Source organism: Trachypithecus francoisi, unplaced genomic scaffold (assembly GCF_009764315.1).
Source record: "Trachypithecus francoisi isolate TF-2019V2 unplaced genomic scaffold, Tfra_2.0 Lachesis_group3, whole genome shotgun sequence".
Taxonomy (NCBI): Eukaryota; Metazoa; Chordata; class Mammalia; order Primates; family Cercopithecidae; genus Trachypithecus; species Trachypithecus francoisi.
In genome coordinates this window covers 83354204-83495165 of record NW_022681468.1, presented here as the reverse complement: position 1 = coordinate 83495165, position 140962 = coordinate 83354204, and the positions used below count along the sequence as shown (strand labels likewise).

At 47.2% G+C, this 140962-nt stretch overlaps 5 protein-coding genes across 11 annotated transcripts in view; 4 read left to right on the top strand and 1 right to left on the bottom strand.

The window, feature by feature from the left end:
- The first annotated feature begins 23994 nt into the window (after positions 1 to 23994).
- On the top strand, positions 23995 to 30114 carry OXA1L (OXA1L mitochondrial inner membrane protein). The gene is made up of 10 exons (XM_033188615.1): positions 23995 to 24111; positions 24595 to 24756; positions 25305 to 25518; positions 28098 to 28241; positions 28500 to 28585; positions 28769 to 28933; positions 29112 to 29216; positions 29325 to 29487; positions 29575 to 29655; positions 29741 to 30114. Exons 1-10 carry the CDS (start codon positions 24049 to 24051, stop codon positions 29887 to 29889), a joined length of 1332 nt encoding a protein of 443 aa, XP_033044506.1. The 5' UTR covers positions 23995 to 24048; the 3' UTR covers positions 29890 to 30114.
- A 1701-nt stretch (positions 30115 to 31815) lies between these two features.
- On the bottom strand, positions 31816 to 80505 carry SLC7A7 (solute carrier family 7 member 7). Of its 4 annotated transcripts, XM_033188608.1 has the most exons (12): positions 80487 to 80505; positions 77813 to 77931; positions 73048 to 73179; positions 70639 to 71179; positions 39048 to 39173; positions 37282 to 37426; positions 34727 to 34850; positions 34370 to 34473; positions 33994 to 34090; positions 32945 to 33094; positions 32524 to 32707; positions 31816 to 32306 (listed from the first exon to the last, which is right to left on the bottom strand). In XM_033188608.1, the coding sequence occupies exons 4-12, from the start codon at positions 71135 to 71137 to the stop codon at positions 32200 to 32202; spliced, it is 1536 nt and encodes a 511-aa protein (XP_033044499.1). In that variant the 5' UTR covers positions 71138 to 71179; positions 73048 to 73179; positions 77813 to 77931; positions 80487 to 80505; the 3' UTR covers positions 31816 to 32199. The 4 variants fall into 4 exon arrangements, with proteins under 4 accessions (XP_033044499.1, XP_033044500.1, XP_033044501.1 ...); XM_033188609.1 differs by lacking the exons at positions 77813 to 77931; positions 80487 to 80505 and adding an exon at positions 73561 to 73623; XM_033188610.1 differs by lacking the exons at positions 73048 to 73179; positions 77813 to 77931; positions 80487 to 80505 and adding an exon at positions 72647 to 72714.
- MRPL52 (mitochondrial ribosomal protein L52) lies at positions 75530 to 97708 on the top strand. Of its 3 annotated transcripts, none has more exons than XM_033188613.1 (6): positions 75544 to 75585; positions 93078 to 93286; positions 93398 to 93455; positions 93532 to 93599; positions 96784 to 96848; positions 97533 to 97708. In XM_033188613.1, exons 2-6 carry the CDS (start codon positions 93181 to 93183, stop codon positions 97680 to 97682), a joined length of 447 nt encoding a protein of 148 aa, XP_033044504.1. In that variant the 5' UTR covers positions 75544 to 75585; positions 93078 to 93180; the 3' UTR covers positions 97683 to 97708. The 3 variants fall into 3 exon arrangements, with proteins under 3 accessions (XP_033044505.1, XP_033044504.1, XP_033044503.1); XM_033188612.1 differs by having other exon boundaries at positions 75545 to 75585; positions 93395 to 93455; XM_033188614.1 differs by lacking the exon at positions 96784 to 96848 and having other exon boundaries at positions 75530 to 75585; positions 93395 to 93455.
- A 2466-nt stretch (positions 97709 to 100174) lies between these two features.
- Positions 100175 to 111180, top strand: MMP14 (matrix metallopeptidase 14). The gene is made up of 10 exons (XM_033188607.1): positions 100175 to 100564; positions 105091 to 105239; positions 105506 to 105628; positions 106003 to 106310; positions 106847 to 107008; positions 107301 to 107461; positions 107937 to 108075; positions 108196 to 108346; positions 108818 to 108933; positions 109270 to 111180. The coding sequence occupies exons 1-10, from the start codon at positions 100457 to 100459 to the stop codon at positions 109599 to 109601; spliced, it is 1749 nt and encodes a 582-aa protein (XP_033044498.1). The 5' UTR covers positions 100175 to 100456; the 3' UTR covers positions 109602 to 111180.
- A 25180-nt stretch (positions 111181 to 136360) lies between these two features.
- LRP10 (LDL receptor related protein 10) overlaps positions 136361 to 140962 on the top strand; it is a 6429-nt gene continuing 1827 nt past the window's right edge. The window contains exons 1-5 of one of the 2 annotated variants that reach the window (XM_033188605.1): positions 136361 to 137073; positions 137443 to 137515; positions 138038 to 138173; positions 139770 to 139960; positions 140070 to 140962. The exon at positions 140070 to 140962 is cut by the window's right edge and continues 125 nt beyond it. In XM_033188605.1, the coding sequence (XP_033044496.1) occupies positions 137047 to 137073; positions 137443 to 137515; positions 138038 to 138173; positions 139770 to 139960; positions 140070 to 140962 (1320 nt within the window). In that variant the 5' untranslated portion in view covers positions 136361 to 137046. Of the gene's footprint in view, positions 137078 to 137442; positions 137516 to 138037; positions 138174 to 139769; positions 139961 to 140069 lie in introns of both variants that reach the window. The other variant, XM_033188606.1, reaches the window with a different exon arrangement.

The window sequence follows — 140962 nt, the reverse complement described above, 5'->3', positions numbered from 1 at the left end:
GCAGTGGCTCACACTTGTAATGCTAACACTCTGGGAGGCAGAGGCTGGCAGATGGCTTGAGCTCAGATGTTCAAGAACAGCCTGGACAACATGGTGAAACCCCGTCTCCATTTGAAAGAAAAAAAAAAGAGCTAGGGGAATATCAGAATGGCTCTTCCTCTTCCTTCTTCCCTGCCCTTCCTGTCTATCCCATGAAGGAGGCAGAATGGCCACCAAAGAGGCAGCCACAGGGAGGCAGAGAACCAAGGAAGATGCTGGCCAAGGAGGTGGCACCAGAGCTGGGGCTGAGAAGTTGACAGGGTCAAGAAAAATGGAGTGACCTTCTCCCACATGGAATGGAAGAAAGCTAGAAAAAAACTGAGATATTTGATTGGAATTGGAGATACTGGCATGAATTTATATTTGCTAGTTGATGATTAGATAGATAAGATTAGATAGATATAGATAATCAATGTGTGCATGTGAACGCTAGTTTCAATGAGCCTACTAAGCACCCAGATCTTGGTTGCTAAATATCATCCTCCACTAAAAGGAACCAGGAATCCTTGCAGAAATGACAGATTCCAGGGCTGAGGTATAAGTTGAGTTTGGAATATTCTATAATAGCAGAAAATAAGGAAGTACTCAAAGAATGATGGAGATATATCCAAAGGAAGTGGGACTCGGCTTTGAGAGGGTTTTCACTGACCAAAACTGGGACAATCTGAGCATTGTAATAAATGATGATAACAGCTCCTAATCTATTGACTAACATAGGAGTCTATGAGTTCACATTGACATGAATGAATGAATGAATGAATGATTAAGGAAGAAGGGAAAGTTTTTCTCTTTTCTTTTTTTTTTTTTTTTTTTTGAGATGGAGTTTCACTCTTGTTGCCCAGGCTAGAGTGCAATGGTGCAATCTTGGCTCACCGGAACCTCTGCCTCCCCCGTTCAAGTGATTCTCCTGCCTCAGCCTCTCGAGTAGCTGGGATTACAGGTGCATACCACCACGCCCAGCTAATTTTGTATTTTTAGTAGAGACAGGGTTTCTTCATGTTGATCAGGCTGGTCTCCAACTCCTAACCTCAGGTGATCTGCCTCCCTCGGCCTCCCAAAGTGCTGGGATTATAGGCATGAGCCACCATGCCCTGCCAGGGAAGTTTTTCTTTACAGAAGAGTATCATCTAATAATATAGAAGAAATGATGGACTTTAAAAATCAGCATATGGTCAGAGCACGGTGGTTCACACCTGTAATTCTAGCATTTTGGGAGGCTGAGGTAGGCAGATTGCCTGAGCTCAGGAGTTCAAGACTAGCCTGGGCAACATGGCGAATCCCCGTCTCTACTAAAAATATAAGAAATTGACTGAATGCGGTGGCTCACGTCTGTAATCGCAGCACTTTGGGAGGCCGAGGCAGGCGGATCACAAGGTCGAGAGATCGAGACCATCCTGGCCAACATGGTGAAACCCCATTTCTCCTAAAAATACAAAAAATTAGCTGAGTGTGGTGGTGCATGCCTGTAGTCCCAGCTACTCAGGGGGCTGGGGCAGGAGAATCGCTTGAACCCAGGAGGCAGAGGTTGCAGTGAGCCGAGATAGTGCCACTGCACTCCAGCCTGGTGACAGAGCGAGACTCCGTCTCAAAATAAATAAATAAATAAATAAATAAAAATACAAAAAATTAGCCAGGCTTGGTGGTGCACACCTGTAATCCCAGCTACTTGGAAGGCTGAGGCACAAGAAGTGCTTGAACCTGGCAGGTAGGGGTTGCAGCTAAGATCGTGCCACTGCACTCCAGCCTGGGCAAAAGAGTGAGACTCTGTCTCAAAAAAAAAAAAAAAAATTACCATATAGCAAGTGTCACAGTGGCAGCTGATTCAGGTAGGGCTCATCAATGAACACCATGGCTGGTGGGTAAAGATTTGACAAAGAACAAGATATTAGCATGGTCTTTGACTATCTCCTCACAAAATACTATTCAATTACAAATTGAGAAATGTCTTTACAGTGAGATACTTGGCACATATCAGCTTGGCTAGGTAATCAAGGTTAACATCACCAGCAATGGGACAGGTTGACAACAGATGTCTCCTGCTGGAATGCACTGAGAACAGCATAGCTTTTTTTTTTTTTTTTTTTTTTTTTGAGACGGAGTTTCACTCTTGTTGTCTAGGCTGGAGTGCAATGGCGTGATCTCGGCTCACCGCAACCTTTGCCTCCCAGGTTCAAGTGATTCTCCTGCCTCAGCCTCCCAAGTAGCTGGGATTACAGGCATGCACCATCATGCCCAGCTAATTTTGTGTTTTTAGTAGAGATGGGATTTCTCCATATTGGTCAGGCTGGTCTCGAACTCCCAATCTCAGGTGATCCACCCACCTTGGCCTCCCAAAGTGCTGGGTACAGGCATGAGCCACCGCACCCGGTCAGCTTAGTATTATTTTGGGGCCACTCCTGCCAAAAATTCATGAGCTGAGTCTGGACAGGAGAAAGCATTAGACAACCCCCAATTGAGAGTACTTAGAGAATGAAATAGAATATACTGTTTAAAACTGTAAAGGTCATGAAAGATGAGGAAACATTAAGGAACAATTCTAGATGGAAGAAGACTAAAAAGACATAACAACTAATGCAATGTGATACTGGATCACATTCTAGACTACAAAGAGAGAACGGAACAGCTGGCAAAATTTGAACAGGCTCTGTTAATTGCATAGTAGCGTTGTATCAATGTTGACTTCCTGAATTGGGATAGTTGTATTATACAGGAAAAATGTCCTTGTTCAGGGGAAATTCACAGTAGTATTTAAGGGTTGGATCATCATGTTTGAACTTGTTCTTCAATGGTTTGGAAAAAGAATCATCATATACATTAGAGAGAGAGAGAGAAATATGGCAAAATGTTAACAACTAGGAAATCTGAGTAGAGAGTATGGAAGTTTCATGTTTGAAATCCTGGATCACGATTACATGGGGGATTTGTTTCACAAACTGTATTAAGTTGTACACTTTTGGTGTGTGTACTCCTCTGTATACATATTATACTTTTAAAAAATATTTTACTTGGCCGGGCGTGGTGGCTCAAGCCTGTAATCCCAGCACTTTGGGAGGCCGAGACGGGTGGATCACGAGGTCAGGAGATCGAGACCATCCTGGCTAACACAGTGAAACCCCGTCTCTACTAAAAAAAAAATACAAAAAACTAGCCGGGCGAGGTGGCGGACGCCTGTAGTCCCAGCTACTCGGGAGGCTGAGGCAGGAGAATGGCATAAACCTGGGAGGCGGAGCTTGCAGTGAGCTGAGATCTGGCCACTGCACTCCAGCCTGGGCGACAGAGCGAGACTCCATCTCAAAAAAAAAAAAAAAAAAAAAAAAAAAAAGAAATTTACTTAAAAAAATTAACCCTCCCCAAAAAATTAAGAATTGGGCTTGTCCGGGCGCGGTGGCTCAAGCCTGTAATCCCAGCACTTTGGGAGGCCGAGACGGGCGGATCACGAGGTCAGGAGATCGAGACCATCCTGGCTAACACGGTGAAACCCTGTCTCTACTAAAAAATACAAAAAACTAGCCGGGCGAGGTGGCGGGCCCCTGTAGTCCCAGCTACTCGGGAGGCTGAGGCAGGAGAATGGCATAAACCCGGGAGGCGGAGCTTGCAGTGAGCTGAGATCCAGCCACTGCACTCCAGCCTGGGCGACAGAGCGAGACTCCATCTCAAAAAAAAAAAAAAAGAATTGGGCTTATTTGGTAACTTTTTATTTTGATATAATTTCAAATTTACAGAGAAGTTGAAGAATCATACAAAGCATTCCTGTATATGCTTTCTGTAGATTCATTAATTGTTTACATTTGTCCCATATTTTATCATTCTCTCTCTGCAAATATATGTGTATACATTTTTTCTGAACGCTTTGAGATTAAGTGGCAAACATCATGCCTATTTGCCCCTAAATTCTTTAATGTGCATTTCCTGTAAACGAGGACATTCCCTTACATAACCATAGTACAATTATCAAAATCAGGAAATTTAATGTTGATACAATACCATTTTCTTTTTTTTTTTTTTTTTTTTTTTTTGAGACAGAGTCTCGCTCTGTTGCCCAGACTGGAGTGTAATGGTGCGATCTCAGCTCACTGCAACCTCCGCCTCCAGGGTTCAAGCGATTCTTCTGTCTCAGCCTCCTGAGTAGCTGGGATTACAGGCATGAGCCACCACGCCCAGTTATTTTTGGTATTTTTCGTAGAGACAGGGTTTCACCATATTCGCCAGGCTGGTCTTGAATTCCTGACTTCAGATAACCCACCTGCCTCAGCCTCCCAAAGTACTGGGATTACAGGCATGAGCCACCGCTCCTGACCTACAATACCATTTTCTAATCCAGTACATAGTCATCTGTCATCAGTTATGCCAACATGTCTTTTTTTTTAAGTCCAGTCTTCAATTCCAGGATTATGTTACATCCAGTTGTCATGTCTCTTTAGTCTCCTTTAATCTGAAACAGATCATCAGTCTTTCATGATCTTGACTTGTTTGAAGACTGTAGGCCAGTTTGTAGAATATCCCTCAATTGGGGTTTGTCTGATATTTCCTCATGATTAGATTCAGCATATGTATTTTTGGCAGGAATACCACTAAAACGATGTTGTGTCCTTGTTAATACATCACATCAGAAGGCCAGGTACTGTGGCTCACGCCTGCAATCTCAGCACTTTGGGAGGCCGAAGTGGGTGGATCACCTGAGGTCAGGAGTTCAAGACCAACCTGGCCAACATGGTGAAACCTGGTATCTACTCAAAATACAAAAACTAGCAGGGCATGGTGGCAGGTGCCTCTAATCCCAGCTACTTGGGAGGCTGAAGTGGGAAATCACTCAAACCCAGGAGGTGGAGCCAATATCTTGCCACTGCACTCCAGTCTGGGTGACAGATCGAGACTCTGTCTCAAAAAAAAAAATATATCACATGAAAAATGCATGATGTTACTTGGTCCCATCATTAGTGATATAATTTTGATTACTTGGTTAAAGCAGTATTTACCAGACAGCGCCACTGTAAAGTTACTATTTTTCCCTTTGTAATGACTAGGTAACCTTAAGGGAGATTATTCAAGACTAGTAAATACCATGTTCCTCATCAAACTTGCTGGCTAACTTTAGCTACCATTGATGATTCTTGTCTGAAGCAATTATTAATATGGTAGTTGTCAAATGATTATTTTCTCATTCCGTCTACATTTATCACACTTATTAGTTGGCATTCTGCTGTAAGGAAAAGGTGTTCTGTTGTCTTCCTTTTATAGGTTGTTCATTCCTTCAAGTACATCAGTTTGGACTCTTGGATTCCTATTTTGGTCAGTAAGTTATTATGTGTTAACTATCATTGTAACTTTGAGGCTCAAATTGTCCCAGAATCGGCTAGTGGGGAATCCAAGATGCATCTTTGTCCTGACTTCCTCATTACTAGCTAAGTCACCTTGTATTCTCAACTTCTTCACACCAAAGTAAAATTAGATTGTACATTTGAGCTGCACAATGTACCCAACTACAACATATGTGTAGGAGAAAAGGCAATACAATATAAAAGAATAAAAATGGGGAAGTAGGGAAATTCTATGATCTATAAGTAGTAAAATCTCCCTACTTTCAGCAATATAAGTTAACTCACGGTAAATGACAGCAGCAGGCGTAAGTGTTAAGGCTCTACTAAAATCTGCCATGTTTGAAGGCCGGGTGCGGTGGTTCACGCCTGTAGTCCCAGCACTTTGGGAGGCCAAGGTGGGCAGATCACCTGAGGTCAGGAGTTTGAGACCAGCCTGACCAATACAGAGAAACCCCATCTCTACCAAAAATACAAAATTAGCCAGGCAGGTGGTTCATGCCTGTAATCCCAGCTACTCAGGAGGATGAAGCGGGAGAATCACTTGAACCCAGAAGGCAGAGGTTGCAGTGAGCCAAGATACTGCCATTGCACTCCGGCCTGCACAACAAGAGCAAAACTCTGTCTCAAAAAAAAAGAAAAAAAAAAATCTGCCATGTTTCAAATCAGGAATAAGTAACAGTTAAAGTTCAAAAAACTGTAGTTTTCTTTTTTCTTTGTTGTAGAGGCCTCTTTTTCCAACGACTCACAATGCTCAGTTCTCTTTCTATTTGGTCTAAAGCGCCATGATAGATATCAACTAACAGCACTAAATACTAGAAGTTCCTCTATAACTTTGCACAACACCCAAAAAATTGTTTATAAGACCAGGTTATCCTTTCTTATTTTTATCCAGTCTCATAGAATGATGGCATTTTTCAAATTTGCATTTTCTATTTATGGATAGAATTATTCTTATACAATAATAAACCCTATTTTCTTCATCTTGAATAACAAACATAAAATCTCCAAGAAGCATTCTACTTTTCAAAATCAGGATCATGTTAAATAACTTCTACATTTAAGGAGAGAGAAAAGCCCAGCCTAGGCAACATAGTGATGTTGCAGGACTTTCCTTAGTCCAGCTAAAGACGGGGTTCTTGTCCCTCCCACCGCCACGAAAATTTAGGCTCACAGTTTAAAGGGTGAATGAAGTAGAGTTTTACTGAGTGAAAAGGGAAAAAAAGGGGGGAACAAGGATCCTCGGCAAGGCCAGAGCCCCCTGCTAGAGAGCACCCGCCCACCCTTTGAATCCCAGGTTCCACACAGGAAGAGGAGGGGCCAGGCTCCTCTCCGCTGTGAAAGTCACGAACTTCCCAAGGCTCCACCTCAGCTGGCAGGCTGGTTGGAGTTTCTCCAGGGACCACCTCCCACCTGGCTGTCTCAGTGAGACCCCATTTCTATATATTTTTCTAAATTTTTAATTAGCTGTGTGTGGTGGTGCACCCCTGTAGTCCCAGCTACTTGGGAGGCTAAGGAGGGAAGATGGCTTGAGCCTAGGAGGTCGAGGCTGTGGCAGGCCATAATCGCACCACTGCACTCCAGACTGGGCAACAGAGCAAGGCCTCATCTCAAAAAAAGAAAAAGAAAAAAAAAATTAAAAATTAAATAAAGAAAGAAGAAAGAAAAGCCTATCAAATGAAGTAGGTTTTGTTGTTGTTGTTGTTGTTTTTCTTATAGAGCACTGTGAGTTACTCTTAGGGATGGCAGAAAAACCTCCAGAACTCTAAGTTTAGTGAATAGAACCAATACATGCCACTGGGACATAAATGTAAACAGTCAGAAGATAGAACTTGATCATATCCTAAACAATGAATTAATATATCTAGATCAGAAACTGGAAGGTTAAAACGTGGAGAAATGAAAGGGATTGGAAGGGCAAAATGTGTTAGGGATTAGCTAGCTAGCATGGTTCAAGGGAGAGACTATACAACAAGCACTATTCTCTGATGAGATTGGTTACTTTAACCAGCTTCTGACACAATCAGATAATAAGACCTCTCAAGCTGAAGACAGACCCCTAGTTGATTTTAACATCATTGGGCAAAATTATACAAAGCCTATCTTAGCAGCAATCAGTTTTTGGTGACACCACTATTTCTTCATGCCCCATCAAACTGCAGTAGATATATTGGAATTTAAACTCAGCATATATAGTCATCCAAAGTATCTCGAAAGGTTAAAAAAGATAGGAAGAAAATTATATATTGCTCTATGAAAACTATGAAAGGAGAGTGTCAGAAAGAAAGATAATCAACAGTGTCAAATACCACTGAGAAATCTAAGACAATGAGAAAAATCCGCCACGCCTCAGGATGAGGAACCCAGGGTTGCCTTCAGCAATCAGTTTGAGTGGCAGAGATGAGGGCTGAGGGAGCAGCAGACGTCAAGAGGGCAGAACAAGGAATGACTCTGCATTGAGAAAATGGAGTTCTGTCCTCAAACATGTAACAACAAAAGGATGAGGAAAAGAGGATAAAAAATGCAGCAAGGTCAAATGAAGGCTTTGGGGTTTGGGGTTTTTGTTTGTTTTTTTTCAGCAAGGAGGAAAAAGGATTATGTCTGCAGCCAGAAGAGAGAAGAAGAAATGAAAGGTGCTTAAGCTAGACAAAAAGGAGATAATTAAGAGAGAAAATCTTTGATTGCAGATGTTATAGCACCCACCAGGGAGAAAAGGGAGAGAACAGAGACAAGTGAAAACATAAGGTTAGTTTAAACTTAGAAAGAGGAAGTTCAGTTCCTCGCCTAAGATGGGGAAGAGAAAGAAATAGCCACAGAGTTGTTTTGGAATGGATTAAAAGGCTTATCTCACATGGTCTTTATTTTGCCAGCAAAGTAACACATAGCCCCTGTCAAAGGAGAAGGGGACAGGGAGGGGCACCAAGAGGAGGGTGCAGGAGAGAAAAGGCTTAGAACAATAGTGGGCAGGAAACTGCAAAGAAATGGACACCTGACACCAGGTGTCAGTACCTACTCAGTAGATGTCTGAATAAATTGATGAGACATTTTAAAAGACCAGGCTCAGTGGCTCATGCCTGTAATCTTAGCACTTTGGAAGGCTGAAGAGGTATGATAACTTTGGGCCAGGAGTTCAAGACCAGCCTGGGCAACATAGTGAGACCCCCATCTTTACAAAAAAGTAAAATAAAATAAAAGTTTTTAAAAAGACTTTTAAAAAATAGCTGGTTAGTAATGGGGAGAGCCCCATTGATCAGATGATAAAATTTTCTCATAACTTTTATGTCTTTCTGCAGTACCACTATAGTGTTGACAGTAGACTCACAGAATCAAAAGAAGAAAAGATAAATTACTGTCTTCACTGTGACCTGGTGGCTTTCCCTAGTGGTGCTAGAGGAAAAGTAAGAGCTCCAGGGTACCTAGGCTTTGCTTTGTAAGGATAGCATCAGTATTGGTACATACTTTGAAACACGGGCTGGGTAAGAATTTAAGGGTAGCCAGAAAAAAAATCTTGGTATGAACTTCATTTATCAGTACTTTATCATAAATTCATCATTGTATCTTCAAATTTGTGATTTTTTTAAATGTTGACACCTTTTGTTTGTGAGGCTGTTCTCAGTCATCTGCTCTTGGCACTTCACACCACTCACCCGAAGAGCTCAAGCAATCATAGTTACTGTGACCACATCAGTGCTGACGAGAACAAAACATTTTCAGATCTTGTCTCTCCCACAAACACCAGGACCATAGTTGATCTACGTACAAGGGATCTCCACTTGAATAGCCTGCTGTCATTGCAAGTTCAATATATTCAAAACCAAACCTGACACCTTTCAAAAAACACCCCAGCTGCACTTCTGTAACTGGCAAGATCCAGTCAGGAGACAGAAACCATTCCAGTATATGGAAAGAATTAAATGTAAAGGATTGTTAAGTAATTATAAAGTTGTTAATTAGGTAACTGAAAGAGCAAAAAGAGAACTCTAAAGGACCACAGAGATAGCAATTGAAGAATGCAGTTGCCACCCCTACAGCTGAGGGAACGAAGGAAAGAGGCCAGGGTGATTAAAACTTTGAAGCTTAGGCCGGGCACAGTGGCACACGCCTGTAATCCCAGCACTTTGGGAGGCTGAGGCGGGTAGATCAAAAAGTCAGGAGATCAAGACCATCCTGGCCAACACTGTGAAACCCCGCCTCTACTAAAAATACAAAAATTAGCTGGGTGTGGTGGCACACGCCTGTAGTCCCAACTACTTGGGAGGCTGAGGCAGGAGAATTGCTTGAACCCACGAGGCGGAGGTTGCAGTGAGCCGAGATTGCGCCACTGCACCCCAGCCTGGCAACAGAGCGAGACTCCATCTAAAAAAAAAAAAAAGGCTCCCCCAGAACTGAAATTCATATATCTGAGAAGAGAGCACCACTGATGTCTCTGAGTGGGCATGATAAGACCAGCTCTGCAAGTGTTAGAAAGATAGGAACCTGGATACAGTTCCTGGATGAGAGGCACTGCCAGAATGAAGAAGTGCCACTTGATGGTGTTCACAGGATGCAATTAGATAGGAAACCCACACGGAACAAACTAGAGGTAACAATTCATTCTCCCACCTCCAGCCTTCTAGCCCCGATCTAGCATTCCTCATTGGCAGAGTGGAACAGGGAGCCAGTTGGAGAAGCAGAAAAGCAGTTTGTGGACTATCAGCCCCAGAATCACAAAGCAGTGGGTTTGGAGCTAAGAGATAATAAATTAATAACTGACACAGCTTCTTAACTCTATTAGTTAGGGTCCAGCCAGAAAGCAGAAACCACTCTAAGTATTTCAGAAGGATTTTACCACAAGGAATTGGTACATGGGTAAGAGAAGAGCTAAGAAGCCAAAAGGGGCACAACGAAGCAATCTGGAAATGCAACAGTAGGCATCTGCCGCCACCCCTTAGGCTGGAGGGACAATGGGAATTAGTGGAGTTAGTGGAGCCCAGAATTTAAGGGCATCCAGAGGTCGCAAGAATCATGGCAAGGTCTGCATGGAGGGAACTAGGATCGTGGAGAGAAAGGCTGTCTGGCCAAGGAGGAAGAGATGTTGCTGCTAGGAATAATACAGGAAGCAGAGAGAACAGGAGAGAACTACCTTGGGTTCTCTTCCCCCCGTCTACACTCTTGGGCCAGTGACTTTTGTGAACTTAAAAGTATCTGAGACAAGTCTCAATCAATTTAGAAAGTTTATTTTGCCAAGGCTAAAGACGCGCCTGTCACACAACCTCAGGAGGCCCTGACAACATGCGACCAAGGTGGTTGGGGTACAGCTTGCTTTTATACATTTTAGAGAGACATAAGGCATCAATCAATACATGTAAGATTTACATTGGTTTGATCTAGAAGGGCAGAACAACTCAAAGGAGGGAGGTGGGGGGTGGGTCTTCCAGGTCATAGGTAGATTTAACAATTCTCTGCTGGGCACCATGGCTCATGCCTGTAATTGCAGCACTTTGGAAGGTCAAGGCAGGCAGATCACCTGAGGTTGGGAGTTTGAGACCAGCCAGAGCAACATGGAGAAACCCCGTCTCTACTTATTTATTTATTTATTTTTTGAAACGGAGTCTCACTCTGTCGTCCAGGCTGGATTGCAGTGGCTCGATCTCGGCTCACCGCAACCTCCACCTCCCAGCTTCAAGCTCTTCTTCTGCCTCAACCTCCCAAGTAGCTGGGACAACAGGCTTGTGCCACCATACCTGGCTAATTTTTGTATTTTTAGTAGAGACGGGGTTTCACCATATTGACCAGGCTGATCTTGAACTCCTGAGCTCAGGTGATCCACCTGCCTCGGCCTCCCAAAGTGCTGGGATTACAGGTGTGAGCCACTACGCCCAGCCCAATTTTTTGTTTGTTTGTTTGTTTGTTTGTTTTGAGATGGGGGTCTTACTCTGTCACCCAGGCTGGAGTGCAGTGGTGCGATCTTGGCTCACCGCAACCTCCCCTCCCAGGTTCAAGCAGTTCTGCCTCAGCCTCCTGAGTATCTGGGACTACAGGCACGCACCACCATGCCTGGCTAATTTTTGTATTTTTAGTAGAGGTGGAGTTTCACCATGTTGGTCAGGCTGGTCTCAAACTCCTGACCTCCTGATCCACCCGCCTCAGTCTTCCAAAGTGCTGGAATTACAGGTGTGAGCGACCGTGCCCAGCCTGTCTCTACTAAAAATACAAAATTAGCTAGGTGTCGTGGTACATGCTGGTAATCCCAGCTACTCGGGGGGCTGAGGCGGGAGAATTGCTTGAACCTGGGAAGCGGAGGTTGCAGTGAGCCAAGATCGCGTCATTGCATTCCAGCTTGGGCAACAAGAGCGAAACTCTGCCTCAAAAAAAAAAAAAAGAAAAGAAAAGAAAAAAGAAACCATTATCTGATTGGCATCAGGTTGAAAGAGTTATTATCAATAGAAAGGAATGTCTGGGTTACAGTGAGGGGTTGTGTAAACCAAGGTTTTATCCTGCAGTTGAAGCATCCAGGTAGCAGGCTTCTGAGAGGGTAAATTCTAAATGTTTCTGATCAGACTTAAGATACGTGTTGATGTCAATGCTGGTCGGGTTTTTCCTGAATTCCAAAAGGGAAGAGAGTATAATGAGGCATTTCCAACCCTCTCTTCCGTCATGGCCTGAGCTAGTTTTTCAGGTTAATTCTGGAATGCCCTTGGCCAAGAGGAGGGGTCCATTCAGATGGTTGGGGGGTCTTAGAATTTTATTTTTGGTTTACACTTCCATTGCCAGAACCCATCCAGAAGTCAGGGTGCAAGATAACCTGGGAAATGTAGTTTCATGTGATACGAGTCAGAGACGGTAAAAGCAGAAAAGGATGTGGGAGCAACCAGGCAAATGGCCAGTTCATGGATGTATCCATTTATGTCAGTGACACAGCCCTGCCCTTTCCCGGCTTTCCTGCTCAGAATCCCCAAAATCTTTCGTTTTCTCCAGTTCAAGTTCTGCATTCCAGTCATCACCTGGTCTGCAGTCCTTTTCCCCTAAAAGGGCTCCAATATATCTCCATTTCCATCACATCGGCTCAACTTAATTCTGGCCCTCCTCACTGCAGATATTAATTATTGCCATATTCTCTTCCTAACTGTGCTTGAACCTCCAGTTTTTATCTGCTACTGTCCCTTCTACGAGGTCTATTCCAGGAGTCACCAAACTATGGCCAATCAACCAAATCTAGCCCATGACCTGTTCTTATACATCCAGGGATTTTTAATTGATATATAATAGTCGTTCACATTTGGGGGGTATGTGTGATATTTTAATACCTGTATACAACATGTAATAATCAAATCAGTATAATTTGGATATCCTTCACCTCAAACATTTATCTTTTCTTTGTGTTGGGAACATTGTAATTTTCCTTGTACATAAGTTTTATTGGAACACTGAGTTAAAAGAAAAACTTCAGCCAAATTAAATTTAAGAATTAATTGAGCAAAAACTAATTCATGAATCAGACAGCCTCCTGAGCTAGAGCAGGCTCAGAGACTCCAGAGCAGCCACGCGATGGAAGGTTTATGGGCAGAAAAATGAAAGTGACATACAGAAAATGGAAGTGAGGTACAGAAACAGCTGGATTGGTTGTAGCTCAGCATTTGCCCTATTTGAACACAGTTTGAACAGTTGGCCATGTTTGATTGGCCGAAACAGTGATTGGCACAAGAGTAGGCTACAGTCCGTTTACAATTCCATTTAGGTTGTAGTTCGCAATGCACAAAGAAACCTTTAGGCTGAACTTAAAATATGTAAGAAGGTAGCTTTAGGTTAAACCTGAGATTTAGCGGCTGCCATGCTCATTCATTTACTTATTGTCTGTCACTGCTTTCATATTACAATGACAGACTTCAGTATTTGCAACAGAGACCATATGTATGCCCCAAAATATTTACTTTCTGGTCCTTTACAGAAAGGTTTGCTGATCCCTGAAATTAAACTGTCACTAATCCATTCTTTTTTTTTTTTTTTTTTTTTTGAGACAGAGTTTCACTGTTGGCTCCCAGGCTCCCAGGCTGGAGTGCAATGGCGAGGCTCACTGCAACCTCCGCCTCCCAGGTTCAAGCGATTCTCCTGCCTCAGCCTCCTGAGTAGCTGGGATTACAAGCACCCGCTCTCATGCCCAGCTAATTTTTGTATTTTTAGTAGAGACAGGGTTTCACCATGTTGGCCAGGCTGATCTCGAACTCCTGACCTCCAGTGATCTGCCCGCCTCGGCCTCCCAAAGTTCTGGGATTACAGGCATGAGCCACTGCGCCTGGCCCACTAATCCATTCTGTTACCAAACTAATCTTCCTAAAATACCCTTCCTGTGGCCGGGCACGGTGGCTCATGTGTCTGTCTAATCCCAGCACTTTGGGAGTCCAAGGCGAGCAGATTAGCTGAGTTCAAGAGTTTGAGACCAGACTGGCCAACATGAAGAAACCCATCTCTATTAAAAATACAAAAATTAGCCAGGCATGGTGGTGTGTGTCTGTAGTCCTAGCTACTCAGGAGGCTGAGGCAGGAGAATCACTTGAACCTGGGAGGCGAAGGTTGCAGTGAGTCGAGATCACGCCACTGCACTCTAGCCTGAGTGACAGAGTGAGACTCCGTCTCAAAAACAATAATAAAAATAAATGGCCAGGCACGGTGCCTCATGCCTGTAATCCCAGCACTTTGGGAGGCTGAGGACAGTGGATCACCTGATGTCAGCAGTTTGAGACCAGCCTGGCCAACATGGGAAAAACCCGTCTCCACTAAAAATACAAAAATTAGCCAGGCATGGTGGTGCACGCCTGTAATTCCAGCTACTCAGGAGTCTGAGGCATGCGAATCATTTGAACCCGGGAGGCAGAGGTTGCAATGAGCCGAGATTGTGCCACTGCACTCCAGCCTGGGCAACACAGCGAGACTCTGTCTCAAAATAATAATAATAATAATAATAAAAATAAATAAAATACCCTTTCTCGTGTCATTTTCTTACCTTCAAATCATTTCTTATGTCTATCCAAAGTCCACAGCTTGTCATGATTCAATGTTTTCCCAAACTTGATGCCATATTAAATCAATATTTAAATCAATGACTTCATGAGACTGTCAATATATCTTAATACAATGCCCAGTACACTGAACAATCAATAATTAAGGTATCATTGAAGTTATTTCACCTGCCCTACTATTGCCATTTGCCACATATCTTTCTACTCTAGTCAGGCTTGCCCCAGTTTTTGTGTCTGTATTACCAATAATATACCAATTACTTTTTAAACTAGTATATAGGTTGAATCGTGTCTTCCCAAAATTTGTGTAAATCCTAAGCCCCAGTACTTGAGAATGTGACTATATTTGGAGATAAGGTCTTTAAAGCATTGCTTTGGTTAAAATGAGGTGCCCTGTTTTTTTTTTCAGGGTGGGCCCTAATCCAATGTGACTGGTGTCCTTGTAAGAAAGAGAAATTTAGGCATACCAGGAGACACCAGAAACATGTGCAGACAGAGGGAAAACCATGTGAAGACAGAGTGGGAAGGTAGCCACCTGCAAACCAACGAATCAGGCCTCAGAAGAAACCAAGCCTACTGGTACCTTGATCATGGACTTCTAGACTCCAGAACTACGAGAAAATAAGTTTCTGTTGTGTAAGCAACCAAGTGCATGGTATTTGGGTATGGCAGCTCTAGCAAACTAATACAAATATTATCTAAGAGTATAAACAAAATATGTAATCGTTACAATAAATGTTAAAATTACAGAAAAATATAAAGATGGAAATAAAAATCAACTATAATTCCATCAACAAGTGATAACCATCATAAAATATTTGGAGGGCAGGCATGGTGGCTCATGCCTGTAATCCCAGAAATTTGGGAGGCTGAGGCAGAAGGATCACCTGAGCCTAGGAGTTCAAGACCAGCCTGGGCAACACAGGGAAACCCTGTCTCTGTAAAATAAATAAATAAATTATATTAAAGTAAATAAAATGCTTGGAGTATTTTCTTCCAGGATTTTTTCTAAGATATGAATTTTTTTCATTTTCACAAAATTACCATCATAATGTACTTACAATTTTATATTCTGCTTCTTTTACATAATTATGAACATTTTTATTTCATCATGGACATTTTACCACCTTGTTATCAAAAACATTTTTTGAAATGGCTACATATTGTTCTATTGAATGAATACAGCCTAAGTCATTTCTATTCCCCTATTGATTAAAATGTGGGTTGTTTCCATTTTTAATCATTTTATTTATTTTTCTTTATTTTTATACATTTTTGTCTTTTTTTGACTTGCCTCAGGATCAGCCAGTGTCACACAACAGTCAAAGCTGTCATCACTTCCCTCCAATTTTCATCTTTTTTGGTGTTTTTTTGGTGAGTTTTGGGGTTGGTTTGTTTGTTTGTTTGAGACAGAGTCTCCCTCTATTGCCCAGGCTGGAGTGCAGTGGTGGGATCTAGGCTCACTGCAACCTCCGCCTCCTGGGTTCAAGCAATTATCCTGTCTCAGCCTCCTGAGTAGCTGGGACTACAGGCACATGCCACCACACCCAGCTAATTTTTGTATTTTCAGTAGAGACGGGATTTCACCATATTGGTCAGGCTGGTATCGAACTCCTGACCTCAGGTGATCCACCTGCCTCGCCCTCTCAAAGTGCTGGGATTGCAAGCATGAGCCACCACGTCTGGCCAATTTTCATCATTTTAAATAACACTGTAATTAACCTCTGTGAATATAACTGTGATTAATTTCCTACGTGGAAATCTTTATGAAGGAATTACAGGTTAAACTTTATTGCAGGCCAGTCTTCACAGTGTCCTCCACATACCCCACTAATCACTGCTTCCAGGCCTGCTGTCTTGCTCCCTCTGCCTGGAAGCACCAATCAAAATCTCACCAACACTATTCTGTCATAAATGTCCCCTGACTGTTGTGACTCCATGTCAGTTTCACCCTCACAGTTACCCTGTATTTTGTTACCTCAAATTTCATTACACACTCTACTTAAAAGTACTTTAATCATGTCATGTATAGGTATTTTCTCTATATCTAGACTATAAATTTCTCAGGCTTTTTTTTTTGGTATCCCGGATTATTAAACACAGTGCTGAAAATTTAACCAAATAAAAAAACATTAAAAACCCATGTTTTAAAATAAATATATATTTGTTTAAAAGGAAGATTAAATAGAACTACTGGTATCATACTCTGTAACAAAAGTGGTTTTACATTCATTACAGAGTGATGTCTTAGAATGTTTGAAATTAAATATAATTTAGGAATATTAGCAATGGCAACAAAAGCCAAAATAGACAAATGGGATATAATTAAACTAAAGAGCTTCTGCACAGCAAAAGAAACCACCATCAGAGTGAACAGGCAACCTACAGAATGGGAGAAAATTTTGCAATCTACCCATCTGACAAAGGGCTAATATCCAGAATCCACAAAGAACTTAAACAAATTTACAAGAAAAAATCAACCCCATCAAAAAGTGGGCAAAGGATATGAACAGACACTTTTCAAAAGAAGGCATTTATGCACCCAACAGACACATGAAAAAATGCTCATCATCACTGGTCATCAGAGAAATACAAATCAAAACCACAGTGAGATACCATCTCACACTAGTTAGAATGGCAATTATTAAAAAGTCAGGAAACAGGTGCTGGAGAGGATGTGGAGAAATAGGAATGCTTTTACACTGTTGGTGTGAATGTAAACTAGTTCAACCATTTTGGAAGACAGTGTGGCGATTCCTCAAGGATCTAGAACTAGAAATACCATTTGACCCAGTGATCCCATTACTGGGTATATACCCAAAGGATTATAAATCATGCTACTATAAAGACACATGCACACATGTTTATTGTGGCACTATTCACAATAGCAAAGACTTGGAACCAACCCATACGTCCATCAATGACAGACTGGATTAAGAAAATGTGGCACATATACACCATGGAATACTATGCAGCCATAATAAAGAATGAGTTCATGTCCTTTGTAGCAACATGGATGAAGATGGAAACCATCATTCTCAGCAAACTATCACAAGGACAGAAAACCAAATACAGCATGTTCTCACTCACTCATAGGTGGAAATAGAACAATGAGATCACTTGGACACAGGGCGGGGAACATCACACACTGGGGCCTGTCTTGGAGTGGAAGGATGGGGGAGGGATAGCATTAGGAGAAATACCTAATGTAAATGATGAGTTAATGGGTGCAGCAAAACAACAGGGCACAGGTATACATATGTAGCAAACCTGCACGTTGTGCACATGTACCCTAGAACTTAAAGTGTAATAATAAAGAAAAAAGTATTAGGCCCCATGAGGGATAAATATTGACTTATGTGTATCTCTACTGCCTAGAATAGTCCCAAATATATAATGAGCACTCGATAAATATTTTACAGAATAAATGTTGAATGGATGAATGAACTTTTACATGGTACTGTAACAGGAATTATTTAATTGTAATGTAGCTAATTCCACTTCTTAAATAGCAAATCCCTAGAGATCATATCTTTTAAAGGATTGCCTGATTAAGCACAAACAGCATTCTGCATAGGGAGAAATCATCCGTGCATAATTAATGACCGAAAATCACACTTAGGTCTTTAATATGGAGATGTGATATTACAAACAATGAAAACTCAGAGTCCCTCAAAAAAAAACAGTGTATTTTTGCAAAAGGCGATATTGTTTTCCTTTATTGTTCATTCTGCTTGGAATGCCATGCTATTTTCTTTATTTTTATCTTTCTTTCTCTGTATCTATTAATTAAAGCCAAGATTAAAAATGGTTTCCTCTATGAAACCATCCCTGACGTATTCTTAGACATGATCTCTCTCACCAGAACTACCGAAGAACTTTATTCATTTCTCTCATAAAGCACCAAAGATTAAATGCCCATACCAGGTGAAAAAGCAAAGTAATTATCCACAGAATAAGCTTTTTAAATTCTTTCACTCAAAATATATTAATAGAGACAAATGTACTATTTTGACAGGGCAGTGGCCTCTGTAAACTGTTTTTTTACTTATGAATAAAATTTATTCATGTATAACTTACATAAAATGTGCCCATTTAAATGAATAGTTTGCTGAGTTTTGATAAATGTATTCACCTATGTAACCACCACAATAATCAAAATATAGATTATTTTTTTTTTTTTTGAGACGGAGTCTTGCTCTTGTCGCCCCAGCTGAAGTGCAAGGCACAATCTCAGCTCACTGCAACCTCTGCCTCCTGGGTTCAAGAAATTCTCCTGCCTCAGCCTCCCAAGTAGCTGGGATTACAGGTGCTAGCCACTATGCCCAGCTAACTTTTGTATTTTTAGTAGAGATAGGGTTTCGCCATGTTGGTCAGGCTGGTCTCAAACTCCTGACCTTGTGATCTGCCTGCCTCAGCCTCTCAAAGTGCTGGATTACAGGTGCGAGCCACTGTGCCCAGCCCTAAATTTCTTTTAGAGATGAGATCTCACTATGTTGCCCAGGCTAGTCTTGAAGTCCTGGTCTTTTTTTTTTTTTTTTTTTTTGAGATGGAGTTTCACTCCTGTTGCCCAGGCTGGAGTGCAATGGCGTGATCTTGGCTCACTGCAACCTCTATCTCCCAGGTTCAAGCGATTCTCCTGCCTCAGCCTCCCGAGTAGCTGGGATTACACACATGCGCCACCATGCCCAGCTAATTTTGTATTTTTAGTAGAGACGGGGTTTCTCTATGTTGGTCAGGCTGGTCTCAAACTCCCGACCTCCGGTGATCTGCCCACCTCAGCCTCCCAAAGTGCTGGGATTACAGGTGTGAGCCACCGCGCCCAGCCTCTTCTCTTATTTTTCTACTTCTTTTCTTATACTTACTTAAGGTCCAATTTGCTCTTTTCTTCTATCAAGATGGATGCTCATGTGATGTCAGCAAAATGGTGGACAACAAAGCCACCATTTGTCGGGTGGGATAATCCAGCCATTTGGTGGGACAATCCAAGCTTTCATTATCCCACAGAAACTTCATAAAACAACCAGAAATTAGCTGAACTAACGTGTAAGAGCTCCAAAAAACAGTTAAAAGTTTACAGTAACCAAGTGAATGCCCACCTTCAAAATGTTGAGAAAGTTTTGTGGTGTTTTTATTTGCCCTTGCCCCCTCCTCCTCCCTGATGTGGCAGTGCTCTTAGTCTGGAAGAGGCAGCAGCCTAATTCCAAGTTCCCTCCCTTAAATGGAAGGGAGAAGAGCAAAGCTTTTCACAAATTATTGTGTACATATGGGGGTTACCTAAAGGACTGGCCTCAGGTCTCAGAAAAGCGGTAGTCATTGCTCATGAAAGCTGCAAGGAGACTACAGACCCACTGACATATGGAGTAAAAGACTATGGGTGGATACATACAGTAGACCATCTAAGGCCCCAGGAGAAACTGGATTGAGACTCTTTAGGAAATAAGACATTCAAAAGCAGCCATGTATATGGGGAAATTGGGAAGTTACACATGCCCAGGTAAGACACTTGGTCAGAAAAGCCCTGAAAAGACCTTAAGCCTTCACCTCAGCTGATCCCTAGGCTCAAAGCAAGCCTCACTCATTGTTGAAGAACTGTACCAGTATAGAGCCAATCTGCAAGGACTAGGGGAGTTAGCTGTTTTTTCAAATGTCTAATTTCCAACAAAAACTACAAAAATTACAAGGCATACAAAGAAACAGGAAAACATGGCACATTCAAAGGAGTAAACTTAATTGGCAGAAACCATTTCTGAGGACACCCAGACATTAGACTCACCAAACAAAGACTTTAAGGCAATTATCTTAAATTTGCTCAAACAGCTAAAAGAAAACATGGACAAAAAACTAAAGGAAATCAGGAAAATGGTATATTAACAAAATTAGAATATCAAGAAAGGGACAAAAATTGTAAAAAGGAGCTAAACAGAAATTCTACAGCTGAAAGACACAATAACTGAAATGAAAATTCACTAGAGGAGCTCAAACACAGAAGAATCAGTGAACTTGAAAATAGGACAATTGAAATTTTCAAATCTGAGGAGCATAAAGAAAAATAAAGAAAAGTGGATAGGCCAAGTGAGGTGACTCATGCCTGTAATCCCAGCACTTTGGGAGGTCAAGGCAGGTGGATCACTTGAGGTCAGGAGTTCAAAAACAGCCTGGCCAACGTGGCAAAATCTCATCTCTGCTAAAAATACAAAAATTAGCTGGGCATGGTGATGAGTGCCTGTAACCCCAACTACTCAGAAGGCTTAGGCAGGAAAATTGTTTGAACCTGGGTGGCAGAGGTTGCAGTGAGCCAAGACTGTGTCACTGCACTCTAGCCTGGGCAACACAGTGAGGCTCTATCCCAAAAAAAAAAAAAAGTTGACAGAGACAAAGGAACTTGTGGAATACCATTAAGTAGACCAACATATGCATTACAATTCCCAAAGAGGAGATAAAGGGGCAAAAGGATTATTTAAAGAAATGGCTGAAAACTTCCCAAATTTGATGAAAGACACTAATCTACAAATCCAAGAATCTCAATAAACTCCAAGTAAAATAAATCCAAAGAGACTCACACTGAGACACATTATAATCAAACTGTTGAAAGACAGAGAATCTTGACAGCAGCAAGAGAGAAGCAACTCATAATGTAAAAGTGATCCTCAATAACACTATCAGCTGAAGTCCAATCACTCTGGAAAAAAAAAAAAACAACTATTGGCCATTTTCTCAGCAGAAACCTTGGATGCCAGAAGGCAGTGGGATAATACATTTAAAGTGCTTTAAAAAAAAAAAAAACTGTCAAGACAGGCATGCTGGCTCACACCTGTAACCCCCAATACTTTGGGACGCACCAAGGTAGCTGCGTAGATCACTAGAGCCCAGGAGTTTGAGACCAGCCTGGGCAACATGGTAAAGCCCTATCTCTACAAAAAAAACACAAAAATTAGTTGCACATGTAGTCTCAGTTACTCAGGAGCCTGAGGCAGGAAGATCACTTGAACCTGGGAGGTCAAGGCTACGGTGAGCCATGATCATGCCACTGCACTCCAGTGTGGGCAACAGAGAGAGATCTTGTCTATTTAAAAATATATATTTATATATATATGAGAAATCTACTCTGCCTGTTTTCCATAAAGGGAATAACAAAGCCTGGATGACAGCATATCTGTTTACCCTACAGTTCACTGAATATTTGAAGCTCACTCTTGACACCTACCCCTCAGAAAAAAAGATTCCTATCAAAATATTATTGCAGGCTGGGCACAGTGGCTTATGCCTGTAATCACTAGATTACAGGCAACATTTAAGGAGACCAAGGCAGGAAAATCACTTGAGGCCAGGAGTTCGAGACCAGCCTAGGCAACACAGCAAGACTCAGTCTCCATTAAAAAAAAAAAAAATTACTGATCATTGATAGTGCACGTAGTCACCCTATAGCTCTGATCGAGATGTACAAGGAGATTAATGTTGTTTTCACGCCTGCTAACACAAAATATTTTCCATAGCCAGTGGATCAAGAAGTACTTTTGACTTTCAAGTCTATTATTTAAGAAATATATTTTGTAAAGCTATGGCGGCCATATATAGCAATTCCTATGATGGATCTGGGCAAAGTAAATTGAAAACATTTTGGAAAGGATTCACCATCCTAGATGCCATTAAGAGCATTTGTGATTCATGGGAGGAGGTAAAAATATCAACATTAACAGGAGTTTAGAAGAAGTTGATTCCAGCTCTCATGGTTGATGTTGAGGGGTCTAAGACTTCATGCAGGGATGTAACTGCAGATGTGGTAGAAATAGCAAGAGAACTAGAATTGGAGGTGGAACCTGAAGATGTGACTGAATTGCTACAATCTCATGATAAAACTTTTAACAGATGAGGAGCTGCTTCTTCTAGACAAAGAAAGTGGTTTCTTGAGAAGAAATCTACTCCTGGTGAAGATGCTGTGAACATTGTTGAAATGACAACAAAAGATTTAAAATATCACATAAACTTAATTGACAAAGCAGCAGCAGGGTTTGAGAGGACTAACTCCAATTTTGAAAGAAGTTCTACTGTGGGTAAAATCCTATCAAACAGCATCACATGCTATAGAAAAATCTTTCATGAAAGGCACAGTCAATTGATGGAGCAAATTTCACTGTCTTATTTTAGGCCACCTCAACCTTCAGCAACCACCACCCTGATCAGTCAACCAACATCAAGGAAAAATATGACTTGCTGAAGGCTCAAATGATCGTCAACATTTTTAAGTAATAAAATATTTTCAAATTAAGGTATGTACATTGTTTTTTAAACATGTTATTGCACACTTAAGGGACTGCAGTATAGGGTAAACATAACTCTTTTTTTTTTTTTTTTTTTTTTGAGACAGAGTTTCGCTCTTGTTGCCCAGGCTGGAGTGCAATGGCATGATCTTGGCTCACTGCAACCTCCACCTCCCAGGTTCAAGCAATTCTCCTGTCTCAACCTCCCAAGTAGCTGGGATTACAGGTGCCCACCACCACCCTTGGCTAACTTTTATATTTTTAATAGAGATGGGTTTCACCATGTTGGCCAGGCTGGTCTCAAAGTCCTGACCTCAAGTGATCCAATGGCCCTGGCCTCCCAAAGTGATGAGATTACAGGCGTGAGCCACTGCACCCTGCCAAGACCTTTAATTACCTTACACAACAAAGTCTGGAGATAGACGGTTCCAAGCATGGTACAGCAGCTCAATATCATCAAGTATTTGGGTGTTTTCTATCCTTGCCTTCAATCATCTTCAGCACGTGAGTTTTTTTTTTTCTTTTTTTTTTTTTTGAGATGGAGTCTCACTCTATCGCCAGGCTGGAGTACAGTGGCACAATCACGGCTCACTGCAACCTCTGCCTCCCGGGTTCAAGTGATTCTCCTGCCTCAGCCTCCCAAGTAGCTGGGATTACAGGCGCCCGCCACCATGCTCGGCTAATTTTTGTATTTTTAGTAGAGATGGGGTTTCACCATGTTGGCCAGGATAGTCTCGATCTCTTGACCTCGTGATCCACCCGCCCGGGCCTCCCAAAGTGCTGGGATTACAGGCCGGAGCCACCGCGCCCGGCCTGCACGTGAGCTTTTCATCTCGAAACTTGTCCCCTCATGGTCAGTCCTCACACCACCCCACTTACAGAAGAAAAAATGGAAAGGTGAAGTCTCCTCTGGAAGCTTTGTCTTTTTATCTGGGAGGAAAATATTTCCCAGCGGCTGCCTCCTCTTCATTTCTGTCAGACTCTAGACTACCCTCAAATTTCATTGGACCTGCGATTACAATATTACCTAGCAATAAGAATCAAAAGAATCGAACATCATTGAGTGGGAAAAATCCTCTGCAAGTACAGCCAAGACTTTTCTGAGGCTATTTTTAAACTGACGAATCAGAGGACAATCGCGACATTAGAGGAAAATTACCCAGGTTTACGCCATCACAAACGATGATAGCTTACGATGATAGCTAACCTGGCTCTTCGACTTCCTTTCAATCTCCAGAAAAGGCTCTCTGCGTGCTCATGGTAACGCGGCTTTTCACATTTTTACCCACTTCAAATATGGCCGCCAAGCTCGGTTCTCTTTTACCACCTGATCTGCGGCAACAACTCTGGCTTCATGCCCGCTTCCAAAAGTGCTTCCTCTCGCGGGGTTGTGGTTCTTAGTGCGCAGGCGCAAAAGCAAGTCCTCTTCCGGACAAAATGGCGATGGGACTGATGTGCGGACGCCGGGAGGTTCTGCGCCTGCTACAGTCCGGGCGTCGGGTAAGGATGCCCCGGGGCTGAGCACCGGGATGCTGCCCTGACCCAGTGAACCAAGCCCCAGGACAGCTCCTGCTAGGGGTATGAGCAGACGCTGACCCGCTCACCGGGACCTGAATGTCATGACCTCGGATCATGTGAGGACGCGCTAGGGTTAGTCCCCAACACTGTGGGCTCAGCAGCCCGGTGTCAGCTTCTGAAATTGGCTTCGCCCCTGGCGAGAGCACTTCGGCCTAGTTCTCAGGGCCCCCCGATGTGAGTCTACGATAACTGAGATGCGGCGAACCGGAATTCAAGCTTTGTTCTGCAGGCATCGCCAGCTGCATGCCTTCGGGCTAGCGGTCTGCGCGCGGTAATAGCAATGTCTGCACCTGTAGTGGCCGGGCTGCTTGCTTCCTGGGAAGTTAGCATAATGAATCCCCTTTGCCCCCACGCGAGGACTTCTGCTCCCGGTAAAGGGGCTCCATCATCCTTTTACACGCTTAGGTCCACAGCGTCACAGGGCCCTCGCCATGGCTCGGGAAACCGCTGATCGCACGGCTCCTATTCCCAGCAGCCCGGTGCTGCTGTCGCCCACACTACCTCTTCCTTGCGGCTTCCGGCCCCCGCAGCCTCAGTACCTCTGCCATCTCGTTTGCAGAAGTCCAGGTAAGAGGCCTTTCGTTCCTGCAATATTAGGAGTGGTGTTTCCTGGTTAGTTTCATATTCTGTTTTGTTTGGGAGCAGGGGGAATATGAAGCAGAGTTCTTGTCCACGCTCCACACAGCTCTCCAAAATGGTAGCATCTCTGCTTGGGATGAATTTTCAATTCAGTGGGGAAATGATTGGAAGTACAACAGGAGAGATGTTATATTGGGTTTTCTGAGCTGTTTTAAAGAAAAGTAATTGTTTCTTGTTAATATATGATAAAAGTCATAATAGTAATATTCAAATGGCTGACGTTTGGGAAACAGTGATAAAAGAAATAACTTCCCAGCATGAAGGGAAGTCATGGAATCTTACTCAAAGTAACTTCTCTTCCTACCTATTGATAAAAATGAGATGTCCTTTTTAAGCTTGAATTCCACGTACACTAGGGTAACCTGGAAGAACAAGAAGTAGAGAGAACAGAACCCAGTACTGGTTATTTTAAGAAGGTCTCACTTTCTATGTGTTCACTACTGAATAAATATCATACAAGGCTTTCTTTCACACAGGTTCAGGCCCCTCCTGTTGTTCCTGCAACTCCCTCACCCGCAGCGGTACCTGAGGTGGCTTCTGGAGAGACTGCAGATGTAGTCCAAGCTGCTGCAGAGCAGAGCTTCGCTGAACTGGGGCTGGGGTCATACACCCCAGTGGGACTGATCCAGAATTTACTGGAATTTATGCATGTTGACCTGGGCCTACCTTGGTGGGGGGCCATTGCTGCATGTAAGGGGAATATACCCTGGACACGGGTTAGGGATAGAACCTCATAGATGGCAATTATTTGAATGGATTCAGGAAGTAGTTGCAGAAACTCTGGGATCAGAAAAGCAGATGATTTCAAATGAGCAATAGAGGCACATGATACCTAGATGCAGTCTACCTATATTTCTTAAAGAGCATTATAAAACCACCAGATCATCTGGGATTCAAGAAGTATAGATATTTGAATACAAACATGGGGTTAGAGTCAGGGGACCTTATTAACAGTCATGAAGCTGTCCTGGTTTAGAAGAATAGAGCTTCGAGTCAGGCACTTAAACCCCCAAATTCGGAAGTCACTCACATTGCTTTTGTAAAGGCTGAAACTCTGCTTTGAATTATGTGTCTCTCTGCCACCTTGCTCCATCAATGATCTCTTCTCTCCCCTGTGTCTTCAACGTTTCCCTCCTTATTGCCCTACCCTGAACATGTAAACATGCTCAAGCATACCCATGTGTTACTTGGGGGAAAATTTCTTCACTTCATCCTTAGTTCCCCTTCACCTACTACCCTATCTTTCTTCTTCCTTTGATGGCTGTTATTTATTTATTTTGTTGTTGTTAATTTTTGTGGATACCTAGTAGGTGTATATATTTCTGGGCTACATGAGATGTTTTGATACAGGCCTGCAAGGTGTAATAATCACATCATGGAGAATGAGATATCTATCCCCTCAAGCACTTATCCTTTAAGTTACAAAGAATCCAATTACACTTTATATTTTATTTTATTTTATTTTATTTTATTTTTTTAAACAGAGTTTTGCTCTGTCACCCAGGCTGGAGTGCAGTGGCCTAATCTCGGCTCACTGCAACCTCCACCTCCCAGGTTCAAGTGATTCTAATGTTTCAGCCTCCCAAGTAGCTGGGACTACAGGTGTACCACCACACCTGGCTAATTTTTACATTCTTTATTTTAAAATATACAATTATTACTGATTATAGTCACCCTGTTGTGCTATCAAATAGTAGATCTTATTCTTTCTAACTAATTTTTTTTTTACCCATTAATTATTCCCAACCCTGACTACCCTTCCCAGCCTCTGGTAACCTTCCTTCTGCTCTCTGCCCATGATTTCATTTGTTTTGATTTTTAGATCCCACAAATAAGTGAGAACATGGTGATGTTCGTCTTTCTGTGCCTGCCTTATTTCACTTAGCATAGTGATCTCCAGTTCCATCCACGTTGTCACAAATGACTGGGTTTCGTTCTTTTGATAGCTATTACTTAAAAGATTGCTCTGCATCCAATGAGCCTACTTCTTTCCATTTACTCTCTCAGCCATCTGGCTTTTACTCATATCGCCTGATTTGAACTGCCAGTAACATAATTGCTAAATCCACTTTTATTATACTTGGTCTTTCTGCATTAGACACTTTAGACCTTAAAATCAATCCTTTCCCAGGCGTGGTGGCTCATGCCTGTAATCCCAGCACTTTGGGAGGCCGAGGCAGGAAGATCACAAGGTCAGGAGTTTGAGACCAGCCTGGCCAATATTGTGAAACCCCATCTGTACTAGAAATACAAAAATTAGCGAGGTGTGGTGGCAGGTGCCTGTAGTCCCAGCTATTTGGGAGGCTGAGGTGGGAGAATCGCTTGAACCTGGGAAGCAGAGGTTGAAGTGAGCCAAGATTGCGCCACTGCACTCCAGCCTGAGCGACACAGCAAGAGAACGAGACTCTGTTCAAAAAAATAAATAAATAAAGTTAATCCTTTGACTTTTATGATAACCTTTCCTGATTTTTCTCCCTGTCTTTCTGACCATACTTTTGCATCTCCAGATTATCCTACCTACCCCTTCAGTGCCAGTAGTCTGGATTCTATCCTTAGCTCCCTTCTCTTTCTACTCCACATCATTCATCATAATGTTGATAAAGCCTAAACCTATAACCTAGTCTCATATTTGACATCACCATGTTCTCACTTATTTGTGGGATCTAAAAATCAAAACAAATGAATGACCAGGAGAAATGAAGTGTGAGAAAAGAAATATGAAGGAGCTAAAGCAGTAGGCCATCAGATTATTTCCTACTCCAGGGATTTCTAGAACAATGGCTTTCAGACTTCCTTCCTGGAAGCCCCAGAGTTTTGTAAAGGGACCTCTGAGCAAGGTGAAGGCTGCCACATAAACAATCCTGTGGCCAGGCTTTTCCTTTGCTCAGGGCAGCTTTTTTTTTTTTTTTTTTGTACATTGGGGCTACATGTACAGTTTGATGGAGCGGGGAGGCTCTTTTGATCACAGAAAAGTTTGGAAGCTATTGATCTAGAAAAGTGCTCTGTCACCTTTTTGTTTGAGGAAACAAACAGGATTCCTAATCATCTGCTTAGAGAAGTTAATGCCATACTTTTGTGATGCCGAATCAGAGAACTGAGTCTTAAAGAAACTAATTCATACCCCTGACCCTAATTCTGGGCCTCTTAGGCATAAGTCACAGAATGGACAAGGCAAGAATAAGATCCTTTCAATAAGGACCTAAAAACCTTCAGCCTTCTAGCTGCAGAACTGCTTTAATTTCACTCCAATCCTAGTTTGTATTTTCCAGGTACAGTCTTGGCCCGCTGCCTCATTTTTCCTCTCATCGTGATGGGCCAGCGAGAGGCAGCCAAGATCCACAATCACTTGCCAGAGATCCAGAAGTTTTCCAGTCGAGTCAGAGAGGCCAAGTTGGCGGGAGACGATATTGAGTGTGAGTCAGTTGCAGAATGAGCATGGGAGAGGACCACATTTGCACTTTTCCTTACATTCTGCTGGGGGAAAGGAACAATGTGAATCAGAAGTTGCCACAGTCGGGAAAGTTCTAAAGATTTATCTGTTTCTTGGGCCTAATGCTCCCAAGGACTGGCCAGGGTTGGTTCGAAATTTCACAGGCCAGGTAGATGATGAGGATGTTCACCTGCACTGATGTAACTGTTACTCCAACCATTAATTTCCCCTCACCTCACAGTTTACAAGGCTTCCTCGGAGATGGCATTTTACCAGAAAAAACATGGTATTAAACTCTTTAAACCTCTCATTCTTCCTCTGACTCAGGTGAGCAAAAACATTTCCTTCCTTATTTCATCCTGTACCCATCAAATTTCCTCTCTGTGTTTGATGTGCCCCAGGCCCCCCCAAAAAACAGGTGGTGGTGGATTATACATGGCTTTCAGTAGTGGAGTGATGAAAATGTTTCCTCTGGTAAAGCATGCTGACACTGTTTATCTTGTGTAATAGGCCCCAATCTTCATCTCCTTCTTCGTTGCTTTGAGAGAGATGGCCAACCTTCCTGTGGTCAGCCTGCAGACAGGTGGCCTCTGGTGGTTCCAGGATCTCACGGTATCCGATCCCACCTACATGTTACCACTGGTAGTCACCGCCACAATGTGGGCTGTCCTTGAGGTAAGCCCAGATTGGCCAAGTGCCAGGCCTGCAAAGTGAACTGGGATTGGAGGGTAAAGTAATTGTACAGAAGGGTCATCCTTCACTTGCTGGAGAAAGAGTTGATGGGTAAGAGATTAGAGACAGGTTCACTGAAACTGACAGCTTTCTCACTTTTCTACCCCACTTCTTTTGGCAGCTAGGTGCTGAGACAGGTGTGCAAAGTTCTGACCTTCAGTGGATGAGAAATGTGATCAGAGTGATGCCCCTGATAGCCTTGCCCGTAACCCTGCATTTCCCCACGGTATGTAATGCCTTATGGGCTGGCTCCAAGGCCTTCTGCCTAGCCTAGCCACCTAGCAAGCTGACCAGGGATACATCTTCTGAGTCCCTTCTCTGTGTTCTCACCCAGGCAGTGTTTATGTACTGGCTCTCCTCCAATTTGTTTTCCCTGGGCCAAGTATCCTGTCTCCGGATTCCAGCAGTACGCACTGTACTTAAAATCCCCCAGCGTGTTGTACATGACCCTGACAAATTACCTCCACGGGAAGGCTTCCTAGAGAGCTTCAAAAAAGGTAAGAACTCGTCCTCTGTGAAACAGGACTAGGGAGAGGGGTCTAAAAATAGGAATGCAAGTGACTGTCTTGCACCTCTTTACACAGGCTGGAAAAATGCTGAAATGGCGCGTCAGCTGCGAGAGCGTGAACAACGCATGCAGAATCACTTGGAGCTAGCAGCCAGGGGTAAATAGTCCTTTCAGGCCAAAATTCTGTCTTTTGTTTCTTCTTTCTGTTCTTCGTTGAGATTTGTTTTCTCTTCTCCCCTTAGGTCCCTTACGACAGACCTTTACCCACAACCCTCTCCTACAACCTGGAAATAATAACCCTCCCAATATCCCTAGCAGCAGCAGCAGCAGCAGCAGCAGCAGCAGCAGCAAACCAAAGTCAAAGTATCCCTGGCGCGACACGCTTGGCTGACTTACGTTCCGTGCGCATTCTGGCAGGAACTCTGTCTCTTCAAAGACTCATCCTCAAAACAAGACTTGACACTGTGTCCTTGCCCCAATCCTAGGAACTGTGGCACACAGAGATGTTCATTTTAAAAACGATTTCACGAAACACTCTTATACTCATGTTTATAAGAGAGCCCTGGGTAGCCAAGTGATCTTCCCATTCACAGAGTTAGTAAACCTCTGTACTACATGCTGCTTCCTGATACTTATTGAACAGGGAAATGAGTGTGTGCTTCAGAAAACTGAAGAATACCCAGCACTTTGGGAGGCCGAGGCGGGCGGATCACCTGAGGTCAGGAGTTTGAGACCAGCCTGGCCAACATGGGGAAACCTCATCTCTACTAAAAACACAAAAATAGCCACGCGTGGTGGCGCACACCTATTGTCCCAGCTACTCGGGAGGCTGAGGCAGGAGAATTACTTGAACCTGGGAGGTGGAGGTTGCAGTGAGCCAAGACTACGCCACTGCACTCCAGCCTGGGCAACAGAGAGAGACTCTGTCTCAAAAAAAACCGAAGAATAGAGTGGGTCATGATTGCTTTTGCTGGCCCATGGCATTAGAAAATACAGTGTTTTAACCTGGCATTAAGGGTTTAAACTTCCACCCAGGCACAGTGGCTCACGCCTGTAATCCCAGCACTTTGGGAGGCTGAGACGGGCAGATGGCCTGAGGTCAGGAGTTTGAGACCAGCCTGGCCAACATAGTGAAACCCTGTCTCTACTAAAAATACAAAAATTAGCCAGTCGTGGTGGTACACGCCTGTAGTTCTAGCTACTTGGGCAGTTGAGGCAGGAGAATCACTTGAACCTGGGAGGCAGAGGTTGCAGTGAACCAAGATCAAGCCATTGCACTCCATCCTGGGCAACAGAGTAAGACTCCGTCTCAAAAAAAAAAGTTTAAACTTCCAACCCATACATGTGTTCTGTCCACATTTGGATTGCAGTCTAGAGGTGTGGCTGATAAGTTGAATGTTGAGACTGTATCTGAATATAATAACTGCATTTCTTGATTCCAAGATTACTTTAAAAATTTCAAGAAGTAGGCCGGGCGCGGTGGCTCACGCCTGTAATCCCAGCACTTTGGGAGGCCGAGGCGGGCGAATCACAAGGTCAGGAGATCGAGACCACGGTGAAACCCCGTCTCTATTAAAAATACAAAAAATTAGCCGGGCGCGGCGGCGGGCGCCTGTAGTCCCAGCTACGCAGGAGGCTGAGGCAGGAGAATGGCAATGGCGTGAACCCGGGAGGCGGAGCTTGCAGTGAGCCGAGATTGCGTCACTGCACTCCAGCCCGGGAGGCAGAGCGAGACTCCGCCTCAAAAAAAAAAAAAAAAAATTTCAAGAAGTAGATGTGTGCAAATTCTTAGTGATAATTAAGAATGAAAGTTCCAGTCTGGGCAAAGTGGCTCACACCTATAATCTCAGCACTTTGGGAGGCTGAGGCGGGTGAATCACTTCAGTCCAGGAATTTGAGACCAGCCTGGGCAACATGGCGAGACCTTGTCTCTGCTAAAAAGTTAGCTGAGCATGGTGGTGCTTGCCCATAGTCCCAGCTACCTGGGAGGCTGAGGTGGGAGGATAGCTTAAGCCCAGGAGGTTGAGGCTGCAGTGAGCCAAGATCATGCTGCTATTCTCCAGCCTTGGCCACAGAGCAAGATCCTGTCTCAAAAAGGAAGTTCATGTCATTTTTATGTAATAATCCAACATTTCACTAGAGCAGTTGAAGTGTTCTGTTGTCTGCCTTTGTGTAGAGCCTGGTTTATCAGCCTTCAGCAGCTAGCTTGAGAGAAAAGATGGATATACTTTCAAGCATAAGATTGTTTTTAGTCTTTGTGTTTCTAGGCTAATGGGAGCTGTCCTAGAGATACTATATAAAGTGAAGCCACTCGGACTTTAGGAACATAACTTTTTATTGTCATCCAGCACCTGTGATAGTTTGATGTCTCTCTAAAGGAGACAATTGGAAGATTGTGGGCCCTTTTAAAAGAAAAGAGGAGTAGGTAGGCACACTCAGGTGCTTCTAAAACCACCAAGCCCACACCTGACGTGCTCCTTTCCCCAGTCTCCTCTATTGTCCACTTTAAAAGTCTGGAACTGTATGTAGCAAAACAAATAAATTACTTCTCGTTTCAAAAAGTAAGTTCAAAGGTTGAAGCTGCCTAGGCCAGGCTTCTGGACAGGTGCCTCCAAAGAAGTGAGCTTTCCTTTTCAACTTCCTCAGCTCTAGCCAGTAGACCAGAAACCCCTGCTTTCCACATCAGGATTCCAGATGGTGTTTAGTTAGACTTGGGATCCCGTTGCTTGGGCATCTCTCCTCCATCTTCCAAATCCATTTCTGCAGCAACTGACATACACAGGACCTGGAGGTACCTTGTGGCAGACCCTACAAAGAAAACTTTTGAGTTGGAATTGAGAAGAGGTCAACTGGGCTGAGTTCAAGTGTCATTGAATGGAACTGGGCCTGAGGGGAGTGATTCCATTAAGCCGAAGGGTTCATAAGAAGGGGCTATGGCAAAGATGTCTTTGGAGGCTAGATTTACAGAAAAAGGCAAAAACCAAGCTCTACAATAGCTGAGCTGGTTTAAGGATGCAAGACTTACCCACGATCCTTCGGAGGTAAAGAGGTCGCTTATGTTCTGGCACTCTGATGATGAGGAAGTAAAAGGGCAGGCCTGAGAGGGCAATGGCAATGCCGATGAGGGAGTTGACGGTATCACTGTAAAGTGGAACAGCCACCAGGAAGATGGTGCAGAGGCAGAAGACAATCGGGAAGAAAACGCTGAGCTGAGGGCACAGGAAACACAACTGGGGTGGACAACTCAGGATTCTTAACAGCTAAAATAACCCCACCTCCCATAAGGATTAGCGCACTGAGCCTTCTTTCCATACCTTTCATTTCAACACAGTACTAACCACCAAGTCCCAGGCAAAGGTTTCTAAATAAAGTGTCTTGTAATAGTCCCCCGTAGCAGCAACTCTAGCTGTTTCAGATAGAGCAGAGGTAGGATGGAGTTGCCCTACCTTGAGGGGACGAGGTCGATCAGGCTCCTTCCAGCGCAGATAAAGCTGACCCACAATAGAAAGTCCCACAAAGAACCAGTAGCTGAAGCTGTAGTAGTTAATGAGCTGGAAGATGTCTTCCACGCACAAGTAGATCAATGCCATGATACCCTGTAAGTGTGAGCCCAAGTCAGCTCTTCTCAGGGCCTTTGTTACTCCAAAGGCTTTTCACTCCCTTTATACCTCCCAAATCCATCCCCCGTCGATCCTCAGAGTCTCCTGGTCCTATTCTGTTTTTAATCCCTTTAACACTCTAGTTTCAATACCTTATCCCCTCTGTTACAAGTCAGTAGTCTCAACTGGTTTTTCAACCTGTATAAAGCAAGCTTGAAACAATCCCTCAAAAGTCTTGCATAGGACCATTTCCATAATGGCTCCAACCTACATTATCCAGCTCTTATCTCCTCCTGCATGTTGAATATCCCGATTCTGAAAATCCAAAATGCTCCACTGAGCATTTGAGTGTCAAGTCAGCACTCAAAAAGTTTCAGATTTTTAGAGCACTGCAGATTTTGGATATTCAACCTGTATTAAAACCCATACTGCTTTGCCACAGGATTTTCTGATATTATTTCTCCTACCTAAAGCCCATCTCTACCATTTGCAACCCTAGCCATCAAGATGCACCTTTTTTTTTTTTCTGAGAACATTTTGGTGGATTTTAAGACACACATACACTTCTAGAAGTAATTCTTCATTCACCCTCTCCTCCTATGGAAGTGATCATTTCTTAAACACCATATCACTCACTGTCATGGCAATCAATCATTACAGTGTACTTTATGGCTTCTCTTAGAGCAGAGGTGTACCATTCCTTAGAGCATTTGGATTTTCCCTGTAGTGCCTGTAGCGGTTAGTATAGTGCCTTGCCCATGGTGAACATTCTGATCCACCAATAGTATTTCTATTGGAATTTCTTTTAGAGCTTTCAGGAAGCTAGAACAGTCGCTTCTGCTGTTACTAAAGTTTCCCCCACAATCATTTTCAGTCTCATCCTTGAGCTGACTTACATTGAACAGCAGAGAAGGCACTGGTGTGAACCGCTCAACATGGATCATGCAGATGGCATCAGGGAGATGGCCTTCTCTTGAGCCCACAAAGAAAAGCCTATGTCAGGTAAGATAGGAGAAGCTGAGAAAATTGGTGGACACGATGCAGCCTGGTTCACCTGCCACATGGCCCTCCCTTTCTGCCATCCCTTCCTTCAAAAGTGTTTGGATAATATAGACTGGAGCTCAGTATTAAGATTAATGACAACTGCAGGCTTCTGCTAGAAACAAGAAGAAAGAGGTTATGGTATCAATTGGAAAACACACGTAATCAAAGTCCGGGTCCTGTAAGTTCTACCGTCCACTGCCATAGCCCTTCAAAAGATGCCACTCTTACCTAGAAGCAGCCACAATGGAGGCATTGAGGCCACCAAAACAGGATAATGCAACTGATAGTGGAATTATCCAGTTAAATATTCCAAATATCTGATCTGCAAAAGTCTAAGGGAAAAGAATGGAAGACTCATTAGCAGGATCTAAAAGGGATGAAAGACATGGATGGGCATGCCCCAGATTCCCCTTATTAGGACTCCAACTCTTCTTCCACAGTGGGGGTAACAGGACCTTCTTGCAAGCCCCATATTCAAAATGAACTCCTTTCAAGGCCATCTACCCCCTTTCCAGGACTTTCAAGAGCCAGAATATACCCAGTACCCCACAAGTCACCCTCAACCTGCAAGTGAAAATCCTTTACCACAGCAACAGCATCACTGGCCAAGATGTCTCTCATGTCTAGCACAGTATAATAGGCCACATTGGTCAAGATATAGATGATGGTGACAATGGGCATGGAGATGCCAATGGAGAGGGGCAGGTTCCTACAGCCAAATAGAATAAAATACACATTAGTCCCACAGTCATATCCCTATCTCTCCTTTAATCCTTAGACTCTCCCTGCCACACCAGTCTTTCCAGGGATGGAGACTCTTGCTACATTTCCTCAATGCATTTGTCTTTGACGGTGCCCTGGATAGTGGCTGAAGCTCTGAACTAAACACTTAAGAACTAAAGAACATTAGGGGAAAGGAATATCATATTAGGAGATAGGACTGTGCAGCTGGGATCAGTGGCTCATGCCCGTAGTACCAACACTTTGGGAGGCTAAGGTGGGCAGATGGCTTGAGTCTAGGAGTTGGAGACCAGCCTGGGCAACATGGCAAAACCCTGTCTGTACAAAAAACTAGCCAAGCAGCTGGGCATGGTGGCTCACACCTGTAATCCCAGCAGTTTGGGAGGCCGAGGCGAGTGGATCACCTGAGGTCGGGAGTTCAAGACCAGCCTGGCCAACATGGCAAAACCCTGTCTCTACTAAAAATATAAATAATTAGCCGGGCATGGTGGCACGCACCTGTAGTCCCAGCTACTTGGGAGGCTGAGGTACGAGAATCACTTGAACTCAGGAGGTGGAGGTTGTGGTAAGCCAAAATTGTGTCATTGCACTCCAGCCTGAGTAACAGTGAGACTCTGTCTCAAAAGACAAAACAAAAAATTAGCCAAGCATGGTGGCGCATGCCTGTAATCCCAGCTACTTGGGAGGCTGAGGTGGAAGGATCACTTGAGCCCGAGGAGGTCAAGGCTGCACTGAACCATGACTGGGCCACTGCACTCCAGCCTGGGCAAGGCAGTCAGACCCTGTCTAAAATAAAAAATAAAAAAGGATTAACAAAGGGTGTCCCAGCATAATAATGCACAGGAAAATGGGAGGTTATTTTGTTTTATACTCCAAAGATCTTTCGGTGTCAGGATTCCATCTCTAAGATTATCAACATTGGCAATTTTGCCTCAAGGTTGAGAAATATAAAAGGAAATTATGGAAGCAAATTGTGAAATTTAACATCTTCAGAGAATAAGATACGCCTTCAGTAGGAAGAGAAGTGTGTGTATCTGACAAGCAACCTGGAAGATATGTCTGCCCACCCCTTCCTCAGTTTGAGAACCTCAGGAGCCATCCTAACTGGTGGGCAAAAGAAAGATGCAAAGAGCTCTCAAGGTCCCTGTAGCCCAATAAAGCCATGAACTTTATAAACATCCTTAACAGTAAGGCTGCCCAAAAGAAGCACAAAGTGGGGCAAATACTCTGCAAATACAGAGTCATGCAGCTTCTGTCCGGTAGGTGGAAGCACCACTCAGGCCTTCATCCTGCTTCTGTTATCTCTGCTCCCATAGCGTTACCACTAGTTGGGTACCAAGAGTGCTCTTCTGTTTCTCAAGCCAAAAGGAGTTTATTGGTATAAGAATTGTGATTCTTTTGACTTAAACATTTACAGAGAGCTGGGCACAGTGGCTCACGCCTGTAATCCCAGCACTTTAGGAGGCTAAGGCAGGCGGATCACCTGAGGTCAGGAGTTCAAGACCAGGCTGGCCAACATGGTGAAACCCCATCTTTACTAAAAATACAAAATTAGCCAGGCGTGGTAGCAGGCGCCTGTAATTCCAGCTATTTGGGAGGCTGAGGCAGGAGAATCACTTGAACCTGGGAGGCAGAGGTTGTAATGAGCCGAGATCGCGCCATTGTACTCCAGTCTAGGACATAGAGCAAGACTCTCCCTGAAAAAACTCCATTCCCTGGCAAATCTTAGTTCCCAGAATCGTAGAATTTTAGAGCCAAGAAAGGCCATGGAGATCACAGAATTTAACCCCCTCAATTACAGATAAGGAAGCAGACAAAGAGATGGCCGGGCAACTCCCTCAAGGTCAGCCAACAAGCCAGTGGAAAGACAAACTCTAGGTCCTTGACTTCCTATCCAGTGCTCTTTTCACTCTATATATAGACTACAGAGCAATAATGGTGGGGTGACTTAATTGAATGACAAACTATACCACAATGTCAATATGAATTTAGGAAACAAGGAAGGGATCAGAGGGAAACATAGGAAGGTTTCTGGACGTCTATATCCCAAAGCTATGTATGTGGGGATAAGGGTGGATGAAATATCTATCAAGGAAAATCTGTTTTAAAAACATACATAAGCATATAATACAACCTGCTTTAATTAATGCAGAAATTAATGAACAAATGTAAAAATGCCTTTAAAAAATTTACAAAGCATACATGAGAAAGTTCATATTTTAGCCCTGTTACTATGATCATAGACAAGTTACTTCTCTGAGCCTGAGGACTCCCATCTATTAAAATGAGGCTGATAAAATTAACCTCATAGGTGGTTGTGGTATGCTGTCTGTCACAGAGTAGTAGCTCATTAAATGATGGCTATCACTGCTATGGAAAATTGGTGGTACAGTACCTACCTCTCAGGATTCTTGATCTCTTCAGTGACATAGTTGAGAGTGTCCCAGCCTGAGTATGAGAACAGAGCTGAGTACAGTGCCAGGGCAATGTCACCCACTGCATATGATGAACCCTCAAAGGAATTCTCAAAATGAGTGGAGGCTCCTGGAACCCAAGAACATTGGAAGGCAGGGGATTAGTGGCTTATTCTCCCACTTCACGATGATCAAGTAAAGGACTGAGAGAATATGGTAATATAATAGCAGGTAAGTGGCCTACAACACCTTTGGCAGCAAGAGTACCAGTAAGGGAACAGGAAACAGTAGAGAGACGTCTACAGAAATAGACCAGAATGCTCTGCATCCTAATGACATAGATGGGGATCTTGACAGGAAGGGTCCAGGGTAGCTTTCTAGGATAAGAAACCACCATAGACCAGAAAGGCTGGAGAATAGAAACAATGCAGTTCTGCTCTGCTCTGCAGGCTGCCTGATTCCTGCCTCCTATCGCAATCTGCCAAAGCCAGCTCTCAGCGCATGGCTGTCAACCCTTTTGCCAAGATCAGTCTCCTCTGGGAGGCAGTGTGAATGGAAGTTGAAGGACAGACTTTGGGTCAGTTGTCCTGGATACAAATTTCAGCTCTTCTACTTACCTGTAGCAACTTGGGCAAGATATTTAATTCTTTTTTTTTTTTTTTGAGACGGAGTCTCGCTCTGTCGCCCAGGCTGAAGTGCAGTGGTGCAATCTTGGCTCACTGCAACCACCGCCTCCTGGGTTCAAGCGATTCTCCTGCCTCAGCCTCCCGAGTAGCTGGGGTTACAGGCATCTACCACTACGCCCGGCTAATTTTTGTATTTTTAGTCAAGATGGAGTTTCACCATCTTAGCCAGGCTGGTCTTGAACTCCTGACCTCGGCCGGGCGCGGTGGATCAAGCCTGTAATATCAGCACTCTGGGAGGCCGAGACGGGCGGATCACGAGGTCAGGAGATCGAGACCATCCTGGCTAACACGGTGAAACCCCATCTCGCCGGGCGCGGTGGCTCAAGCCTGTAATCCCAGCACTTTGGGAGGCCGAGACGGGCGGATCACGAGGTCAGGAGATCGAGACCATCCTGGCTAACACGGTGAAACCCCGTCTCTACTAAAAATACAAAAAACTAGCCGGGCGAGGTGGCGGGCGCCTGTAGTCCCAGCTACTCCGGAGGCTGAGACAGGAGAATGGCGTAAACCCGGGAGGCGGAGCTTGCAGTGAGCTGAGATCCGGCCACTGCACTCCAACCTGGGTGGCAGAGCAAGACTCCGTCTCAAAAAAAAAAAAAAAGAAAAAAAAAGAAACCCCATCTCTACTAAAAAATACAAAAAACGAGCCGGGCGAGGTGGCGGGCGCCTGTGGTCCCAACTACTCGGGAGGCTGAGGCAGGAGAATGGCACAAACCCGGGGGGCGGAGCTTGCAGTGAGCTGAGATCCGGCCACTGCACTCCAGCCCGGGCGACAGAGAGCGAGACTCTGTCTCAAAAAAAAAAAAAAAAAAAAAGAACTCCTGACCTCATGGATCCACCTGCCACAGCCTCCCAAAGTGCTGGGATTATAGGCATGAGCCACCCCGCCCAGCCCAAGATACTTAATTCTGCAGCCTGTTTCCTCATCTATAAAATGTGGATAATAATAGTGCCTACCAAATAAGGTTATTATAAGAAATGAGATAATCACGAAGAGCACTTAGAGGAGTGTGGCTCACAGAAAATGCTTAACAAAGATTAGTTGCTACTAATATTATTTCTTACCCTGGCCAAGTCTAACAATGCCTGCAATGATGATCGCGATCAGCGCCAATACTTTAGCATAGGTGAAAATATCTTGTACCAGGGTTCCCCACTTGACATAGGCACAGTTAATGAAGGTTAAGAGACCTGAAAGAAAAATAATACTGATTGGTGACTTACCCTCACCACTGTAGGACCTTAGACTCCCAAGCAATTTTTCCAGTACCAGTCACCAAGATAAACCCTTCAGCCAAAGATAGACCCTCTGACCTGCTCTGCACTGGAACCCTCAGACCCCAGAATGTCCTCACCATTATCATGCAAAGGCCTCCATACTCCCTACCCCCCAGCACCTTATATGGGAGACACAAAACAAAGTGATTGCAGATCTGCTTACATAAAAAATACATCCAAATTTCTAATCACAGCAGTGGGAGGCAACTGGGAACTATACAGGATTAGTGATTGTTCCGGCTCTTGGCTCTGAAAAGTCACAGTCTCTCCCTCCTACCTCCCATTCCCCATGGGCTCTAGGACATAGCACTCTGACTCTGTGGTATTAACTGTTAACCTTGAGGAGTCCTGCTGTGACTTAACCAATGCTGAGCCAGCAGGTCAGGCCGTGTGGCCAAGGATTAGGATGAAGGCCAGATTTCCTGCCCACTGCCTGGCAGCTCAGCTGCCTGCTTTTGTGCTTGGAAAGATTCTTGCAGCTAAGATTGGTTCCTGTAGAATAGGGACAGGGCATTTTTCCTGATGGGACGATAGAGAAATAAGAGCCACACACATTCCCCCAGTCCTTCTACTCAGAAGTACAGGTAGTCCTTTACCAGGGTTCTTAACTAGGTTCTCCATAAGGCTCAAAATTCTTTTTCCCAAAGTGTTATGTCCATATTAATACAGATATGCCTAAGAAAAAGGTTCATACCTTTTCTTAGAAAAGGATCATAGCTTTTATCAGAATCTCAAAGAAGTCCATTATCCCTCCCCCAACGAAAAAGTTACAATCTATGACTTGAATTTGAATTACTTGAAGAAATTCAAAAAGGGAGGCCCACAGATGCTGTGAGGTTGACCAGTAGCCCCAGGATGTAGCAGAGAAGAAAGCTGGAAAAAAACAACACAGGTCTTCCCACTGGTAGCATAGCGAATCACTTCATTTATCCCTCCTTCTCAGCAACTAGAACACTATAAGGAGGGCTTAATTTTACAGCCCTTCTCCCAAGGGCTCTAAGGGCAAGGTCAACATCACCCTGCCTTACCAGTCAAGAGAATGAGGCCTAGTACAGGTCTTGCCTACTTCAGGCCACTGAGGCAGTCAGAAACACTCTGAGTTATCCTGGCAGTGGTGTGGCCTTGGTGTCCCTAGTCCTCCTATTTTGTCATGTCCTGACCTCATCGCATTCTGGCTACTTCATCCTGAGAAGCAGGGAAGACTGGCCTCTCAGAACAGCTGCACCATCTTCTCTCTCTCACCCTCCCTTCCACCACCACCCTCATTCTACTCACTGCCCAAGTTCCTTTCTGCTCTTCCTGAGAAGGGGCATTCCTGTCCTATACAAATGCTTGCCTTTCTGCCTAATAAACAACAAACCTTATCACAGGGCTGGGCAATAATGTACCCACAGCTCCAGGCCACCCCAGTGCTAAGTTAATAATTAAAGACACTAGTGTGCAGCACCCCACAAAATGACCAAAGTGCCTGTATCTTGCCCTCCACAAATCTTTCAAATCTGTTGCTCCTCGTCAGTCAGTCACCCATCCTTTACTCCCCACTGGACTCCAGCCTCCAGCCACTCAACAACCTAGTGCCCCTTCTCCCCAGCCTGTAACCTCTGCCCTTATCCTAGGCTCTGTGGCTGGCTCATAACCACAGCATAGCCAGATTTCCAAGTAGAAACACCAGGCACAAAGGATGCTGCCACATTGTCAGGGGAATGGGATCCTCAAATACAAATTTATGATTCCCTGCAGGGTCACCATAGGTCACAACACCAAACTGGAATAAGCTTACAGGACTAGTTCTAGTTCAGACTCAGAATCTGAGCCGTGTGCCACAAGGTTCTCTTCTCAGCTCTGTCCAGGGATGTAGGCAGGGAAAAGGAGGGACAAGCAACCAATTCACCACCCACTACCATAGCAGATTCTGAAATAGAAATACATGGCTTGTTTATATTTTATTTTATTTATTTTATTTTTCTTTTTGAGACAGAGTTTCACCCTTGTTGCCCAGGCTGGAGTGCAATGGTGCGGTCTCAGCTCACGGCAACCTCTGCCTCCTGGGTTCAAGCAATTCTCCTGCCTCAACCTCCCAAGTAGCTGGGATTACAGGTGTGCGCCACCACGCCCAGCTAATTTTTGTATTTTTAGTAGAGACGAGGTTTCACCATGTTGGCCAGGCTTGTCGCAAACTCCTGACCTGAGGTGATCCACCCACCTCGGCCTCCCTAAGTGCTGGGGTTACAGCATGGGCCACCGTACCCAGCCTATATTTTATTATTATTTATTTATTTTTATTTATTTATTTTTGAGATGGAGTCTTGCTCTGCCGCCCAGGCTGAAGTACAATGGCATGATTTCAGCTCACTGCAACCTCTGCTTCCCATGTGCAAGCGATTCTCCTGCTTCAGCCTCCTGAGTAGCTGGGACTACAGGCGTACGCCACCACGCCCAGCTAATTTTTTTGTATTTTTAGCAGAGACAGGGTTTCACCATATTGGCCAGGCTGATCTCAGACTCCTGAGCTCAGGTGATCCACCCGCCTCGGCCTCCCAAAGTGTTGGGATTACAGGCGTGAGCCATCACACCTGGCCCTAATTTTTTTTTTTTTTTTTTTTTTTTTTTTTTTTGAGATGGGGGTCTCACTCTGTCAAATAAGCCAGAGTGCAGTGGAGAAATCATAGCTCACTGCAGCATCAAACTTCTGAGCTCAAAGGATCCTCGCATCTCAGGTACCCTAGTAGCTGGAATCAAAGGTGTGCACCACCATGCCCGGCTAATTTGTTTTAATTTTTTTTTTTTTTTTTTTTTTTTTTGAGACAGAGTCTTCCTCTGTCACCCAAGCTGGAGTGCAGTGGTGCGATCTCAGCTCACTGCAACCTCCGCCTCCAGGGTTCAAGTAGTTCTCCTGCCTCAGCCTCCTGAGTAGCTGGGACTACAGGTGCCCACCACCATACCTGGCTAATTTTTATTTAGTAGAGACGGGGTTTCACCATGTTGGTCAGGCTGGTCTCAAACTCCTGACCTCATGATCTGCCCTCCTCAGCCTCCCAAAGTGCTGGGATTACAGGCGTGAGCCACTGTGCCTGGCTGTTTTACATTTTTTAGAGACAGGGTCTTGCTATGTGGCCCAGGCTGATCTTGAACTCCTGGCCTCAAGCAATCCTTCCACTGCAGCCTTCTGAGGAGTGACTGGGATTATAGGGAGGATTCATGGCACCTGGGTGGCTTGTTTACATTTTAATCCCTATTGCTTCTCTACTGCTCTTTTTTTTTTTTTTTTTTTTGAGACAGAGTCTTGCTGTGTTCCCCAGGCTGAAGTACAGCGGTACAATCTCAGCTCACTGCAACCTCTGCCTCCTGGGTTCAAGCGGTTCTCCTGCCTCAGCCTCCCGTGTAACTAGAATTATAGGCATGCAACACCATGCCTGGCTAATTTTTGTATTTTTAGTAGAGACGGGGTTTCACCATGTTAGCCAGACTAGTCTCGAACTCCTGACCTCAGGTGACTCCCCCGCCTCAGCCCCCCAAAGTGCTGGGATTACAGGTGTGAGCCACCGTGTCCAGACTCTTCTCTACTTCTCTATCCATCCATATGTATCCCTCTCTTTGTCCACCAGTATCCCACCTCCCCCATTCCTGAGCCTGATTCCTCAGCCACTGACACACCTTCTAGCCCTTACCTTCTCTCTGTACTGAGCACAGAAGGCTCAGTTTGAATGAGGAAGGGAATCCTACAGAAAGAAACTAGGGAGCAGAGGGAACTGATTGAAGAGAGCCAGCCCTCCTCTTCCTCAAAGCCCAGCTTCCTCCAGGGCCTCTTGGCTATGGGAGCAGGAAATGGGTATGGCAGGCAGCAGTGCTGACAGGGCTTTTTGTTCCCACCTCAGCGGATACAGCTGACCAGTGGCCCCAGAGCCCAGCCAAGTGCACTGCTCTTGAAGTGGAGCCCAACCTCCTGCTTCAGGGCCGGGGACAGGAGGGGACCATGGGGTTAGGATAATATGGAGGCCACTGCAAGTTAACCTCAAGGGCAGAGATGCCCTCCCCTTCTACCCCTAGAGGCAATTCAATCCCCACCCAACACTGGGCCAAGTCTATAGGAGGATAACCTGAAATCACCTTTGACCCTTGACTCAGGTGCAGCAGCACTCCTGCTTTGAACCCAGGGGGAGAAAAAAAGAATCTGCAAAGAAGTCACTACTGGCCCAGCATGGTGGTTCACACCTGTAATCGCAGCACTTTGGGAGGCCGAGGCGGGCGGATCATGAGGTCAAGAGATCAGGACCATCCTGGCCAACATGGTGAAACCCCGTCTCTACTAAAAATACAAAAATTAGCTGGGTGTGGTGGTGTGTGCCTATAGTCCCAGCTACTCGAGAGGCTGAGGCAGGAGAATCGCTTGAACCCAGGAGGCGGAGGGTGCAGTGAGTCCAGATCATACTAGTGCACTCCAACCTGGTGACAGAGTGAGACTCCATCTCAAAAGAAAAAAAAAAAAAAAGAGAGAAGTCATTCCTATAACCATCTAAAGAGATGTTCCTGAATGGATCATCAAACCCAGCCTACATAGGGTGCCTGGGAGTAGAAGACTAGTTCTAGTGATAAGGCCCAGCCTCAGCACTAGAACTAAAAGCCAGAAAGCACTAGACCAGGGGGATCCAGAACAGAACAAAGCTTGCAGGCCCACTCTGGATCAGATGCTCAGGTTTAGTTTAGATGCCTAAATGAAATAGTTCCTGAAAAAGAACATTAACCCCACAATTCTGTAAGCATTATTACCTTTAAATACACACAATGAGACACACAAAACTTATGCTGTTATTTTAATCCACTTTCTGTTTCAAATTCCCAGGCACTATAAAACCTCAATACTTTATTAGGCAACTCATTCCTTTATTTATTTATTTATTTATTTATTTATTTATTTTTTTAACATAGAGTCTCACTCTGTTACCCAGGCTGGAGTGCAGTGGCGCAATCTTGGCTCACTGCCATTTCTGTCTCCCAGGTTCAAACGATTCTCCTGCCTCTGTCTCCAAGTAGCTGGGATTACAGGTGTGCACCACCACACCCAGCTAATATTTATATTTTTAGTAGAGATGGATTTCACCATATTGACCAGACTGGTCTCAAACTCCTGGCCTCAAGTGATCTGCCTGCCTCAGCCTCCCAAAGTGCTGGGATTACAGGCATGAACCACTGCGCCCGGCGTCATTCCATTTTAAAAGTGATCTATAGAGGAAAGGAAGTGATCTATAAAGGAAGATCTAGCTTTTTTACTATATCTAGTAAAATCTAGCTTTTTTACTAGCTTTTACTAAGCCAATAGCATCTTCCTCCCAACTTCTACCAGTGGTGCCAGACCTCTCCTCTGGCTCCACACAGAAAAAAGCTAAACCCCCTTCTACCCAATGACCCTTCTAGGCCGGGCGCGGTGGCTCAAGCCTGTAATCCCAGCACTTTGGGAGGCTGAGGCGGGTGGATCACAAGGTCAGGAGATCGAGACCATCCTGGCTAACACGGTGAAACCCCGTCTCTACTAAAAACTACAAAAAACTAGCCGGGCGAGGTGGTGGGCGCCTGTAGTCCCAGCTACTCGGGAGGCTGAGGCAGGAGAATGGCGTGAACCCAGGAGGCGGAGCTTGCAGTGAGCTGAGATCTGGCCAGTGCACTCCAGCTTGGGTGACAGAGCGAGACTCCGTCTCAAAAAAAAAAAAAAAAAAAAAAAGAATCTACCGAACTTTTTATCTAGTCCACCTTGTCAACGAGAATATCATGAGAATTTGCCACGAACCTCTCCAAAATCTGCATACACATGCTTCTGCTCTAACAATCTAATGATACCATCAAACAATTCAAATGAAATTAGTACATATGTAGAATATTCATAGCTACACCCTTGCAGTAGTCAAAAACTAGAAACAACCCAAATGCCCAGCAACAGTAGATTGAATAAATACTAAACAGCACTAACAATAAACAATCTGGGCAGGGCGCGGTGGCTTAAGCCTGTAATCCCAGCACTTTGGGAGGCCGAGACGGGTGGATCACAAGGTCAGGAGATCGAGACCATCCTGGCTAACACGGTGAAACCCCGTCTCTACTAAAAAAATACAAAAAACTAGCTGGGCGAGGTGGTAGGCACCTGTAGTCCCAGCTACTCGGGAGGCTGAGGCAGGAGAATGGCGTAAACCCGGGAGGCGGAGCTTGCGGTGAGCTGAGATCCGGCCACTGCACTCCAGCCTGGGTGATAGAGCGAGACTCCGTCTCAAAAAAAAAAAAAAAGAATAAACAATCTGTCATCCCAGCATGTTGGGAGGCCAAGGTGGGCAGATCACAAAGTCAGGAGTTCGAGACCAGCCTGGCCAACATGGTGAAACTCCATCTCTACTAAAAATACAAAAAATTAGCTGGGCGTAGTGGTGGGCACCTGTAATCCCAGCTACTCAGGAGGCTGAGGCAGGGGAATTGCTTGAACCTGGGAGGTGGAGGTTGCAATGAGCCAAGATCCTGCCACTGCACTCCAGCCCAGGTGACAGAGTGAGACTCTGTCTCAAAAAAAAAAAAAAAAAAATGAACAATCTACAACTACAGACAAAAATACAGAAGAATCTCAGAATCTCAAACATAATAAGCAAGCCAGATGCAAAAGTGTACATATAAATTATATCCATTTACATAAAATCAGGGAAAACTAATCAATGCAACTAGAAGTCAGAATAGTGATTTCCCTTTGTGTGGAGTGGAGAGGCAGGAACTGGGAAGAGCATAGGAAAGGTTCAAGGGTGCTAGTTACACATGCGCTCAACTAGTGACAATTCATTAAGCCATAAACTTATGAGATTGCACTGTTCCTTCTGTATATTATATTTGAATTAAAAAAAAAATTGAACCAAAAAGTGAGATTAGCAGAGTATGGCTTGTTCTTAATGAATTCATACAGGTTACTAATGATTTCCTACTCTTCTCCTCATACTTCACTAACCAGGTTTAACTTACAAGCCTAGAATTTGGGCAGTAATCCACCTTATCACTTCATAGTGCTGCTCCTGCTCATCCACCTCCGGTGGAAAGCTGGGTTATCACTTGTGGTAGGTAGACTAATGGCCCCCCAAAGATGTCCACCCCCTAATCCCTGGAACCTGTGAACCATGTTATATTGCATGGCAAGGGAGAATTAAAGTTGCAGACAGAGGCCGGGCGTGGTGGCTCATGCCTGTAATCCTAGCACTTTGGGAGGCCAAAGCAGGCAGATCACCTGAGGTCAGGAATTCCAGACCAGCCTGACCAACATGGTGAAACCCAGTCTCTACTAAAAAATACAAAAAAACTAGCCGGGCGAGGTGGCGGGTGCCTGTAGTCCCAGCTACTCCGGAGCCTGAGGCAGGAGAATAGTGTGAACCCGGGAGGCGGAGCTTGCAGTGAGCTGAGATCCAGCCACTGCACTCCAGCCTGGGCAACAGAGCGAGACTCCGTCTCAAAAAAAAAAAAAAAAAAAATACAAAAAATAGCTGGGTGTGGTGGTGTGTGCCTGTAATCCCAGCTACTCAGGAGTCTGAGGCAGGAGAATTGCTTGAACCCAGGAGGCAGAGGCTGCAGTGAGCCAAGATCCCACCACTGCACTCCAGCCTGGGCGACACAGCAAGACTCTGACTCAAAAAAAAAAAAAAGTTGCAGACAGAATGAAAATTGCTAATCAAGTGATGAAACGGGGAAATCATCCTGTATTATCTGGGTGGGCCCAATGTAATCACAAAAGTTCTTAAAGATGAAAGAGGGAGGCAGAAAGGTCAATGTCAGAGTTGTACAATGTGAGAAAGACTCTCCCAGTTACTGCTGACTTTGAAAATGGAAGGGGCTATGAGCCTCTAGAAGCTGGGAAAGGCAAGAAGATGGATTCTCTCCTTAAGCCTCCAGAAAGAAACACAGTACTACTTCATATTAGCCCAGTGAGACCCATTTCAGACTTCTGACCTCCAGAACTATGAGATGATAAATTTGTGTCGTTTTCAGCCACTCAATTGGTGGTAACTTGTTAGAAAAGCAATAGAAAACTAATATATTGGCTGGGCACAGTGGCTCGCTCCTGTAATTCCAGCACTTTGGGAGGCCAAGGCAGGCTGATCCCTTGAGCTCAGGAGTTTGAAACCAACCTAGGCAACATAGAGAAACCCTGATTCTACCAAAAAAAAAAAAACAAAAATTAGCTGGGCCTGGTGGCATGCACCTATAGTCTCAACTACTCAGGAGGCTAAGGTGGGAGAATTGCTTGAGCCTGGGGAGGTCAAGGCTGCAGTGATCCGTGATTGCACCACTGCATTCCAGCCTGGATGACAGAGCAAGACTGTCTGAAAAAAAAAAAAAAAAAACACCTAACTGCAGGCAGAAAACTGGTAGCAGCACTGGGTGGTACTATTCATTACATTTGTTGAAAAATGGCGAAAGGGGAAGTGAAACTCTTGACAGCTCACTGGATCTTGGTGTACTGAAATTTCTCTCTCACTGCAATCAAGAGTCTAAATGTGACCTTATGCAAAGGAGGCAGGCATCCCTTATGATAGCAGATCCTCAAATAAGTCTGTACATCTCTCTTTAATGTACTACATCAATCCCAGCTCTTCTAGCAAATCATCACTTTTGAACAACGTATACTCTTTCATTATCATATTCTAATCAAATATCGCTGATGACTAGGAAATTGTTTCCTCCTTTCAGTAAAAGGTCAAATATGGGCCGGGCGCAGTGGCTCATGCCTGTAATCCCAGCACTTTGGGAGGCCAAGGCAGATGGGTCACAAGGTCAAGAGATTGAGACCATCCTGGCCAACATGGTGAAACCCCGTCTCTACTAAATATACAAAAATGAGAGGGCTGTGGTGGTGCGTGCCTGTAGTCCCAGCTACTCGGGAGACTGAGGCAAGAGAATCACTTGAACCCAGGAGGTGGAGGTTGTAGTGAGCCGCGATTGCACCACTGCACTCCAACCTGGTAACAGAGCGAGACTCCGTCTCACAAAAAAAAAAAAAAAAAGGTCAAATATGTTTATTAGCCTTACTGGTAATATTTGTAGATAAGAGTTCAAAAGCATCATTTCTGATCTCCCATCCTATTTTCTCCAAATGCATTACTGAGCAACTCCTCTGCCTTTATTCTCTTGCTATGTAGTACCTGATAGTCTCCAAAATACCCAGATTTATACTTTTATCTAGGCATTTTTCTCCTTTCCTCTAAAATTTCTATTTTAAAGCCTTATTATACCCATCTCTCCCAATCCCTATAGACCTTCTCTATCCCTTACCAGGAGTTTATCTTTCTGCTATCTTAGAATTTACGGTCAGGAACTCTGTTTCGTGTTCTTTTTTCTTTCACATACACAGCCTTCAGTTCACAGAGACGAAAATTCCACCTGCCACTCAGTTTGCTACTTTAAGCTTCACTCCACCAGTGAGACATCTCAGCTATCTCCTGACTGGTGACATCATTCATCCCACAGCAATCAGCAGAAGGATAGCAGTCCCTAGGCTTAATTGGGTGAGCAAGGTCTTGGTCACATGTTACTCAGAAAAACTGCACATTTCTAGGTTAGGCTGGGTCTGTGTATAGTCAGATGCACACTATTCATGGGGAGAGGCCAAACCAGTTGTGAAAAAAATCACAATTGGCATACTCAGGCCTGCTAATACCCTGGTGTCTCCAAAATACTCTACAACTGCTGTTTCCTCAGAAGGTCCAGATTTAAGCTCTCTGGAAATGCCTCATATCTGTGACCTACACCCAGAGATTTCAAGTCTCTTCTTCTTCCTTTTCTTTGCTGCATCCCCATTTGTTTTGTCTAATGTTGGTTTAGGAAACTCTCTACACCTTAAAATCACATTTTCACCCTGGCTTCTTTGATACATTATTTCTTCCACTCTCCCTAGGTGCTGTTATTTCTCTCAGATAGCAGATGGCCTTCAAATTCCTTTACCTTTCAGTCTACAGAAACATTTTACTCCAGGTGTGGTGGCTCATGCCTATAATCCCAGCACTTTGGAAGGCCAAGACGTGAGGATCACTTGAGGCCAGGAGTTGGAGACCAGCCTGGGCAACATAGCAAGACCCTTTCTCTACAAAAAAAAAAAAAAAATACAAATTAGCTGGACTTGGTGGTGCACACTGATGGTCCTAGCTACTTCGAAGGCTGAAGTGGGAGGGTCACTTGAGTCCAGAATTGAGCCCACAACCATGCTACTGCACTCCAGCCTGGGCAACAAAGCAAGACTTCGTCTCAGAAAGTAAAATAACGTTTTTGGCCATGCGTGGCAGTGGCCCACGCCTATAATCCCAGCACTTTGAGAGGCCGAGGTGGCCAGATCACCTGAGGTCAAGAGTTCATGACCAGCCTGACCCCATCTCTACTAAAAATACAAAAATTAGCGGGGCTTGGTGGCACACGCCTGTAATCCCAGCTACCTGGGAGGCTGAGACAGGAGAATCATTTGAACCAGGGAGGAAGAGGTTGCAGTGAGCCGAGATCATGCCATTGCACTCCAGCCTGGATGATAAAGCAAGGCTCCATCTCAGAAAAAAAAAAAAAAGAAAAGAAAAGAAAAAAGAAGAAATAAAATAATTTTTTTTTTTTTTTTTTGAAACAGAGTCTCACTCTGTCGCCCAGGCTGGAGTGCAGTGGCGTGATCTCGGTTCACTGCAACCTCCGCCTCCCCGGTTCATGCCATTCTCCTGCCTCAGCCTCCCAAGTAGCTGGGACTACAGGCGCTCACCACCACACCTCCCCGGTTCACGCCATTCTCCTGCCTCAGCCTCCCGAGTAGCTGGGACTACAGGCGCTCACCACCATGCCCAGCTAATTTTTTGTATTCTTTAGTAGAAGACGGGGTTTCACTGTGTTAGCCAGGATGGTCTCGATCTCCTGATCTTGTAATCCGCCCACCTTGGCTTCCCAAAGTGCTGGGATTACAGGCATGAGCCACCATGCCCCGCCAATTAAAATAAAAATGTTAAAGAAACAACCAATTCGCTTACTCAGGTGTCATGGGTGAGAGCCTCTGAAATTGCCTTTGCCAAATTATGACTGAGACAGTGAAAGAGATCTATCTTAACCGACTCCATCTTGCTTCTAACCTCCAAGCTGTATTTATTCATTCCATGGCACAGGCTGAACTAACTTTGGGAGAAACTTAGTTTATAGTTTAGACAAAGAGGATAACAGCCCTTTGCCAAAGCAGACCTCCTTCTTGCCTGGGGACTAGATTGCCTTTGTAGGACTAACATTAGCCACAAGATTAGAAATGATGGTTTAGGGCTGGGCGCAGTGGCTCATGCCTGTAATCCCAGCACTTTGGGAGCCCGAGGTGGGCGGATCACCTGAGGTCAGGAGTTCAAACCAGCCTGGCCAGCATGGTGAAAACCTGTCTCTACTAAAAATAAAAAATAAAATTAGCCTGGTGTGGTGGCATGCACCTGTAACCCTAGCTACTCGGGAGGCTGAGGCAGAATTGCTTGAACCCGGGAGGCAGAGGTTGCAGTGAGCCGATATCACACCACTGCACTCCAGCCTGGGTGAAAGAGCAGGACTCCATCTCGGAAAAAAAAGAAAGAAAGAAAGAAATTATGGTTTAGGAGTCATGCAGCTGGAAGCTACAAGATTCTGACCCTCCCTAAACTGCTCCTAAGATCAGTGCTTGAGATATTTTGCAGACCCTGCCCTTGGTGGATCAGCTGGCCCCACCCAGATCAATAAACTGGCTTATCTGATCTTGTGGTCCCCACCTAGGAACTGACTGAGAGCAAGAAGACAACTCTGACTCCCTATGATTTCATCTCTAACCAATCAGCACTCCTGGCTTACTGGCTTCTCCTGACCCACAAAGTTATCCTTAAAAACTCTGCTCCCAGAATGCTCGGGGAGACTGATTTGAGTAACAATAAAACTCCAGTCTCCTGCACAGCAGGCTCTGTGTAAATTACTCATTATTGCAATTCCCCTATCTTGAAGAATCGGCTCTGTCTAAGCAGCCGGCAAGGTGAACCCCTTAGGCAGTTACACCTCTGGCAAGAAGACACACCAAATACAATCCCTGTGGGTCACTGGATCAGAGTCCTCCCGCTCTCCTTCCTGGAACTCAGTCAGCATTTTGGTCCCTGGGACTCAGGCCACTCTGAGGGAGCAAGCAGGCAGTTTGTACCAGGAGGGTCTTATAGTGACAACCCCATGAGTCCCTTCTCCAAGCCATGTAAATCCAATCCTTATTGGTTTGCTTAGCTAGGGGTCAGTTCAAGTCCTCAGGTACAGATCTCAAGCCTGAGTGAGCATCAATATCACCTGAGGAATTTGTCGACCCACAACTTCAGGGCCCCACCCCCAAAGGTTCTGATGCAGGAGACCTGAGACAGTTTCTGAGGACCTGCTTCTCTAGGTGTGTTTCCTTAGGTAATCACCTACGGAAATAACCACACACAGAGCAACTGTATCAGAACAGCCGCAACCCTTTGCTAACTCAAGGCTCCTCTATCCTGGCTGCAAACTGGCATCACTGACGAGCTTTAACAAAGTCCAGTGCTCAGGCCCCACCCAGACCAATTAAGTCAGAAATTCTGGGCCGGGCGCGGTGGCTCAAGCCTGTAATCCCAGCATTTTGGGAGGCCGAGACGGGCGGATCACGAGGTCAGGAGATTGAGACCATCCTGGCTAACACGGTGAAACCCCGTCTCTACTAAAAATACAAAAAACTAGCCGGGCGAGGTGGCGGGCGCCTGTAGTCCCAGCTACTCCGGAGGCTGAGGCAGGAGAATGGCGTAAACCCGGGAGGCGGAGCTTGCAGTGAGCTGAGATCCGGCCACTGCACTCCAGCCCGGGCGAAAGAGCAAGACCCCGTCTAAAAAAAAAAAAAAAAAAAAAAGAAATTCTGGGGTGGAGCCCAGGCCTTGGCATGTTTTTAAAACTCCCCAGGTGACTCTGAAGCATGGTGACAATTGAGAATGGCTCTTCCCACCTCCAGTGACACAAGACCCTCATCAATTCTCCTCAAAAGCAATTTTTCTGCTTCCTCAATTCTCGTTCTCCAAACCAATTCTCATCTCATTCTTCTCCCCAGTGGTTCAGATGTATGCAGTCAGGGAGTGGGAGTGATGAGTATTGTTTTCTTTCTTTTCTTTCTTCTTTTTTTTTTTTTTTTGAGACAGAGTCTTACTCTGTTGCCCATGCTGGAATGCAGTGGCACGATCTTGGCTCACTGCAGCCTGGACCTAATGGGCTTAAGCAATCCTCCCACCTCAGCCACCTGAGTAGCTGGGACTACAGGCACGCACCACCATGCCCAACTAATTTTTTTTTTTTTTTTTTTTTTTTTTTAGAGACCAAGTTCCCCAGACTGGTCTCCTGAGCTCAAGCCATCCTCCTACCTCAGTCTCCCAAAGTGCTAGGATTACAGGTATGAGCCACAGTGCCCAATCTGAGTATCATATTCTTAATTCCCCAGATGATTCTAATCTACAGCCAGAGTTAGGACCCACTCCTGCCCAGCATCTTCCACATCCTCCTGTAGGCTACTGCCCAGCTTCTCCTGAGGCAGAGAGAAAGGGAACAGAGAAAGGAAGAGAGCAAGGATGAGCCCCCAAAGGGTCTTGATGATCAAAGCAACATAAAGCTCTACCCCTTCACTGCTGGTCAAGAGTTTGTTCCAAAGTTCACAACAAACCCACACTAGAAAGAACCCCAGGCTCTGATGAAAGCCTGTTTCTTGAGGTGAATATGGGCCAGAAAAGGTAAGTTTCTTCACCTTCACCCTCAGATGGCTCTTGGGAAAAACCCTCTGAAAAAGGCAACTAGCTTCCAAGTAGAAGGTTCAAAGGGCAAAAGTCAGTTGAGGGCCCAGCATCTGACTGTTCCACCTCATTAGCCACAAGTACATGAGATCGGTCATTCTGGTACCAGGAGAAGCTGCATGAGGACACCTGGCTAAAGCTCTCAGACACACAAAGATCCGAAGTCCTTCACAGCCCACAGTGTCTCTGGCAGACTCAGGGTAAGCTGTCTGCCCCCTTCCCACAGCAACCCTCAGCCCCCACCAGCACCCTGAAAGGCAAAAACACGAAATACCCTTCTCAGCCAAGTTGAACCTGGAATCATATCTTCTGTTATTCACCAAGTCAACATTTATTGAAGAACCTACTACATGCAATTCACTGTGGCCACATGTGCATGACACGAAGAATCTTTGCCTTATCCCTAAAGAACAGTACTCTGTAAAAAAAAAAAACAGCCCTGAACTTCCAGGTATTGCTGACTCACTGGTACAGGGGGCATACTGAAGACATAGATGGTAAAAACATCCTGGTAGTGTCCTGAATGGCAAAACAACTAGGTCTCAGTGTGGACAAGTGTAGGTAAGGCAGGAACAGTAATGTCCACCTGTGAACAGTGGGCCAAAACACCTTGGCTCTGAGGAAAGGCCGATTGGAGCTGGACTTCTGGACACCTATCCTCTTGCTGAGAGGAAAGTTCCACCTCTCTCGCAAAACAGGAAGAAAAGTCTCAGTCCTCCTTTCTGATCACTGAGCTATTGTGAAGTAAAATTTAAACTGCTTTTAAGTCATCCAAAGACAGCATATGGAAGGTAAAGCTTTTAGAAATTAATAATATGCACATGATATGAATATAACTTGCAGTAATAGATACTATTAGATACTTGCAGTAATATATACTATCTTCTAATTTAATCTGACAGAGAGTAAATTTTCTTATTTTTATTTTACACTTGAGAAAACTGAGGTCAGTCAGTGACTAACTCCAAAGCCTATATCCATTCCACCACATCACATACCTCCCTAACTGTATGCAAGAATGTGAGGCTGGGAGTGGGATTATCTTCCCCTGTGGTAATGGAGATACCTAGAACTGCAGAGCGCTGGGGCAGTCCACGAATTGCTCCGAGAAGTCAGAATAAGCAGCTTCCGGAGGTGCCATCTGCGCATCTCTCTGTTTGGGAAAAGCAACCATTTCTACTACCGTAGACAGGAGAGCGAGGCTCCTTCAAAACTCAGAATTCCTTCACTCACTCATTCATTCATTCATTCTTTAAGCTTATATTGAGTACCCACTGGGTTCCAGGCCCTGTGCAGGCTCTGAGATTAAGACCCAGTCCCCAGCCTTCACTCAGAAGTAGACATTGACAATTACAAGAATCAGGTGCTACGAAAGTCACTGAGAGGCAACCTATCCACCCACACATCACTGGAGGAGTAATTGGGGTGCAGGCAAGCACCAGGATCACTGTTATCTGGACTGAGTGCATGGAGGCTGGTGCTGGGATAGGGGAGGAAAAGCAGATTTCCTGACAGAGAGAGCAACACGTTATTACCCTGACAATGAAATCAGCAATGAATGAAGTCACCCACCCGTATAAAAAAACCCACTTAAGCAATAACCAGTAAATGATTTCAAGGTCTATTAGTAATACCAGACTATCTAGGGCTGTAGTTCAACAGCTCTAAAGGTAGACTATGCCTGCCAAAAGACTGCAAACAACTGGCAGGAGCAGAGACTCTGTGTTTGCTCTTTGGAAACTGTCATGGTTGAATAGAAAAAGATGAGAATATGGTAGAAATATAGATCACATTTCTATGAGGTAAGGACCTCATTCTATAGAAGAGAAAACTGAGGACCAGGTGCCATGGCTCACACCTGTAATCCCAGCAATTTGAGAGGCCAAGGCAGGTAGATCACCTGAGGTCAGGAGTTTCAGATCAGCCGGGCAAACATGGTGAAACCCCATCTGTACTAAAAATACAAAAAAATTAGCTGGGCATGGTGGTGGGCGCCTGTAATCCCAGCTACTTGGGAGGCTGAGGCAGGAGAATAACTTGAACCAAGGAGGTGGAGGTTGCAGTAAACTGAGATTATGCCGTTGCACTCCAGACTGGGCAACAAGAGTGAAACTCCATCAAAAAAAAAAAAAAAAAGGGAGGAGGAGGAGAAACAGAAAGAGAAGGAGAAGGAGAAGGAGAAGGAGAAGGAGAAGAAGGAGGAGGAGGAAGAGGAGGAGGAGGAGGAGGAGGAGGAGGAGGAGGAGGAGGAAACTGAGACTAACAAATTTGACCTAGGATTGAATGAATCCTGCCTGATTCCATGCTCTTCACCACCATGCACCAGTGCGTCCCAAAGGGATAAGGGTATCCCCTACACTGTTCAAGAAAAAGAAGTCTGACTCAGAGCACCCAATCATTACAGCCATGGAGAAGGCATCATTGTAGGGTAGAGATATTTCATCCAACTTTCCCAGAAACATACCTCAACCAACCTAAGGCAGACTTAACTCTTTCTCATAAAATCGTCCCTCAACCTTGGTCCTTTCCTCTAACAGCCACCCTCCGTGCTTTCAGAATCATTCATCTAAAGAGCATGTCTACATTCCTTCCCCTTCCCGTGTCTCTACAATGCAATCCGAGATGTTGCAACTCCTTCCTCTTCCACCCTGCAAAAGTTTTCCTTTGACCCTCTGAGTTGCCAATTCTAAATGACATTTTATTCCTTATTTTAAACTTAACAGCTCCTCCAAAAAGGCTATTTCTGAGTGTAAACCCGCCACCTCTGGTATGCTGCCCTTGCTCTGTGCTCTCACCTCCCCACATTAACTACACTGCATTAGAACAGTATACATATGTCTCTCCCACCCATGAGAGCTGTGTGAGGGCAGAGAGTGGATAACAGTTATCCTTGTACCCATGGGCATAGTCCTGAACTAGACACATAGTAGCACTTAATACATTTTACTGGGTGAATAAATGGTATTTCTGAAACCTGATTTCACCCTCACTGCCCTGAAATTTCATTGCCTTAGGAGAAAGTCCACATGAAAAGCCACCGGTGACCTTCATATCAATAAATCCAGTCAACTATACTCAATCTTTACCTAGCTTGACCTCCTAGCAGATTGGACACAGTTGATCATTCATTCCTTCTCAATTCACTCCCTTCCACTCACCATCTTCCAGTTTTCCTCCTATCTCTCTAGATGCTCCTCCATCTTTTTGCAAAATACCTGTCCCTCAAATGTGAGTATTCCTCAGAATGCTGTTCAAAGCCCTTTTGTCCTCCCTTTCTACATCTTGTCCCAAGGTCATCTCATCTGTTCCTGTGGTTTCTTTTTCTTTTTTGAAACAGAATCTTGCTCTGTCACCCAGGATGGAGTGCAGTGGCGCTATCTTGGCTCACTGCAACCTCCGCCTCCTGGGTTCAAGCAATTCTCCTGCTCAGCCTCCAGAGTAGCTGGGACTACAGGTGCGCACCACCATGCCTGGCTAGTTTTTTGTATTTTTTTTTTTTTTTTTTTTTTTTTTTTTTTGAGACGGAGTCTTGCTCTGTCACCCAGGCTGGAGTGCAGTGGCGCGATCTCGGCTCACTGCAAGCTCCGCCTCCCGGGTTTACGCCATTCTCCTGCCTCAGCCTCCCGAGTAGCTGGGACTACAGGCGCCCGCCATCTCGCCCGGCTAGTTTTTTGTATTTTTTAGTAGAGACGGGGTTTCACCGTGTAGACCAGGATGGTCTCGATCTCCTGACCTCGTGATCCACCCGTCTCGGCCTCCCAAAGTGCTGGGATTACAGGCTTGAGCCACCGCGCCCGGCCCAGTTTTTGTATTTTTAATAGAGACAGGGTTTCACTATGTTGGCCAAGCTGGTCTCGAACTCCTGGCCTCAAGTGATCAGCCCACCTCGGCCTCCCAACGTGTTGGGATTACAGGTGTGAGCCACCGCCCCAGCCTGTTCCCTATAGTTTCAATAACCATGTATAAAATGATGACTCCCAAAAGTATATTACCAGCCCAACTGTCATGATTCCAGATACATATGAATATTCAACCACCCACTGGACATCACCAGACACATCAAACTCAACATGTCCAAAACTGACTCCCTCAATTTCTCCCAAACCTACTGCACATTCAGTGTTCCCCATACAAGTAACTGGCATCACCATCCACCCATTTATGCAAGCCAAAGACCTGGGCATGTTATTATCATCAACAACTTCCACTCATATCTACTCATCGTCCAAGTCTTAAGTCTCCCCATCCCCAAAACATGACTTCAGTCCAAACCACCATCATTTCTCACTAGGACCATAGCTTCCCACCTGTCTCCCAGCTTTCAATCCTACATAGAAAAACTAGAGTAATCTTTCTTAAACTCACAAATTCTAAAATCTAAATCACAAATGCCACTCTTCTGCTTTTAAAGGCCTTAAGAGTTTTTTCATTGCCTTAGAAGAAAGCCCACCAAACTCCTTAATATACTTGGTGCAATAGATTGCAATTTTCAAAGATGTCTCAACATCTCCCGTCCCATATTCCTTTCTTACAATGTAACTTTGACACTCTACCCATCAAGAGGCAGGGTCTGTACCCCTCTTCTCAAAACCAGATGGTCTTCTGTGAATGACTCTATCTATAGAGTATGACAGAATTAACACCATGCAACTTTGGAGACTAGGTCATAAAAAGCAATGCAGCTTCCACTTTGGTTGCTAGAACACTCATTCTGGAAGCTTTCAGCTGCCTGCATAAGCAGTCTGACTGCCCACAAGTCACCATGCTGTGAGAAAGCTCAACACAGTCCATACGGAAAGACCACATGGAAAGGCTCTGACACAATTTGATAAGAGAAAGAAGGCCGGGCACAGTGACTCATGCCTGTAATCCTAACACTTTGGGAGGCCGAGGCGGGTGGATCACCTGAGGTCAGGAGTTCAAGACTAACCTGGCCAACATGGCGAAACCCGTCTCTACTAAAAATACAAAAATTAGCCAGGCATGGTGGGGCGCGCCTGTAATCCCAGCTACTCAGGAGGCTAAGGAAGGAGAATTGCTTGAACCTGCGAGGTGGAGGTTGCAGTGAGCCAAGATTGCGCCACTACACTCCAGGCTGCGCAACAGGAGCAAGAATCCATCTCAAAAAAAAAAAAAGAAAGAGGCTGGGCGCGGTGGCTCACGCCTGTAATCCCAGCACTTTGGAAGGCCGAGGCAGACGGATCACGAGGTCAGGAAATTGAGACTATCCTGGCTAACATGGTGAAACCCTGTCTCTACTAAAAATACAAAAAAATTAGCTGGGCGTGGTGGCGGGCGCCTGTAGTCCCAGCTACTCGGGAGGCTGAGGCAGGAGAATGGCGTGAACCTGAGAGGCAGAGCTTGCAGTGAGCCAAGATCGCGCCACTGCACTCCAGACTGCGAGAGAGAGTGAACTCTGTCTCAAAAAAAAAAAAAAGAAAAGAAAGAAAGAAGCAAAAGAAGCCCAGATAGTCTGCAACTTCCTCAGCTCAGCAACCCTTTTTCCAGCTCCTGACACCATCTGACTACAATCACATAAGGGACCCTGACCTAGAACTGTCCCACTAAGCCCTTCCCAAATTCCCAAGCCACAGAAATCATAAATAAAATAACTACTGTTTTAAGACACTAAGTTTTAGACTATTTGTTATAGCACAATAATAACTAGCACAGCTTATAAAGCTTTGAACAACCTATGCCTTGACCTCTATTTCCTCTGCAAGCCACTCTCAACCTTTCCTACCTGAAATTCAACACTGCAGCCCACCCTGAACTCCTTTCAGGGCCTGAAAGGAGCACTTCTTTCTTGCATTTAGGTTTTCATACATTCTGTTCTTGCTGCCTGGAACACTCCTACTCTTGATTAATTCTTCTTCGTCATTCAGGTAACAGCTCAAACATCTATAGGAATGGTTTCTAAATGCCTGGGTTAGGACTGGTCTCCTCCTGTGCCTTGTTCTACCTTGCAAATCACACCACCATCACAATCCACTAAAACCCTGTATCAGAGGCCAGGCACGGTGGCTCACACCTGTGTTCCCAGCACTTTGGGAGGCCGAGGCAGGCGGATCACGAGGTCAAGAGATCGAGACCATCCTGGCCAACATGGTGAAACCCCATCTAAAAAATACAAAAATTAGCTGAGCATCGTGGTAGGAGCCTGTAGTCCCAGCTACTCAGGAGGAGGCAGGAGAATCTCTTGAACCCGGGAGGCAGAGGTTGCAGTGAGCTGAGATCACGCCACTGCACTCCAGCCGGGTGACAGAGCAAGATTCTGTCTCAAAAAAACAAAACAAAACAAAAATCGCTGTATCAGGTTGCCCATCCTGACCCTGGCATGCACCCATGCATGTAGTCACACACACACATGCACATCAAGTGCTCCAAAAAGACAGTGACAGTGCAGGGAACATGGCAAGCTCTTTGCAAATACTTGTTGAACGCTTAATCTCCAACCCTATCTCTTCCCTAAATTCCAAAGGGCATATCTGCCTACTATGTTACAAATAAATTCCAAATTCAACATGCCCCCATCCTCCTCCTCAGAATAAATGATATCACTGCCTACAAGTTGTCTAAACCAGAAACTTCATATCTTCATTCAAAGAATATTTATCGAAAGAATATTTATCGTGCATGGTAGGTGGCTCATGCCTGTGATCCCAGCACTTTGGGAGGCCGAGGCAGGCAGATCACTTGAGTTCAGGAGTTCAAGACCAGCCTGGCCAACATGGTGAAACCCCATCTGTACTGAAAATACAAAAATTAGCCAGGCCTGGTGACGTGCACCTGCAGTCCCAGCTACTCAGGATGCTGAGGCAGGAGAATCCCTTGAATCCGGGAGGCAGAGGTTGCAGTGAGCCGAGATCTTGCCACTGTACTCCAGCCTGGGCGACAGAGCAAGACTCTGTCTCAAAACAACAACAACAATAAAAAAAAAAAAAATTATCAAGCTTCTGTTTCCTTGCTGGGGATACAGTGGATCATAGATAGGCACAGCTCTTCTGGCACAAAACTTACAAGATGGTGGATGTTTTCCTTGACACTTACCTCTGTCTTATATTTGACATCTTAATAGGTCTCATTGGTTGTATTGATTATACCTTCTAAATTGCTCTCAGATCTATCCTTCCCTGTCTACCCCAACTGCCACCCTAGTTCAGGTTTTTGTCATTTCCTGCCTGGATTGCTACAAGAGCTTCCTAATAGTGTCTCTGCCTCCAGCCTTGTCCCCTAAGTTCCACCCCAGCTATATCACTCCCCTGTTTAAAATCCTTTAATGGCTCCTCATATGCTTTGGATAAATTCTAAACCCCTGCAAAGAAATACCTTGTGTTCTAGCCCCTTGCCCATCTTGGCCGCCTCATATCCCACAATCCCCCATGCACCCCCACACCCCATATATTTTTTTAACCTTGTGCCTAGAACATCCTGCCCCCTTCTTCATTCAACATATAATTATTGAGCACCTAGCAGATGCCAGGCACTTTTCTATGTGCTGGTGATTCAGCAGTGAGTAAAACAAAGTCCTTATTCGCATGATGTTTATATTCTAGAGGGAAAGAGAGACAAGTAAACAATGTGTTGAACAGCGCTATAAAGAAAAAGAGGCCAGGCGCGGTGGCTCACACCTGTAATCCCAGCACTTTGGGAGACTAAGGCGGGCAGATTACCTGAGGTCAGGAGTTTGAGACCAGCTTGACTAACATGGTGAAACCCTGTCTCTGCTAAAAATACCAAAATTAGCCAGGTATAGTGGCAGGTGCCTATAATCCCATCTACTTGGGAGGCTGAGAAGGGAGAATCGCTTGAACCCGGGAGGCGGAGGTTGCAGTGAGCCGAGATCGTGCCATTGCACTCCAGCCTGGGCGACAGAGCAAGACACCATATCAAAAAAAGAAAAAGAAAAAGAAAACAGGATGGGGAACTGAGAGTGACCATTTTAGATAGGGTAGGTCTCTAGTAAGGTACTATTTTTGCAAAGAGGTGAATGAAGTAAGGGAATAAGCTCTGCAGGCATCTGGAGACATGCCTTCCTTGCAGAAGAAACAAATACAAAATCCCTGAGACATGCATGTGCCAGGAAAATGCAGGAGAGAAAAGAAGGCCAGTGTGGCTGGAGCAGACAAAGTGAGGGCAAGAAGTCCAAGGTGAATCAGAGAAGTCAGGTGGAGTAGGGCCACATAGGCCACAATAGAGATGTGGGTGCTTCAGCCCAGCCTGACTCCTTTCATCCTTCAGTGTTGATGCAGACATCATCCCCTGAACAAGCCACTCTCCACCCTTGCAAGCACTTGCCACATATACATGTTTAAGACTATGTTTGCCTCGCTTCGCCACCACACTGTGCGTTCCCTGCAGGCAGGGGCTCTACCTTTCAGCTCCATGCTTTATACAGCCCAATATGTTCAGAAAAAAATTCTCAAATTATTCAAATTTTCTTCTTTTGTTCCACTTTCATACCCTGCAAGCAACTTCCTGATTACTAGATTGGTTTCCCAGTTACTAGGGTACCAGGAAGGGGATACCTTGATAGTGAACACACACCTTCTGGTCATTAGAAATTACTCATGTGGGCCGGGCGCGGTGGCTCAAGCCTGTAATCCCAGCACTTTGGGAGGCCGAGACGGGCGGATCACGAGGTCAGGAGATCGAGACCATCCTGGCGAACACTGTGAAACCCCGTCTCTACTAAAAAATACAAAAAACTAGCCGGGCGAGGTGGCGGGCGTCTGTAGTCCCAGCTATTCCGGAGGCTGAGGCAGGAGAATGGCATGAACCCGGGAGGCGGAGCTTGCAGTGAGCTGAGATCCGGCCACTGCACTCCAGCCCTGGCGACAGAGCATGACTCCGTCTCAAAAAAAAAAAAGAAATTACTCCTGTGGGAAACGATTCCCTATTTAATAAATGGTGCTGGGAGAACTGCCTAGCCATATGCAGAAAATTGAAACTGGACCCCTTCCTTATATCTTATACAAAAATTAACTCAAGATGGATTCAAGACTTAAACGTAAAACCCAAAACTATAAAAACCCTAGAAAAAGGCAGGGCACGGTGGCTCACGCCTGTAATTCCAGCACTTTGGGAGGCCGAGGAGGGCAGATCACGAGGTCAGGAGATCGAGACCATCCTGGCTAACACGGTGAAACCCTGTCTCTACTAAAAATACAAAAAATTAGCCGGACGTGGTGGCGAGCGCCTGTAATCCCAGCCACTGGGAGGCTGAGGCAGGAGAATGGCATGAACCCAGGAGGCGGAGATTGCAGTGAGCCCAGATCGCACCACTGCACTCCTGCCTGGGCAACAGGGTGAGACTCTGTCTCAAAAAAAAAAAAAAAAAAAAAAAAAAAAACTAGGATTTCATAGCAATACCATTCAGGACATAGGCATGGGCAAAGATTTCATGGCAAAAATACCAAAAGCAATTGCAACAAAAGCAAAAATTGACAAATGGGATCTTATTAAACTAAAGAGCTTCTGCACAGCAAAATAAATTATCATCAGAGGGAACAGACAACCTCTACAGAATGGGAGAAAATTTTTTGCAATCTATCCATCTGATAAAGGTCTAATAACCAGAGTCTGCAAGGAATTTAAACAAATTTACAAGAGAGAAACAAACAATCCCATTACAAAGTGAGCAAAGGATCTGAACAAACACTTCTCAAAAGAGGACATTCATGTGGCCAACAAGCATGAAAAAAACTCAACATCACTGATCGTTAGAGAAATGCAAATCAAAACCGCAACAAGAAATCATCTCATGTCAGTCAGAATGGCAATTATTAAAAAGTCAAGAAACAGCCAGGTGTGGTGCTAACAGCTGTAACCCCAGCACTTTGGGAGGCTGAGGCAGGTGAATCATCTGAGGTCGGGAGTTCAAGACCAGCCTGACCAACATGGAGAAACCCTGTCTCTAATAATACAAAACTAGCCAAATACAAAATTAGCCGGGCGTGAGGGCGCACACCTGTTATCCCAGCTACTCAGGAGGCTAAGACAGGAGAATCCCTTGAACTTGGGAAGCAGAGGTTGCGTTGAGCTGAGATTGTGCTATTGCACTCCAGCCTGGGCAACAGGAGCAAAACTTTGTCTCAAAAAAAAAAAAAAAAAAAGTCAAGAAACAACAGATGCTGGCAAGGTTGCAGAGAAAAAGGAATGCCTGGCCAGGCACAGTGGCTCATGACTGTAATTCCAGCACTTTGGGAGGCCGAGGAGGGTGGACCACGAGGTCAGGAGTTCAAGACCAGCCTGGCCAAGATGGTGAAACCCCATCTCTACTAACAATACAAAAATTAGCTGGGTGTGGTGGCAGGCAACTGTAATCCCAGCTACTCGGAAGGCTGAGGCAGAGAATCACTTGAACCCAGGAGGCAGAGGTTGCAGTTAGCCAAGATCATGCCACTGTACTCCAGCCTAGGCAACAGAGCAAGATTCAGTCTCAAAAAAAAAAAAAAAAAAGAGAAAGAAAGAAAGGTACAGCAAGTAAGAAAATGTGGTACATATATACCATGGAATACTATGCAGCCATAAAAGGTAATGAGATCATGTCCTTTGCAGGGACATGGATGAAACTGGAAGCCATTATCCTCAGCAAACTAATGTAAGAACAGAAAACCAAACACCAAATGTTCTCACTTATAAGTGGGAGCTGAATGATGAGACACATGGACAAATGTGGGGGAAGAACAACACACACTGGGGCCTATCAGTGGAGGTTGGTAGAGGGAGAGGATCAGGAATTATAGCTAATGGATGCTAGGCTTAATACCCAGGTGATGGGTTGATCTGTGCAGCAAACAATCATGGCACATGTTTACCTGTGTAACAAAGCTGCACATGCTGCACATGTGCCCTGGAACTTAAAAGTGGAAGAAAAATTAAACAAATAAAAATTTCAAAAAAAGAAATTACCCATGTATGCTCATCAGCAAACTGTACATACACCAAAGGCCGACTGCGGTGGCTCACGCCTATAATCCCAGCACTTGGGGAGGCCGAGGCAGGCGGATCACGAGGTCAGGAGATCGAGACCATCCTGGCCAACATGGTGAAACCCCGTCTCTACTAAAAATACAAAAATTAGCTGGGTGTGGTGGCAGGAGCCTGTAATCCCAGCTACACGGGAGGCTGAGGCAGGAGAATCACTTGAACCTGGGATCTTGACTTACTGCAACCTCCGCCTCCCGACATAGTGAGACTCTGTCTCAAAAAAAAAAAAAAAACTGTACATGTATCAGTAAACTGGCATTATCATTCACACATCAACCTCTTTTTTTCTTTTTGAGACAGAGTCTTGCTCTGTCACCCAGGCTGGAGTGTAGTGGTGCAATCTGGGCTCACTGCAACCTCTGCCTCCCAGGTTCAAGAGATTCTCCTGCCTCAGCCTCCCAACTAGCTGGGATTACAGGTGCCCGCCACCACACCCAGCTAATTTTTTTGTGTTTTAATAGAGACGTGGTTTCACCATGTCAACCTCTTTTTTCAGGTAAGCATCACTCACTTGCTGGGAAAATGACCCACTTCTATGTCATGACAGCCAAAGAAGGCACTGCTCATGGAAGGGCCACATGAGTGCCCAGCAGAAGACTTGGATGCCCTGTCTACCTCACATTCAGCCCACCTTCCCTATTTTAGATGGCAGCCCTATCACCCACACCTGTCCAAGCTCAAACCCCTAGCTTCACAAACTCTGAGAGCTTCCACATCCCCCATACCTAGAATATATGGGTAATGGGGTGTGCCTGAAGGATTATGGGATATGAGAAGGCCAAAGCAGTGAAAGCACAAGGCACACCTTCAAGGGGTTTAGATTTTCTCCTAAATCATATGAGGAGTCATTGGAGGATTTTAAACCGGGAGCAACATACTGTGGTGGAAACCTGTGGGCAAGGCTGGAGGAGGGGTTTACCTGTGAGAGCTCCCTAACCCACTGCAAAAAGTCCTTGAAAGTCCACTGTTAACTATTTCTGTTTTTTTTTGTTTGTTTGTTTGTTTGTTTGTTTTGACGGAGCCTCTCTCTGTCGCCCAGGCTGGAGTGCAGTGGCCGGATCTCAGCTCACTGCAAGCTCCGCCTCCTGGGTTCTCGCCATTCTCCTGCCTCAGCCTCCTGAGCAGCTGGGACTACAGGGGCCCGCCACCTCACCCGGCTAATTTTTTTTGTATTTTTAGTACAGACGGGGTTTCACCATGTTAGCCAGGATGGTCTCAATCTCCTGACTTCGTGATCCACCCAACTCAGCCTCCCAAAGTGCTGGGATTACCAGCGTGAGCCACTGCGCCCGGCCAACTATTTCTTTATTCATACCCTCATCTCTGTTCCTAAGGCCACTCCACAGCGCAGATCTTCATCACCCTTCACATAGATTCAGTTTTCAGCTCCCTAGTCTCCCCACCTTCTGTCTCTTGCTCTTTCCAAAAACATTCTCCATGTCACCACCAGAGTTCTCCTTTTAACCAAGTCTGATTATTTCAGTAGTCCCCATACCCCTGCTTAAAATCAGTAGCTGTGTAGCTTTGTAGCTCCCACCTGTAATCCTAGCTACTCAGGAAGTAGGAGGATCACTTGAGGCCAGGAGTTGGAGGCTGCAGTGAGCTATGACTGCACCACTGCACTCCTGCCTGGGCGACGGAGCAAGAACCCCCATCTCTAAAAATATAAAAATAAACAATAGCTTCCCCTTATCTTTTAGATAAAGTCCAACCTGATTATAAAACCCATCTCACCCAGCGCTGTCTCCTAGCCCTTCTCCCACCCCACATTCCAACCATACCAATGACCTGGAATTCTCTGAACATTCTGTGCCTCGCACCTCCACACTTTTGTACATGCTGTCTCCTGTGTGAAAGGTCGCAGGAGACAGCTATATTTGTTTTCAAAATTCAGCTCAGACACCACGTTCTCTGTGATACTTTCCTAAGCTCTCCTCCCCTACAAAAATAAAGTTGCCCCATTTAGGTCAGGCGTGGTAGCTCATGCCTGTAGTCCCAGCACTTTGGGAGGCTGAGGCGGGTGGTTCACCTGAGGTAAAAACACAAAAATTAGCCAGGCGTGGTGGTGCACGCCTGTAATCCCAGCTACTCGGAAGGCTGAGGCAGGAGAATAGCTTAACTTGGGACATGGAGGTTGCGTGAGTGAGGCGAGATCACACCACTGCACTCCAGCCTGGGCGACAAGAGTGAAACTTCGTCTCAAAAAAAAAAATATTGCCCCATTTGCTCTTATGGTGCCTCTATCAGTGCACAAATTATGTTGCATGACAATTATTTGTTAACATGTCTGTCCCCTTTCTGGACTATAAATTATGGAATGGCAAGGGCCAGACATCATTCTTCTTTGTTTTGCAGCACTAAGTAAAATATCTAGCACACACACAGCATGCCCTAATTAAATTTTTTGTAAGGGAGGGAATGTATGAAAGCTCTAAATTAAAGCCCTTCTGTAGCTAAATCTGAAGATTCTGCCTAAGTTCTCACTTAGGCTAATCAGAATGTCTTCATAGGTCCTAGCATCTGACTTGTGTCAGGTGCTTATTAAACAGTGCCGGAAGGCCAGGTGCAGTGGCTCACGTCCATAATCCTAGCACTTTGGGAGACCATGGCAGGCAGATTGCTTGAGCCCAGGAGTTTGAGACCAGCCTGGGCAACATAGTGAGACCCCATCTCTATAAAAAAAATTTAAAAACAAAACCAAAACAGTGGCTGAAAGAATAAACCCATGAATCATATGTCACTAAATTCTTAGTTTTGGTTGCCCTTCTGAACCTTCTTTAGATCTCTATGTTCCTCTGAAGTTATTAAAGATAGAACAAAGTCCAGATATTACCTATGCAGTAATATCTCATTTATCTAACCATAACTACTCAGATGAAGCCAAGAAACAGGAAAAGGAACAGGACTATAAGTGACCAAGAAAGATAGTAATTTTAAACATAATACCTTATACTTGAGTCATAATTTATGGTTTTCACTGAATCTCATTCCATTCTCACAACAGCCTGGAATTAAACAGTCAGTGCACTTGGCTCAAGGTCACATAGCTATTGAGCCCAACCTCAAGCACAAGTGTGTGCACAAGTGGTGTGCACATTTCACTCTATCAGAGTAATCTCAAATGTGTGTCACACATCTGTGCACAAAACTCCATGCCTTTTACTCACTAAAGGGCTCTGCATATGAACCACAACTGTGGCTACTTTGCATGTATTATTTTTGTTTTGTTTTGTTTTGTCTTTTGAGAGAGTCTTGCTCTGTGGCCCAGGCTGGAGTGCAGTAGCATGATCTCGGCTCACTGCAACCTCTGCTATCTGGGTTCAAGCGTTTCTCCTGCCTCAGCCTCCACAGTATCTGGGATTACAGGCGCCCACCACCACACGCAGCTTTTTTTTTTTCTTTGAGACAGAGTCTCACTCTGTCACCCAGGCTGGAGTGCAATAGCGCAATCTCTGCTCACTGTAACCTCTGCTTCCCGGGTTCAAGCGATTCTCCTGCCTCAGCCTCCCAAGTAGCTGGGACTACAGGCATGCACCACCACACCCAGCTAATTTTTGTATTTTTAGTAGAGACAGGGTTTCACCATGTTGGCCAGGATGGTCCTGATCTCTTGACCTCGTGATCCACCCGCCTCGGCCTCCCAAAGTGCTGGGATTACAGGCGTAAGCCACTGTGCCCGGCCTTTGCATGTATTCTTACAAGGATATACAGGCACATGAATGTGTACCTGGGTGAACGAGGGTTTGAACATGTATGTCTCTATACCTAAATTAGAAGCAGAAAATTGGCCAGGTGCCGTGGCTCACGCGTGTAATCCCAGCACTTTGGGAGGTCAAGGCAGGTGGATCGCCTGAGGTCAGGAGTTTGAGACCAGCCTGGACAACATAGTGAAATCCTGTCTCTACTAAAAATACAAAAAAATTAGCTTGGCGTGGTGGTGGGCACCTGTAATCCCAGCTACTTGGGAGGCTGAGGCAAGAGAATCTCTGGAACCCAGGAGGCGGAGGTTGCAGTGAGCCGAGATCACACCATTGCACTCCAGCCTGGGCAGCAAGAGCAAAACTCTGTCTCAAAAAAAAAAAGAAGAAGAAGCAGAAAATTAAAAAGGGGTGACTGGCAGAGGTAGGCACAATGCCAGAATCAAGGAACAAGAGCTGTCAGAAATGACACAGACAAAGATAGTTAAAATAATAGAATTCTAAGGCTGGGAATGTGGCCCATGCCTGTGATCCCAGCACTTTGGGAGGCTGAGGTGGGCAGATCACCTGAGGCCAGGAGTTCGAGACCAGCCCGAGCAACATGGAGAAACCTTGTCTCTAATAACAATACAAAAATTAGCCAGGCGTGGTGGCACATGCCTGTAATCCCAGCTACTTGAGAGGCTGACACAGGAGAATCACTTGAACCTGGGAGACAGAGGTTGTGGTGAGCCGAGATTGCGCCATTGCACTCCAGCCTGGGCAACAAGAGTGAAACTCTGTCTCAAAAAAAACAAAAAACAAAAAAACCTCAGTGAAAACCCCCTTCTTACAACACAAAGCAGTGCCTTCCACCCCTCCCTGACTGTTGCCATGTATGACAAACATACGCAGAGATGAGTCCAGGCCAGACCCAAGGACACACAAAACACAGAAGGACCCCACAGAAGACAGCCAGTTCTCTACACAACAGTAAAATCAGGGAAGCTGGAAAGGAAGTTGAGGAGTGAATGGGGCAATACAGAAATTGAAAGAAAAAAGGACACAAGCTGACGGGAGAGCAGGGAGCCAATGAACAATTGCACCTGGTGCAAGATTCCTGTGCCCCAACTGCTACAGCAGCTGCCCCTCAAACTGACAGAATGTCTGAGCTTCTTCACAGTTGTGGGGTGGAAGGCATCTTTAAGGTCCTAGGCTCTCCCAGGTTGGAAGGGCATTTTTCAAGAATAGAGGCATCTGAGGGATAGGGCTGTGGAGAATCACCATCTCAGCACCTCCAATGGCTTTGCTGAATGTACAGATTTAAATAATATTTTATGTATGAGATGGAGAAAAAGCCAAGGTGGACTGAAATAACAGTATTAAAAATCTTGCCTACAGAGGCTGGGTGCAGTGGCTCATGCCTGTGATCCCAACACTTGTGTGAAGCCGAGGCAGGTAGATCACTCGAGGTCAGGAATTCAAGACCAGCCTGGCCAACACAGTGAAAACCCATCTCCACTAAAAATACAAAAAAAGTAGCTGGGCATGGTGGCACATGCCTGTAATCCCAGCTACTAGGGAGGCTGAGGCAGGAGAATCACTTGAACCCAGAAGATGGAGGTTGCAGTGAGCTGAGATTGCGCCACTTGAGCCTGGGCGACAGAATGACTCTATCTCAAAAAAAAAAAAAAAAAAAGGAAGAATCTAGCCTACAGAAATACTCACGCAACTGCAAAAGGATATCCACTGGAGCATTATCTGTAAGACTGAGAAACTGAAACCAAGGTATATGGCCATTAACAGAGGACTAGCTAGATAAATAAACTACCTAAATCCTTATAATTAACATGGAATTAAAACATAATTTTAAAATACATCCTTAAAATTAACATGGAATAATATGAAGCATTTTTTAAAAAGTAGATCTGTAAGTAGAAAAGAATGTCACTGATAATGCTAGAGGAAAAGCACATTGTAGAATTACATGTAGACTAGTATGATCTCATTTTTGTAAAAGAACAAAACATACCTCTTTTTTTAATTTTTTTTATTTTTTATTTTTTTTTTATTTTTTTGAGATGGAGTCCCACTCTGTCACCCAGGCTGGAGTGCAGTGGTGCAATCTTGGCTTACCGCAACCTCTGCCTCCTAGGTTCAAGTGATTCTCATGTCTCAGCCTCCTGAGTAGCTGGGATTACAGGCGCCTGCCACCATGCCCAGCTAATTTTTGTATTTTTAGTAGAGATGAGGTTCCTCCATGTTGGCCAGGCTAGTCTCGAACTCCTGACCCCAGGTGATCTGCCCACCTCAGCCTCCCAAAGTGCTGGAATTACAGGTATAAGCCACCACACCCTGCCAAAACTACATCTCTTGAAGGAACAAGGAAAAAAAAAATCAGTGTGCCTGTAGTCCCTGCTACTCAGGAGGCTGAGGCAGGAGGATAGCTTGAGCCTAAAAGTTTGAGGCTGAAGTGAGGTATAATCACATCACTGCACTCCAGTCTGGGTGACAGAGCAAAACACCTGTCTCTTAAAAAAAAAAAAATCAGGAAGACTATGCAAACTGCTAATAGTCCTTACCGTGAGAAGTTGGGGAAAAGGTGTTTTTATGTTACATTGTGGTACTGTTTGAAATTTCACACTAAGCATACATTAATTTAACTATATATATATAGAGAGAGAGAGAGAGTTGTATATATATAGTTGTATATATATAGTTGTGTGTATAGTTGTATATATATATAGTTGTGTGTGTGTGTATATATATAGTTGTGTATGTGTATATATATGTTGTCAGAGGCATTCCTTTCTACCTCCTTCTTACTCCCAGACTGCACTCACATCCCCGTCTCTGCCCAGCCCTCCATCCACCACCTCCTGCCCCAGCCCTACTTACAGATGCAGGCAGCAGCCAGCAGGCGGCTGGCAGCATAAGGGGCCAAGCAGCTTGGGAAGAGAGGCTGTACCATGTAGTTGGCAAAGGTGATGGCAATGATGGCCTGGCTGGTGGGCTCAATGATGAGCAGGGAGGTCCAGAGTCTGATGAAAGCAAGGAATCCTCCAAAGGCCTCCAGGATATAGGCATAGCTGGCCCCAGATTTCTTAATGGTGGTGCCCAGTTCCGCATAACAAAGGGCCCCAAAGACGGAGAAGAGGCCCCCGACAGCCCAGATGACCAGAGAGAGACCAAAGGAGGCACTGTATATGAGCACACCCTTAGGGGAAACAAAGATGCCCGAGCCGATCATATTCCCCACAATCAGGCACACGCCGTTAAGCAGTGAGATCTCCTTCTTCAGCTTTACCTGCTCCGGCCCTGGGCTGGCCCCATCACCCAAAGGGGAGGTTTCCACCTCAGGTTGGGAGGCCCCTTCATACTCAGTGCTGTCAACCATGATGGAGGAGAGGAAACCCTTCACCAGCTTCCTGGCATTGCCCTTTAAGGAAGAAAGATGATGCTATATATTAGGTGGTTGGCAATTACACAGAACCTCTACCTGCCTCCAACGCAGGCTAATATGGGCAGCCCACCAACCACTGCAGAGACCTTCTCTAGCTCACTCATCAAAACAACCCCAACTTGAATATGTATGTATTTATTTATTTATAGACAGAGTTTCGCTCTGTAGCCCAGGCTGGAGTGCAGTGGTGCAATCTTGGCTCAACTCACTGCAACCTCAGCCTTCCAGGTTCAAGCACTTCTCTTGCCTCAGCCTCCCAAGTAGCTGGGATTACAGGCACCTGCCACCACGCCTGGCTAATTTTGTTTGTTTGTTTGTTTGTTTGTTGTTGTTTTTGAGACGGAGTTTCGCTCTTGTTGCCTAGGCTGGAGTGCAATCTCAGCTCACCGCAACCTCCACCTCCCAGGTTCAAGTGATTCTCCTGCCTCAGCCTCCCGAGTAGCTGGGATTACAGGCATGCACCACCACACCCGGCTAATTTTGTATTTTTAGTAGAGACGGGGTTTCTCCATGTTGGTCAGGCTGGTCTCAAACTCCTGACCTCAGGTGATTCGCCCGCCTCAGCCTCCCAAAGCACTGGGATTATAGGCATGAGCCACCTTGCCCGGCCTCCAACTTGAATTTTTAAGAGAAGGCACTCATTCGCCAGAGAGAAAGCATCTGTCTCTCATCATTAGGATATTGCTGCCCACCCAACTCACCAAACAGAGAACGAAATCTTGGGCTGGGCACGGTGGCTCATGTCTGTAATCCCAGCACTTTGGGAGGCCAAGGCAGGTGGATCACCTAAAGTCGGGAGTTCGAGACCAGCCTGCCCAACATTGAGAAACTCGTCTCTCCTAAAAATACAAAAATTAGCCATGCGTGATGGCACATGCCTGTAATTCCAGCTGCTTGGGAGGCTGAGGCAGGAGAATCACTTGAGCCTGGGAGGTGGAGGTTGCAGTAAGCCGAGATCAGGCCACTGCACTCCAGCCTGGGCAACAAGAGCAAAACTCCGTCTCAAAAAAAAAAAAAAAACACTAAATGTTGGTTCTCTCTGAGCCTGCTATAATACAAGACAGGCATGGGGGCAGTGTGGCAGTTCCCAGAAAATAACCATAATGGCTTGACCCTGAGTTTTCAGCCTTATCCAAAACCCGTCTTCCCTCCAATTTCAGCTTCAGCGATCACCTGTGCTGAGATACAACATTAGGAACTGATCTTACAAGCAACTAATCTGTGGGAGCGCCTCATGACACTGCTCTTTTCCCCAAAGACTCTGTATCTGCCAAACCTAAAGGCTTCAGAAATCTGCTGGAAACCCACAACCATCCTCCTGCCCAAGGAGCATCCCTTAACCCTTAGCTGGAGTCTTCAGCCCTGGCAAAGCCCAAGTAGACCCACCTCACCCTGAAAGAAAACAGGCTATTCTCTTTTCCTCGCTTTTCCTTTCCCAGATACCTTTTTCCCAGTCTCTGTTATTCCAAGCCTCCTGCTATCAGATCCCTCACATCAGCATCGTTGAATCACCCAAAAAAGTATGAATGAGAGAAGGGCGATCCAATGTACAACGAAACCTAGAAATGATTGGAGGCAGCTGATGGCCACTCCCTACCCCAGAGTTGCTGCTGGAGAGATACCACTGCAAGCCAAGGCAGGAAGACAGCTGCAGCCAGGCAGCACATGCTGGAAAACACCGAGCAGGAGACAGCTGAGAGGAAAATGGGAGAGGCTAGTCAAGCAATGGAGAGATATTAGGGCAACAGGCACTCGGGAGAAGAAGCAATTAGACACTGCACAGCAGCAAAGACGAGGGTAAGCAAGGTGAGTGGAGATGAGAAAAGGGTGGAACGCACACTTACTCCTTGGTCCTGGATATAAGCAGGTTCTCACGGCAGTGCCAGCAGCAGTCAGGAAGAGAAGTGCCTTCCAGGATCTGTGGTCTGATGCTCCTCCTTCCCAGCCAGCAGTAAAAGGGAAGGCCAGAAAAATGCCTATGGATTTAAGCAAGAAGGGTGGAGGAGGTGAGGCAGCCCGCAAAGGAAGGAGTGAGGGAGGGGGAAAGGACTGTTAAGCAACCATCTGTGTCCAAGGTTCACTGGCCCTTCACATCTGCAAAAGGGGTGGCTAGGAGCTCTTGGCTCAGCACTTTCTGTGATAAGAAGTCGCTCTCTCAGGAATCTCCTTTGTCAGCTCTGCTCTGGGACCGGGGGCCCAGAAGAAAGGACAGTCAGCTGGGTGCAGTATCTGTAGCCCTGGGGAAACTGTTCCAGACCAAGTTAGCTGAGGACAGGACAGTAGCCGGGAAGGAATACACAGCACTCTCTCTCTCTGTGTGTCCTCCATGCCCCACCCTAGCCTCTCTTCTTTCTCACCCCAAGCATTTAAGAAAGGGAGGAAGGTTGCACAGTGTGACACAAAGGCTTGTTCCCATGCTGAGATTACAGGAAGTGTAAAAGCAGTCTCTACACCCTGTGACTGGGTGTTCTAAGAGAACTCTGCACACTTCCCCATGCAAAGACAGACTGGGAGGTTGCCTCCAAACCTGGGCCACTGCCCCAAAGTCTGAGCCTCAGACTACTTCAAAAGAAATACAATCAAGAGATCAAATATCTGACTGCATCCCCACCAGACCCATGTGCCTTTTCATTCTTGACAAAACATACCAAGATTTTTGGGATAAGCATAAATTCCTATAAACGACTTCCTCATACGTAAGTTTACTCCACTTTCCTAAAAAATATGAAGAAATCAGGCTGGGTGCGGTGGTTCACACCTGTAATCCCAGCACTTTGGGAGGCCAAGGCAGCTGGATCACAAGGTCAGGAGATCAAGACCATCCTGGCTAACACGGTGAAACCCTGTCTCTACTAAAAATACAAACAAATAAAAATAAAAATAAAAATTAGCTGGGTGTGGTGACAGGTGCCTGTAGTCCCAGCTACTTGGGAGGCTGAGCCAGAAGAATGGCAGGAACCTGGGAGGCAGAGCTTGCAGTGAGCCGAGAGTGGGCCACTGCACTCCAGCCTGGGTGACAGAGCAAGACTCCGTCTCAAAAAAAAAAAAAAAATTTAAAAAATAATGAGGAAATCAGATTTCACTGAATTCTGTTGGACAGACAGGCCCAGAACAGGCAGAGAAAGCTGAGCATTTTTTGGAAATCACATAGTTTATGCTATCTTTATTATTTACTTTAAATCTGGTATTCTATTTTACCAACAGAAATAGACCCTATCCATTCTGAAATCCAACTATCTGTTTCTTCTCATATCTCTTCTAACCCTCTTTGGTTATTCTACAACCAGAGAATAGAGATCTAAATATCTCTGGGAGACATCTCCACCACACATCCTCCCATTCTAGCTCTTTAAACTTTTAATTTAATCTAGGAGGAGGATTCTGGTGTGAGCGTTCCCAGAGATCATGCTTCTCCCAAGACAGGCTTCACAGTGATCTGAAATCCTTCTGGAGGAGACTATCCTTTTCTCCAAAATGCTCCTGTAATAATAATTGCTATCACTTATTGAGCACTTACCTGGGTCAGACACACTGCTAAGGACTTTAAGCACATCATCTCATGGAATCACCAGAGGTCCTACACTCTTAATCACACAAGTATACTATCTCTCCATCTCCCCATGCCCCTGGCCTGCCCTAGTCTCTAGGCCTTCCTTTTATTTTATTTTATTTTATTTTATTTGTTTTTTGTTTGTTTGTCTGAGAAAAGGTCTCACTCTGTCACCCAGGCTGGAGTGCAGTGGCACGATCTTGATTCACTACAACCTCCACCACCTCCTGGATCAAGCAATTCTCATGCATCAGCCTCCTGAGTAACTAGGATTACGCCTGGCTAATTTTTGTGTTTTCATTTTGGTATTTTTATTATTTTGTTTTATTTTATTTTATTTTGTTTTATTTTATTTTATTTTATTTTGAGACAGAGTCTTGCTCTGTTGCCCAGGCTGGAGTGCAGTGGCACGATCTCGGCTCACTGCAACCTCCGCCTCCCAGGTTCAAGCAATTCTCCTGCCTCAGCCTCCCGAGTAGGTGGGATTACAGGTGCACACCAGCACGCCCAGCTAATCTTTTGTGTTTTTTTTTTTTTTTTTTTTTTTTTGAGACGGAGTTGCTCTTTCGCCCGGGCTGGAGTGCAGTGGCCGGATCTCAGCTCACTGCAAGCTCCGCCTCCCGGGTTTTACGCCATTCTCCTGCCTCAGCCTCCGGAGTAGCTGGGACTACAGGCGCCCGCCACCTCGCCCGGCTAGTTTTTTGTATTTTTTTTTTAATAGAGACGGGGTTTCACCGTGTTAGCCAGGATGGTCTCGATCTCCTGACCTCGTGATCCGCCCGTCTCGGCCTCCCAAAGTGCTGGGATTACAGGCTTGAGCCACCGCGCCCGGCCAATTTTTGTATTTTTAGTAGAGATGAAGTTTCGCTATGTTGGCCAGGCTGGTCTTGAACTCCTGGCCTCAACTGATCCACCTGCTTCTGCCTCCCAAAGTGGTGGGATTACAGGCATGAGCCACCGGCACCACCTTAGACCTTGCTTTTGGACAGGAATGACCTACATGAATTACCTGGGGGAAGATGTAATCAGACTAGATTAAAAAGAAAGAAAGCGCTGGGCGCGGTGGCTCACGCCTGTAATCCCAGCACTTTGGGAGGCCGAGGCGGGTGGATCACAAGGTCAGGAGATCGAGACCACGGTGAAACCCCGTCTCTACCAAAAATACAAAAAATTAGCCAGGCGCGGTGGCGGGTGCCTGTAGTCCCAGCTACTCAGGAGCACTCCAGCCTGGGCGACAGAGCGAGACTCCGTCTCAAAAAAAAAAAAAAAAGAAGAAAGCCTCTGTCATCCTTCAGTCTATAGCCTAGACTAAAGGCTCCAATAAAGTTTGTTAATCTCCTTCCTGGCTGCCCCTCCCCTTTCTCATTCTTTGCAGGGATAAGAGGTGATTACAAGTCCTCTTGGCAGTGCTGCTATTGCTAGGGTGCCCACTTCTAAAGCAAACAAAAGAAAACACAAACACATCATCACGCCTGCCCTTTTAAGACCAAATTCACTGGCACCAAGGGGTGGGCATGTGTCCTAATATGACGTAAAAGAAAGGAAGGAAGGAGGGACAAAGGAAGGGAAAACTGTGAGGGGGAATGGAGAGAGAAGTGTACAGGGTTTCATTCCTGACTGGTGGCATCTGAAAAGTGAAGTCCTATCCGTGGAATTTTGAGACAGAAATCTGCTGGGGGTAAAACCCGTACTCCAGCAAACAGCAAGCCCTAGTGGTAGCACCAGGAAGTGCTAGTGGACTCTAACCTACTTCAGTCTGCCCATGCAAACTAGGCAAGGGAGGCTGCCATTCATAGAAAGCATGAAGCCCCTGTCTTTTCTCAACCACTACCTAGCACCCTGGACAAGAAGGCACCATCTTTGGCAGCTCACATTTCTCCCTAAGACCCTGGGTCTTAGGGTAATGTTTCCACCATTCAGGTAGCCTGGGACCAACAACACCCCTAGGCTCTCCCAAAGGGGCTCTTCTGCCCCAGGTTTTCTTTTTTTTGGGGGGGGGTTGGGTTTTGGGGGTTTTTTTTTCTCCGAGACGGAGTTTTGCTTTGTCCCCCAGGCTGGAGTGCAGTGGCATGATCTCTGCTCGCTGCAACCTCCACCTCCCGGGTTCTCCTGCTTCAGCCTCCCTAGTAGCTGGGATTACAGGCACCCACCACTATGCCCAGCTAATTTTTAATTTTTATTTTTTTTATTTTTAGTAGAGACGGGGTTTCACCATGTTGGCCAGGCTGGTCTCGAACTCCTGGCCTCGTGATCCTCCCACCTCAACCTCCCAAAGTGCTGGGATTACAGGTGTGAGCCACTGCACCCGGCCCACCCCAGGTTTTACATGAGCAAGCCCATAAGATAACAGCAGCCCTTGTTGTCTTTCCCTGTCTGAGATGCATTCATCTCTGAACACCCAGTGAAGATTACAGGACAACACACTCATCCTACAGCCTGTGGAAGAAATTTGATTCAGAAACTGGCAGCAGGGCCTCCAGTATGCAGTGCTGGGCAGAACAGTCAGTGGAGCCCCTCACCCTAACCTCACCCTCGAATGGCAACACCAAAACACACTTCCTCCAGGAACTAGCACATAACTTGGGGTCTTGGCTCCTCAGCTGAGCTCAGGGAACTACTGTAAGAACACACTTTCTCTCCCAGAGACCCCATGTCCTGCCTTCCTGGCTCCAACCCGTCTGTGCTGCCTCCCCTAACAACAGAAACAGAAAACAGATACACTCTGGTATGACTAGATTTCCCCATCACTCCAAGCTAGAAGCTCAGCTCCTCCCTCCCCAGTTCTCTGTTTGTTTTTCTATATTCTACTGTGGCTAAGACAGTCTCTTAAAAAAAAAAAAAAAGGTGAAACAAAAAAGAAATTGTTTACTCCTGTGGCCAGGGCTTCCATTAAGGAAGGGCTGAAGTCTCTGGGCAGAAGTTTCAGCCCAGGGAGGGACACGGCTGGGATCAAGAAACAGGAGGCTCTTGGGTCTCCATTCAGTCAATTTTTAGGACTCACTCCATCCTCCTCCTGCACTTCCCCTCTCGCCCATTGTCCCTCCTCTCCCACCTCTTACCTGTCCAGTGACCTTTGGGCAGGTGCGGGGAGGAGGGGCTACCAGCTCAGTCAAGGGAGAGGGGAAGGTGCTAGTTAGGAGAACCAACGGTATGGCTCACGCTGCAGCAGCTGTTGACTCTGAGGAGCAGAAAAAGCAGAGGGTAACGGGGACTGAAATGGAAAACAGGAAAACACATGTGTGACTCTGGCCGGCAGCGGGGAGGGGCCAGGGGACGGGCTGGAGCTGGGACTGCCTGGTCAGACCCAGAGGACCTCAATGCCTGCCAGCCTCCAGGCACCTTCTCCACTACACTGGCACCAAATACCTGAGTCTCAGCTCCTTCTCCTCCCTCCCTCAGCCCCACCCCCCTCTTCCTTGTTGCCCTACATTTACTGAGCACTTAAGCTTTCCCCTCCATTGATAGTGACCTCTGATGCCTCTTGCAACTCCCCTCATTCCATTTCCTAATCATCTCCCACTCATGTACTATCCTTAGTCCTGCAGAGTGGATACGATCCCATGGTCAAGAGAAGGAAACTTTGCAGTCCCATCTCAAGAGTGTCAGTGCCATTTCAGCCCCTAAAGCAAGCCAAGGGAGGTAATGCAGGCCAAGGAAGACCACTTATAGGAGGACAGCCAAGCACATTTAGACACCAAGCAAGCTCACTCACAGCTGAGATCTCTAATTGGTTCAGGTGATATCGATCTCACCAGGTAAGAGCCAACTGGGCCATGGCACCCTGGGCAGACTAATGAGTTGGCATCCCTTCAAACCAGTTTTATTTAAACATGTGTCGAACGTTTACTTAGCAGAGGTGGGGGAAACACCAATTTGCCTGGAATACAAATTGTGTAAGCCTCTTTATATTCAAAATTAGAAATTATTACATATCAGCCGGGCGTGGTGGCTCACGCCTGTAATCCCGGCACTTTGGGAGGCCAAGGCGGGCAGATCACAAAGTCAGGAGTTTGAGACCAGTCTGGCCAACATAGTGGAACCCCGTCTCTACTAAAAATACAAAAATTAGCCAGGTATGGTGGCGGGCACCTGTAATCCCAGCTACCTGGGAGGCTAAGGCAGGAGAATCGCTTGAACCCGGGAGGCAGAGGTTGCAGTGAGCACTCCAGTCAAAAAAAGAAGAAGAAGAAATTATTACACATCTTCATCACATGCAATCTTCTGAAGCAAACAACTTCTTGGTAAGCATAGTAAACCACTTAAAATGCATATAATAGTATAAATTTCTTGCCCTCAAAGAGCAGCACTTCACAGTGCATCATGCATTTTTGGAATTACAACTGTGACTAATGCCTTTAAGCAACTGTCAGCTGGCTGGCCCCTGGGCTACACCCTGCAATTTGCACCTGTCTGTTGCAAAATTACTCCAGACACAAGTAGTCCAGGTAAGGAGTTGTCAATAAGTCTATGTCACTGGATGAAAGCCAACTCATATTTCACCAAGACACAGAAATCATAGTACACTGGCATCAAATAGCTGAATTATTCCAAAGATAATTTAGTGTCCTTTAGACACTCTCAGCCTGCTACCCAACTTGCCCGCCCCTTAACTGCACTCTGGGGTCGGGTCCAAGTTGTGAGGGAAGACCTAGGAAGAGGAAGCTGTGCTTGCCTGCATGGGCCCCGGTGCTGTCTTCCTCATTCCACTACAGCTTCACTGGCTTCCCTGCTGTGGCCACATAGCAAGCACGCTCCCGCCTCACAGCTTTTGCAATTTCTGTTCTCCCTGCCTGGAACATGCTTCCCAGTGATATTGTCCATTCGTGGTGTCATTTGTTTGCTGTCACCACCCCCATTAGAATGTCAGCATCACAAGATGCTTTGTTCACCACTGTATCCCCGCAGAGCAGGGCTCACATAGACAGTTAATAAATGTTTGCTGGGTTAATAAATGAATGAATGAACTATGTTATTTATTTGATTTCCCAGGTGGCTAGGCTCCTGGGCATGTCCTTGAATTTGCTCTCCAAGCCCCTCCTGTTTGGCTGCCGCTCTGGCTCCTAAGGAAGGAGTACCCGGAGGTACTCTTTTTGACAGTAATATGCTAAAGGCAAAGAAGAAAGTATGGCTTTCACGGTTTTACTGGGAGGCCTAGAATGATGTGAAACGGACTTTTGTTTCATTAATGGGAAAAGCAAAGCAAAACAAAAAGCCTATCATCTAACACTGTTTCCCTGGATCCAGGAAATTCTTGTCTGCTCTACCTCACACCCAGGCTCAGGTGACCGGTCTGGGTGCGGCGTAGAGATGGCGAGAGCTAAGTGCTACAGTTGCGAAAGGGTGAAGGGCAAAGGAGGAAAAGGCCGAGGGAGGCGAACGCTCAGGTTCATGCATATGCAAGTGGGCTCTACAGCGGAACTTCGAAGTACACACTCAACTCCCCACCATGCGCCCCGCCCGCTGGTCTTCCCCGGAAAAGCTCTCCCCTAGCCCGCGATCCTCGCTGGCCTAGCCCTTGGCCGTTCCCATCCCCCTCTCCGTCCCCGCCCAACCTGCTGGCCTCACTCACCTTTGTCCCTTTCTCCCATCCCCACCCCCCAATGCACCCTCGCTTTCTCCGGGCCCCTGCCATTTGTTTCCCTTTTATTTCCCTCCTTCTTTTGGGTCCTCAGTATGCGGTCCTAGGACAACGCCTTCCCAAGCTCGGACCCAGCCACCGTCCGCCTTCATTACCCCTCTGAAGAACAGGGTCGCCCCCGAGGCCCAGGTCTGGCTGTGGGGGCCCACTCGAGCTCTGCCTTGGGGGACCAGGACCTCACCCCAACAGGCGTCCCTTCCGCTCCCTCCACCTGGCCAAGCCGCCCCCGCCCTTCCCCCGATTCTAGGAAGTGCTAGAAGAGGGGGTTGTGGTGGGTGTAGGCGAAGGGCGCAAAGGTCCAAGCACCATGGCCTCGCAACCCGCTCCCCTGTCCGCTCCTCGCTCCCGCACAGCTGGATTGCTGCGGGGAAATGAAAATGACCGCGGATACCCTTAGAGACTGGTCGTCCACCCCAAGAACGCTCAGCTTCCTCTTCCCTCCCTCCCAACCCCGCATAAGCTCGCTGCCAGACAGGGGTCCGGACGACAGCCCCAACCCCTGGCCACAACTGCCTCCGGCCCGGAGATGCTTAGCTGAATCTGGGTAGGGCCCCCAGAACGGAAGCCCCTTGTAGGTGGGGGGGGCGGCGGCGGGTGGGGGGGAGGCGGGGCGAGGAAAGGTGCCTGCTCGGAGCCGGAGGAGGGGTCTCCCGAAGGCCGTCTCTTCCACCCCGGGTTCCCGACTCCCCGCCCCCTCGGGGGAGCTGTTGCATCAGCTTCCAGATTCCAAACCAAAGAAAGTGAACTCCACTAGGCTGGGAAGGCGTCGGGTATTACAGCCGCCGCCAGGAGGCAGCGCTTAATAAAAAATGTTGGGCAGAGGGGCCCAGGATAACGGAGTCCCGGGAGCATCTCTCATCTGAAGTCTTAGCAGCAGCGCGGACCTAACAAAAAAGGGAGTTGCTGAATTAGTTCAAGAAAAGGGAACTGGAAATGCTTCATCACGTTTTAAAGCTAAAAGATGGCTTGTAAATAATACAACTACCTTTTGGATACCTTTTGGACAATCTAGCTTTGGGGTTTTTTTAGGCCAACGTTGGCGCTCTGGGAGATCCACAAACAGCCACCGCCTTCAAGACCAGTCTGATAGAAACACAGAAAGCTTACGGAATTTCCCAGCTGCCAGGCAAGGAGGAATGTAGTCCGAAGTCATGATTTGCCCATCTTGAAGCTCAATCATTTAACACCTAATTTAGCCAGTACTGATATAGCAGAGATTTGACAGTTCTGGGAAAAGAAGCAGAATAAGTTGCAATAAAGTATGTAAGCAGTAAGGAAATAATATGCAAAGTACTGTATTGAGTGATTTGTAGCCACAGTTCTCACATTTCTTGCATGAGGTGACAGTGATTTGATCTTTGTGCTGTCCTAAAAAGGGAGGTAATGAAAGAATTCCCAAACAGTTCACTCTTATCTCCACAACTTCTTCAATCTTAGAATATTCTCACAGGCATGCAAAAAGGAAAAGAGATTGCAAAATGAAGTAGAATTGCCTACCCAGAGTCAGCTTCCTTCGTCTTATGTTCCTTCTCCAATGTCATCATTATCAATCACAATTACAAGGCACCTAATTTCCCAGAGCAAAGCACTTGTACAAAAGTAACTGTAGGGGCCGGGTGCGGTGGCTTACGCCTGTAATCCTAGCACTTTGGGAGGCCGAAGCGGGCGGATCCTAAGGTCAGGAGATGGAAATCATCCTGGCTAACACAGTGAAACCCCGTCGCTATTAAAAATACAAAAAAAAAATTAGCCGGTCGTGGTGGCGAGCACCTGTAGTCCCAGCTACTTGGGAGGCTGAGGCAGGAGTATGGCAAGAACCCGGGAGGCAGAGCTTGCAGTGAGCCGAGATCACGCCACTGCACTCCAGCCTGGGCAACACAGCGGGACTCCGTCTCAAAAAAAAAAAAAAAAAAGTAACCCTATAAATACAAACGTACAGAACAGAAAGAGGCTATTTGGATAAACATATTAGACAAAGCATGAGCTCATTGCACCCTTGAACTTCTGGGCTAAAGTAATCCTCCAGCCTCAGCCTCCCAAGTAACTGGGACTTGCTAGTGGGTGCCTACAGGTGGGTGCCCAGGTTATTATTATTATTATTATTTTGGATTGAGTCTCGCTCTGTCACCAGGCTGGAGTGCAGTGGCACCATCTCAGCTCACTGCAACCTCCGACACCTTGGTTCAAGGGATTCTCCTGCCTCAGCCTCCCTAGTAGTCGGGATTACAGGCATGCACCACCACGCCAGCTAATTTTTGTATTTTTAGTAGAGACGCGGTTTCACCATGTTGGTCAGGATGTTCTCAATCTCCTGACCTTGTGATCTGCCCGCCTCGGCCTCTCAAAGTGTCGAGATTACAGGTGTGAGCCACTGTGCCCGGCTTTTTTTTTTTTTTTTTTTAAGAAACAGAGTCTTGACTGTCTCTAAAAACTACAAAAATTAGCTGGGCATGGTGGCATGCACCTGTAATCCCAGCTACTCGGGAGGCTGAGGCATGAGAATCGTTTCAACCCAGGAAGCAGGGGTTGCAGTGAGCCGCCATCAAGTCGCTGCACTCTAACCTGGGTGACCAAGGGAGACTCTGTCTCAAAAGAAAAAAAAAGAGAGAGCCAAAGTCTTGCTGTGTTGCCTAGGCTGAGAAAGCAAAATGTTAAAGCCAAATACAGGGCATGATGCCCTTGAAAAACAAAGCAGTTTAAGAGAGGAAACACATGAAGCACAGATGCCTGATGCTTCACATTATTCTTAACTCCAGTCTTTGCCAGTTGAAGTCCAGAGGTTAAAAGACATTCAGTTTAGGATGACGAAGCTGCTTTCCTGTGGCTTCTGAGGCTGATGAAGTCATAGAGGAGTGCTGTCCAGGTGCCAGACCCCTCCCTCCAACAGAGTTCTATGAGGTCCCTGAGAATGCTGATGATGTTATCAGCGCTCTGGGGTTCTCTCTGTGTGTGTGTGTGTGTGTGTGTGTGTGTGTGTGTCTGTGTGTGTGTGTGTGTCCAGGGAGGTTGAGATGAGAGGTAGCTGTTTCGGTGAGGAGCCCTTTCTGGTATTTACAACCCATGGATTGTCCCCCTGCTGTATCACACTAACCACATCAAAGGTTAAATTTAGGGAGGCCCAGACAGGAAGATTGCTTGAGCCTAAGAATTCAAGACCAGCCTAGGAAACATAGCAAGACCCCATCTCTAAAAAAAATTCCATCCTGGGCCACAGAACTTGTCTTCCTTTATTTTTTCTTTTTTTTTTTTTTGAGATGGAGTCTCGCTCTGTGGCCCAGGATGGAATGCACTGGCATAATCTTGGCTCACTGCAACCTCTGCATCCCAGGTTCAAGTGATGCTCCTGCCTCAGTCTCCCAAGTAGCTGGGACTACAGGTGCCCAGCACCACGCCTGACTAGCTTTTGTACTTTTAGTAGAGATGAGGTTTCACCATATTGGCCAGGCTGGTCTCGAACTCCTGACCTTGTGATCCGCCTTCCTCGGCCTCCAAAAGTGCTGGGATTACAAGCATGAGCCATGGTGCTTCTAAAGACCCTTCTCTTCCCAGATTTCCTAGTTCCAATGAAACTTCCCACCCTGTTCCCAAAGTCCTCCAGCTCTGGCTCCTTGACTCCCCACATCTGCTAAATAATTGTACTTGTCCACTTTTGCATGCTGTGTTCATAATATACACATTATTTGTTCACCTAAATGCATATGCCCCACTCCACCTCAGGTGTTTTTTGTTTGTTTGTTTGTTTGTTTGTTTGAGACAGTATCTTGCTCTGTCACCTAGGCTAGAGGACAGTGGTGTGATTACAACTCACTGCAGCCTTGACCTCCCCAGGCTCAGGTGATCCTCCCACCTCAGCTTCCCACATAGCTGGGACTATAGGCACACGCCACCATACCTGGCTAATTTTTTGTTTTGCTTTTTGTTTTTTGTTTTTCCAAGATGGAGTTTCACTCTTGTTGTCCAGGCTGGAGTGCAATAGCGTAATCTCGGCTCACTGCAACCTCCGCCTCCCACATTCAAGTGATTCTCCTGCCTCAGCCTCCCAAGTAGCTGGGATTACAGGCACGTGCCACCACACCCAACTAATTTTTGTATTTTTAGTAGAGACAGGTTTTCGCCATGTTGGCCAGGCTGGTCTCGAATCCTGACCTAGGTTACCGCCTGCCTCGGCCTCCCAAAGTGCTGGGACTACAGGCATGAGCCACCCCGCCCAGCCAATCTTTTGTATTTTTTGTAGAGACAGGGTCTCACCATACTGTCCAGGATGACCTCGAACTCCTGGGCTCAAGCAGTCCTCTCACCTCCCTGACCTCAACATCCCAAGTAGCTGGGACCATAGGTGCATGCCACTATGCCCTGCAAAACACACACATACACAAAAATTAAATTTTAGTAGAGGTAAGGTCTCACTATGTTGCCCAGGCTAGTCTCAAACTCGTGGGCTCAGGTGATCCTCCAGGGTCAGCCTCCCAAAGTGCTAGGATTACAGGCCATGAGCCACAGTACCTGGCCAGTTTGTCATCTCTTCTTGTTTGTGTGCGTGTGTGTGTGAGAGAGAGATGGAGCTTCACTCTTGTGTGCAATGGCACAATCTCGGCTCACCACAACCTCTGCCTCCCGGGTTCAAGCGATTCTCCTGCCTTAGCCTCCCAAGTAGCTGGGATTACAGGCATGCACCACCATACCCAACTATTTCTGTCTTTTTACTAGAGATGGGGTTTCTCCATGTTGGCCAGCCTGGTCTCAAACTCCCAACCTGATCCTCCCACCTCGGCCTCCCAAAGTGCTAGGATTACAGGCGTGAGCCACTGCGCCCCGCCGCTTGTCTTTTCTGTCAATCCTGTATGTTGACACTTCGGTAGTTCTTCGAGCCTTTGGCTTCTGCTACTTGATTGCCCAAATGTAAACTGTGAGACTCCAGTGCTATACACCTCACCTGTCTATCTCAAGGCCAGCCAAAAGCTCAAGGACGCAAGCTTGGGAAAAGTGTCATTCAGTCTTCATTCTTCCTTTAACTGTAAAACAATAAATTCAGGGCCACATTTTGGTTCAATTTTTTGATTCCTAAAAATGACAAAGCAATCTGTACAATGACTGCTTCCTGGACTGTCTGTCTATCTACTTTACAGGTTTATTGTGAAAATCATAGGAAATCGTTTATGTGGAAGTGTTTTGATAAGTAAAAATGAAGAGTATTAATGCAAGACGATAGTGATAAGGAAGTCTTACTTCCCTTATTTAAGTCAATCTGTTGGCTTCCTGCCACATTTCTTTTGTTCCTATCCCCTCTTCTTGCTCAGCCCTAGCCTGTATCATTCTTATTGTTATCAAAAATAGCTGCTTTTCCTACTTCAACCAGGATCCACCCTTCCCTTCTTTCAGAGCACAACCTACGGCTGTGGAAAAACTTTCCAGTCTTGCAGAAGAAAATGATAAACTTCCAGATGGATCATTATACCACTCCCATGGGTTTCTCCCATCAGCACATGTTTGTGTCTTGCCTGTGTGAACCCCGAAAATTTAAGACAGGTCTCAGTTAATTTTTAAAGATTATTTTGCCAAGATTACGGATGCTCCTGTGACACAGTCTCAGGAAATCCTGATGCCATGTGCCCAAGGTGGTTGGGGCACAGCTTGGTTTTATACATATTAGGGAGACATGAGACGTCAATCAATATGTAAGAAGTACGGCCGGGCGCGGTGGCTCAAGCCTGTAATCCCAGCACTTTGGGAGGCCGAGACGGGCGGATCACGAGGTCAGGAGATCGAGACCATCCTGGCTAACACGGTGAAACCCCGTCTCTACTAAAAAAAAAAAAAAACCTAGCCGGGCGAGGTGGCGGGCGCCTGTAGTCCCAGCTACTCGGGAGGCTGAGGCAGGAGAATGGCGTAAACCCGGGAGGCGGAGCTTGCAGTGAGCTGAGATCGGCCACTGCACTCCAGCCTGGGCGACAGAGCGAGACTCCGTCTCCAAAAAAAAAAAAAAAAAAGAAGTACATCAGTTCCATCCAGAAAGGTGGAGACAGCTCAAAGCAAGGTCCCCCATACTGGGGACTTCCAGGTCACATGTAGATGAGAGACAGATGGTTGCACGCCCAGCCCTGAAAAATATATTCTTATTGCATTTACACAAATAACTGTATTGCCGTAAGTTAAGAATACTCACAAATGTTTCCAAATTCTGGAGAAATCAGGTAGAGAGACATAAATATGCTCCAATTTGTTCATAGGACTATACTAAATTGTTAAAAGCTGTCAATAGCTCAAAAGAAAAGTTTTAAGACTCTGAAAAACAAAACAAAGCACCAGTAAACTTTTTTTTTTTTTTTTTTTTGAGATGGAGTGTTGTTCTGTTTCCCAGGCTGGAGTGCAGTGGCACAATCTCAGCTTACTACAGCCTCTGCCTCCTGGGTTCAAGCAATTATCCTGCCTCAGCCTCCCAAATAGCTAGGATTACAGACGTGCACCACCACACCTCGCTAAATTTTGCGTTTTTAGTACAGATGGGATTTTCCCATGTTGGTCAGGCTGGTCTCAAACTCCTGACCTCAGGTGATCCATCTGCCTCAGCCTCCCAAAGTGCTGAGATTACAGGCATGAGCCACCACACCTGGCCAGGATCAACAAACATTTTAAGCAAAAAGTCAGAAAGACTGGTTCAGTCCATGCAGTTAATTCCTGTTCTGCTTAATACTCATGAACATTTTAGCTCTCCATGAGTCCTGAAAGTTTTTCCTCTGTTCTGATGTCACAATCTCCAAAGTTATCAGAAACCTGCATTCAAGAGCACCTGCTGGAGTTTTATAGCTGATTACAAAACCACCTTCTAAAGAGGACCAAAAGACAATTGTCAATGGATGAAAAAAAAGTTTTAAGGCAGCCTTACTTAAAAGACACAATTGACAAGGAAATTTGTTACCTCTGTGACACACAATAATTTTTATATAACAATTTGATTATTAATGATAATGTACACTAAGTTATATCAAAGTTACTGGAGTTTCCCATAATTTTGGAACACATACCAATAACATATTTACACAAATACAGCCCAAAGAAAACCAAACACCATTTCATATGTGACAATGCTTCCTGTAAAATTTTTATACCAAACAAGCCAAATTATGTCATTTTTGGTGGGGGAGACTTTTGGGGGATCTAATTTCTTAAAGAATTAGGTTAGAAAAAAACAAAATTTATAACGTGATTTTGGAAAGTTTGTCAACCATAAAAGGTTTAAAACACTTGATATTATAAAGTAGGATTACAGGTCATTGTAAAGTCATTTATTTAACCAAAGTGATAATTCAAGAATTTCAAAAAAAAAGCAAAAACCTTAATTCTTTGAGAGACTTAATTTTCTAAACAAGAAGGCCTAATGAAAACAGCATGAAGTCAATTATATTTGATTTCAAAATTTTGTAAACAATCTATAAAATTTAATCTTGATTATAAAATGTAACTTCCGTAAGCCTTTTACGACCTTTATAACCTTTATTAACGAGTTGGTTAAAGCTGCAAGAAAACCTTGTTAATCTGACACAGGGTCCATATACTGGTTTTGCATCAGTGTGTCTTTGACACTGATGATATTTATAGAGAAGCTGAACTTATTTCACATTTCAAAATTGGCTCTTACAATCTTACATGCCTACCTCTTCCACAGTAGTCCCTGGGCCTTGAGGAATTGAATAACTTTAATTTCAGGCCCTGTGTCTCAGGAAAGCAGTTTATTTTGATTTGCATGTTCTGTGGGGCTTGAAGATGAGGCTTTAATTGTTGTCAGTGTTTAAGATTTAGCAGGACTTGGTGTCCTTTTTAGACCCAGGAGTCAGAGCCCTGTAACTCAATGTCACAAGGAGTTTAAAAGCACATACAGGCCAGGCACCGTGGCTTGCACCTGTAATCCCAGCACTTTGGGAGGCCGAGGTGGGCGGATCACAAGGTCAGGAGATCAAGACTATCCTGACCAACATTGTGAAACCCCGTCTCTACTAAAAATACAAAAATTAGCCAGGCATGGCAGCGCGCACCTGTAGTCTCAGCTACTCAGGAGGCTGAGGCAGGACAATCGCTTGAACCAAGGAGGCAGAGGCTGCAGTGAGCCGAGATGGTGCTACTACACTGCAGCCTGGGCCACAGAGCAAGACTCTGTCTCAAAAAAAAAAAAAAAAGCACATACAGGCGGGTGTGGTGGCTCACACCTATAATCTGTAATCCCAGGACTTTGGAAGGCCAAGGTGGGCAGGTCACCTGAGGTCAGGAGTTGAAGACCAGCCTGGCCAACATGGTGAAACCCCATCTCTACTGAAAATACAAAAATTAGGCTGGGCACGGTGGCTCACACCTATAATCCCAGCAGTTTGGGAGGCCAAGGCGGGTGGATCACCTAAGGTCAGGAGTTCAAGACCAGCCTGGCCAAAATGGTGAAACGCCATATCTACTAAAAATACAAAAATTAGCCAGGCATGGTGGTGGGTGCCAGTAATCCCAGCTACTTGGGAGGCTGAGGCAGGAGAACCACTTGAACCTGGGAGGCGGAGGTTGCAGTGAGCCAAGATTGAGCCATTGCACTCCAGCCTGGGTGGCAAGAGTGAAAATCTGTCTCAAAAAAGAAAAAAAATTAGCTGGGCATGGTGTCGCATGCCTGTAGTCCCAGCTACTAGGGAGGCTGAGGCAGGAGAATCACTTGAACCTGGGAGGCAGAGGTTGCAGTGAGCCGAGATCCCGCCACTGCACTACAGCCTGGCGATAGAGCAAGGCTCCATCTCAAAAAAAAGAAAAAAAAAAAAGAGAAAAAGAAAAAAAAAATCTTATCTCAGTTTTTGTTTGTTTGTTTGTTTGTTTGTGTTTTTTTGAGACAGAGTTTCACTCTTGTTGCCCAGGCTGGAGTGCAATGGCTCGATCTCGGCTCACTGCAGTCTCCGCCTCCCAGGTTCAAGCGATTCTCCTGCCTCAGCCTCCCCAGTAGGTGGGACTATAGGTGCACGATACCAAGCCTGGCTAATTTTTGAATCTTTAGTAGAGACAGGGTTTGACGATGTTGGCCAGGCTGGTCTCAAACTCCTGACCTTGTGATCCACACGCCTGGGCCTCCCAAAGTGCTGGGATTACAAGCATGAGTCACCGCGCCCGGCCTAATGAAGGCCTTTTAAATACAAATATGCACACATGCATGCATAGAGACACACATCTTGGATGTTAGCCTTTTAATTAAGCTGACTTTTAACTATTGAGCTCCTTAACAAAAGAAAAAAAAATTTTTAAATCTCATTACCATATTTCAGCTATGACAAAATGCTACTAAACTAACAGTGATCACACAAATTATACGATTTCTGAGCACTCTAAGTGTAAGCAGAAATTAACACCAGCTGGCTGTTAAATATTAACTTTATTCGTTTAAAAGGAATTTGCAAGACAAAAATGCCAAACCAGTTTCTTACCTAGTGATGGGTCACAGGCTGTAGATTGCTCTCTACCAGCCTAGAAGCAGGAAAAAAACAACTCATCTTCTCTGTTGGAAGTGAGTTCGAACTCATGGAAAGAGGAAAACTTACCTTTCTGTAGGAAGCAAGTAAAACTCAAAAAAAAAAAGAAAGAAAGAAAAAAGGAGTTGTATAGCAAAATAAACTACTTTAGATCTCAACCAAATTTTGGGAGATCAGGGATTCTCTGGAGGGGGTGCTCTCAGACTTCAGCAAATTGCCCTATTGGTTTGAGCCATAAAGTTAGCTCATGCTGGTACCAAGCACCAATAGGAGATTTCTTTTATTTTTTTGAGACGCAGTCCCGCTCGGTTGCCCAGGCTGGAGTGCAGTGGCGCCATCTTGGCTCACTGCAACCTCTGCCTCCCAGGTTCAAGTTATTCTCCTGCCTCAGCCACCCGAGTAGTTGGGATTACAAGCACACGCCACCACACCTAATTTTTTTTTTTTTTTTTTTTGAGACAGAATCTCGCTCTGTCGCCCAGAGCTGGAGTGCAGTGATGCAATCTTGGCTCACTACAAGCTCCGCCTCCTGGGTTCATGCCATTCTCCTGCCTCAGCCTCCCGAGTAGCTGGGACTACAGGCATCCACCACCACACCAGGCTAATTTTTTGTATTTTTAGTAGAGATGCGGTTTCACCTTGTTAGCCAGGATGGTCTCGATCTCCCGACCTTGTGATCTGCCCGCCTCAGCCTCCCAAAGTGCTGGGATTGCAGGCGTGAGCCACCGTGCCCAGCTAATTTTGTATTTTTAGTAGAGATGGGGTTTCACCATGTTGGCCAGGCTGGTCTCCAACTCCTGACCTCAAGTGATCCACCCGCCTTGGCCTCCCAAAGTGCTGTGATTACAGGCATGGGTCACCGTGCCTAGATAATAGGAGAGTTTTTTTTAAAGGTCAAGGGCATCTCCACTCAGAATTCTCCTGTGGTTACCAAAATGTGAACTCCCAAAATTTGAGACAGGTCTCAGTTAATTTAGAAAGTTTATTTTGCCAAGGTTGAGGACACGCCTCTGACACAGTCTCAGGAAGTCCTAAAGAGATGTGCCCAATGTGGTCCGGGCACAGCTTGGTTTTATACATTTTAGGAAGACATCAAAATGTAAGAAGTACATTAGCATTTGTTCTGTCCAGAAAGGCAGAGACAGCTCAAAGCGAGGGCCCCCCCTCACTGGGGGCCTCCAGGTCACACATAGATGAGAGACAGATAGTTGCATTATTTTGAGTTTCTGATAAGTCTTTCCAGAAGAGGTAATCAGAATATACATCTATCTCTGTGAGCAGAGAGATGACTTTGAATAGAATTGGAGGCACAAATCTGCCTCCAATTCTATGGTTTCCAGGTTCTCAGCTTGAAGAGGCCCAAGATATTTTCCCTTCACACCTGGCATACAGTTAATGGGCTCTTTTGTAGGAGTTTCAGGATTTATAAAGCACTTTCACTCACATTATCACTTTTAGACTGTTTTCACAAATATAACATATTAAGCATTTTTAAAATTAAAAAGTGAAGGATAAATGACTTCTCCAAGACATCACTGAATAGCAAGTGATAACAGGAGGGGAGTCACCAATCAGGGTTTGCCACTTTCTAGTACCTACCTCACAGGGTTGTTGCAAGGATAATATTAAGCAATGTGTGGCAATAGCACTTATAAAAATGGAATGTCACATCTTAGCTCTAATACAATACCCCTTTCTCAGGAAAGTCATCTTTGATGGTGTACTGTAGATCAAGTTCACACTATAAACTCATAAACAACATGTACTTCCTTTCCCAGCACTCAATGACAGTATTAATGTATGTCATCATTTGATTGTCTCTTTTTTTTTTTTTTTTTTTTTTTGAGATGGAGTTTCACTCTTGTTGCCCAGGCTGGAGTACTGTAGCAGAATGAGCCGCAGTCGGCCGGGCGCGGTGGCTCACGCCTGTAATCCCAGCACTTTGGGAGGCCGAGGCGGGCGGATCACAAGGTCAGGAGATCGAGACCACGGTGAAACCCCGTCTCTACTAAAAATACAAAAAATTAGCTGGGCTCGGTGGCGGGCGCCTGTAGTCCCAGCTACTCAGGAGGCTGAGGCAGGAGAATGGCGTGAACCCGGGAGGCGGAGCTTGGAGTGAGCCAAGATCGCGCCACTGCACTCCAGCCTGGGCGACAGAGCGCGACTCCATCTCAAAAAAAAAAAAAAAAAGAATGAGCCACAGTCAAAACTCCTCAGACACTGGATTAAAGAAGGAAGAGGTTTTTTCGGCCGGGAACGTCAGCAGATTTGTGTCTTAAAAGCCAAGCTCCCAGCCGAATAAACCTCTTCCTTCTTTAATCCAGTGTCCAGGAGCATTCTCAGGATCCGCATTGCTTAATCTGGCCAGAGTCCCCGCCAGGGATGCTCTACAGGGCAGGCAGTACAATGGCACAATCTCAGATCACCACAATCTCAGATCACAGCAACCTCCGCCTCCCAGGTTCAAGTAATTCTCCTGCCTCAGTCTCCAGAGTAGTTGGGATTACAGGCATGTGCCACCATGTCTGGCTAATTTTGTATTTTTAGTAGAGACAGGGTTTCTCCATGTTGGTCAGGCTGGTCTCGAACTCCCAACCTCAGGTGATCCGCCCACCTCAGCCTCCCAAAGTGCTGGGATTACAAGTGTGAGCCACTGCACCGGGCCTTTTTTCTTTTATACCGCGAGCTCTATCAGGATATTAATGTCTGGTTTTATTCTCCATAAAATCTCCTACACCTAAAACAGCACTTGTCATATGGAACTTTTTTTGACCCAAGGTCTCGCTCTGTCACCCAAACTGGAGTGCAGTGGTGTGATGTCTGCCTACTGCAGCCTTGGGCCTCCTAGGCTCAAGCGATCCTCCCACCTCAGCCTCCCAAGTAGCTGAGACACCACATGCATGCACCACCACACCCAGCTAATTTTCCATTTTCTTGTAGAGAGGAGTTTCGCCATGTTGCCCAGGCTGGCCCAATTTCCGATTAACTCTAAATTTGATTACTTTTCTTAGTCTAGGAAAACTGTGTTACAGTGATGCGAGGATCTGTAGAATGATGTTGATGTTACTCCTCTGAGATCAAAGTTACTATTAATATCAATTTCGATGAACTGGAGACCGCTGTAGGGAGATTGTGGGAACTGTTCAGAACGGCTTAATCTGGGAGGACACGCCTTCCACTGAGAATGCATGCCCTGAACCACAATTCGTTTTCACCTCAAAAACCTGGATCGCAGTTTTGTCTCTCCTTCCGTACGATGACCCAAGATGGCGGAGCCCAGGATTGAAAACCCAGATTCAAGATGGCGACTTCCAGCTTCCCCCATAGCGTCGCGCGTGGCCACCGAGGCCACGCCTACTTCCGGCTACTCCGGCTCAGCATGGCTGCTTTAGCGACTGTTCTCTTCAGTGAGTGGGTATAGATAGTGACTGTGGACTCGGAGGCGCGTTGGGGACGGGCACAGGACCCCTGATCCGGCTGCGCGGCTCTCCCCCAGCTCTGTTCTGTTTTCCCAGCAGGTGTCCGGAGGCTGCACTGCGGAGCAGCCGCTTGGGCGGGCGGCCAGTGGCGACTACAGTGAGTGCTGGGATGAGGGGTCCTGGGGGACCAGAAGATGGGCTAGGTCCTCACAGATCTGTTTTTCTCCACACAGGCAGGGACTGGCTGCCAACCCCTCCGGCTACGGGCCCCTTACAGACCTCCCAGACTGGTCATATGCGGGTGAGCGCTGATCTGACAGTTAACTACACTGGGGAGATTTTCACCCAGAGGGAACGCCCCTGGACGGGGAGCTGGGGGTATCAAGGTGGGGGCGTGTAAAAGTGTTGAACCTTCTATTTGGAAAACGGAATTTGGGGAATCCCTCGTGTTTATTTTGTAGATTACACTTCAACTAAGGAAGATAAGCTAAACAGGATCTTGACTTGTGGAGATAAGCATAAGATAATTCTGACTTGGGGCCACCAGGGTGGAAGGGGGTGACAAGACTTCTGCGTTTTTTAAAGGGGGACATTATTATTATTATTATTTTTTTTTTTTTTTAGAGACGGAGTCTCGCTCTGTCACCCGGGCTGGAGTGCAGTGGCCGGATCTCAGCTCACTGCAAGCTCCGCCTCCCGGGTTCACGTCATTCTCCTGCCTCAGCCTCCCAAGTAGCTGGGACTACAGGCGGCCGCCACCTCGCCCGGCTAGTTTTTTGTATTTTTTAGTAGAGACGGGGTTTCACCGTGTTAGCCAGGATGGTCTTGATCTCCTGACCTCGTGATCCGCCCGTCTCGGCCTCCCAAAGTGCTGGGATTACAGGCTTGAGCCACCGCGCCCGGCCGACATTATTTTTTTTAACCAAGAACCACTTTTCTGTGTGGTTAGTGAATTTTCAGTATTTGGTACCAAATGCAGGGAGAGCTCTTTGAAAAGCTACAGAAATAAACATCTTAGAGGGGTAGAAGGATGAAGACTATGGATGGTAGGCTCCCTTCAGAAAATTATTTTCCCTTTACTTACAAAAGAGAGGGGTGGGGGAGAATAGATATTAGCCCTAGAAGGGAGGGACCTTAGAGAAGTTGAAGCTACTCCCCATTCTTCTTATGAGACTCCAGTGTACAAGTAGGAAATTTGAGGCCTACAGAAGTGAATTACCCATGATCATACAGCTAGGTAGTAACAAAGCCAGGACTAAACATAGGCCAGTCCTCCTTGACAACACAGAGATCTGAATATTTAATCCCCTATTGTTGTTCTCTAGGAGTATGATCCTGCTTAATTCGATAATTGGTGACTGAGGAAAATGGTGAAGATTTTTTCCACTTGTTGTTTACTGTAAGAAGCCTGGCATCTCCTTGTAGGAGTATGGACTATTGGAAAGACTCTGGAATTATATATGACTGCTTCCTTTTTTTTTTTTTTCTTGAAATAGGATCTTTCCCTGTCACCCAGGCTGAAGTGCAGTGGCATGATCATCACTCACTGCAGCCTTGATATCCTGGGCTCAAGCAGTCCTCCCATCTCAGCCCCCCAAGTAGGTGGGACCACGGGCACACACCACCATTCCTGGCTAATTTTTTTTTTTTTTTTTTTTTTAACTTCTAGTAGAGACAAGGTCTTGCTATGTTGCCCAAGCTGGTCTTGACCTCTTTAGTTCAAGTGATCCCCTTAGCCTCCCAAAGTGCTGGGATTACAGGCATGAGCCACCACGCCTAGCCTGTGGACCTTATTCTTAATCCAGGCTTCCCTTCTCGCTAACTTTGTGGTCTTGGACAAATTACTTAATTTTCTCTTAGTCTCAGTTTCCATATCTGTAAAAGAATACCTATCTCATATGGTTCTTATAAGGATAAAATGAAACAACCAGTGTAGTGTAAAGCACGTGGCATACACAATATTGGTTCCCTTTCCTGATAAATAACACCTCTTCTCTGTCTTGCCTTCAAACTTTTGGGCAGAGTTTTCACTCTGTTTCTTTCTTTGCAGAAAGTAAACTGCTTGGGTCAGATACGGCATCTTTTCAGCAAGTCAGCAGATATTTGTGGATTTTTATTAACATGCTTATGTGCCTACACTATACTATGAATAGCGAAAGCTAGCAACACAGTTCCTGACCCAGGGAACTTAAAGTCTAACTGGGACAAAGCATGGACGTTTTAAAAATTAAGTAATAGTATTCAGGGCCAGGCGCCGTGGCATGTGCCTATAGTCCCAGCTACTCAGGAGGCTGAGGCAGGAGAATCGCCTGAGCCCAGGAGGTGGAGGTTGTAATGATCTGAGATTGTGCCATTGCACTCCAGCCTGGGCGACGGAGCAAGACCTTGTCTCAAAAATAATAATAATAATAAATAATAGTATTTCAATATTCTGCCCCTTTCCAAAAGGACCTGAGGTAGCTAAATGACACTTAAAGAAAAAAAGTACAGTAAATGTCCCAAGGCAAATAGGTGAATATTAAATAGTCAGCACTTCTTTCAGAAGAAAAGGCTGATGGATTTGAAGAGATTAGAGTTTCTGGGAAAGTTAGGGTTTGAGTGGACCTAAGGATGAAGATTTGGCTGGAAGAAAAGGAAAAGAGGGCATTTCATTGTGGAGTGGGATGGAATTTAGCAAAGATACATAGTACAACAGTGATCACATTGCTTAAGAATTTCTGAAGACAAAACAGATTCAGCATTGCAGAGGACCTCAAATACAAGGCTAATGAGAGTTAAGTGAAATAGAGTAGTAAATAGCCGGGTGTGGTGGCACACACCTGTAATCCCAGCTACTCAGGAGGCTGAGGCAGGAGAATCGCTTGAACCCGGGAGGCAGAAGTTGCGGTGAGCCGAGATCATGCCATTGCACTCCAGCCTGGGCAACAAGAGCAAAAGTCTGTCTCAAAATAAAAAATAAAATAAAAAAGGCCAGGCACAGTGGCTCACGCTTAGAATCCCAGCACTTTGGGAGGCCGAGCCAGGTGGATCACAAGGTCAAGTGATTAAGACTATCCTGGCCAACATGGTGAAACCCCGTCTCTACTAAAAATACAAAAATTAGGAATGGTGGCACGTGCCTGTAGTCCCAGCTACTCAGGAGTCTGAGGCAGGAGAATCTCTTGAACCCAGGAGGCAGAGGTTGCAGTGAGCTGAGATTGCGTCACTGCCCTCCAACGTGGCAACAGAGCGAGAGTCTCTCAAAAAATAAATAGATAAATGAAATAAAATGAAAGAGAGTAGTAATATGCCTAAGAGCTCATTCTGGGTTATTGTACCTTACCCTTGAAGATGAGGGACATATTTTAGGTTAATTAAGCTACAGTGTATATGAAATGGAAGAGAGGAGCTAGAGATTGGTTCTTCCCTTATTCCTATCACAGTATTTGCACAAGGTGCTGCAGACCGTCTCTAACACTTGCCTTTTCTCTCACTTCTACTTGTAGATGGCCGCCCTGCTCCCCCAATGAAAGGCCAACTTCGAAGAAAAGCTGAAAGGGAGAAGTTTGCAGTGAGTGGCTAGAGCAACAGCCAGGGCTACCTGGAAGGAGAACATTTAAATCATCATTTGTCTTGAGCTGTGTTGCACCTAAGCAAACATGTACCCCTCATACAGAGGTTTTATTAATAACAGCCAAAGGTTTTTCATGTTTTTTTGTTTTTTGTGAGATGGAGTTTCGCTCGTTGCCCAGGCTGGAGTGCAATGGTGCCATCTCAGCTCACCTCAACTTCCTACTCCTGGGTTCAAGCGATTCTCCAGCCTCAGTCTCCCGAGTAGCTGGGATTACAGGCATGTGCCACCACGCCTGGCTAATTTTGTATTTTTAGTAGAGGCGAAGTTTCTCCATTTTGATCAGACTGGTCTCAAACTCCCGACCTCAGGTGATACGCCTGCCTCAGCCTCCCAAAGTGCTGGGATTACAGGCATGAGCCACCATGCCTGGCCCCAGCCAAAGGTTTTAATAGCACTGTGAGAAGGGAGGAAGAGTGGGGCACTCCCAGGACAGGAACCAGTAGTAGACATCCTGCTGTACATTTTGCTGTCTCCCTCTGCCTCCCAAGCCAGGACTTGCTCCCACTGGGGAGTCAGCAGTATCATTTTCCAGATGAAACCTTTGAATTTGTAAGTGGAAGGATATATAGTGTAGCACTTAAGTCCCAGATGTTATCCACACTGTTTTCCTGTCTGTTTCAGAGACGAGTTGTACTGCTGTCACAGGAAATGGACACTGGATTACAAGCATGGCAGCTCAGGCAGCAGAAGTTGCAGGAAGAACAAAGGAAGAAGGAAAATGCTCTTAAATCGAAAGGGGCTTCACTGAAGAGCCCACTTCCAAGTCAATAAAAAGCAGCTCCTGCCTCCCTTCCTCAGCCTCTCTCTGGATTTCTTTTCTGTCACCTAGATGCTTCACCCCAGCCAGAAGAGAGCCTTCACATTCCCCATCTGTCTCCAAAGCAAAAGAGCTGGGACACCAAGAACAAGCTGTTAAATCACTGCCTGGGAGGCTTGGCTTAGTGCCCTCATCTCTGGCTCCATTCCAGTTCGGCTAAGTCTTGCTTTAAAATGTTTACCTCCTTTGCAGGCCATAGGACTGGCCCAACTATGAGAAATAGCTGTTCTGTGAACATGAAAAGGGGACAGCAGTTTTCCTGGTTCTAGCCAGGCACTCAAGCCTTTAACAGCCCATACACAGTTTAGGCCATGTATAGCTGGCATCTAATAAATGTTTTCACGAAAAAGATTTTCAGCCGGGCACGGTGGCTCACGCCTGTAATCCCAGCACTTTGGGAGGCTGAGGCGGATGGATCACGAGGTCAGGAGTTCAAGACCAGCCTAGCCAACATGGTGAAACTCCCCTGTCTTTACTCAAAATACAAAAATTAGCCAGGCGTGGTGGCACACGCCTGTAATCCCGGCTACTTGGGAGGCTGAGGCAGGAGAATGACTTGAATCCAGGAGGTGGAGGTTGTGGTGAGCCGAGATTGTACCACTGCACTCCAGCCTGGGCGATAGAGGAAGACTCCATCTCAAAAGAAAGAAAAAAAAATTTTCTAGCCAAGGTCCCTTTTTTGACAAGCATCTGGTGTCAGTCTTCCTAAGATTCAGATACATGGTCCAGGTGGTTACCCTCACTGGGAAGGCTGATGTGGGAAGAACCATACCTGGGTGTTGCATGTTCTGCCAAGAGTGGGGTTCTGAGGTCTCCGTGTTTCTGACTGCATTCCAGAGATTGGTTGAAGAGGGGCTTGTACCTTCCAACCCCAGTTTGTGTAGGAAAGCCCTACATTAGGGCTTAGCCCTCAGTCACTGTGGGGTAGGTAGCTGTTTAATAACACACACCATGGGAGGCCGAGACGGGCGGATCACAAGGTCAGGAGATCGAGACCATCCTGGCTAACACGGTGAAACCCCATCTCTACCAAAAATACAAAAAATTAGCCGGGCGTGGTGGCGGGCGCCTGTAGTCCCAGCTACTCAGGAGGCTGAGGCAGGAGAATGGCATGAACCCAGGAGGCGGAGCTTGCAGTGAGCCGAGATCAGGCCACTGCACTCCAGCCTGGGTGACAGAGCGAGACTCCGTCTCAAAAAAGAATAAAAATAAATAACACCATATACCTCCCACAAACCTGGAGGCGCCACAGGACCTGAAAAGCTTTTCATTTTATTGATCATGAATCTGAGAGCAAAAGACCTTCGTTTTCATTATAGTACTGAGCACTAGACTTCATTCTTCTGCCACAGAAGTGCGATAGTTCCTGAATCCCTTGGATTTCTGAAGCTTCCTACCTGACCTAATTTCTGTCCACCCTCCTTTATTCCTTCCTTTGCTTTTTTCTCCCTTCCTCCTCGTGCTACCTCCGTCCTCTCTCACTGACCAAATGCAATTCTTGGATCTTAGATTTTGCTGATAGTCGAATTTTCTGTCTCCCACACTTTTCCTGCTTCTGTTGTGCTGCTTTTCCACATCTGTCTAGTTCCTGACTCTTATCTGTCTCCCTTTCTCACGGTCAGCTTTATCCTGCCCTCTTCCTTTCCTACATACCTCCATCTTTTGTTCTGAGTCCAGTAAGTCCCTAACGGAGATTTTACTCTTGCCTCCTTTTTCAGTGTAGAGGTGGAACTAAACCCCAGAGTCCCAACTCCCAATCCCTTCTTTTACAATAATTTCACCCAGCTTGATTTGCTTTCCCCCAGATCCCATGGCCTTGTACCCTTTTCCTCTCAGCGATTTCCAATTAAAGGTGCAGCCACATTACAAATGACAATAAAGGAATCACCTTTGTCTTTCTACAAGGTTGGAGCCACAGATCCAGTATGGTTGTGGGGTTTGTTGTTGGTAGTTGGGTTATAGTTTGGAATTTTTGGCAGCGGAGGGAGGACCATAGACAGTTGTCTATAGGGCCCAGAAGATGACCCCCCAACTATTAGTAAACTGGCCTTCTCCCTATGCCGGTCTCATGAGCATGGAAGAAGACCCCACCACCACCACTATCCCACACTTTGAGCTCCTTGTTGCCCCTAGCCACGTAGCCCCCAATAATTTCCACCCTGAGGTGAGACAAATGCTGAATACCAGAGGAATCAAGCCACTCAGAATATGCTTATGGGGAGAAAGTCTCCCACATCCCGTCCCCTGGGTCCTCTACAGCCCCCTGCTGTCCACCGTGGCCTCAACCCCTGCAGATGGCAGCCTGCACCACAAAAAGGCAACTTAGAGGGTTTTTGGTTGTTTTTTTTTTTTTTTTTTTTTTTTCCAGTTCTTGGTTGTAATTGGATTCAGGCTAAAACAACCACGTCCCCAACCAGGAAAGGAGGGCACTGGGGCGGGGACGGAGGAGAGGCTGCGGGAAAAGGGAGGGACCAGAGGAGAGAGTGAGAGGGATCCAGACCCCAGTTCGCCGACTAAGCAGAAGAAAGATCAAAAACCGGAAAAGAGGAGAAGAGCAAACGGGCACTTTCAGGAACAATCCCCTTAATTCCAAGCCGACAGCGCTCTAGGAATTAAAGTTCAGTGCCTACCGAAGACAAAGGCGCCCCGAGGGAGTGGCGGTGCGACCCCAGGGCGTGGGCCCCGCCGCGGAGCCCACACTGCCCGGCTGACCCGGTGGTCTCGGACCATGTCTCCCGCCCCAAGACCCTCCCGTTGTCTCCTGCTCCCCCTGCTCACGCTCGGCACCGCGCTCGCCTCCCTCGGCTCGGCCCAAAGCAGCACCTTCAGCCCCGAAGTAAGTGAGCTTCCCGGCCCTTCCTGGAGTCTCGCCCGCCGGGAGGCGAGCCCGGGGGTCTCCAAGGGGACAGCCTCTATTCGGAGAGGAGGGCTCTTGGGATCTCGGCTGTTCGGGCCTGCAGGATTCCCCCTCCTTTTCTTTTTCCTCTTCGTCTCCAAACTTCCAGATCGATCCAACTTTTGCCCGCTTCCAACCAGCTGCCCCCACCCCCTGCGCCGCCGACTCTCTTTCCCATTCCTTCTTTTTTCCCAGTCCTTGGAAGAACTTTACAACTCGGGCAGACTCCCCCTTCCCCAATTCCCTTGGGCTCTGCGTTCAGCTCTGGAACCGCCTGGTAAACATTTGGACTCTGCTCAAACCCCGCGCTGTCCCGGCTCCTCGTCATGCGCGAGAGTTTGTTGTTTCTTCGACTTTCCAGCTCTCCAGCGCTCTCCCGCCGGCGTGCCCTCCGATGGGCGCTTCGGCCTCCCCGGGCGGCCCAGGCCCTCAGCGGACGCGTCTGCGGCCAGATGGGGGTCGAGGGTGGACGGCCGAACGTCCAGGGCCACAGCCCCCGTCTCCCCGAGAGGACCCCGCTGTCCCCCTACCCGCATCCCTGGCGTCGAGGGTCGCAGCGCCGGCGCGCTGGCCGCGTTTCCGTCCACACAAAGCTCTCCTTGTGAGCCGGGCGATCGGCCGGGTCGCTGCCTTCCACTATCCCCACCCGCGTCGGCGCCTTCAGGCCCTTTTTGTTGTTAATTGTTTTTCTGTGTTAATTGCAGGGAGCCTGGGGGCGTCGCTCGGGGAGTGGGGAGAGGGTCTGGCCCGGGGTGCCCTCACACGTCTCGGCTGGCTCGGGCGCCCCCCACCCCCACCCCAGCCCAGACGGTGGCCCACCGGGCCCCAGAGGAAGCTGCGTGGGAGTTGTCTGAGGAGGTTTTTCCTCTCTCTCTCTTATTTTGGGGTGAAGGTGGGAGACGGATTTAATGAGCTTCTTATTTTGGGCCATCTCAACCCACTCAGCCTGGCAAGGGCCTGGGTGCGGTCGGGAGGGGCCAGGAAGGGCCCCAGAAGGGGGATGGGATCTGGGTTTGGCTTCTCCGCCCTAGTCCCACCCCGGAGAAAACTCTTTGGAAAGAATATTCTCTTCTCTCTCTGTCCCTGAAAGGGTCTAGGGCCGACTGGAAAAGTATGGCCCCAGGAATGGGGGTGGAAGACGAAACGTGGAGTGCTCAGACACCAGGGAGAGTAAAAAACCTGCCCTAGTGCTGGAGGCTGATTCTGACTGTCCGGGAGGAATCGTCCTCTTCCCAGGCCTAGAGTCCTCTGAGACCTGAAAGGGAGCGCCCCTAAGAAAACGAGCCTGGGCATCTGGGGAGCTGGCCACCGCCAACTTCACTGCCTTGCCTTTTTTCCTTCCCCTGCTCTGCTGGGTCCCCAGGGGAGGGGCGGCAGCCCTGGCTCCGTTTTAAGTGGGTCATGGGCGGATCCAGTGCCAGAACCACCATTTGCTTCTGGGCCCTGGAAGGGAGGGAGGAGCAGCCCCAGAGGCTAGGATCCAGGGCCTACTGCGGAGCTGGAGGTCCCCCCACCCTCCACTGGACTCGTAAGCCAAGATGGGAGGTGTTCCCTTGACTTTCTCCTAGGGGATACCTTACATCTCTCTCATTCACAAAGACAAAGCCAACCAGCTGAGTTCTTTGACCCAACATAGTTGCTTTTTACTCCAGGCCAATGTGGAGGGAAAGCTGGGGTGGTGCAGGCCTCATGCAGCTGGGTCCCTCCCACCAGGCCTCCAGAGTCCTGCACCAGCTCCAGGACAGCCCTCTCCTCCCCATGGCCCGTCTGGCGCTGAGCCCTTCCTCCCACCCAGCCGCAGACACAAGAGTCCTCTCTTCTGTGGTTTCGACCTCATAGTCTCTGTGAGGAGAGAAACTTGCCTAGGCCTGGGAGGAGGAGAGGGATGGGGGCACTTCCTTTCCAGGCCTTGCAGCTCTCTTGACTCCAGGGAAGTCCTTCACTTGACTGAGCCTTCATTTTTCTCCCTAGGGTATGGGGTGGAGGTTGTGGGTATGAATATTTAGACCCACCTAGCTTCTTGAAAGATTCCAGAGGGGATTTCCCCTAGAGCTCCTGGAGGTGGATTCTCCCCATCTCTGTGCTGCCCTCCCTTCTGTCGTTCTGCTTTAGGTGAATTCTCTCAGCTTTGCTCTCTGAGGGTTGAGGGGGCCTGGCCTCAGTCCTCCTGCCTTCCAGCATCAGAAGTAGACCAGTCCCGTCCTTCCCCAAGTCCTGAAGCAGCTGCTCCCCAACCAAGGGTCATAAGCCTGGGGTGTATTTATCCTGCAGGTGAGGCTAGGGGCAAAAGACGTTTCCTGCATATTTAGGCACAGGCCACAGCAGGCCTCCCCAGGCACTGGCTGTAGCATCAGCCAGAACAGGTCAGGGCAAGCCTGCAGCTCCCTGAGAGCAGCCCGGGACTGGTGTGCCCTGCTTGGCTCCCCTCTGGTATACCAGAGGTTAAATGTCACTCCTTCCTCTACCCCTGAGGAGGGGCTCTCAGAGCCTCAGAGCTAGGTGGTGCTAGGGTTGTTCTAGCCAAGACTGTTGGCTGGGAAAAGGCTGGGTTGTTTACATCTCGGGTTCTAGCTCCCATCAGCCTTGGGGGATCACTTCCCAGAACCATGTTGCAATTCTTGCCCCTGTGGGCTCAGGTCCCCAGTCAGCTGCTCTTGAGTCACCCCCAGTCCCCATGCAAGACTGCTGCCCCATCACCAGGGCCTGAGCCAGAGGTGAAGGGCCATGTGGCAGTCCATACTGATGACCTTGGATAGAAGATGCAGCACCCAACAGCAGCCTCCCCCATCTCGCCTCCAAGGTCCTGTCCTGGGCAACCTACAGCCCCTTCCCGAACTCCCTAAGAAAGCAAAACTGGAGCAGGGACTAGAGCTATCTGGGTGGTGTCTTCTCCCCATAAAAGAATCCAAGCATCTTCATATTTCATATATAACTTGGCTTGTTTTACTTTTTTGTTTTGTTTTGAGAGAGAGTCTCACTCTGTCACCCAGGCTGAGTGCAGCGGCGCGATCTTGGTTCACTGCAACCTTGGCCTCCCAGGTTCAGCGATTCTCCTACCTCAGCTTCCCGAGTAGCTGGGATTACAGGTGCCCACCACCATGCGCGGCTAATTTTTGTATTTTTAGTAGACAGAGTTTCGCCATGTTGGCTAGGCTGGTCTCAAACTCCTGACCTCAGGTGATCTGACCGCCTTGGCCTCCCAAACTGTTAGGATTACAGGCGTCAGCCACCACGCCCAGCCTGGCTTGTTCTACTTGGAGTCTTTAGGAAAATACTCCATCGTTCTTACAATAAAGGCTGACTTTCTCCTCAACAGGACTTTGCAGTGTGTGAACCTTTTAATCAAACACCAAAACCTAACATTAATTTAAGGCGATATGCCAGCCTTTATATTATGACCAATTCACAACATACCTGAAATAAAATACAGTCACCAAGTCTCCTCCACCCCTATCTCCCACTTCCTCTGCTGAGAATTTTTTTTTTTTTTTTTTTTTTTTTTTTTTTGAGACGGAGTCTCGCTCTGTCACCCAGGCTGGAGTGCAGTGGCGCAATCTCAGCTCACTGCAAGCTCCGCCTCCTGGGTTCATGCCATTCTCCTGCCTCAGCTTCCCGAGTAGCTGTGAGTATAGGCGCCCGCCACCACGCCCCGCTAATTTTTTTTTGTATTTTTAGTAGAGACGGGGTTTCACTGTGTAAGCCAGGATGGTCTCGATCTCCTGACCTCATGATCCACCTGCCTTGGCCTCCCAAAGTGCTGGGATTACAGGTGTGAGCCACTGCGCCCGGCCTCTGCTAAGAATCTTAAATAGGCCTTTAGGTTCTAAGCCATAGGTCAGATGCTGCTTGGATAAGGACAGTGGCAGGATCCTGGCTCCAGCTGAATCACACCTCTTACCACATCCCAAGTTCCTAGTTTCCCCTTGTAGTAGCCATCCTTAGCTCTAGCTCTTTTTCTGCCCTCCTTTCTAAAAAGATCTCAGCTGTGAGGGTCTTGGGGACATGGCACTCCCATCCCAGGAGGGCCTCATGTCAAACCCAATAGTAGAGCTCACTCAGCCTGTCAACACCCCTCCCCACCCATCATGGGCATAGCCCATTCCCAGGTGGAACATGCTATATCTGCAAGAACAGTGACATGGAGGAGAAAAGTGCTAGAAGGAATCCCAGCTCTGAGAAGACATCTCAGAACTCCATTAAACCACCAGGGCTCGCTCTCATTTTCAAGAGAGCTACAGCCAAAAGCCTGTTTGGGCCCATAGGCCCGAGGGGACAAGCCCTACTGGGGCCTGGGCCAGAGATCAGGTCTAGCCTGGGAGTTCCTCCAGACCTGCTGGCGGAGCCAAGCTGGGAACCCACTGCCCTTTCCTCACCAAGCCAAGGCTGTATGCTGGGCATTGTGGGGGAGGTAGAGGCACCCCATCGGCCAGGTGGGGATGCTCTAAGCCATACCCCTTTCCCTACAGGCCTGGCTACAGCAGTATGGCTACCTGCCTCCCGGGGACCTACGTACCCACACGCAGCGCTCACCCCAGTCACTCTCAGCGGCCATCGCTGCCATGCAGAAGTTTTACGGCTTGCAAGTAACAGGCAAAGCTGATGCAGACACCATGAAGTAAGTGCTAGACCCTGGCAGGAGTTCTGCCTAGCACCCACTGACAATGCCAGCGCCAGAGATGTTCCTACCTGAATGCCTGGCTTGTGCCCCCCCATACCTCATCCCCACGTGCTGATCCTGACCCTCTCATGTTCACCCTGATCTCATAACCTTGGCCTTTCCCCACATTGACATACAGCAAGTCTCACCTAACACTGACACTGGAGACCTTTCTCTTTCATACATTGCACTGACCCCAATCCTCACACCCAAACCCACTCCAGGGCCATGAGGCGCCCCCGATGTGGTGTTCCAGACAAGTTTGGGGCTGAGATCAAGGCCAATGTTCGAAGGAAGCGCTATGCCATCCAGGGTCTCAAATGGCAACATAATGAAATCACTTTCTGGTGAGTCCAGCAGGCAAGCAACCTTTCTCACATCTTGTCATTATTCCCCACCCATTGTGCTTATGCAGAGACTCAGAGACCTCCTGCCCTACTCCCCTCAGTTCCTGGGAAGCATCCCTGGGAGTGGGGAGGAAAATGGCTCTCATCCTGGAAAGAGGTATAGCGATCAAGGGTGTACCCCAGTGCCAGAGAGCCAAAGCCTGAGGATCCCTTGTTCTTGAGACAGAGGCATCGTGCCTGAGGTAGCAGGAAGAGTTGAGTCAGGCAGAGGTGGCTGGGCAGCACAGTCAGACCTGGGAGAGTGCAGGGAAGGAGAATGTTGCCCCTCGTTATCCTAACACACCCCATCCTCTCCCCACGTGGCTGGACCTCAGCATCCAGAATTACACCCCCAAGGTGGGCGAGTATGCCACATACGAGGCCATTCGCAAGGCATTCCGCGTGTGGGAGAGTGCCACACCACTGCGCTTCCGCGAGGTGCCTTATGCCTACATCCGTGAGGGCCATGAGAAGCAGGCCGACATCATGATCTTCTTTGCCGAGGGCTTCCATGGTGACAGCACGCCCTTCGATGGTGAGGGCGGCTTCCTGGCCCATGCCTACTTCCCAGGCCCCAACATTGGAGGGGACACCCACTTTGACTCTGCCGAACCTTGGACTGTCGGGAATGAGGATCTGAATGGTGAGCCAAGTATCCCTGGGACTTACTCTGGAAAAAGCCAACGGTCATTTGTAGGGGTGGTTCCCCTCCCTCCTTCTAAAATTTCGGGGCTAGAAGGGACCACAAAGACCTTCTGGTCTAACTGCTGACAAAAGCAGGAGTCCTGTTTGAGCTATTTACATCTGGTCCCTCCTCTCACCCATTGACTGGCTTTCCAGTCAAAGACTTCAAAGCATCCTTATCGCCCACTTTTCCAAATTGATGTCATGTCTAGCTCCTGGGACAAATGGGACTAGAGAGGGCCTTGGCTTCCCTTAACACAGGTCTTCCTGGGATGGGGGTCCTGCTTCCAAGCACTGTCTCACCTCCACCCAGAGGAGCTTGTTGACTGGCTTGTGCTTAAATGCCAGATAAAAAGCTGGACCTCAGAATTTGGTCACTTTGGATTGAAAACATGGGCAGCAGGCTTGGAGGTGAAACCAAAGCTGCTGGTGGGGAAGCAGGGAGGCTGAAGGAAGGGACTCAGGCTGCTATCATCACTGTCCCCATCCTTCCAGGAAATGACATCTTCCTGGTGGCTGTGCACGAGCTGGGCCATGCCCTAGGGCTCGAGCATTCCAGTGACCCCTCGGCCATCATGGCACCGTTTTACCAGTGGATGGACACAGAGAACTTTGTGCTGCCTGATGATGACCGCCGGGGCATCCAGCAACTTTATGGTGAGTAGTCTACACCCACGCCTGCTCCCTCCCCTGCTCCTTGTCCCCTCCTGGTCTACGCATTTCCCCTGTTTCATGCCTTGCAGTCTCCCCACCGCCTCCTGCCAATCTGACATAGCCTCTATCAGCTCCACTTTTGAGCCCACCTTTTCTGTCACCTCCCAGTTGGTTGCTTCAGCCTCCCCTAGAAGCCCATCCACACCTTTCCAAGGGTACTGTCTGCCCATCTGTCTGTCCTTCCCTCCCCTCTCTCCTCCTAAGTCTGAAATGCCCCTCATGTTTTCTGCCCCAGGGAGTGAGTCAGGGTTCCCCACCAAGATGCCCCCTCAACCCAGGACTACCTCCCGGCCTTCTGTTCCTGATAAGCCTAAAAACCCCACCTATGGGCCCAACATCTGTGATGGGAACTTTGACACCGTGGCCATGCTCCGAGGGGAGATGTTTGTCTTCAAGGTGAGAAGAAGAGGTGGGCTGGTTTGGAAGACGAAAGGGTTCTATGGGCCGGGCGTGGTGGCTCATGCCTGTAATCCTAGCACTTTGAGAGGCCAAGGCAGGCGGATCTCCTGAGGTCAACATAGTGAAACCCCATCTCTACTAAAACTACAAAAAATTTGCTGAGTGTGGTGGTGGGTGCCTGTAATCCGAGCTACTCAGGAGGCCTAAGGCAGGAGAATCGTGCGAACCTGGGAGGCAGAGGTTGCAGAGAGCCAAGATAGGGCCATTGCACTCCAGCCTGGACAATAGTGCGAGACTCCATCTCAAAAGAAAAGGAGGGGGCCTCTGTGGTAGGGCAGCTGGGTGGAAGTGACAACAGCTGGACTGAAAACTAAAATTGAGGAACAAAAAGCAGTGGGGGAGCTTTGGGGACTGAACCAGAGATCTAGGTCGCAAGATGTAATGGAATCTTCCTGCATTGACTGACTTCCAGGAGCGCTGGTTCTGGCGGGTGAGGAACAACCAAGTGATGGATGGATACCCAATGCCCATTGGCCAGTTCTGGCGGGGCCTGCCTGCATCCATCAACACTGCCTATGAGAGGAAGGATGGCAAATTTGTCTTCTTCAAAGGTAGCCAAGCACTCCACTTTAGTCTTTGGGAGTGAGGAAGGTCTCCCAAGAGGAGCTGATTTCCTCTAAAGTCCCTAGAGCCTACGTTGAACCCAGATGCTGCCCTCCTGTCCTCCCCAGGAGACAAGCACTGGGTGTTTGATGAGGCGTCCCTGGAACCTGGCTACCCCAAGCACATTAAGGAGCTAGGCCGAGGGCTGCCTACCGACAAGATTGATGCTGCTCTCTTCTGGATGCCCAATGGAAAGACCTACTTCTTCCGTGGAAACAAGTAAGACCTCAACTCCTTAACCCCAGGCCTTCCTCAGAAACCACCACCACCCCAAATTCCCTCAGTTCTGGAGAAAGACGCACTTTACCCCCAAGATGCTTCCCTGGAGAAGGAGCTGGCTGAGCCTCTGCTGTTGCCTAGAAATGGGCAGCCTCCTTTGGGCACCGTGTGAGTGGGATGTGACCGGGTCATTTCAGACCTGGTCATTTGGCACCTCCTGCCTCCAGCACTGTGCCTCCGCCCCAGCAGCCAGGCACTGTCATTAGGGCTGCTGGTGGCTCCTTGCAGCCTGGACCCTCCCTTCCACCCCCACCTTCCGCCACTTTCAGCAGCAAGCCCTCATTACTTAAAACCCCTGTCCCCACCCTGTCCACAGCTATCCTTTGCCCACTGGTAGATTCGATCTGGGTCTTGCTGCCCTCTGAGGACATGCCCAGTGTCTGCCACTGCCCTTCCTTTCCCCTTCCCCAGGTACTACCGTTTCAACGAGGAGCTCAGGGCAGTGGATAGCGAGTACCCCAAGAACATCAAAGTCTGGGAAGGGATCCCTGAGTCTCCCAGAGGGTCATTCATGGGCAGCGATGAAGGTGAGAGGGGCAAGGGAAGGTGTCGCTGAGAGAAGGATGGGAATAGGGAGTTGAGGAAGAGTGGGAGGGAAGCCTGAGGGAGTGCTGTGTGGAAAACAATGGCGATGATAATACCACATACCAGGCGCTGGGCTAGGTGCTTCCACACGTGGTACCCATTCATCCCCACCACCTTCCAACCTGGTCCTATAGGCACCCCCATGTTACAGCTGAGGAAGCTGATGCTCAGGAAGGTGGAGGGGAGCTCAGCTGCCCTCACATTAACAGAGCTTCCCTCGCTCCTCTCCTCTCTTTGGGTCTTCCCTTCCTTACCACCTTCTGATCCACCCCCTGCAGTCTTCACTTACTTCTACAAGGGGAACAAATACTGGAAATTCAACAACCAGAAGCTGAAGGTAGAACCGGGCTACCCCAAGTCAGCCCTGCGGGACTGGATGGGCTGCCCATCGGGAGGCCGGCCGGATGAGGGGACTGAGGAGGAGACGGAGGTGATCATCATTGAGGTGGACGAGGAGGGCAGCGGGGCGGTGAGCGCAGCTGCCGTGGTACTGCCCGTGCTGCTGCTGCTCCTGGTGCTGGCGGTGGGCCTTGCAGTCTTCTTCTTCAGACGCCATGGGACCCCCAGGCGACTGCTCTACTGCCAGCGTTCCCTGCTGGACAAGGTCTGACGCCCACCGCCGGCCCGCCCACTCCTACCACAAGGACTTGGCCTCTGAAGGCCAGTGGCAGCAGGTGGTGGTGGGTGGGCTGCCCCCACCGTCCCAAGCCCCCTCCCCGCAGTGTCCTTGCTTCTCTCTGTCCCCTGGCTGGCCTCCCTCACCCTGACCGCCTCCCTCCCTGCTGCCCCGGCATTGCATCTTCCCTAGATGGCTCCCTTGAGGGCTGAGTGGGAGGGTGGCCCTTTCCAGCCTCTGCCCCTCAGCGGAACCCTGTAGTTTTGTGTCTGTCCAGCCCCATCTGAATGTGTTGGGGGCTCTGCACTTGAAGGCAGGACCCTCAGACCTCGCTGGTAAAGGTCAAATGGGGTCATCTGCTCCTTTTCCATCCCCTGACATACCTTAACCTCTGAACTCTGACCTCAGGAGGCTCTGGGCACTCCAGCCCTGAAAGCCCCAGGTGTACCCAATTGGCAGCCTCTCACTACTCTTTCTGGCTAAAAGGAATCTAATCTTGTTGGGGTAGAGACCCTGAGACAGTGTGCGGGGGTGGGGACTGCCCAGCCACCCTAAGACCTTGGGAGGAAAACTCAGAGAGGGTCTTCCTTGCTTAGTCAGTCAAGTTCCTCGGAGATCTGCCTCTGCCTCACCTACCCCAGGGAACTTCCAAGGAAGGAGCCTGAGCCGTTGGGGACTAAAGGGACAGAAGAAACCCTTAGCAGCCCTATGCCTCTCGAATGTTAGCCTTGGATGGGGCTTTCACAGTTAGAAAAGCTGAAACCAGGGGTGCAGCTGTCAGGTAGAGTGGGGCCAGCGGGAGAGGCCCGGGTCAGAGCCCTGGGGGTGAGCCTGAAGGCCACAGAGAAAGAACCTTGCCCAAACTCAGGCAGCTGGGGCTGAGGCCCAAAGGCAGAGCAGCCAGAGAGGGCAGGATGGGCCCAAAAAGGAAAATGAGGACGTGCAGCAGCATTGGAAGGCTGGGGCTGGGCAGGCCAGGCCAAGCCAAGCAGGGGCCACAGGGTGGGCTGTGGAGCTCTCAGGAAGGGCCCTGAGGAAGGCACACTTGCTCCTTCTGGTCCTGTCCTTGCTGCCCAGGCAGCGTGGAGGGGAAGGGTGGGGCAGCCCAGAGAAAGGAGCAGAGAAGGCACACAAACCAGGAATGAGGGGCTTCATGAGAGGCCACAGGGCCTGGCTGGCCACGCTGTCCCGGCCTGCTCACCACCTCAGTGAGGGGCAGGAGCTGGGGCTAGCTTAGGCTGGGCCTGCGCTTCCCCTGGGCCCGCGCTTCCCTGGTGCCAGCACCCCTCAAGCCTGTCTCACCAGTGGCCTGCCCTCTCACAGCCCCACCCACCCAGCCCACCCATTGAAGTCTCCTTGGGCCACCAAAGGTGGTGGCCATGGTACCGGGGACTTGGGAGAGTGAGACCCAGTGGAGGGAGCAAGAGGAGAGGGATGTTGGGGGTGTGGGGCACAGGGTGGGGGAAATGGGGTGAACGGTGCTGGCAGTTCGGCTAGATTTCTGTCTTGTTCGTTTTTTTGTTTTGTTTAATGTATATTTTTATTATAATTATTATATATGAATTCCATTCAAATCGTTTCTTTTTGTTAACAAGGGGCATGGGGAGGGGTGGGGGTGGGGGGCGCAGAGGTGTCTGACCCCAGGAACCTGCAGGGCGGGGCTGGGTCGGTGCCCTCTAAGGACAATTTTGGCCTTGTTCAACCTTTCCACAAAGAATAAATTGTGTTTCACATTCCTTGTGTGGCTGAGCTCTGTAGAGGGTGATGGGCTGTGGGTGAAAGGAGCTGGATGAGGCGAGGGCACGCGTCATGAGCAGCGTTTTCCATGAGGTGGGGCTTTGGCATTTTTCATAAAGTAGTGTGTTTATTCTTAGTGGACTAAAGGGATTCAGGGGCCAGAGTTGGGGAGCAGGGCATACCCATAGGGGGCAGTGGGGTGACTGACAGAGCTCAGCTACTCTCCCACCACCTGGCTTAAAAGGCTGCCTTGAGACCCAAGGCTCAGAGACAAGAGGAAGTGGTCAAGCTAAGGCCACTTGGAAAATCTTCCTAAATTGCATTACCCTGTCCTGTGACCCACCCGCAGACCCTCCGTTTCCTCATGCGTCTCTGCCTGAAGCAGGGGGAGTCTCATGATCATATTCAGCCTTGGGCTCACTGGCATGTCCTTCCGAGCCCTCAGGACCTAAGAAGCCTCTTCCAGGCCTGGGGCTCTGCTGCTGAGACAGAAGGAAACAAGGCAGAAAGAGAGATAGGTGTTGCTGCTGTGCCTATTAGGGGCAGCCTGTCTCTGGCCAAACAGAGATCTCATCCTAATTGTCCGGAAGAACCAGGATGGTCAGGTTGGAAGGGCAGAATAACAAGGCTTTGCTTCCTCTTTCCTTAGAAACTCCTGCCCCAGACAGGGTTCCCAGGCTATCCACCCACCCTTCCTCTGAAACCAGCCTGGAGGGAGGAATCAGCCCAGTGCTGAGTCAGCTCAGCTGGAGGAGAGCAGCCCCTTTTTTTCACCCCCCTTCCCTTCCTGCCTCCACCCAGCCCACCCTGGGCTCTAGCCCAGACTCCCTCCGCCGCCTGCCTTGCAGAGTCCTGGCCCCATCATGCCAGTCAGTCTATCCAGCTGCTATTCAGGGCTGGTTAGTGTGATTGCTTTGGCAGAAGGGGTACCCCACCTTCCTGTCTGCCAGGAACCCTGACCCTACACCTGGCCTCCTGCACCTCCCCTGCCAACAGCTGTTTGGCAGAGTCTGTGTGTCTCAGTGGAATTGGACACCACCTCCCCACCACCCTTACCAGAGGGGATGGGGACCTTGACAAGGTGGCAGGGGAAGTCAGGGGCATCTGAGGGTGGTAGGGTCTGTGCGGGTGGCAAGGAACTCAAAGATGAGCTCATGGCCCCTTTGTGTTTTTGTGGTCCACATCTGGAGGCAATTACAGATGTTATCCAGTGGGAGTTTTGCAAAACACAGCTGGAGCCAGTGGAGGAGCCTGGGGAGGGGGGACTGCCAGAGAGAAGAGGAGGGGGAGCCTAGGGCTCCCGCGCTGGAGTGCGGTTTCCCCATCACGAGGAAATTGTTTGGCCCTGATTCTGGAATCACAAGATGCTCTCTGGAGCCAAGGGGGAGAGATGGGAATGGAGGACCAGAGACAAAGGGGGAAGAGGTAGAAGATGGGCTTATAAAACCCCCCACTGCTAAATGTGACTGGTTTAAAAAACAAAAACAAAAATTAAAACAAGCGGAGAGAATTTCAGGGTGGAGACGGCAGGGTCCCGTGCTTCTGACGTGCCTGGGCCTGCCTGATCCACCCCAGTGAGGCTGCCGGGGGACCCTGGGAGGTGCCTTAGTGATCACAAGGTCCCACTGAGTGAACCTCCAGGTCAGGTTCGGGTGAGGGGAGAGCAGAGGGCCCTGTAGCTTCCAAAAGACCTGCAAACTCTGCTTTCACTGGCCCTACCCCGATTTGTCCGTTGGGCCTGACCCAGTTTCTATGGTTCCAAGTTCCTTTATTCGAAAGCAGCACATGTGAGTTGGAGCAGCCAGGAGGGAGCCAAGGGGAATCTTCAAGGAGGTTTGGGCAGAACCCAGGAAAGTTGGTGCTAAGGAGACGCTGGACTAGGGGCAAGGGCCGAAGAGGAGCAGCACTCTGCCCACGACTGCACCCCACACATTTGGAGGGGGGCCACGGACTCCCTTGTCATCACCTCCCTTTCTCCAGGGCTCCTGGCACCAGCTGGGCCCATGACTCCAGGGCTGCCAGCCAGGCTCTGGGTCAGCGGGAAGGGAAGGGAAGATCTAAGAGGAGCTGGGTCCTCTAAAGGAGAGAGGACTGGGCAGAGAGACACCCCCACACCCCTCCAGACCCCAGAACACAATCTGGCTAGCTCTGCTGGTCCTTCACTGTCCCTCCCCCAGGGCCCCTTCTCCCCACTATCTGACAGATTTTCCAGCGGTCTCTTTCCCCTCTGTATCCCTCCTTCCCTTCCAGCAATGGTGAAACTAACATTTGCTGAGCTCCTTACAACACACAATGACACAGGCACTAATATTGTCCCCATTTTACAAATAAGGGAACTGAGACCCAGAAAGATAAATGATTTGATCAAGGTCACTGGTTGTTAGTTCAAATTTAAAACCCAGATCTTTCAAATTTACTTATTTATGTTTCTATACTGGCAGATCCTGGCAATCTCTTGGTGTCTCTTCCAGCATGGACCCTGGGTAGCTGGGCGTCTTCACGGCAGTGTGTGTTCTGGGGATCTGTCAACACATATGTATTTGCTTATTGTGTTTTTGTTGTTGTTGTTGTTGTTGTTGTTGTTGTTTTGAGATGGAGTTTCACTCGTTGCCCAGGCTGGAGTGCAATGGCGCAATCTCGGCTCACTGCAACCTCTGCCTCCCAGGTTCAAGTGATTCTCCTGCCTCAGCCTCCCAAGTAGCTGGGATTACAGGCATGCGCCACCACACCCGGCTAATTTTGTATTTTTAGTAGAGACGGGGTTTCTCCATGTTGGTCAGGCTGGTCTCAAACTCCCAACCTCAGGTGATCCGCCCACCTTGGCCTCCCAAAGTGTTGGGATTACAGGCGTGAGCCACCATGCCCGGCTGTATTTGCTTATTGTGCAGCAATATTATGGGGGGTAGGAGTTCAGAGGGAAAAGGACCCCACTTTGCCAGGCCATCACCTCCCTTCTTGAGAGAAGGAAGGTGGCACCAAGACTCAGAAGCCAAAGGGATGGAATGAGACAATGGCAGCAGCTAAGGGAAGGGTGGGATTGGTGAATGTTTGTGTGCGAGGGCATCGGGGGGAGGGCGGAGGGCTTCAGCAGTGGTACCCATTCCCAAAGGCCCCAAGGAAACCCCAGCCAAGACTACTCCATCGTCCTGCAGTTCCTGTACCCATTTCCTACCTACCATCCCAAATCTGAATACACCTCTTTTAAAAGCTCAAGTCTGCACACCTAGCCCCAGCCTTGGGGGTTTCTGCCCTCCTCGCTCAGTCTTGTGAAAGTAGGGAGACCAGAGGCCGCCTGCAAGGGGCTGGGCAGCCAGGGCCTGAAAGCGAGGCAGGCCTGACTGGCCAGAAGCCACCTTCCAAATGAGCTCACACACATATTTTCCACCCTGGCCCAGGGCCGATGGCTCAGCTTCTTCCAGGCCAGCCTTCCCCAGCCAGGCCCAGCCCCCTCCGTCCTACCCTGCCACCAGTCCTGGCCCTAGGGGCTCCAAAGCAAGATCACTGGCAGCCCTCTGGCCAGGGCAGTCCCTGGCATCCCCAAGGAGCAGCTTCCTTTGTCTCCATGCTGAGGCCATTTGCCCCCAGAGTCCTTTATTCCTTTGTGACTTAGAGAAGAAGGAGACCAGCTCCCTGCCTCCAAAGACCCACACCTGGGTAGGGAGGGATGGTAGAGGTGACAGAAGAGGCAGTGGAAGTAGTGAATGGGCGGAAGGGCTTCCTTTGAGTGCCCGAAGTAGCTCATTGACTCAGGGACCAGCCAGGTCTGGGAGCTGCCTCATCACGGGTTACATCCTGCTCACTCACTCAATTTCCTGCTAGGGGCACTTCCCTGACTTGGAGCAGGATGGGGTCTGGGTGAGGCAAGGCCAGGCTGACCACAAAGTTGAGAAAAAAGACTGGTGTGTCAGAAGGCCTAGTGGATTCATACACATGCAACAGGCTCCATTGCACTTTGGTTTATCAAAGACATCACTCATTGCCCAGCTTCCAGACATGTAGCACCAGGCCAGAGAGCAGGATCAATTCCCCAAAAGGCTCTCTCACCTGCTCAGCACCTCACTCTGTGCTAGGAGTATGGCTGCCCTGACTGTATTTACTGGATCCAGTTATGTCCCCTGGAGTTCTGCGAGTTAGTGTATTCAGACATGGTAGACAATTCTTCCCATTCTGGAGTCCAAGGTGATGGCCACTGTGAGTTGCCATCATGTTGCTCTCTCATACCAGGTGATGGTATAGTTCTGTCAAGGAATTACTATAATTCATAATACCAACCCTATCACAGCCACTGGAAAACAGGTTCTAGCCTCACTTTTCTTACAAAAGGGTAAAATAGTGCTAGACACACAGGAGGCACTCAATAAAAGTTTGTTGAATCACCAGTGGTAGTTGTGATTACATAAGTATTGTATACATATGTACGTATTATGAACACATAAGTAGTGAATACGTAACTCAAATCATTGAGCTGAACACTTAAACTTAGTGTACTTTGTGAACTTCATGTATACACACACACACACATACACATACACACACACATATATTTGTGTGTGTATGAGACAGAGTCTCCCCCTGTCGCCCATGCTGGAGTGCAATGGTGCAATCTTGGCTCACTGCAACCTCCGCCTCCCGGGTTCAAACGATTCTCCTGCCTCAGCCTCCCAAGTAGCTGGGATTACAGGCACCTGCCACCACGCCCAGCTAATTTTTTTTTTTTTTGTATTTTTAGTAGAAATGGGCTTTCACCACATTGGCCAGGCAGGTCTCAAACTCCTGATCTCGTGATCCACCTGCCTCATTCTCCCAAAGTACTGGGATTACAGGTGTGAGCCACCACTCCTAGCCTTTCATGGTGTATTTTACCTTACTTGTTTTTTTTAGATTAGTCAAGTGCAGTAGTGAGAAGGGGGATAAGAACAGAACAAGGAGTTTGATCTGTAACTGACTGTGAGCAATCAGTTGAGATAACACATTATCTTCAGACCAACCATTACCTCAATCTTTAAAAGGTTTTTAAAAAGAAAAATATATTGAAGTAAAGAGGTTCATACCCCCAGAACTCCTACTTTTCCTTGTCGGCCCCATTCCCTCCCGCTTAGGTGTCAACTCTCCACTTCCTGCCTGCTCTTAATCTGGGAGTGGTTGGTATCAGGTTGTGTTGACCGAACTCTTCTGGAAATAACCAGCCTTCGGGCTGCACTCTCAGCCCAGCCCACACCTAGACTCTGACCTGGAGGGCCCAGCCAGGAGGCCTCTCTTCCCTATATCCCTCTAAGCTCTATGTCAGATTCCCCAGACTCCCCTCCGCTTTGCTGGCCTGTGCTCCAGAGGTCTCCCCACCTCATCCCTGCACAAGATTGCATGTAGGTTCTGAGTGGAGGAAAGCTGGGTAAGGGACTTAGAGGAAAACATCCCACTCTTTTTTTTTTTTTTTTTTTTTTTTGAGACGGAGTCTCGCTCTGTCACCCAGGCTGGAGTGCAGTGGCCAGATCTCGGCTCACTGCAAGCTCCGCCTCCTGGGTTCACGCCATTCTCCTGCCTCAGCCTCCCGAGTAGCTGGGACTACAGGCGCCGCCGACTCTCCCGGCTAGTTTTTTTTTTTTTGTATTTTTAGTAGAGACGGGGTTTCACCGTGTTAGCCAGGATGGTCTCGATCTCCTGACCTTGTGATCCGCCCGTCTCGGCCTCCCAAAGTGCTGGGATTACAGGCTTGAGCCACCGCGCCCGGCCCAAACATCCCACTCTTTATGGCTGTGCCCACTCTATGTACAAGACGGGCGGGGCAGGGTTTGCAGTGTGGTAGCGCCCCCTTGTGCTGGGTATTGGGACTGCAAACAGAACCCAGGGAATTGAGACGGGGAGGCAAAGCTAGTCCCACCAGGGCCACGGGTACTATTAGCCTCTCCCTTCCCCTGTTCCACTTTCTGTTTCTCCACCCTGGACACCTGTACTTAAAGGGGTGGGGCTCTGGGAGAGACGGGCAGACAAGCCGCTCTTAGCTTTCCAGCTGCAGAGGGAAACGTCAGAGTTTCCGTCTGCCGTCCCTGTGTGGAGTTTGGTGGGCAGCCCTCACCAACTCCAGGAAAGGAGAGGGAGTCGGGGGGTGGTGGGTGGTACAGGACAGATGATCCGCGGGGGGAGGAAGGTTGGCACTTCTGTGCCCTCTCCTTGGAGCGCCTCCGAGTTGTCACACTGCCCCCCTGTGGGCGCCTCAGACACGAATCACTCCAGGATGCCTGTCCCCGGAGTCCCAGGGTAAGAGTCCAGGTGAGACTCTGCACTCCTGGACTGCAGGGCCTATGCTATCACAGAACTCCCTCTGACCAAGACAAGCAGGGCTCTGTGTCCCCTTTATCTAAGAGTGGGACATTTCTGTGCCAATTCCCTGAGGCTTTGGATATAACACCCACGCCTCTTGAGAGAACTCTAACCTGGACCCATGCCCCTGTCCTCATCCCCACCCTGGGGCCATTAGAATCCTTTGGTCTCAGCCTCACATTTATAAAGGCCCTCAAATTTCTAATTTTGTAGTTAAAAAAATTCCTGTCGGTTCTTGTAAATAGCACTATATGGCTGTGTTGTTTGTACCAAGTTTTTATTTGTTAAATGTTTAAATATACCAAGTATTCTCAAAACCATCTTAGCATTTCTTAGTTGTTGTTGTTGTTGTTATTATTATTATTATTATTTAGACCAAGTCTGGCTCCACCACGCAGGTTGGAATGCAGTGGCACAATGTCAGCTCATTTGCAACCTCCACCTCCTGGGTTCAAGCGATTCTCATGCCTCAGCCTCCTGAGTAGCTGGGATTACAGGCGCCCGCCACCATGCCTGGCTAATTTTTGTATTTTTAGTAAAGATGGGGTTTCACCATGTTGGCTAGGCTGGTCTCAAACTCCTGACCTCAGGTGACAGCCTGCCTCAGCCTCCCAAAGTGTTGGGATTACAGGCATGAGCCACTGGGCCCAGCCTTAATTTTTTAATATACCAGAGGCTTAAAAAATGGACAAGATTTGAGGTTACGCTCAAATTTCTGAGGGGTGTCCCCACCCCGCATAAAAAATTGAACTGCGGCTGGGCGCGGTGGCTCCTGCCTGTAATTCCAGCACTTTGGGAGGCCAAGGTGGATGGATCACCTGAGGTCAAGAGATTGAAATCATTCCAGCCAACATGGTGAAACTCCATCTCTACTAAAAATACAAAAATTAGCTGGGCGTGGTGGCGCGTGCCTGTAGTGCCAGCTACTTGGGAGGCTGTGCCAGGAGAATCGCTTGAACCCAGGAGGCGGAGGTTGCAGTGAGCCACGATCGCACCACTGCACAAAAAAAAAATTGAACTGCATCTTATTCTCTTCCAAAGCACAAGGAAGCCAGCTCCCAAAACCATATGTAGGCCTTCAGTTCCCTCTCTCCCTTCCAACATAGAAATTTTGTTGTTGGTGTTTTGTTTTGTTTTGTTTTTAAGACAGGGTCTCACTCTGTTACTCAAGCTGAGTGCTGTGGCACAATCATGGCTCATTGCAGCCTGAACTTCCTAAGCTCAAGCAATTCTGCTGCCTCAGCCTCCTGAGTAGCTGTAACTACAGACATCTACCACCATGCCTGGTCAATTTTTGATTATTTGCAGAGAAGGGGTCTTACTATGTTTCCCAGGCTAGTCTCGAACTTCTGGACTCAACTGATCCTTCCACCTCAGCCTCCCAAAGTGCTGAGATTGCAGGAATGAGCCACTATGCCCGGCTGCAAGCAAAAGTTTTTTAAAGCTGTCTATATTCCTTCACTGGTCATTTCTTTCTTTTTTATTTTTTTATTTTTTGAGATGGAGTCTTGCTCTGTCACCTATGCTGGAGTGCAGTGGCGCAATCTCGGCTCACTGCAACCTCCACTTCCCGGGTTCAAGCGATTCTCCTGCCTCAGCCTTCTGAGTAGCTGGGATTACAGGTGCACACCACCACGCCCAGCCTATTTTTTCATATCTTTAGTGGAGATGGGGTTTCATCATGTTGGTCAGGCTGGTCTTGAACTCCTGACCTCGTGATCCACCTGCCTCGGCCTCCCAAAGTGCTGGGATTACAGGCATGAGACACCGCGACTGGCCAATCATTTCTTTTTAACCTACCCTCTACATCTGTATTCCAACCCAGATATTTGCCAAAATTGTTCCATAAAAGCACTTTGTGGACCAGTCGTGGTGACTCACACCTGTAATCCCAGCACTTTGGGAGGCCAAGGTGGGTGGATCACCTGAGGTCAGGAGTTTGAGACCAGCCTGGTCAACACAGTGAAACCCCATCTTGTCTCTACTAAAAATACAAAAATTAACTGGGCATGATGGCGCATGCCTGTAATACCAGCTACTCAGGAGGCTGAGGCAGGAGAACCGCTTGAACCCAAGAGGTGTAGGTTGCAGTGAGCCAAGATCACGCCATTGCACTCCAGCCTGGGCGACAAGAGCAAAACTCCATCTCACAAAAAAAAAAAAAAAAAAAAAAGCCTAGCTGGGAACGGTGGCTCACACCTGTAATCCCAGCACTTTGGGAGGCCTATCCTGAGGTCAAGAGATTGAGATCATCCTGGCCAACATGGTGAAACCCCATCTCTACTAAAAATGCAAAAATTATCTGGGCATGGTGGCGTGCACCTCTAGTCCCAGCTACATGGGAGGCTGAGGCAGGAAAATCGCTTGAACCTGGGAGGCAGAGGTTGCAATGAGCCCAGATTGTCCCACTGCACTCCAGCCTGGCGACAAAGCAAGACAACTTACTTCAATAAGCTCCCTTTGCCCTTGTCTTCTGTGAAGTGAACCATCCTGAAACTCATGAGTCACAGAGTTGTCAAGGAGTACTGATAGCCCCAGACAGGTACCCTCTATATCAACACTCGCCCTCAGCTTCTGTACCTCAAGCAGGAAGTAGGCTGACTTTATTTGGTCCATTAATTCCAGTTTCTGGCCTTCAGAGTATACAGAATAAACAAATTCTTGTTCTACACTACAGCTTGTCAAATATTTGAATCTGGTTTTCATGTATTCTATCCCTCACTAAAGTTAAGCTTTCTAGCCAGGTACAGTGGCTCACTCCTGTAATCCCAGCACGTTGGGAAGCCAAGGTAGGAGGATTGCTTAAGCTCAGGAGTTCGAGCTTAAGGCTCAAACCTGGGCAACATGGTGAAAACCCGTCTCTACCAAAAAATACAAAAATTAGTCAGGCATAGTAGTGCGGGGCTGTAGTCCCACCTACTTGGCAGGCTGGGGTGGGAGGATTGCATAAGCCTAGGAGGTAAAGGTTGCAGTGAGCCATGATCGTGCCACTGCACTTAAGCCTGGGCAACAGAGTATGAACCTATCTCAAAAAAAAAAAAAAGATTAAGCTTTCCTTTCCTTTAGGTGAAGAGCCTTTCTAGTTTCATAAACAGCTTATCATATGACATGACTTAGAGGCATCTCAACATTCCTGTCACCTTCCTCTGCATTATTTCATTTTACTAATCTTTTACAATGTGGCTTCCAGTACATGGGGAGGCAGTAACACGTAGTAGCTAGGAACAAGGGCTCTGGACTTGTGCAATTCGTGTGTGAATCTAGTCTTTACTACTTACTGTTTGGGACCTTCAACAAATCATATATCTGCTGGAGCTTCAGTTTCCTCACCTTTAACATGGAGCTAATAATACAAAGGGTAGTTGAATAGATTAAAAGACATAATCTATGTGATGCCTGTCACTAGTGGTCACTGATTCATTCACTCAAAAAGCATTTATTGAATACCTACTATGTGCTAGACATTGTTTTTGGCACTGAGGATACGGCAATACACAAACAGACCCCACCTTCATGGAACGTACATTCTTGTGAGAAGAGCAGGGATACATGTGATAAATTAATAAAACAGTTTATTAGATAGTGCTAAGTGCTAAGGAGAAAAATTAATTGAGGAAGGGAGACAGACATTGTTGGGAGTGTAATTTTGTGCACTGGGGTCAGAGAAGGCCCCACCAAGAACCTGAGGATATGAGGAAACAAACCAAGTGTTTCTCAGGAAGAAGAGCACTCCAAGCAAAAGCAAAAGCAAATGCCAAGACTTTGAGGTGAGTACATGGCTCCCATATTCACGCCTTACTGAACAAGGTAGTGTGACTGGAACAGAATGAGCAAGGAAGACAGCAATAGAAGAGGAGATCAGACAGGTCACGGGGTGACATCCCATAAAACCATGTAAGTCATTGTAAAGACTTTGGCTCCTACTCTAACTGAAAGGAAGGAAGACGGCAGTGGTGTAGAGGAAGGACGTGATATTTTAGTACAGTGTAAATACTCATTATTATATATTATTATAAATACTCATTATTAGTATATATTAAATAAATATATTTTATTTATTTATTTTTCTTTTGAGATGGAGTCTTGCTCTGTCACCCATGCTGGAGTGCAGTGGTGCAATCTCCACTCACTACAATCTCTGACCTCCAGGTTCAAGCAATTCTGCCTCAGCCTCCAGAGTAGCTGGAACTACAGACACACGCCACCACACCAGGCTAATTTTTTACCATGTTGACCAGGCTGGTCTTGAACTCCTGACCTCAGGTGATCTACCTGCCTCGGCCTCCCAACGTGCTGCGATAACAGGCGTGAGCCACCCTGCCTGGCCAGTGACTTATTTATCTAATACAATCTGGCAGCAGTGACAGTGTGTGACTTCCAAGAGTAATAAGCAATACAAGACATTATATAAAAATCTAAAATCTAAAATAAAAAATATATTTTGCTGTCTTTTGGACCACTCGTTTTGAAGAAAGCTAGCTGCCATGTTGCAGGACATTCAACAAGTCCTATAGAGAGGTCCACAGGTAAGGAACTGAGGCCTCCTGCCAACAGCCAGCATGAACTTGCCAGGCATATGAGTGAGCCATCTTGGAGGCAGATCCTCCAGCCATGGTCAAACCTTTAGATGATTACTGTCCTGGCCAACATCTTGACTGCAACCCAATGAGAGTCCCTGAGCCAGGGTCATCTAGGTAAGTCACTTTCAAATTCCTGACCAATATAAAATTATTACAATAAATGTTTATTTTATATTTTAAACTGTGAAATTTTGGGATGATTTCTCATTCAGCAATAGATAACTAATAGGTTTGGGCACTAAAAGTGGAGTGCTGCTGTGACAAACCCCTAAAATGTAAGAATGACTTTGAAATTAGGCAAAGGGCAGAAACTAGAAAGACTTTGAGAAGAGTGTTAGTGAAAGTCTAAAATGCCTGGAAGTGACAGTTAGTAGAACCATGGTGGCTTTTTTTTTTTTTGGCAAGGGTCTCACTATGTTGCCCAGGCTGATTTCAAATTCCTGGCCTCAACTGACCCTAAGTCACTGAGATTATAGGCACAAGCCACCATACCCAGCCATGATGGCCTTTGAAGTGGTGGCCAGTGAAGATTTAAAGAAAACTGAGGAAAATGTGTTTTGAAACTGGAAGAAAGAGGATTCTTGTTATTCAGCAAGTTTAGCAACTGTAGTTAGTGTGTAGTAACAAGGAAAGTAAAAAATGTAATTAATGAATGGGAAATCTAGCTAAGAGATTTTCAGGGAGAGTGTTGAAGTTAACACCTGGTTTCTTCTTTGCTGCTTATAGTAAAGTGTGAGAGAGATAGCTAGGAAAAAAAAAAAAAAACACTTAAAAAGAGCCAGGAGGCCAGGCACAGTGGCTCACGCCTGTAATCCCAGCACTTTGGGAGGCCAAGGCGAGCAGATCACAAGGTCAAGAGATCAAGACCATCCTGGCCAACATGGTAAAACCCCATCCTACTAAAAATACAAAAATTAGCTGGGCATGGCGGCGCTCACCTGTAGTCCCAACTACTTGGGAGGCTGAGGCAAGAGAATCGCTTGAACCCAGGAGGCAGAGGTTGCAGTGAGCCAAGATCTTGCTACTGCATTCCAGCCTGGCAACAGAGCAAGACTCCATCTCAAAAGGAAAAAAAAAAAAAAAAAAAGAGCCAGGATTTGTTGGATTTTAAAATTCTCAGCCTCTGCAGACAGTAAATGATGATGTTAAATTTTTAAAATAGCTTCTGGGCAAATATCAAATCCAGGGCACTCTCAGGAAAACACAGTATAAAGACAAAGCCAAGATTGAGTGTAACAGGCTTTGTTAATATCAGAAGGATCTAAGGTGGTACTCAGGAAACCATTTAGTCTAACAATATGGTTTTTGGGGTTTTTGGTTTTTGGTTTTGGTTTTGGTTTTTTTTTTGAGACAGAGTCTCACTCTGTCACCCAGGCGGGATTGCAGTGGCGTGATCTCGGCTCACTGCAACCTCTGTCTCCTGGGTCCAAACGATTCTCCTGCCTCAGCCTCCCAAGTAGCTGGGACTACAGGAACACACCACTATGCCTGGCTAATTTTTGTATTTTTAGTAGAGATGGGATTTCACCATGTTGGCCAGGCTGGTGGCCAGACTGGTTTCAAACTCCTGACCTCATGTGATCTACCCACCTCGGCCTCCCAAAGTGCTGGGATTACAGGTGTGAGCCACAGCACCCAGCCTAACAATATAGTTTTTAAGAAACGTAAGAGCCAGGCATGGTGGGTCACACCTGTAATCCCAGAATGCTAGAAGGTCGAGGTGAGAGGATTACTTAAGGCCAGGAATTCAAGACCAGCCTGGACAACATAGCATGGTCCCATCCTACAAAACAATTTTTTAAATTAGTGGGCGTGGGCCGGGTGCGGTGGCTCCCAGCACTTTGGGAGTCCAAGGCAGGCAGATCACAAGGTGAGGAGTTTGTGACCAGCCTGGCCAATATAGTCGAACCCTGTCTCTACTAAAAATACAAAAAAATTAGCTGGGCATGGTGGCACATGCCTGTAATCCCAACTACTTGGAAGGCTGAGGCAGGAGAATTGCTTGAACCCAGGTGGTAGAGGTTGCAGTGAGACACAATCACACCACTGCACTCCAGCCTGGGTAAGAGAGTGAGACTCCATCTCAAAAAAATAAAATAAAATAAAATAGTGGGCATGAAAGTATGCACCTGTAGTCATAGCTACTCAGGAGGATGAGGCAGGAGAATAACTTGAACCCAGGAGTTCTACACTGCAGTGAGCTATGATTATATTATTGTACTCTAACCTGAGTGACAGAGCAAGATCCTGTCTCTAAAAAATTTTAAAAAGAAGCTATGGCTGGGCGCAGTGGGTCATGCCTGTAATCCCAGCACTTCGGGAGGCCGAGGCGGGTGGATCACAAGGTCAGGAGTTCGAGATAAGCCTGGCCAATATGATGAAACCCCATCTCTACTAAAAATACAAAAATTAGCCAGGCGTAGTGGCATGTGCTGGTAGTCCCAGCTACTCAGGAGGCTGAGGCAGGAGAATTACTTGAACCCAGGAGGCAGAGGTTGAAGTGAGCCGAGATCGCACCACTGCACTCCAGCCTGGGTGACAGAGTGAGACTCCATCAAAAAAAAAAAGAAGCTTATGAGTGTTGCCCCTCACCAGTCTAAACTGAAGCCTGAGGTAGAAAAGAGTTTATCTCAAAGAGATTTGTGAGTATGACTTTTATCTAATTGAGTGAACCCCAATAAGATTCACTGGAGAGTCACAAAAGTTTTAAGAAAATTGTATTGGCAGAAACGCTACCAGCTTGTATTGAAACAGATAGAGGCAATATATAAGAAGTTTTTGGACCCCCAAACTTCTTCTTCTTTTTTTTTTTTTTTGAGGTGGAGTCTCACCCTGTCACCCAGGCTGGAGTGCAGTGGCATGATCTTGGCTCACAGCAGCCTCCACCTCCTGGGTTCAAGTGACTCTCCCACCTCAGACTCCCCAGTAGCTGGGATTACAGGCGTGTGCCACCACGCCTGGCTCATTTTTGTATTTTTAGTAGAGACGGGGTTTCACCATGTTGCTCAGGCTGGTCTTGAACTCCTGACCTCAAGAAATCCACCTGACTCAGCCTCCCATAATGCTGGGATTACAGGCATGAGCCACCATGCCCAGTCTTGACCCCCACACTTCTATGGCAAAAGCAGGCTGAGAAAACAACACAGCTGTGAGCATGAGCCTTTCTATGAAAAGGAAAGGTGGCTCAGAGGGCAGAGCACAAAGAGCCCAAAGCTGGAGCCAAGAGCTATGAGAAATTATGCTCAGACTCTGAGCTCTACTCAAGGAATAGCCAACCTGTATCCTTCAGTATTTTAGAATTTCTATAGAATAGTGACTACTTTCTATATTTATTTATCTCTTTTTTTCCCTGCCACCAGGGACCTCTTTTTTTTTTTTTTCTTTGAGACGGAGTCTTGCTCTGTTGCCCAGGCTGGAGTGCAATGGTGCAATCTCGGTTTACTGAAAGCTCTGCCTTCCAGGTTCACACGATTCACCTGCCTCAGCCTCCCAAGGAGCTGGGACTACAGGCACCCACCTCCACACCCAGCTAATTTTTTGTGTGTTTTTAGTAGAGATGGGTTTTCACCACGTTAGCTAGGATGGTTTTGATCTCCTGACCTCGGGTGATCTGCCCACCTCAGCCTCCCAAAGTTCTGGGATTACAGGTGTGAGCCACCATGCCCAGCAGACCTCTCTCTTTTTGTGAATAGAAATATCTGTAGAGGTAATCCCATGCTTTTCCCACATCTCATCATTGCATGTTGGTGATGGAGGAGTAGGACGGAAAATATAAGTTCTCTTTTTAGTTCATAGGTCTGCAGATCAAGAAGAGGCTACTCAAGCTGTTCATAGGAATTAGTCCAGAAGAACCTCACCTGGAGGCCTGTTTTAGATGACAAGATTCTGGACTTCAAGCTGATTTTGTAATGGGAGGAGACTTTTGAGTCCCTTGGGAGGGTTGAACAGATTTGCATTTGTGAAGGACATGAACCTTTGGGAGCCACAGTGTAGACTAGTGTAGACTAGCATAGCCAGCATTCAGGATGGACGTCAGTGATCTTTACCTGCCAGTATCTGTACTCTTGTGTAATCTCCTCCTATAATGCATAGGGCGGACCTGTGTTACTAAGGGATATTGCAGAAATGATGGGGGGTGCTTTCTGAGACTGAGTATTAAAAGCATTGTGACTTCTGCCTTGCTCTCTCTTACACTGCCAATTCTGGGGGAAGTCAGGTGCCATGGTATGAGGATACTCAAACAGCTTATGGAGATGCCCATATGGGGAGGAACTGAGGCCTCTTACCAACAGCCACTACCTACTTGCCAGATATGTAAGTCAGCCATCTTGGAAATGGATCCTTCAGCCCCAGTTGAGTCTTCAGATGACTGCACCTTCATGAGAAACACCAAGCCGGAATCACCCAGCTAAGCTACTTCTGAATTACTGACACACAAAACCTGTGAAAAAATAAATGGTCACTATTTTAAGCCCTAAATTTTGGGGCAATTTGCTATGCAGCCATAGATAATTAAAACTAACATTAGCATCATCCTTATTTTATACATGGAGAAAATTGGGCATAGAAAACTGAAAACTTGCCAAGTTCATTCAGCTGATAAATGGCAGTACTGGCCAGTTCTGCTTCTCTAGTACGTTAGCTTTTATGCAACCACACCATGCTATTCATTCAACATCAGCAGAAATCTCTAATTTGTCAATTAAATTTATTTGTATTTTTATTTTTTGTAGAGACAGGGTCTTGCTATATTGCCTAAGCTGGTCTCAAACTCCTGGCTTCAAGCAGTGCTCTGACCTTGGCCTCCCAAAGTGCTGGAATTACAGGCATGAACCACTGTGCCTGGTCCCTAGTTTTTATTTTTTATTTTGTTATTTTATTTTATTTATTTACTTTTGAGATGGAGTTTCATTCTTATTGCCCAGGCTGGAGCGCAATGGCACAATCTCAGCTCACTGCAACCTCCGCCTCCCAGGTTCAAGCAATTCTCCTGCCTCAGCCTCCCAAGTAGCTGGGATTACAGGCACGCACCACCACACCCGGTTCATTTTTGCATTTTTAGTAGAAATGGGGTTTCACCATGTTGGACAGACTGGTCTTGAACTCCTGACCTTAAGTGATCCGCCTGCCTCAGCCTCCCAAAGCGTTGGGATTACAAGTGTGAGCCACCACGCCCAGCTCCTAGTTCTTATTTTTAAAGAAGGGGTCCTGCTACGTTGCCCTGGCTGGATTCAAACTTCTGGGCTCAAGAAATTCTCCCACCTCAGCCTCCCAAGTTTCTGGGCTTAATTCCACTTTACATAAACAATAATTAAGTCACCTGTCCTTTCTGTAAGTTGATGTTTTTTACCTAAGTTGTAGGATTTTGCATTTTTATCTCCTCTGTCATTGTAGATCTCTCAGATCCATCATCCTAGGTTGTCAAAATCTTTAGATTCCTTATTTTGTCTTCTAGCTCCCAATTCCAATTCATGTCATCTTAGAATCTAATTAACTCTTATTCTACATCTTCATATAATTAATTTTTTTTTTTTTTTTTTTAAGACAAGGTCTCACTCTGTCACCCAGTCTGGAGAGCAGTGGCAAATTTTTGTATGTTTTGTAGAGATTGGGTTTCACCATTTTGTACAAGCTGGTCTCAAATTCCTGAGCTAGAGCAATCTGCCCACCTCAGCCTCCCAAAGTGCTGGGATTACAGGCGTGAGCCACTGTGCCCGGCCTTAATTAATTTTCGTATATGTTGACTAGGACTCTCCAAGCTGACATCAGTTTTGATGTGTGCATTATGAATACCTATTTCAACTTTAGGGTACTAGTCGTTTTATCATTCAGCCCATATTTTCCTATTGGCTTAAATCTAGATAGTCTGCTTATGGTACTAAGTAATACTTCCAAAAAAGAGATTGATTTGTATTTGTATTTTTATTTTTTACTTTTTATTTATTTATTTTTTTGAGATGGAGTCTTGCTATGTTGCCCAGGTCGGAGTGCAATGGCGCGATCTTGGCTCACTGCAACTTCCGCCTCCCAGGTTCAGGCAATTCTCCTGCCTCAGCCTCCCGAGTAGGTGGGACTACAGGTGCTCGCCACCACACCCAGCTGATTTTTGGTGTTGTTTGTTTGCTTGTTTGTTTTGAAACAGAGTCTCACTCTGTTGCCAGGCTGGAGTGCAGTGGTACGATCTTGGCTCACTGCAACCTCTGCCTCCCAGGTTCAAGCGATTCTCATGCCTGACTCCCAAGTAGCTGGGATTACAGGCGCCCACCACCACACCCGGCTAAGTTTTGTATTTTTAGTAGAGACGGGGTTTCACCATGTTGGCCAGGCTGGTCTCAAACTCCCGACCTCAGGGGATCCACCCACCTCAGCCTCCCAAAGTGCTGGGATTACCGCTGTGAGCCACCATGCCCGGCCTGTATTTTTTATTTTTTATTTTTTGAGACGGAGTTTCACTCTTGTCGCCCAGGCTGGAGTGCAAGGGCACGACCTTGGCTCACGGCAAACTCTGCCTCCTGGGTTTAAGCAATTATCCTGCCTCAGTCTCCCGAGTAGCTGGAATTACAGGCACCTGCCACCGTGCCTGGCTAATTTTTTTGTATTTTTAGTAGAGACAGGGTTTTACCATGCTGGCCAAGCGGGTCTCGAACTCCTGACCTCAAGTGATCCGACCACCTCAGCCTCCCAAAGTGCTGGGATTACAGGCATGATCCACCGCACCTGGCCAGCTAATTTTTATATTTTTAGTAGAGACGGGTGTTTCACCATTTTGGCCAGGCTGGTCTTGAACTCCTGATCTCATGATCTGCCTGCCTTGGCCTCCCAAAGTGTTGGGATTACAGGCGTGAGCCACCGCGCCCAGTCGATTTTTATTTTTAATTAATTAACTTTTTTCTTTTTCAGACGGGGAATGCACCCAGGTTAGAGTGAGGTGTTGGGATCACAGCTCACTGTAACCTCGACCTCCTGGGTTCAAGTGATCCTCTCATCTCAGCTTCCCAAGTAGCTGAGATCACAGGCATATGCCACCATGCCCAGCTAATTTATTTTTGTTTTTTGTAAAGATGGGGTCTCCTTATGTTGCCAGGCTGGTCTCAAACTCCTGGGCTCAAACAATCCTCCCACCTTGGTCTCCCATAGTGTTGGGATTACCGGCGTGGGCCACCACCCCCAGCCAAGAATGATTTTAAAATGATGTGTCTAGTCGGTGAACTATGCCAGGTACTAGTGGTGATTACCTCCATGGGTCAGAATCTGGTCAGGTAAACAGTCCATAACAGTTAATTCAGTAGAGGAAATTTAACAAAGAACTAGAAAAATATGATGAAATTGCTAAAAGTCTGAAAGGAGATGGTGAGGTAGCCCAGAGATAAGCAACAGCAGGAAGCTGGAGGAACAAAGGGAAAAGGTGGTGTCACCAGCACCTAACAAGCCAGGCTACCCAGTGGGAACTGGAACCATGGAAGAAACACAGCTGCTGCTAAAGACAAAGCTAAGGCAGAGGGGATGGGGCCCGCCCTGGGTCCTCCTTCCCTGCCTCCCCTCCCGTCTCCCACTAGTGCCTCCTGCTGGCTGAACCTAGCCCAAAGTCACTTGGCCAGAGAGCCTGGGAAGTGTAGTTTGCAGGAAGAAGCAGCAGGATTAGTCTGAACACAGACAAGTAAATGACTAGCATCCATTCTAGAAATTAGTCAGGTGTTAAATTCCTTGCTCTGAAGATTCTAGAATCTACCATGTTTAACACCTAGGATTCTGATTCAGACAACTTGACTTACGTCCTGGCTCTTGCACATGCTAGTAATTTGATCTTGAGCAAAGTGTCAAACTGTCTGTGACTCAATTTCCTCAATTAAAAAATGAGGACAAAAAATAACACCTACTTCCTAGTGTGGTCAGGATTAAATGAGATAATGTAATGTGAAGTGCTTAGAACTGTGCCTGATGTGGTGAGTCCTCTATAAAAGTTAGATATTATCATCTTAAAAACTAAACATCAGCCAGGCATGGTGGCTCACGCCTATAATCCCAGCCCTTTGGGAGGCCAAGGCAGGAGGATGGCTAGAGGCCAGCAGTTTGAGACCAGCCTGGGCAACATATCAAGAGCCCATATCTACAAATAAATAAATAAAAATTTAAAAATAAAATCTGTCCATTTCCCACTACTTTTACTATTTTTCATAGTTCCTCAAAGATTTCCAAGAATATTTTCAGTCCCATTCCCAAAGGTACTTGATCATTTAGAATATGATTTTTATGGGCCTGGACACTGAAACTCACTAAGCTAATTAAAGCTTAAACTCGGGCTGGGCACAGTGGCTCACGCCTGTAATCCCAGCACTTTGGGAGGCCGAGGCGGGTGGATCACGAGGTCAGGAGATCGAGACCATCCTGGCTAACACGGTGAAACCCCATCTCTACTAAAAATGCAAAAAATCAGCCGGGTGCGGTGGCGGGCACCTGTAGCTCCAGCTACTTGGGAGGCTGAGGCAGAAGAATGGCGTGAACCCTGGAGGCGGAGCTTGCAGCGAGCCAAGATCGTGCCACTGCACTGCAGCCTGGGCGACAGAGCAAGACTCCGTCTCAAAAAAAAAAAAAAAAAAAGCTTAAACTCATTATAAAGACCTAGGTCATCTTGAATTTTTCCCTCATCTTTTTTTTTTTTTTGGGGGGGGTTTGCATTCACTCTTGAATATTAACTCCCAGTGTCTGCTACAGTGTCTTGTACTTGGAAGGCACTTAAATATTTATAGAATGAAAGTTTGTTCTACCTACCCTGGTGCCATTTCTTCCTGATGATGATTATCCCCAACAGCATAGGTCTTGACTATTTTCTGCAAATTTTAGTTTATTCAGCATTCCAGACCATGGTTTCTCTTCCCCTTTTCTTCACCCCCATAACTCTTCCCATCTCACTACCACCTTTCCTGCTTCCTTTCCAAACTCCTACTCCCTGTGATGCCCATTCCCATGGACACTCCCCATGGCTGTCTGGCATTGTCAATTTATGTATCTGACCTCTCTCTCCAACTAGACTGTAAGCTCCTTGAAGCTAAAGTGAAGTCTTAGGAGTTCCAGGCATCCAACAAGAATACAGCCAGCGCTCAGGAGAAACTTCCGTCCACTTTTAGGACCTAAACATTTTCAAATTCCGCAACCTCTTTGTCCTGCTTCCTTTTGCATCTGCTTCTCACCTTCAGGGTTCTTTTTCTTTTCTTTTCTTTTCTTTTCTTCTTCTTCTTCTTTTTTTTTTTTTTTTTTTTTTTTTTAATGGGGTCTTGCTCTATTTCCCAGGCTGGAGTGCAGTGGTGCAGTCTTGGCTTACCACAGCCTCAACCTCATGGGTTCAAGCAACCTTCCCACCTCAGCCTCCCAAGTAGCTGAGACTACAGGTACACACCATCATACCCAGCTAATTTTTGTACTTTTTGTAGAGACTGGGTCCTACTGTGTTTTCCAGGTTTGTCTCAAACTCCTGGGCCTGTCATTTATAGTTATCCCAATCCGAATCTGCAGGAGATTCAAGGGATTAGTTTCAGGATCCCTGAAGATATCAAGGATTCCTGAAGGTATCAAAAATCCCTGGCTTCCACCTTCACAGTTCTATTCAATCTTCTCATTAATCCTGGGAGCACATTAATCCTAGGACGTGGGACCAAGGCCCAAGTGGAAGAAGAGACTTTTTATGGCCAACTCTGTGGTATCAGGCCCAACTGAAGCCCTACAACAATAAATGTTATTAATAGAAAACCCTTCTGAGGCTGGGTGCGGTGGCTCACACTTGTAACCCCAGCACTTTGGGAGGCCGATGCAGGTGGATCACCAGAGGTCAGGAGTTTGAAACCAACCTGGCCAATATGGTGAAACTCCGTCTCTACCAAAAAATACAAATATTAGCTGGGCATGGTGGCACGCGCCTGTAATCCTAGTTACTTGGGAGGCTGAGGTGGGAGAATCGCTTTAACCCAGGAGGTGGAGGTTGCAGTGAGCTGAGATCGTGCCACTGCACCCCAGCCTGGGTGACAGAGTGAGACCCTGTCTCAAAAAACAGCAAAAAACAATCAAACAAAAAAGAAAACTGTTCTGACTGGCCTGTTACAGTGGTGTTTACAACTAGTTGATCACAATCAGTTACAGATTTCTTTACCCCTTTTCCACTCCCACTGCTTATTTGATTAGCCTTTAAAAATAATAGGGCCGGCCGGGCGCAGTGCCTCACGGCTATAATCCCAGCAATTTGGGAGGCTGAGACGTACGGATCACCTAAAGTCGGGAGTTCAAGACCAGGCTGACCAACATGGAGAAACCCCGTCTCTACTAAAAATACAAAAATTAGGCCGGGCACAATGACTCACGCCTGTAATCCCAGCACTTCTGGGAGGCCAAGGCGAGCGAATCACGAGGTCAGGTGATCAAGACCATCCTGGCCAACATGGTGAAACCCTGTCTCTACTAAAAAACATACAAAAAATTAGCCGGTCATGGTGGCGGATGCCTGTAGTCCCAGCTACTCGGGAGGCTGAGGCAGGCGAATGGCGTGAACCCAGGAGGCCGAGCTTGCAGTGAGCTGAGATCGCGCCACTGCACTCCAGCCTGGATGACAGAGCCAGACTCTGTCTCAAAAAAAAAAAGAAAAGAAAAAAAAAATTTAGCTGAGGCCGGGCGCGGTGGCTCAAGCCTGTAATCCCAGCACTTTGGGAGGCTGAGACGCGCGGATCACGAGGTCAGGAGATCGAGACCATCCTGGCTAACACGGTGAAACCCCGTCTCTACTAAAAAATACAAAAAACTAGCCGGGCGAGGTGGCGGGCGCCTGTAGTCCCAGCTACTCCGGAGGCTGAGGCAGGAGAATGGCTTAAACCCGGGAGGCGGAGCTTGCAGTGAGCCGAGATCCGGCCACTGCACTCCAGCCCGGGCTAGAGCGAGACTCCGTCTCAAAAAAAAAAAAAAAAAATTTTTAGCTGAGCGTGGTGGCACATGCCTGCAATCCCAGCTACTCGGGAGGCTGAGGCAGGAGAATTGTGTGAACCCAGGAGACGGAGGCTGTGGTGAGCTGAGGTCGCACCATTGCACTCCAGCCTGCACAACAAGAGCGAAACTCCATCTCAAATTAAATAAAATAAAAATAATAGGGCTGAGTGCAGTGGTTCATGCCTATAATCCCAGCACTTTGGGAGGCCGAGGCAGGTGGATCACTTGAGGTAAGGAGTTCAAGACCAGCCTGGTCAACATGACAAAACCCACCCCTCTCTACTAAAAATACAAAAATTTTCCAGGCATGGTGGCAGGCGCCTGTAATCCCAGCTACTTGGGATGCTGAGGCATGAGAATCACTTGAGCTGGGGAGGTGGAGGTTACAGTGAGCTAACATTGTGCCACTGCACTCTAGCCTGGGCAATGAAGTGAGACTCTGTCTCAAAACAATAAAATTAAATATAAATAAATAAATAAATAGGCTGAATGGAGTGTCTCATGCCTATAATCCTAGCACTTTGGGAGGCCAAAGCAGGAGGATCACTTGGCCCAGGTGTTGAAAACCAGCCTGGTCGGGCCGGGCGCGGTGGCTCAAGCCTGTAATCCCAGCACTTTGGGAGGCCGAGACGGGCGGATCATGAGGTCAGGAGATCGAGACCATCCTGGCTAACACTGTGAAACCCCGTCTCTACTAAAAAATACAAAAAACTAGCCGGGCGACGTGGCGGGCGCCTGTAGTCCCAGCTACTCGGGAAGCTGAGGCAGGAGAATGGCGTGAACCCGGGAGGCAGAGCTTGCAGTGAGCTGAGATCTGGCCACTGCACTCCAGCCTGGGCGACAGAGCAAGACTCCGTCAAAAAAAAAAAAAAAAAAAAAAAAAAAAAAAAAAGAAAACCAGCCTGGGTAACATAGTGAAACCCCATCTCCACAAAAGATACAAAAATTAGGCTGGGGACAGTGGCTCACGCCTGAATCCCAGCACTTTGGGAGGCCGAGGCAGGCAGATCACAAAGTCAGGAGATTGAGACCATCCTGGCTAACACAGTGAAACCCCATCTCTACTAAAAACACAAAAAATTAGCCAGCATGGTGGCACGTGCCTGTAGTCCCAGATACTTGGGAGACTGAGGCAGGAGAATCACTTGAACCCAGGAGACTGAGGTTGCAGTGAGCCAAGATCGCGCCACTGCACTCTAGCCTGGGTGACAGAGCAAGACTCCGTCTCAAAAAATATATATATATATGAAAATTAGCCCGGCATGGTGACACACGCGTGTATACTCAGGAGGCTGAGGTGGGAGGATCACCTGAGCCCAGGAAGTCAAGGTTGCAGTAAGCCAAAATTGTGCCACTACACAATTTTGTAGAGTGAGACCCTGTCTCAAAAAATAATTAAAATTAAAAATTAAAATTGCTGGGTGCAGTGGCTAACGCCTGTAAGCGAGTGAATCACCTGAGGTCAGGAGTTTGTGACCAGCCTGGCCAACGTGGTGAAACCCCATCTCTATTAAAAATATAAAAATTAGCCGGGCATGGTGGCCCATGCCTGTAATCCCAGCTACTCAGGAGGCTGAGGCATAAGAATCGCCTGAACCCAGGAGGTGAAGGTTGCAGTGAGCCTAGATGGTAGTCACTAAACTCCAGCCTGGCAACAAGAGTGAAACTCTGTCTCAAAAACAAACAAACAAAACAAAGCAAAACAAAACTATTTTATATTTTATATCATTTGTAGAAGAGAGAAAGTGGTTAAGATCAGAATGTGCACTCTATCCAGAGTCAGATTGCCCGGGTTCAAACCCTACCTTCATGGCCAGGCGCAATGGCTCACGCTTGTAATTCCAGCACTTTGGCAGGCCAAGGCGGATGGATCACCTGAGGTCAGGTGTTGGAGACCAGCCTGGCCAACATGGTGAAACCCGTCTCTACTCAAAATACAGAAATTAGCCGGGCATGGCGGTGGCGGGCACCTGTAATCCCAATTACTGGGGAGGCTGAGGCAGGAGAACTGCTTGAACGCGGGAGGCGGGAGGTGGTGGTTGCAGTGAGAGGAGATTGCGCCACTGCGCTCCAGCCTGGGCGACAGAGCAAGACTCCATCTCAAAAAACTAACAAACCAACAAAAAACCAGATGCAATTCCACTCAATTCCCCCAACCCCACCCCTGACAATATTTTCCGTCTACGATCAGTTAAATCTGCGAATGCAGAACCCAAGATATGGAGGGCCCACTGTACTACATTTTGGGCAAAATACTTAATTTTTCTGCGCCTGCATTTCTTGGAATACCTTGGAAATTGGAAGTAACAATAGTATCTACCTCACACGGTTGTTGAGAGAATTAAACCCGCAAATACTTATAAAGTGTTAACGTATTTAGTATATACTAAAGTAGTTCCTAAGTATTTAGTAGAGTGCTTACTTAGATCTGTGCCTGAAAAGTGGAAAAATCTAAAATTGTTTGCTATTTGTTGTGTTTATTTTTCACTGAAAATTCTGAGCTTCAATATTGTTTATTAATGTTATCTATCAGTGCCACAGGAAATCGGTAACCCCCAGCTCACACAAATTAGAAACACCTTCTGTGACTGATAATAATAGTTGCTACCCGATATGGAGCACTTCCTGTATGTCAGGCAACTTGCTCTCCTTAAATGTTAACAACAACCTTAAGAGGAAGTTGCACTATCATAAACCTAATTTTATACCTGAGAAGAACAGAGAGGTTAAGTAATTTTCTGGAGGTCACAGCCAGCAAATGGAGAAGGAGTACTTATTCGTTTATTTACCATTTATTGAGTTCTTCCTGTGTCTCAGCAGGAGAGAAGCCCTGTAGGTGCAAAGGTAAACAGTCTAGGCCCCAGCCTACGGGAAGTTTGTTTGCAGAGAAGGGGCGGGACGGGGGCGGGAATGACGAACAAATAGTTACCATACCGTGTGGTAATAGCTGTAATAAAGTCTCACTCCAAAAAGTGCTGCCGGATCTCAGACCCCGGGACAAGAAAAGTACTGAGCTTAGGGCCCAAAGGAAAGACATCACAGTTATGGAATAAGCAGACGTCCTTTGACAAACGTCTGACAAACGTGTGACAAACGTGTCCTGTAACGACAAACGTGTTACACCCCAAGGATTAAACAAAGCAGGGTTAAATGTGGAAGCTGAAGCTGCCAGTCAAGGGCACGTCTGACAAGTCCCGCAGAGCCGGAAAGGGGTTAAGGCGAGCAAGTGGGTGTGGCCCGCTCGTTGATTGGCAGGGGTGGGACCGGGCTCGTCACCCGCCCAGGCTACTCCAACCCCTGGGCGGGCGGGGGTACCTCCTGGGCAGGGGCCGGAGCGCCGGGCCGAACCACCTCTCCCCCTCCCCCGCTTCCCTGTCGCGTTCCGCGGGCTGCAAGCGCTAGAGGAGTGGAGCAGCACCCGGCCGGCCGTAGGGGCTGAAAGTCGTCAAAGTTTGGCCCGAAGAGGAAGTGGTCTCAAACCCCGGCAGGTGGCGGCCAGGCCAGGCTAGGGGCGCTCGCGGCCTGCGGGCGGACTGTAGGTGAGGGCGCGCGACCCAGTGCCGAGATCCGGGACTTCGGAAGCCAGCCCCGGGAGAAAGAGTGCGGCGGCGGCCAGAGAAAACAACTCCAAAGTTGGCGAAAGGCACCGCCCCTACTCCCCGGCTGCCGCCGCTTCCCCGCCCCCAGCCCTGGCATCCAGAGCACCAGTCGAGCCCGGGCCATGGAGCCCCCTTGGGGAGGCGGCACCGGGGAGCCTGGGTGGCCGGGGCGCCGCCGCGACCCCATCGGGTAGACCACAGAAGCTCCGGGACCCTTCCGGCACCTCTGTACAGCCCAGGATGCTGTTGGCCACCCTCCTCCTCCTCCTTGGTAAGAGCCGAAACGAGATCACCCCCAGCCTTCTGTCACCGGGCCAGCAGCTCTAACTCCCTCCAGTGCGGCCTCGCACTCCATCCTGCCGGCCCATTCCCTCCAGCCCCTGCCGCCACCCCCAGCACTGCCGGCCCCAACCTCCAGGAAGTCTTCAGCCTCTCCGCTGGGCCCTCGTCCTCTCTCCGGCTTTCCCCAGATCACCCCACCAACCCCACAGGCCCTGCTGCCGGACCTTCCTTCCGGAAGTCCCACGCCGCAGCCTTCTCCCACCCCCCACTCCCTCTTCCTATTAACTGCCCGAAAGTCCCGGATGGCTTCCTTGAGTTGCTCAGGTGAAGAAAACTCCTAAGGGGTGTCTCACTCTCCTGCCCTTTCTCGTTCCTCCTCTAGGAGGCGCTCTGGCCCATCCAGACCGGATTATTTTCCCAAATCTTGGTGAGTTGAGGGAACCTCTGGGGCTCCGTGGGCTTGGGAATGTGGGGGCACTCGAGAAGGACTCTCTGTTCCCTGAATTCCATGGGACCTACCATAGTTTTAGAGGGGAGATCATTTAGCCTTTATTTTATAGATGAGGAGACTGAGGCTGGGTGTGGACCTTCATCTGGTAGTTGCTATGTACTATTTTATTTTTTCTGGGAATATCTATGCTTGATCGTCCTAACCAGGATGTAGTCTCCCTGAGGGTAGAGGCAGTATTTCCTGCTTCTCCTAGTTCAGTGACTGGCACAAAGCAGACCTCAGAATTGTTCGTGGTATTAGTATTAACTGGTGAAGCTATAAAGAATGTGGAGAGAAAGAGTGAAGCCAGAGGGCTGTAACTCTAGGATGTGTGTGGGCAGGGGCAGATACTCTGCTCCTCCTTTCCAGACTTTTGGAAACCTCAAGCCTCCAAGCGGAAGGGGAAGGGTGAGATGCTAAGGGCTGTCTACTACCAGTGTCCTACCTTCCTCTCTCCAGCTTGTGAGGACCCCCCAGCAGTGCTCTTAGAAGTGCAGGGCACCTTACAGAGGCCCCTGGTCCGGAACAGCCGCAGCTCCCCTGCCAACTGCACCTGGCTTATCCTGGGCAGCAAGGAACAGACTGTCACTGTCAGGTGAGAAGCGGAACAAGAGCAAGAACCCATTCTTCTCCCTTGCCCCTTCCCCTCCATTGGAAGTCTTCAGGTACATTTCTTTTTCTTTTTTTTTTTTTTTGGAGACAAGATTTCACTCTTGTCACCCAGGCTGGAGTGCAAGGGCACAATCTCAGCTCACTGCAACCACCTCCCGGGTTCAAGTGATTCTCCTGCCTTGGCCTCCTGAGCAGCTGGGATTGCAGGTGCCTGCTACCATGCCCAGCTAATTTTTTTTTTTGTATTTTTAGTAGAGACAGGGTTTCACCACATTGGCCAGGCTGGTCTTGAACTCCTGACCTCAAGTGATCCACCCGCCTCGACCTTCCAAAGTGCTGGGATTAAAGGCATGAGCCACTGGGCCTGGCCCATTCAGGGATCACTTCTCTATGGAATTTCCATCCTTGTCAACAGGGAAAGAGTAGAATTTGATTTGGCCTAGTGTGCCCTAAAAGCCTGACTTTTTCTGGACCAGACTCAATGAACTGAGGTGAAGCTGGGCTGGAGTGGACATCTAGCTTGGGTCCTGGGCATCTCCAAAGGACAGAGGCCACTCTACAAATGGTCCTCAGCTCAGATAGAACTGTTCTGAGGAGTCCTCCCATTCATTGCATGTCCTGTGTGAGATTCCGAACTACTCCTTAATCAGCCTAGAACATTCCTCAGCCTCTCTGGATCTTTTAAACATTCCAAGTTTCCCCAGGTTCCCCTGACTTTGGATCATTGTTTGGGGATCATATTGAGTACCTGGCTATTTGCCTCACATAGTTCATTTTCCATGAATTCACCCAGAAAGAGGTAGGCAAAGAGAGAGGCAATCTTTGGAGAGGCTGGCAGGGCAAAGGGATCAGAATGCCATGGAAAACCAACCCAGGTCTCACATCTGGCACCATGGGGTAGGGTAAGATGGTGAGTTCTGGTTAATTGAACTGTATGGTAATCACCAGTTACTGCTGGTACTATACTTGGGTGACAGTGCTACAACAACTGGAATGCAGTGCACCTCTTCTTAACTCAGTCCCGGAACACAAGTCAGTTTTTCCAAAGGGCTCTAGAATATATCTTATGGTCTTATGGTGATACCAGCCCATGTTAGGAAGATCCCCATTGATTACATTGACTTAAAAATAATTTGGCTGCCAGGCACGGTGGCTCACACCAGTAATCCCAGCACTTTGGGAGACTGAGGCGGGCAGATCACCTGAAGCCAGAAGTTCGAGACCAGCCTGACCAACACGGTGAAACCCTGTCTCTATTAAAAATACAAAATTAGCCAGGTGTGGTGGCGGGCACCTGTAATCCCAGCTACTTGGGAGGCTGAGGCAAGAGACTTGCTTGAACCCAAGAGGCGGAGGTTGCAGTGACCTGAGATCACGCCATTGCACTCTAGCCTGGGTGAGAAGAGCGAAACTCTGTCTCTAAATAAATAAATAGGCTGAGTTTTTATTTGACCATTTAGATCACAGAGAAGCAGATGTTTGTGCTTCCTGGGATACTAGGAGCCTGGTGGCACCGGGGGAGGAGAAAGCCAGCAGCAGTCAAGAGCATCTCATGTCCTGCTCTCCTCTATTCCCATAGGTTCCAGAAACTACACCTGGCCTGTGGCTCAGAGCACTTAACCCTACGCTCCCCTCTCCAGCCACCGATCTCCCTATGTGAGGCACCTCCCAGCCCTCTGCAGCTGCCCGGAGGCAACGTCACCATCACTTACAGCTATGCTGGGGCCAGAGCACCCATGGGCCAGGGCTTCCTGCTCTCCTACAGCCAAGGTAGGCTGGACAGAGATGTTTGAGGAGCAGGCAGTGAAAGCTCCAGGCAGGAGGGGAGGATCCTGAGGGCTCTGGTGCTTCACAGCCCCTCTCCATGGTGCCTCTGCAGATTGGCTGATGTGCCTGCAGGAAGAGTTCCAGTGCCTGAACCACCGCTGTGTATCTGCTGTCCAGCGCTGTGATGGGATTGATGCCTGTGGCGATGGCTCTGATGAAGCAGGTTGCAGCTCAGACCCCTTCCCTGGCCTGACCCCAAGGCCCATCCCCTCCCTGCCTTGCAATCTCACCTTGGAGGACTTCTATGGGGTCTTCTCCTCCCCTGGATATACACACCTTGCCTCAGTCTCCCACCCCCAGTCCTGCCATTGGCTGCTGGACCCCCATGACGGCCGGCGGCTGGCCGTGCGCTTCACAGCCCTGGACTTGGGCTTTGGAGATGCAGTGCATGTGTTTGATGGCCCTGGGCCCCCTGAGAGCTCCCGACTACTGCGTAGTCTCACCCACTTCAGCAATGGCAAGGCTGTCACTGTGGAGACACTATCTGGCCAGGCTGTTGTGTCCTACCACACAGTTGCTTGGAGCAATGGTCGTGGCTTCAATGCCACCTACCATGTGCGGGGCTACTGCTTGCCTTGGGATAGACCCTGTGGCTTAGGCTCTGGCCTGGGGGCTGGTGAAGGCCTAGGTGAGCGCTGCTACAGTGAGGCACAGCGCTGTGATGGCTCGTGGGACTGTGCTGACGGCACAGATGAGGAGGACTGCCCAGGCTGCCCACCTGGACACTTCCCCTGCGGGGCTGCTGGCACCTCTGGTGCCACAGCCTGCTACCTGCCTGCTGACCGCTGCAACTACCAGACTTTCTGTGCTGATGGAGCAGACGAGAGACGCTGTCGGCATTGCCAGCCTGGCAATTTCCGATGCCGGGATGAGAAGTGCGTATATGAGACATGGGTGTGCGACGGGCAGCCAGACTGTGCAGACGGCAGTGATGAGTGGGACTGC

What these genes read in the sequence shown, in the direction of transcription:
- OXA1L (XM_033188615.1), top strand. Translation starts at nt 24,049, where the DNA reads ATGGCGATGGGACTGATGTGCGGACGCCGGGAGGTTCTGCGCCTGCTA. An exon ending in GGCGGGAGACGATATTGAGT is followed by an intron (nt 28,242 to 28,499) that starts GTGAGTCAGTTG and finishes CTCACCTCACAG; the next exon opens with TTTACAAGGCTTCCTCGGAG. An exon ending in TAACCCTGCATTTCCCCACG is followed by an intron (nt 29,217 to 29,324) that starts GTATGTAATGCC and finishes GTTCTCACCCAG; the next exon opens with GCAGTGTTTATGTACTGGCT.
- MMP14 (XM_033188607.1), top strand. Translation starts at nt 100,457, where the DNA reads ATGTCTCCCGCCCCAAGACCCTCCCGTTGTCTCCTGCTCCCCCTGCTC. An exon ending in GGGCATCCAGCAACTTTATG is followed by an intron (nt 107,009 to 107,300) that starts GTGAGTAGTCTA and finishes TTTCTGCCCCAG; the next exon opens with GGAGTGAGTCAGGGTTCCCC. An exon ending in TACTTCTTCCGTGGAAACAA is followed by an intron (nt 108,347 to 108,817) that starts GTAAGACCTCAA and finishes CCCCTTCCCCAG; the next exon opens with GTACTACCGTTTCAACGAGG.
- SLC7A7 (XM_033188608.1), bottom strand. Translation starts at nt 71,137, where the DNA reads ATGGTTGACAGCACTGAGTATGAAGGGGCCTCCCAACCTGAGGTGGAA. An exon ending in GAGATCAAGAATCCTGAGAG is followed by an intron (nt 34,851 to 37,281) that starts GTAGGTACTGTA and finishes ATTTGGCTGTAG; the next exon opens with GAACCTGCCCCTCTCCATTG. An exon ending in CCAGTGATGCTGTTGCTGTG is followed by an intron (nt 34,474 to 34,726) that starts GTAAAGGATTTT and finishes CTTTTCCCTTAG; the next exon opens with ACTTTTGCAGATCAGATATT.
- MRPL52 (XM_033188612.1), top strand. Translation starts at nt 93,181, where the DNA reads ATGGCGACTTCCAGCTTCCCCCATAGCGTCGCGCGTGGCCACCGAGGC. An exon ending in GGCGGCCAGTGGCGACTACA is followed by an intron (nt 93,456 to 93,531) that starts GTGAGTGCTGGG and finishes TTCTCCACACAG; the next exon opens with GCAGGGACTGGCTGCCAACC. An exon ending in CCCAGACTGGTCATATGCGG is followed by an intron (nt 93,600 to 96,783) that starts GTGAGCGCTGAT and finishes TTCTACTTGTAG; the next exon opens with ATGGCCGCCCTGCTCCCCCA.